This window comes from Triticum aestivum, chromosome 4D (genome assembly GCF_018294505.1).
Source record: "Triticum aestivum cultivar Chinese Spring chromosome 4D, IWGSC CS RefSeq v2.1, whole genome shotgun sequence".
Lineage (NCBI taxonomy): Eukaryota > Viridiplantae > Streptophyta > Magnoliopsida > Poales > Poaceae > Triticum > Triticum aestivum.
In genome coordinates this window covers 396,411,114-396,555,292 of record NC_057805.1, presented here as the reverse complement: position 1 = coordinate 396,555,292, position 144,179 = coordinate 396,411,114, and positions in this window count along the sequence as shown.

The following is a 144,179-nucleotide window of genomic DNA, read 5'->3' as shown; positions in this document are numbered from 1 at the left end:
CGATTAGAGTGTACAGCCGTTGGATTAGAGAGTTAACTAGCAGTTTTTGATGGGTGCTTACAACGTGGGCCTGATGATAGCTTGCTTCCACGTAATAAGGTCTCTGTATTGTGTTTGCTTCCTATCAAAACTGAAGCCTAAAATCACGTGATTGCTTCTTACCAAAACTGCAGCCTATAATAACGTGATTTGAGTTTGCTTCTACTTGTTCTCGAAAAGAAAAAAAGTGTGCTTCCTACCATAACTAGAACCTAAAATCATGTAACCATACAATTTTAGATGCATTTATTCATAACTTTTTTGTTCCATATTTTTCTCTTATTTATCTAAAAAATATAAAAATAAAAATTTCTTCTAATGTGCTTCCGATGCGGATTGGATTTGTTTTGTCATATGTCCCACATACACCATAATACTTGCTTAATTTGCTTCCATCGTATGAGCCATTCTTCCAATACTGCAAATCATCAAAATTTTCTACAAAGAACTATTGGATCCATCCATATAGATCAACTAAACATTCGCCCCCTAAAAAACATTTTGTCCCCTGCATATTAGATGCTTCCTGGTTGTACCAACATTGCTTCAAAAAGCACTATTGGATGCTTCAAATTTGGAATGGTAGTCAGTACATGAGTGTGTTTTCCAGAATCAAGATTAATATTATTTTTTCTTGCGCACCTATGAAACATACAACCTTAGGCATGATGCAAAAGAATAGAAGGAATGAAGCAACAACTCGTACTACATGTACAATACAATACTGATGAAGCAAGCTAGGAATCATGTAAGGAAGCATGTACTCCTCCTGCCTAGCTACTTTGTCGCACCATCGTTGCAGTCCCTTCCCTGTGTCTCTCTCGCTTTGGTCCATCTACTGCGTCCAACCTAGCCTTGGCGACCTCCAAATCAGCAGGTCCGGTGAGGAGCTATGAGCTCCCGACATGCACCCACGGAGTGTGCACCATGCTAGTTTGTTTCCTAGCTGATGAAAAGAATACAGGAAATCGAGATGCTCAATTTCATGCTTCACGCCATGCACCCATTGACCACCATGTCATGCTCCCCATCTAGAAAGCATCCTCTTCCGCTCCTCCCCCTGAATACAAACAGGACGACAACAAAACAGCACGAAGCATGGAATTAATGAAGCAAACCGAAGAGTGTAGAATCACATGTATGAAGTACATGAAGCAAACTTTACACACTGAAGGAGCACAACTCTGAAGCGTATGAAGCAAACTGTACACCGTGAAGAAGCACATGTATATGACACATCTGAAGCATGGAAATTTGGAAGCATCATATCCATGCAGCCGCAAATAATTTCAGCATAGTGGAAGCACGTATTGTTGAAGAATCGGAATAATCAACACTTGCTGCCAGTTTGTGGGAGCACAATTTTGTTATCTAGGACAACAATTTCACTGGAAAAAATTGGTATTTTCGGAATAAATGAAATTGTAGATGCGCCTGAAAAATTGAAATTGTAATGGCAACTAAGAGCAACTTCAATGGGGCGACCCATTTTGTCCGCGGCCGTCCGTTTGGGTCGGCGCAGACAAAAAAGCCGGCCCAACGCGCCGACCCAAACGGACGTGCGTCCGCTTTCGTCCGCCTGCCAACCCATACCCGGCCCATTTTTGAGCCTGATTTGCGTCGGCGGGGACACGCAACGGACGCGCGCGCGCTCGCCCTCTTTTCTCACCGGGCCCGCTGGTCGGTGGCACATTGAATTCACACCCTCGCCCGCCTGCTTCGTCGCCGACGCCGCCGGCCATTTTTTCAGATAAAAATGGATACTTAGATAGTTCTAGCGTACACAGATAAAAGAAAAGACCACTACTCGTCGCTTTCTGACTCGGACTCGGTAATGTCCTCCTCCGACGTCTAAATGTAGGCGTCAGCATGCTGCTCGTCTTCAAAGTCCCAACCCGACGTTTCTCGTAGCTTCAGTTTCAATTGAGCTGCCTGCTTCCGCGAACGCTTGTCCTCCCGATAGGCGGCTCGCTCCCTCCTTCTCGCGTCCCTCTCCAACCTCCTTTGCCACAGCACCAAGGTTTGCACGTCCATCTCGGCGATGGCGAGGCGACGCTGCCGCCTCCGATGGACACGACGATCCTCGTCGGTGAAAAGCCGCGGGAGAGGCGCCTGATCCTGCGCCCGCTGGCTCGCCACGTCGGGAAAATTCATATCCCGACGAGGCCTCAGGAGGGGCCACGCCGCCGCGTCGTGCGCGCGGGCCGCCTCCTCTGCGGTGTCAAAGGTGCCGAGGATGAGACGTTTCTCGTGAAACCAGATCTCGGAGGAGAAGGCGCCAGAGCGGCGCTCGCGGACTCCGCGAAAATCCGAAGCGCCCAGGCGGCGGATCGACATGGTGGCGCAGGGGCGGCGAGGCTAGTGAGGGGGGAGAGACGAGTGGGCGGCGGACAGAGTGTGGAGGGAGCGCCTTCTTATAACGAGCGCCGGCCGCGGCGCGCGCGAACCTTTCCCACGCGCTGGATCGCCAAAACCAGCGCGCGCTAGGCCGCTTTCCCCCGCGCGCGTGAACCTTTCCCGCGCGCTGGAGCGCCAAAACCAGGGCGACGGCATGGACGCTGGCATGATCTAAAACGCGCGCGGTCATAAAATGGGTCGGCCCGTTGGACGCACTGCCGACCCAAAACTAAAAGAGGACGGACGGCGGGCGGGCGGCCGACCCAAACGGACAAAAAGCGGATAAAAACACCGTCCGTTTGGGTCGGCCGTTGGAGTTGCTCTAATATTACCGTCAAGATTGGGATGTTGCTGCCTACAGAGGGAAGGCGCTGAATCCTGCAAATCTTTCTAGCGTGTTGGCTTCAAACCATAACCGGGACGACAATCCGCGCGCTAGACAGGAGGGCATGGGGCGAACTTGCTCCGGTATGGGGCGAACCTGGTGGAGATCACTAGGCAGAGGGTTGGGAGCTCGCTCGCAGTGGATAATGTCGAGCGCGGCCACCGAACAAGACGGCACACCGGCAAGGGGAAACTCACGGGCGCAGCGCCGACGGCAGGTTCTTGGCGAGGAGACCGGCAACGGCGGGGCAGTGGAGAGCTCGGCGATGGAGACGATTGGAGCGGGCGAGATGGGAATAGGTTTGCTGAGTTTGGGGCTGGAGAGATTAATGCGTGATAAATGGGCCCATGAGAAGTGGCTTAATAATCGGCCTGGTTTTGAAACAACCGGACGGATTTAGGAAGAAACCTCAACCGTGAGATGGAAAACACATCTACGGTTCTTGACTAGTCTGACGAATGCTTTCTGTATGACGGCTGACAGGAAGTGTTTCGTTTTAGCTATTCTACTGTGCCTTTTTTTAAATGTTCTTTGCCTTTTTGTTTTCTCATACCTTTTTGGTGTTTTCTTTTAAAGTCCAGCACACATAAGTTGGGGACGTGCCACGCGATTGGGTGCCTCGACATTAGGCCTGCCTAAGCCGGACATGGTCGTCCGTTTTGCCATCCCAAAACGGATCAAATCCAGACCAAACGGATGTCCGTGTGAGGTCGTGCGTGAGTTGGCCTAAATGTATCACTCACTACCATTGTTTTACGGCACCACCTCCTCTTATAAGTACTGTGTTCACGGCATTATATGTTGAATCTTAATGCGTCAACCAACCTGAACGTGACTGCTCGTCATGCTTTACGGAATCAACTGTAGCAGTATCCGAGGCAGCAGCCTCTGCATGTTTCAGGTAAAAAAAAGGACCGGTAAAACAGCCGGTTGCGCCTAGCAGGATGGCGCAAAGGTTACTCTCCGGATCCTTGACAGTCACGGGACAGAACTGTGTCATTGACAGTTGGCGTCGGTTCTTCAACGGCTCCAGTGCAATGTAGTACGTGTTCTTTGAAGTTCAATCTTGGACTGTTCACTGTAGTTAATCACCAACCTACTATACCGCCCTGTAGCACTGTGCTTCATCAGAACGATTGCCAACATCGCAACACAGTTGCACAGCCACAGGGAGCTGGAGTACGTCATCGTTCTCCTGCAACGGACGGGAAAACTTTGCATGATTGCATACTTCGAATTCTGTGATGTGCTCACCACTAATTGTTTGGATAAGATTCTACTAGATAGGAGTTCGGAACACAAATACTTCTGGGCGCAATAGTCAATTGTTTATCCAAGATTAATAAAAAAAGTCCTAGTACAGAAATGTTTTTTAAGTAAGGCAAAAGATTTGCCACTTTCATTGATTAAGAAGGTTTAGAAGTCTTGGCCATAGGCCTAGCTACGAGGCATTACTCTCGTGGCATTACATTACACAAATATTTAGCCACCGGGAGATACCACAGCGAAGTTTCCTCCTCGATCCTAGCAACTATGACTCCAACCGACAGCGCGGTGTTGCGGAAGACAGGAGCATTTCTCTCTTTCCAAACTTCCGAAGAGATTAGCTTCACAAGAGAAACCAGCAGCCGTCGGGACTGCGATATGCTGGATGCATTTAGGTTCCACCACTTGTTCACTGAATCCAGATCAACCCAATTAGAAGGGTGTCTATCAATCAGGCCAAGCCAGGATTTAATCATCCCTCAAACTCTGACGGTGTAGCGGCATTTCAAAAGAAGATGTGCCGCTGACTCTTGAGCTTGCTTGCAGAGGGGGCAAGGGTTGTAGTTAGGCCAACCCTGACATTGAAGCCTATCGGCCATCCAAATGATATTGTTGATAACAAGCTATGCAAAGAATTTGCATTCGGGGGAGCCCAATTCTTCCACACCATCTGGAGCATGTCCCTTGATATGTCTTCAATGTATTTATAATTTTTGATTGTTTCATGCTATTATATTACCAATTTTGTATGCTTTGTATGCCATTTTATATCATTTTTGTGGACTAACCTATTGACTTAGTGCTCAGTGTCAATTTCTGTTTTTTGTCTATTATGACAGAAGTGACCCTAGAAGTTTTGTGGATGCACCAGACGACGACCGAGGGAGCCACAAGCTCAGGGGCGCCCCCCAGGGCACGCCCTGTGAGCTTGTGGGTCCCACGTGGCTCCATTTGACCTAATTCCATCGCTATAAATTCCCAAAAAATCATAAACAACCAGAGCGGGACCCAAAACAATTATTTCGCCGATGTAAGACTCTGTTCTTCCGCGATCCCATCTGGTGGCCATCGCCAGTACTCTGTTGGAGGGGGAAACCATTAGGGAGGCGATTTTCGTCGACTTTGCTGCCTCCTCCATGAAGTGTGAGTAGTTCCCACAGGACCTACGAGTCCATAGCAGTAGATAGAAGTCTTCTCTCTCTCTGTCTCTCTGTCTCTCTCCCCCCCTCTCTCTCTCTCTCTGATCTTCAATACAACAATCTCTTTGGAGATCTATTCCATGTAATTCTCGCGGTGTGTTTGTTGGGATTCGATGAATTGTGGGTTTATAATTAGATCATTCATCGAAAGTATTTGAGTCTTTTCTGAGAGTTATATATATATATGTGTGTGTGTGTGTGATTTTATAGCCTTGTATTTCTCTCCGATCTATCCGTCTTCTTTGTCCAAGTAGATTGATTTATCTTCAGTGGGAGATGTGCTTGGTAGTAAATTCAATCTTGCGGTGTCCTTACTCTATGACAGGAGGGGTTGCAAGGCACATATTTGTATTATTGCTACTAAGGATAAAATGACGAGGCTATAACATATTAATTGGTATTACTTTGTCTACAACTCTACATTATGTCATCATGCTCCAAGCATTACTCTATTTATTATGAATTTAATACCTTAAGATGTGTGCTGGATAGCGGTCGAGGGGTGGAGTAATGGTAGTTGATGAAGATGGATTTTGGTCTACTTGTTTTGGACGTAATGCCTATATATTGATCATGCAATCAAGAATCATCATAACTATGCGCTATTCTGTTAATTGCCCAACAATAATTTTTCTACCTACCATACTATGCTCATGAGAGAGATGCCTCTAGTGAACCTATGGTCCCTGGGTCCATTCACTTTATATTTACTAAAACCCTAAAAATACTCGCCGCAACTTATTTACTTTTATTTTCCTTTTTATTTTATCTATTTACCATTAACATATTTAATCCTCACAATTGGTGAGAACAAGGGCATTAACAACCCCCTTGCTGTCATTGGATGCCAGTATTTGCTTTGTGTGTCTGCAGGTATCGTTTATCTTGTCCGTGTGGTGTCTCCGATTGGTTGAATAAACCTTGGTTCTTAACCGAGGGAAATATTTTTTGCTACTACACTACTTCGCTCTTCCTCTTCGGGGAACCCCAACGCTTATCACAACCGTGCAACCAAACCAAGGAATTGAGGTCTATAGGCCGCCGCTGCCGGGTAAGGGTCATCATTAGGAAGCTTCCAAGAGATAAAGTCAACCACTTCGTGATTGAGTTGAACATGCGAGAACTTCCCCCATAGTTTGAAGAACTTAGTGAGTTGGCTGACAGTGAAATTCCACCAGTATTCACCAATTCCTTTTGGACCAAGTAGTTCCTCCTTTTGGATAGGTCAAAATATTTGGGGCAGTGTCTTTTGGCCGGACCCCATCAAGCCAAGAAGATTCCCAGAAAGTGGCACAAAAGCCATCCCCGATCAATACCTTGGTGGTTGTAGCGATCCGACCTCAGACGGTCAAATCTCTGTGCATAAGTGTCATCCCTGGATCGGTAATGCTGACACACACATTACTTGAAGGATTTATAACAGAGTTCAATCAGACACTTATTACATTGAATGTCTCAAAAGAGAACTTACTACAATAATATGGCTGAAGGCCAACTAAATAAGATAATAGCGGAAGCTTCGAAGGTAAATGAGTCCAACTCCAATGGCATAACTGAGTGCACGACAATGACCTAGCGCACCTTACTCTTCGTCTGAAAAGTCTGCAACATAATATGTTGCAGCCCGAAACGGGCCAGCACATGGAATATGCTGGCAAAATAACACAATAGAGCAATGAACATGAGCAGCTATAACTATATGCATATATGGCTGGTGGCGGCTCTAAGTTTAACTTTGCATAAAGCTAGTTTTTCCCTACAACAAAGGAATATATTTTATTTAACTTCAAGGTTTGTTGAAAACATTGAGAATGGAAACCCCATCTCAATCCCAAATTAATAATCATTTACCCAACAAATTAATTAAGTAAAGTGTTGAGATCAACATAATAATTCAAGCACCAGATACTCAAGATGTCCATAACCGGGGACACGGCTAACCATGATTAGTTTGTACACTCTGCAGAGGTTTGCGCACTTTTCCCCACAAGACCCGGTCTCCTCTGTTGTATTTCTCGCACTGCATGATGTTTGAGAAACGGATGACCGAGACACAGTCTTTCCGAAGAGGTCCCCTTAACCGATAGATAGGCCAGTACACCTACAATCCCATACATCTGCTAGCCCATCATGGAAAGGATTCCCACAACTTACTCAACTATGCCAAAGCCCATAATGGCTTGTGGCTGCACACGGAAGTTTCTAGCATGAATAATCTTATGACCCCTTTGAGCCTGGGTGGCAAACCATAGGAAAAATAGCACGGATACCCCGGGATTCTCCTTTGGACATCACTGGATTACCCCAGGTGCCCACAAACCAATCCACCCAGATGTGTGTTAAAGTAGCCACCTTAAATAAACCCTTAGTTCATAATAATTCTCACAGCTGTCATGAATCACTCAAACCAAACCACGTCTACGAGCATAGCAGAGTATAATAAGCGTAACGTAGTAACTCCCGGGGTTTGAATGAAAAGAGCAATAGGTACTACCTCAACACTAATTCCCAAAACCCACATATTATCAAGTCCTAACCATGCAGTGTTTGAGGGTTTGAAACTAATACATAAAAAATGGGTACTAAGGAATATGATCAAAGTGTTACTTGCCTTGCTGACGATCTGAAAACCCTAGTGACTCGTAGTAGCACGCTTCGCACTCCGGAAACTCTATCGCAAACAAACAATACATACATAAGCACTCAAGCATAAGATGCAAGGGTAAAACTCAGATGAGAAAGTCCAAACTGAAATACAAGAGAAGAGCTTCGATTTGCAAAAAGAATCAATCAAATCGGAGCTATGAAACTCAAACTAAGGTCAAAAGAAGTTCAAATTCAAATCTTCTTGCAACCAAATTTTAAATTTTCAAAACCATGTTCAAGTTGGTTATCTGGAAAGAGGGGATCGAGACGAAGATTTTGGCGTTGGTTTCACTAGATTTGGACGAACGAGCAAAAAGTTGCGGGGATTTGAAGATCAGGGGCTAATCTGCTATAACAATAATCGCAGATAGGTCCCTGGCCGAAAAAAAACAAAAACTACCCAACGAACGAACGTCCGCTATCAGAGAAAAATGAACGAATACGTTCGCTAACAGAGACGTTCGAACGAACGTTCGCTAATTAGCGAACTTGAAAAAAACAACCGATCTAAACTGAAAACCGAAAAAAAACCGTAAATGAACCGGCGAACTGCGGTGGTTTTTACCGGTTCACGGCGACGGCAGGATCCGACAAGGCGGCGAGGCAAGGCGGCGGCGGCGCGCAAGCGGGTGGCGGCGCGGCAGCAGTGGTGGCAGCGGGCGGCGTTGGTTGGCGGCAGCGCGGGTGCTGCGGGCGGCGGTGGCGGACGAGGCGGAGAGGGGGGGCGGCGGCGGCTTTTAAAGAGGCCCCGAGGGGGTCCTCGGCTTGCGCGAGAGGGCGCGGAAGGGAGGCCGACCCGGACTCCGGCGAGAGTCCGGCTCCCGCACGCGAGCAAGGCGGCGGCGGCTCGGATGGGCCGGCCTGCTCGGCTAGGCTTCGGCCGAGTCGGGCGGGAAAAGTATTTAAAAAAAAATTCCGACCGAGGAAAAAAATCCTAATAAAATATAAATTTTTTCTAAAAATGCCAAAAATAATTTTCACCGTCTAAATCTAATATTTAGAACAAAGTGAACATTTTTCTGGTCTAAAAATGTAATTTTCTAAAATGCATATTTTTCTAATTCAAATAAAATAGCCAATAAAATCCAAATAAAAATATTTATTCGATTTTAAAATTTCTTCTCCAATATTTCCTCTATTTTGAAGAAGTCATATTATTTCTCTCTTTTATTTTTAAATATTGGAAATAATTGGAGTGAAATATATTAAAACCAAAATGATCCTCTTTTCAATTTCAGAAAATTCAAATATGAAAATAAATGAAATCCCCAACTCTCTCCTGGGTCCTTGAGTTGCTTAAGATTTCTAGGATCTCAACCAAAATGCAAATAAAATATGATATGCATATGATGACCTATGTATAACATCCAAATTGAAAATTGGGATGTTACAAACCTACCCCCCTTAAAATGAATCTCGCCCTCGAGATTCGAGTTGGCTAGAAAATAGGTGCGTGTGGTCTTTCCGTAGGTCTTCTTCTCGTTCCCAGGTGGCTTCATCCTCGGTATGGTCGCTCCACTAACTTTGCAAAACTTGACAACTTTGCTGCGTGTAACTCAGCTGGCAAACTCGAGAATCTTGACGGGTTTCTCCTTGTAGGTTAGGTCACTATCCAACTAAATTGCTTGCAGGGGCACTGTATCTCTTAGAGGAATATCGGCCATCTCAGCATGGCACTTCTTCAACTGGGAAACGTGAAATACATCGTGAACTCCTGACAATCCTTCGGGTAACTCCAACTTGTAGGCAACTTCTCCCATACGTTCCAGAACACGGTATGGCCCTACAAATCTCGGGGCTAACTTTCCCTTAACTCCAAATTGTTTAACTCCTCGCAGTGGTGACACACGAACTCGGTATCCAATCTCATAGACTACCTCCTTGCGTTTGGTGTCGGCATAACTCTTCCGTCTGGATTGAGCTACCTTAAGTCTGTCGGAATCAACTTAACCTTCTCTTCACACTCTTTGATCAAATCTGGTCCAAACAACTGACGGTCTCCAACTTCATCCCACATTAACGGTGTCCTGCACCTTCTTCCATACAGAGCTTCGAAAGGTGCCATCTTCAAACTAGCCTGATAACTGTTGTTGTATGAGAACTCTGTGTAAGGCAAATTATCATCCCAACTAGATCCATAATCTAGCGTACAAGCTCTTAACATGTCTTCCAGAATCTAATTAACTCTCTCGGTCTGTCCATCTGTCTGTGAATGAAAGGCTATACTGAAATCTAGCCTGGTACCCAAAGTCTGGTGCAGCTGATTCCAAAACTTCGAGGTAAACTATGTTCCTCTATCTGATACGATGGTCCTCGGAACTCCATGCAGACATACGATCCTGGTCATATATATCTTGGCCAACTTCGCGCTTGTATAGGTGGTTTTCACTGGGATAAAGTGAGCCACTTTGGTCAAGAGATCAACTACTACCCAGATAGAATCATATCCCGATCGGGTCCTGGGTAATCCGGTAATGAAATCCATGCCATTCGGGTATCGGCATAGGCTGAAGCAATCCTGCTGGCTTCTGATGTTCTGCCTTCACTCTCTGACATACATCACATACTGCTACATACTCGGCAATATCCTTCTTCATACCTGTCCACCAAAAACGCTCCTTCAAATCCAAATACATCTTGGTGTTTCCGGGGTGAATCGAGTATGGCGAGTCATGAGCTTCCTGAAGTATTAACTTCCTGATCTCCGCATTATTGGGCACATATACACGATCCTCAAACCATAAAGTCTCCTGCTCATCCTCATGAAAACCCTTGGCTTTTCCTTTGCTCATCCTCTCTTTTATCTCAGCAATTTCCTTGTCCTCCTTCTGAGCTTCTCGGATCTTTCCCAATAATGTAGACTGAACCTCCATTGCTGCAACAAAACCTCTTGGAACTATCTCCAAACGGAGTTCCTTGAGATCGTCGACTAACTCCTGGGGTAATCCTCTGCTTACGAGGGTATTGACATAACTCTTTCGGCTCAAAGCGTCGGCTACGACATTGGCCTTTCCTGGATGATAATGCAACTTCATATCATAATCCTTTATAAGCTCCAACCGTCTCCTTTGCCTGAGATTCAGCTCCTTCTGTGTGAAGATATACTTCAAACTCTTATGATCTGTGTACACATCACAACGGTTTCCAATAAGAAAATGTCTCCAGGTCTTGAGCGCATGCACTACGGCTGCTAACTCCAAATCATGCGTGGCATAATTCAACGCATGGGGTCGAAGCTGTCGTGAGGCATATGAAACAACTCTTCCGTCTTGCATGAGTACACCTCCAAGTCCTTGGAGAGAAGCGTCGCAATACACTTGGAAATCCTTGCGTATGTCCGGAAGAATAAGCACTGGGGATGTAACCAAATGTTTCTTCAACTCCTGTAAACTGGCCTCACATTCTTCGGTCCACTTAAACTTGGTATCTTTCTTCAACAACTCCGTCATGGGCTTCGCAATTTTGGAGAAGTTCTCAATGGATCTCCTATAATATCCTGCGAGTCCCAGAAAACTGCGGATCTCTCCAACTGAGGTGGGTGCCAGCCACTCAGTGACAGACTGAACCTTGGTAGGGTCTACTGCTATACCTTCTCCTGATATAACATGTTCAAGAAATCCAACTTTCTTCAACCAAAACTCACACTTGGTAAACTTGGCATACAACTGATGTTCCCTGAGCTTCTCGAGAACTAAGCGCAAGTGTTCCTTATGTTCCTCTTCATTCTTCGAGTACACCAAAATGTCATCAATGAACACCACAACAAACTTATCCAAGAACTCCATGAACACCTTGTTCATCATACTCATAAAATAGGTAGGGGCATTAGTCAATCCAAACGACATAACCGTGTACTCATATAGCCCGTACCTTGTGGTAAAAGCTGTCTTAGGTATATCCTGTTCCCGAATCTTCAACTGGTGGTATCCTGATCGAAGATCGATCTTGGAAAATACTTTAGCTCCTTGCAACTAGTCAAACAAATCGTTGATCATCGGTAGTGGCTACTTGTTCTTGATTGTCACTTCATTCAAAGCCCGATAATCAACAACCATCCTCAAAGATCCATCCTTCTTCTCAACTAAGAGCAATGGGGCTCCCCAAGGTGATGAACTTGGTCGGATATAACCTTTCTCTAGTAACTCCTTAATCTGCTTCTTAATTTCCTCCAGATCATTTACAGGCATCCGATACGGTCTCTTCGATATTGGCCCGGTGCCTGGCAATAACTCTATCAAAAACTCTATGTCTCGATCCGGTGGCATGCCTGGTAATTCCTCTGGAAATACATCCGGGTAATCCTTCAGAACAGGCACTTCTTCCTGAACAACTCCTGAGAGTGAATTTACTTGGGTCCTCCTTGGTGCATGTCGTGGTACATACTTGATCCTCTTTCCCTTCGGGGTGGTGAGTAGAATTGACCTACTAGCACAATTCATATTTCCTCCATACATGGATAGCCAATCAATGCCTAATATCACATCCAATCCTTGTGACTCCAAGATTATTAGGTCTGAGGGGAAAACGTGTCTACCTATGGCTAATGGCATCTGAAAACATCCACTGCTTGCCATATACTCCGCTCCTCGTGAGCTTACTAACATAAGTGACTTATAAGGGTTTTGGTTGGCAACCTATACTTATCCACAAATTCCCTTGATATGTATGAATGCGATGCACCAGTATCAAAAAGAACAGTAGCAGTAAATGACTTAATCAAAAACTTACCTATAACTGCATCTGGCTGTTCTTCAACCTCCTCCACATTAACGTGGTTCACTTGTCCTCTGGTGAAAGGGTTGGGCTTCTTCCCAGAGTTCCCATTTCCGTTGCCATTCTTCAACTCTGAACAATCATTGGCATAGTGTCCAGTCTTCCCGCACTTGTAGCAGGTAACATGGCTCAGGTCCTTCTTAGCGGGTGTTGCTGGGTTAGAATGGTTCTGGCTGTTGCTTGCTCCATTCCCATTTCCATTCTTGGGGCCACTGTGGTTGTGTGTGCTTCCTCCATTGTGAGTATGGCCTCCATGGTTATGGGTGTATCCTCCCGAGTTAGGGGTAAAGCGAGGCTTTTGCTGAGCTCCAGAATTATACTTCCCCAGTCCATACTTCCTTTTGCGGCTCTCTATCTGCTGCTGCTTGCCTTCGATCATAAGAGCCCTATCTACCAACTCCTGGTAGTTTGCAAATGTTGCCACCATCAACTGCATGCTCAGCTCATCATTCAGCCCTTCCATAAATTTCTCCTGCTTCGCGGCATCTGTGACCACATCATCTGGGGCATAGCGGGCTAATTTGCTGAACTCATCCATGTACTGTGCCACGGTACGATTTCCTTGGTGCAAGTTGCGAAACTCACGCTTCTTCATGCTCATAGCTCCAGTTGAGACATGTGCTGTGTGGAAAGCTTGCTGAAACTGATCCCAAGTGACATTGGCTATAGGAAAAGTGACTTTGTAATTCTCCCACCATGAGGCTGCGGGTCCATCCAGTTGGTGTGCGGCAAAGCGCACCTTCTCAGCATTTGTGCAACCTGCGGTGGTTAGCTCCCTTCCAATCCTGTGGAGCCAGTCATCAGCAACAATCGGCTCGGTGCTACTGGAAAACACCGGCGGATTCAACCTCAGAAAACGGGCTAGGTTGTCAACTGGAGGTGGTGGCGGTGGGTTGTTGTTATTATTATTATTATTGTTGTTGTTGTTGCCTTGGTTCTGAACTAGTAGCTGCATCAAGGCATTCTGCTGCTGGATCAACTGAGTGAGCTCCGGTGGGAAGACAAGTCCGGGGTCACGTCTCGGAGGCATCTGATGGGTTTAGAGGGGAGAGATTAGAATAGAGTGAGGTCTAAAGATAAAATCACTACCCATATGCACATGAGACAAACACATTCATATCACACCACTCAATTCAAACAAGAGCATACAAACGATCTAACTACTGTTACAAAATACTCGGACTATTACTATATACATGGGGGAATACTACTGATAATATGGAGGTCGACTAGAAATTTTGATCGATGGAAGACTCCATGATATCCGCTCTAGCATCGTCTTCGTAATCATCATCACTACTGTCGGGGTCGGAGTCGGTGTCGTCGATGATGATTTAGTCTTCAGAACGGATGTCCTCCTTAGGTGCGGGATCACCCATAAATACTTGATACATCTCCAACGTATCTATAATTTTTGATTTCTTCATGCTATATTATATTCTGTTTTGGATGATTAATGGGCTTTGTTATACACTTTTATATTATTTTTGGGACTAACCTATTAACCGGAGGCCCAGCCCAAATTGCTGTTTTTTGCCTATTTCAGAGTTTCGCAAAAAAAGAATATCAAACGGAGTCCAAACGGAATGAAACCTTCGGGAACGTGATTTTCGAAACAAACGTGATCCAGAGGGCTTGGATTTGTTGGGGAACGTAGGAGAAATTCAAAATTTTCTACGCATCACCAAGATCAATCTATGGAGTAATCTAGCAACGAGGGGAAGGGGAGTGCATCTACATACCATTGTAGATCGCGATGCGGAAGCGTTGCAAGAACGCGGATGAAGGAGTCGTACTCGTAGCGATTCAGATCGCGGTTGATTTCAATCTAAGCGCCGAACCACGGCGCCTCTGCGTTCAACACACGTGCAGCCCGATGACGTCTCCCACGCCTTGATCCAGCAAGGAGAGAGGGAGAGGTTGGGGAAGACTCCGTCCAACAGCAGCACAACGGCATGGTGATGATGGAGGAGCGTGGCACTCCAGCAGGGCTTCGCCAAGCACTGCGAGAGACGAGGAGGGAGAGGGGTAGGGCTGCGCCAAAGAGAGAGATGTTCTCATGTGTATGGCAGCCCCAAAACCCCCACTATATATAGGGGAGGGGGAGGGGCTGCGCCCCCATCTAGGGTTCCCCCCCAAGGGGTGCGGCCAGCCCTAGATGGGACTTGGGAGCGGCCAAGGGGGGAGAGAGGGGGGCGCACCACTAGGTGGGCCTTAGGCCCATCTAAGCCTAGGGTTTCCCCCTTCCCCCCCTTCCTGCGCCCTGGGCCCCTTGTGGGAGGCGCACCAGCCCACCTAGGGGCTGGTCCCTTCCCACACTTGGCCCACGCAGCCCTCTGGGGCCGGTGGCCCCACCTGGTGGACCCCCGGGACCCTCCCGGTGGTCCCGGTACGTTACGGATAGCACCCGAAACTTTTTCGGTGACCAAAACAGGACTTCCCATATATAAATCTTTACCTCTGGACCATTCCGGAACTCCTCGTGACATCCGGGATCTCATCCGGGACTCCGAACAACATTCGGTAACCACGTATATCTATTCCCTATAACCCTAGCGTCATCGAACCTTAAGTGTGTAGACCCTACGGGTTCGGGAACCATGCAGACATGACCGAGACGTTCTCCGGCCAATAACCAACAGCGGGATCTGGATACCCATGTTGGCTCCCACATGTTCCACGATGATCTCATCGGATGAACCACGATGTCGGGGATTCAATCAATCCCGTATACAATTCCCTTTGTCGATCGGTATGTTACTTGCCCGAGATTCGATCGTCGGTATCCCGATACCTTGTTCAATCTCGTTACCGGCAAGTCTCTTTACTCGTTCCGTAACACATCATCCCGTGATCAACTCCTTGGTCACATTGTGCACATTATGATGATGTCCTACCGAGTGGGCCCAGAGATACCTCTCCATTTACACGGAGTGACAAATCCCAGTCTTGATTCATGCCAACCCAACAGACACTTTCGGAGATACCTGTAGTGCACCTTTATAGCCACCCAGTTACGTTGTGACGTTTGGTACACCCAAAGCATTCCTACGGTATCCGGGAGTTGCACAATCTCATGGTCTAAGGAAATGATACTTGACATTAGAAAATCTCTTAGCAAACGAACTACACGATCTTGTGCTAGGCTTAGGATTGGGTCTTGTCCATCACATCATTCTCCTAATGATGTGATCCCGTTATCAACGACATCCAATGTCCATGGTCAGGAAACCGTAACCATCTATTGATCAACGAGCTAGTCAACTAGAGGCTTACTAGGGACATGGTGTTGTCTATGTATCCACACATGTATCCGAGTTTCCTATCAATACAATTCTAGCATGGATAATAAACGATTATCAAGAACAAGGAAATATAATAATAACCAATTTATTATTGCCTCTAGGGCATATTTCCAACAAGATTCTACGTAAAGAAATCAACCAGGAGAGCACGAGGCAAGGGGCGCGCCTACCCCCCTGGGCTCGCCCTCCACCCTCGTGGGGCCCACGTTGCTCCACCGACGTACTTCTTCCTCCTATATATACCTACGTACCCCCAAACCAACAGAAGCATCCACGAAAACCTAATTCCACCGCCGCAACCTTCTGTACCCGTGAGATCCCATCTTGGGGCCTTTTCCGGTGTCCTGCTGGAGGGGCATTGATCACGGAGGGCTTCTACATCAACACCATAGCCTCTCTGATGATGTGTGAGTAGTTTACCTCAGACCTTCGGGTCCATAGTTATTAGCTAGATGGCTTCTTCTCTCTCTTTGGATCTCAATACAAAGTTCTCCACGATTCTCGTGGAGATCTATTTGATGTAATCTTCTTTTGCAGTGTGTTTGTTGAGACCGATGAATTGTGGGTTTATGATCAAGTTTATCTATGAATAATATTTGAATTTTCTCTGAATTCTTTTATGTATGATTGGTTATCTTTGCAAGTCTCTTCGAATTATCAGTTTGGTTTGGCCTACTAGATTGATCTTTCTTGCAATGGGAGAAGTGCTTAGCTTTGGGTTCAATCTTGCGGTGTCCTTTCCCAGTGACAGTAGGGGCAGCAAGGCACGTATTGTATTGTTGCCATCGAGGATAACAAGATGGGGTTTATATCATATTGCATGAGTTTATCCCTCATCATGTCATCTTACTTAAAGCATTACTCTGTTCTTTTGAACTTAATACTCTAGATGCATGCTGGATATCGGTCGATGTGTGGAGTAATAGTAGTAGATGCAGGCAGGAGCCGGTCTACTTGTCACGGACTTGATGCCTATATACATGATCATACCTAGATATTCTCATAACTATGCTCAATTCTATCAATTGCTCAACAGTAATTTGTTCACCCACCGTAATACTTATGCTCTTGAGAGAAGCCACTAGTGAAACCTATGGCCCCGGGGTCTATTTTCCATCATATTAATCTACCAACACTTAGCTATTTTTATTGCCTTTTATTTTACTTTGCATCTTTATTATAAAAATACCAAAAAAATATTATCTTATCATATCTATCAGATCTCACTTTCGTAAGTGGCCGTGAAGGGATTGACAACCCATTTATTGCTTTGGTTGCGAGGTTTTTATTTGTTTGTGTAGGTGCGAGGGACTTGAGCGTGGCCTCCTACTGGATTGATACCTTGGTTCTCAAAAACTGAGGGAAATACTTACGCTACTTTACTGCATCACCCTTTCCTTTTCAAGGGAAAACCAATGCAGTGCTGAAGAGGTAGCAAGAAGGATTTCTGGCGCCGTTGCCGGGGAGTCTACGCAAAATTCAACATACCAAGTACCCATCACAAACTCTTATCTCCCGCATTACATTATTTTTCATTTGCCTCTCGTTTTCCTCTCCCCCACTTCACCCTTGCCGTTTTATTCACCCTCTCTTCTTCCGTTTGCCTCTTTCTGGCTCGCTTCTTGTCTGCTCGTGTGTTGGATCGCTTGCTTGTCACGATGGCTCAAGATAATACCAAATTGTGTGACTTTACAAATACAAACAACAATGATTTTCTTAGCACTCCGATTGCTCCTCTTACCGATACTGAATCTTGTGAAATTAATGCTGCTTTGTTGAATCTTGTTATGAAAGATCAATTCGCCGGCCTTCCTAGTGAAGATGCCGCTACCCATCTAAATAGCTTTGTTGATTTGTGTGATATGCAAAAGAATAAAGATGTGGACAATGATATTGTTAAATTGAAGCTATTTCCTTTTTCGCTTAGAGATCGTGCTAAAGCTTGGTTTTCATCTTTGCATAAAAATAGTATTGATTCTTGGAATAAGTGCAAAGATGCTTTTATCTCTAAGTATTTTCCTCTCGCTAAGATCATCTCTCTTAGAAACGATATTATGAATTTTAAGCAACTTGATCATGAACATGTTGCACAATCTTGGGAGAGGATGAAATTAATGATACGTAATTGCCCTACACATGGTTTAAATCTTTGGATGATTATACAAAAAATTTATGCCGGATTGAATTTTGCTTCTAGAAATCTTTTAGATTCGGCCGCGGGAGGCACTTTTATGGAAATCACTTTAGGAGAAGCTACTAAACTCCTAGATAATACTAAAAAGGTGCATGCGATAGAAGAAATTAATGTTTTGAGTGAAAAGATGGATGAACTTATGAAATTATTTGCTACTAAAAGTGTTTCTTCTGATCCTAATGATATGCCTTTGTCTACTTTGATTGAAAATAATAATGAATCTATGGATGTGAATTTTGTTGGTAGGAATAATTTTGGTAACAACGCGTATAGAGGAAACTTTAATCCTAGGCCGTATCCTAGTAATCCCTCTAATAATTATGGTAATTCCTACAACAATTCTTATGGAAATTTTAATAAGATACCCTCTGAATTTGAGACTAGTGTTAAAGAATTTATGAATTCGCAAAAGAATTTCAGTGCTTTGCTTGAAGAAAAGTTGCCTAAGATTAATGAATTGGCTAGGAACGCTGATAGAATTTCTCATGATGTTGATTCCTTGAAACTTAGATCTATCCCACCTAAGCATGATATCAATGAGTCTCAAATCCATGATACTTTCCATTGATGAGTGCAAAGAAAGAACCACTAGGATGCGTGCTAAGAAAGATTGCTTTGTGAAGGCGTGTTCTTCTAATTTTTATGAGAATAAATATGAAGATCTAAAAGTTATTGATGTGTCCCCTATTAAATCTTTGTTTTCCAATATGAACCTTGATAATGATGGGACTGATTATGAGCCACCTTTACCTAGAAGGCGTTCCAAAAATTCGAAATTTTTAGATCTTGATGCAAAAATTGGTAAAAGTGGGATTGAAGAGATCAAAACTCTAGATATTAATGAACCCACTATTTTGTATTTCAAGGAATTTAATTATGATAATTGCTCTTTGATAGATTGTATTTCCTTGTTGCAATCCGTGCTAAATTCTCCACATGCTTATAGTCAACATAAAGCTTTTACTAAACATATCGTGGATGCTTTGATGCAATCTTATGAAGAAAAACTTGAGTTGGAAGTTTCTATCCCTAGAAAAATTTATGATGAGTGGGAACCTACTATTAAAATTAAAATTAAATATCATGAATGCTATGCTTTGTGTGATTTGGGTGCTAGTGTTTCCACGATTCCAAAAACTTTGTGTGATTTGCTAGGATTCCGTGAATTTGATGATTGTTCTTTGAACTTGCACCTTATGGATTCCACCATTAAGAAACCTATGGGAAGAATTAATGATGTTCTTATTGTTGCAAATAGTAACTATGTGCCCGTAGATTTCATCATTCTCGATATAGATTGCAATCCTTCATGTCCTATTATTCTTGGTAGACCTTTCCTTAGAACGATTGGTGCAATTATTGATATGAAGGAAGGGAATATTAGATTTCAATTTCCATTAAAGAAAGGCATGGAACACTTCCCTAGAAAGAGGATTAAATTACCTTATGAATCTATTATGAGAGCCACTTATGGATTGCCTTCCAAAGATGGCAATACCTAGATCTATCCTTGCTTTTATGCCTAGCTAGGGGCGTTAAACGATAGCACTTGTTGGGAGGCAACCCAATTTTATTTTTAGTTTTTTTTGCTTTTTGCTTCTGTTTAGGAATAAATCTTTGATCTAGCCTCTGGTTAGATTTGGTTTTATGTTTTAATTAGTGTTTGTGCCAAGTTTAACCTATAGGATCTTCTTGGATGATAGTTATTTGATCTTGCTGAAAATTCCAGAAATTTTCTGTTCACGAAAACAATTATTAAAAATCACCAGAACGTGATAAAATATTGATTCCAATTGCAGCAGATCATTAAAAAAATTGTCTAGGCCTTCCTATTTTGGTAGATTTTTTGGAATTCCAGAAGTTTGCATTAGTTACAGATTACTACAGACTGTTCTGTTTTTGACAGATTCTGTTTTTCGTGTGTTGTTTGCTTATTTTGATCTATCTATGGCTAGTAAAAGAGTTTATAAACCATAGAGAAGTTGGAATACAGTAGGTTTAACACCAAAATAAATAAAGAATGAGTTCATTACAGTACCTTGAAGTGGTGTTTTGTTTTCTCTCGCTAACGGAGCTCACGAGATTTTCTGTTAAGTTTTGTGTTGTGAAGTTTTCAAGTTTTGGGTAAAAGATTTGATGGATTATGGAACAAGGAGTGGAAAGAGCCTAAGCTTGGGGATTCCCATGGCACCCCAAGATAATCTAAGGACACCAAAAATCCAAAGCTTGGGGATGCCCCGGAAGGCATCCCCTCTTTCGTCTACTTCCATCGGTAACTTTACTTGGAGCTATATTTTTATTCACCACATGATATGTGTTTTGCTTGGAGCGTCTTGTATGATTTAAGTCTTTGCTTTTTAGTTTACCACAATCATCTTTGATGTACACACCCTTTTGAGAGAGACACACATGATTCGGAATTTATTAGAATACTCTATGCGCTTCGCTTATATCTTTTGAGCCATATAGTTTTTGCTCTAGTGCTTCACTTATATCTTTTAGAGCACGGCGGTGGTTTTGTTTTATAGAAACTATTATTCTCTCATGCTTCACTTACATTATTTGGAGAGTCTTAAACAGCATGGTAATTTGCTTAAATTGAGAGTTGGTGCAAACTTCGCCGGTGCATCCAAACCCCGTGATATGATACGCTCTATCACACATAAACCTCCTTATATCTTCCTCAAAACAGCCACCATACCTACCTATTATGGCATTTCCTTTGCCATTCCGAGATATATTGCCATGCAACTTTCCACCGTTCCGTTTATCATGACACGTTCATCATTGTCATATTGCTTTGCATGATAATGTAGTTGACATCGTATTTGTGGCAAAGCCACCGTTCATAATTTTTCATACATGTCACTCTTGATTCATTGCCTATCCCGGTATACCGCCGGAGGCATTCATATAGAGTCATACTTTGTTCTAGTATCGAGTTGCAATCATTGAGTTGTAAATAAATAGAAGTGTGATGATCATCATTAATAGAGCATTATACCAATAAAAAAAGAGAGAAAGGCCAAAAAAAGGAAGGCCCAAAAAAAAGGGACAATGCTACTATCCTTTTTTTCACACTTGTGCTTCAAAGTAGCACCATGATCTTCATGATAGAGAGTCTCTTGTTTTGTCACTTTCATATACTAGTGGGAATTTTTCGTTATAGAACTTCGCTTGTATATTCCAACAATGGGCTTCCTCAAATGCCCTAGGTCTTCGTGAGCAAGCAAGTTGGATGCACACCCACTTAGTTTCTTTTGTTGAGCTTTCATGCATTTATAGCTCTAGTGCATCCGTTGCATGGCAATCCCTACTCCTTGCATTAACATCAATCGATGGGCATCTCCATAGCCCGTTGATTAGCCGCGTTGATGTGAGACTTTCTCCTTTTTTGTCTTCTCCACATAACCCCCATCATTATATTCTATTCCACCCACAGTGCTATATCCATGGCTCACACTCATGTATTGCGTGAAGGTTGAAAAAGTTTGAGATTACTAAAGTATGAAACAATTGCTTGGCTTGTCATCGGGGTTGTGCATGATGAGAGCATTCTTGTGTGACGAAAATGGAGCATGACTAAACTATATGATTTTGTAGGGATGAACTTTCTTTGGCCATGTTATTTTGAGAAGACATAATTGCTTAGTTAGTATGCTTGAAGTATTATTGCTTTTATGTCAATATTAAACTTTTATCTTGAATCTTTCGGATATGAATATTCATACCACAATGAAGAGGGTTACATTAAAAAATTATGCCAAGTAGCATTCCGCATCAAAAATTCTGTTTTTATCATTTACCTACTCGAGGACGAGCAAGAATTAAGCTTGGGGATGCTTGATACGTCTCCAACGTATCTATAATTTTTTATTGCTTCATGCTATATTATATTCTATTTTGGATGATTAATGGGCTTTGTTATACACTTTTATATTATTTTTGGGACTAACCTATTAACCGGTGGCCCAACCCAAATTGCTGTTTTTTGCCTATTTCAGAGTTTCACAGAAAAAGAATATCAAACGGAGTCCAAACGGAATGAAACCTTCGGGAACGTGATTTTCGAAACAAACGTGATCCAGAGGACTTGGAGTCTATGTCAAGAAATCAACCAGGAGAGCACGAGGCAGGGGGGCGCGCCTACCCCCCTGGGTGCGCCCTCCACCCTCATGGGGCCCACGTTGCTCCACCGACGTACTTCTTCCTCCTATATATACCTACGTACCCCCAAACCAACAGAAGCATCCACGAAAACCTAATTCCACCGCCGCAACCTTTTGTACCCGTGAGATCCCATCTTGGGGCCTTTTCCGGCGTCCTGCCGGAGGGGGCATTGATCACGGAGGGCTTCTACATCAACACCATAGCCTCTCCGATGATGTGTGAGTAGTTTACCTCAGACCTTCGGGTCCATAGTTATTAGCTAGATGGCTTCTTCTCTCTTTTTGGATCTCAATACAAAGTTCTCCACGATTCTCGTGGAGATCTATTCGATGTAATCTTCTTTTGCGGTGTGTTTGTTGAGACCGATGAATTGTGGGTTTATGATGAAGTTTATCTATGAACAATATTTGAATCTTATCTGAATTCTTTTATGTATGATTGGTTATCTTTGCAAGTCTCTTCGAATTATCAGTTTGGTTTGGCCTACTAGATTGATCTTTCTTGCAATGGGAGAAGTGCTTAGCTTTGGGTTCAATCTTGCGGTGTCCTTTCCCAGTGACAGCAGGGGCAGCAAGGCACGTATTGTATTGTTGCCATCGAGGATAACAAGATGGGGTTTATATCATATTGCATGAGTTTATCCCTCTACATCATGTCATCTTACTTAAAGCATTACTCTGTTCTTTTGAACTTAATACTCTAGATGCATGCTGGATAGCGGTCGATGTGTGGAGTAATAGTAGTAGATGCAGGCAGGAGTCGGTCTACTTGTCACGGCGTGATGCCTATATACATGATCATACCTAGATATTCTCATAACTATGCTCAATTCTATCAATTGCTCAACAGTAATTTGTTCACCCACCGTAATACTTATGCTCTTGAGAGAAGTCACTAGTGAAACCTATGCCCCCCAGGTCTATTTTCCATCATATTAATCTTCCAACACTTAGCTATTTTTATTGCCTTTTATTTTACTTTGCATCTTTATTATAAAAATACCAAAAAATATTATCTTATCATATCTATCAGATCTCACTTTCGTAAGTGACCGTGAAGGGATTGACAACCCCTTTATTGCGTTGGTTGCGAGGTTTTTATTTGTTTGTGTAGGTGCGAGGGACTTGAGCGTGGCCTCCTACTGGATTGATACCTTGTTTCTCAGAAACGGAGGGAAATACTTACACTACTTTACTGCATCACCCTTTCCTCTTCAAGGGAAAACCAACACAGTGCTCAAGAGGTAGCAATACTCCTAGCTTCTTATTCAGGTCTTCATTCTTCTCCAGTAACACTACAATTTCTTCGCGTGTAGAATTGAGTTCCTCTTTAAGCTCCATGTTCCTGGTCATCACTTTCTTCAGGTCTAGCATGCTAGCGCGCATTTGGTTCTCCTGACGGCGAATGTGCTGGTTTAACTCCTGGATGTAGGCTGCAATGGACTTGTCCCTCCTGGTGCTAATCATCTCCCATTGCTCATCTTGGCGTCCACATATCTGGTTGATGGTGTCCTTAAGATCCTTATTCTAAATTTCGCCGATGCGTCCCATGGCGATATGAGCGGCCATGCTCTTTCCTAGACTCCAGGTTGGTGCATCAAAGGAAAACTCTATGGGCTCAGTAACTGGCGCGAATGTCCTTCCTGGAACATGAACTCGAATCATCCAACGCTCCTCTTCTGGTAAAGTGGCGGTGTAGGTCCCGGTGAAGCTTGGTATTCCGATGTTCAGGTACCTAGTGGCTTCCTTCAAGTGTCGTCCAAAAGGTGTGTCTTCATCCGGTTGAGCAAACTTGTTCCTTGGGTCCGCCATCTATAGAGTGGAAAATGGAGAAGAGTCAGAAATGAGTAGAGAAGAGGTTCATATGGCTCATCTTAATGGTCGCGTCCTATAGTCAGTGTGTGCTCTGATACCATCTTGTAGCGATCCAACCTTAGACGGTCAAATCTCTGTGCATAAGTGTCATCCCTGGATCGGTAATGCTGACACACACAGTACTTGAAGGATTTATAACAGAGTTCAATCACACACTTATTACATCGAATGTATCAAAAGAGAACTTATTACAATAATATGGCCGAAGGCCAACTAAATAAGATAACAACGGAAGCTTTGAAGGTAAATGAGTCCATCAACTCCAACGGCATAGCTGAGTGCATGAAAATGACTTAGCGCACCTTACTCTTTGTCTGAAAAGTCTGCAACATAATATGTTGCAGCCCGAAACGGGTCAGCACATGGAATATGCTGGCAAAATAACACTATAGAGCAATGAACATGAGCAGCTATAACTATATGCATATATGGCTGGTGGAGGCTCTAAGTTTAACTTTGCATAAAGCTAGTTTTCCCTACAACAAAGGAATATATTTTATTTAACTACAAGGTTTGTTGAAAACATTGAGAATGGAAACCCCATCTCAATCCCAAATTAATAATCACCCAACAAATAATTAAGTAAAGTGTTGAGATCAACATAATAATTCAAGCACCAGATACTCAAGATGTCCATAACCGGGGACGCGACTAACCATGATTAGTTTGTACACTCTGCAGAGGTTTGCACACTTTTCCCCACAAGACTCGATCTCCTCCGTTGTATTTCTCACACTGCATGATGGTTGAGAAACGGATGACCGAGACACAGTCTTTCCGAAGAGGTCCCCTTAACCGATAGATAGACCGGTACACCTACAATCCCCTACATCTGCTAGCCCATCATGGAAAGGATTACCACAACTTACTCAACTATGCCAAAGCCCATAATGGCTTGTGGCTGCACACGGAAGTTTCTAGCATGAATAATCTTATGATCCCTTTGAGCCTGGGTGGCAAACCATAGGAAAAATCACACGGATACCCCGGGATTCTCCTTTGGACAACACTGGATTACCCCAGGTGCCCACAAACCAATCCACCTAGATGTGTGTTAAAGTAGCCACCTTAAATAAACCCTTAGTTAATAATAATTCTCATAGCTGTCATGAATCACTCAAACCAAACCACGTCTACGAGCATAGCATAGCAGAGTATAATAAGCGTAACGTAGTAACTCCCGGGGTTTGAATGAAAAGGGCAATAGGTACTACCTCAACACTAATTACCATAACCCACATATTATCAAGTCCTAACCATGCAGTGTTTGAGGGTTTGAAACTAATGCATAAAAACTAGGTACTAAGGAATATGATCAAAGCGTTACTTGCCTTGCTGATGATCTGAAAACCCTAGTGACTCGTAGTAGCACGCTTCGCACTCCGGAAACTCTATCGCAAAAAAACAATACATACATAAGCACTCAAGCATAAGATGCAAGGGTAAAACTAAGATGAGAAAGTCCAAACTGAAAATACAAGAGAAGAGCTTCGATCTGCAAAAAGAATCAATCAAATCGGAGCTACGAAACTCAAACTACGGTCAAAAGAAGTTCAAATTCAAATCTGCTTGCAACCAAATTTTAAATTGTCAAAACCATGTTCAAGTTGGTTATCTAGAAAGAGAGGATCGAGATGAAGAGTTTGGCGTTGGTTTCACTAGATTTGGATGAACGAGCAAAAAGTTGCGAGGGTTTGAAAATCAGGGGCTAATCTGCCATAAAAATAATCGCGGATAGGTCCCTGGCTGAAAATAAAAAGAAAAAACTAACGAACGAACGTTCGCTATCAGAGACAACGGACGAATATGTTCGCTAACAGAGACGTTTGAATGAACGTTCGCTAATTAGCGAACTCAAAAAAAACAACCGATCTAAACCGAAAACCGAAAAAAAACGTAAACGAACCGGCGAACCGGGGCGGTTTTTACCGGTTCACGACGACGGCGGGATTCGGCGAGGCGGCGAGGCAAGGCGGCGGCGGCGATGCAAGCGGTGACGGCGACGCCCAAGCGGGCGGCGGCGGGCTGCGGCGGCGTCGGTTGGCGGCGGCGCGGGTGGCTGCGGGCGGCGGTGGCGGACGAGGCAGAGAGGGGGGACGGCGACGGCTCTTAAAGAGGCCCCGAGGGGGTCCTCAGCTTGCGCGAGGGGGCGCGGAGGGGAGGCCGACCCGTACTCCGGCAAGAGTCCGGCTCCCGCACGCGAGCAAGGCGGCGGCGGCTCGGATGGGCTGGCCTGCTCGGCTGGGCTTCAGCCCACTCAGGCGGAAAAAGTTTTCTTTTTAAAAAAATTCCGCCCGAAGAAAAAAATCCTAATAAAATAAAAAAATTCTAAAAATGGCAAAAACAATTTTCACCGTCTAAATCTAATATTTAGAACAAAGTGAACATTTTTCTGGCCTAAAAATGCAATTTTCAAAAATGTATATTTTTCTAATTCAAATAAAGTTGCCAATAAAATCCAAATAAAAATATTTATTTGATTTTAAAATTTCTTCTCCAATATTTCCTCTATTTTGAAGAAGTCATATTATCTTCTCTGTTTTATTTTTAAATATTGGAAATAATTGGAGAGAAATATATTAAAACCAAAATGATCCTCTTTTCAATTTGAGAAAATTCAAATATGAAAATAAATGAAATCCCCAACTCTCTCCTTGGGTCCTTGAGTTGCTTAAGATTTATAGGATCTCAACCAAAATGCAAATAAAATATGATATGCATATGATGACCTATGTATAACATCCAAATTGAAAATTGGGATGTTACAGTGGCGGTCACAAAGATGTCTTCATCGTTCTCATCGCAAGAGTTCCTCAAACGGACTCAAGGCTTGACCGGCTCCAACCACTCATCCCAAAGCCAATGAATGCAAAGAGCTACAACAAATTTATCAATATTTAAAGTACTAAGGCCACCATGAACTTTGGATTTACACGCCTGCTCCCAATTGTACTTTCTACTAGTGACCTTGTCGCAACCAGCCCAAAGGAAGGCACGTCGTAGGGAGTCAATATTTTTCATGCCCTCAGCCGAAAGGTTTAGCGTTGTCATGTTATAAATGACAATGGCTGTGATGACAAACTTGACTAAAACCGCCCTACCCGGAGATGCCACAAGATTTCCCATCTAGGGAGTGAGCTGGGCGGCGAACTTGTCCTCAAGGGGTTGTAAGTGGATTATATTCAGTATTTTGATCGATAAATGCAATTCAAGGTATTTCATAGGGCAGGATTGGAGTGACCAAACTTTTAGAGCAATTCACGACTAGACCCAGTGACTTCTCCAAACTGCATAAGAGAGTTTGCGAAGAACCTGACTTCAGCTTTAATGAGCGCAACGAAACCGTGGTATCGTCCATGTATAAAGAGGCCTGAAACATCATCGCATTGCCACCAAGGGGATGTAGTTTTCCTTGCTTAGTGGCCTTCCGATTAATGTGGTGAAGAGGGTCAATGGAAAGTGATGAGTCCAATCTATGTGATGATTTTGATAGCTATTATGTGTGTACATGCTAGGCTTTATGGAATTTTACCGCGTTCGCGCACTACTTTTTGTCGGTTTTCCTCATGTAACGTCTTTTGGAGCAAATAAAGTTTTATGGAAGGAATCCTAGGAAATTGTGGTGGCATCACATTATTTAATGTGATGATCAACTACCATAAAAAAGAGCAAAAGGGGCCAAAGGAGGAGGTCCTACGGCGCCTCCAGAGCCAAAGATGACCTTTCATACGAGCGCTCTCACTCTTATGAGCGGTTGTATGAGGTGCCAGCGCTGCCGTATCGTCCGTTACTTCCACCCCATGAGATTGGATCGGGGAACAGAGACACAGGGGGGACGAAAACACATCCAGAAGGAAGAACCCTAGCCTCTGGATACCACCGGAGAGAGACCTGATCCAGGGCTCCACCACCGCTATTCTGCACGATGAAGGCTTCATCATCATCACCATTGTCATCATCATCATCATCATCACCATCTCATTCCCATCCATTTGTAACACATTAGTTGGAGTGGATTCAATCTTGTGTTACTTGTGTAGGATCATTATGTTCATCATGATTCGTCTCCTTTCGCTTGTGCCATGATGTGTAAGTAGTTGCAGAGTTCTTGGGGATATGGAGGAACCCTAGTGTGTAATAGATCGTTTGGTATTAAGATTTAATAGCATCTTTGCATGTTTGTGTTAATAGTCTTCATGATGTTGGGTGAAGTCGACCATCCAACATATGCCAACTTTGGATGGAAGGTTATTACTATTGGCGAACCGGCTAGCCGCGGAGGTGGGTATGTGAAGTCCAAATAAGAACTCGGTTCGCTATAATTTGTTTTTTCTTATCACCTCAACTATACAAAAAAAATCAGGGTCACATTGTGATACTTGGCTCTTGTCAATCTACACATATATCTTTTGTATTAGTTGAATTAGTAACACTTTCATGCCTACTCAAATTATTATCATCTTATATTTTTTATCATCGTATAATTACACTTGGCATGTAACAAGGTACCTCGATATGGCTACAAAATTAGAAATTGCATGGTTTTTGTTGCTGCTTGCTAGTCATCAACAAAGTTCCAAGTTCCTCTTTCCTAATCCCAAATCAGCACAAGAAATCTGAGTGCAAAGAAGAGATATATACGAGGATGAACTTCACCAAACGAATGAACGATCTGAAAAGACTACAAAAAGAGGGGACTTTTGTTGAAGATGAAGTTGATTGGAATCTGGAAAATCGCATTACCTATTTCCACTAATTATGCCTAAAACCCAAAGCCACAATTAGAAAACGCAGATGGAGCGCCATGAACCATGGCATGGCCGATTCGTTGCCCAAATTGGGCAAGCGGAGAAGTAGCCAAGAAAACTGTGGCGTGGGGCAAGCCGGTAATTAGTCGATCTGTTAGGTTTCCTTTTTCCTTTTCTAGAATCGAGTGATCTATTTTTTAGGGGTATCAAGCGATCTCTTATATGGCTAAAAATCACGCATGTACCCCTAAAAAATTCACGCACGTATAGGGAACCAACGTCCAGCCATCGGGGGGGCCCTTTGCAATCGGGGGCCGGGGCGGCCGCCCCTTGATACGTCTCCAATGTATCTATAATTTTTTATTGTTCCATGCTATTATATTATCCATCTTGGATGTTTTATATGCTATTTTATATTATTTTTGGGTCTAACCTATTAACCTAGAGCCCAGTTCCAGTTTCTGTTTTTTCCTTATTTTTTGAGTTTTACAGAAAAGGAATATCAAACGGAGTCCAAATGACCTGAAAATTTACGGTGATTTTTTATGGACCAGAAGAAGCCCCCGAAGCAAAAGAGTTGGCCAGAAGAGTCCTGAGTCAACGACAAGGGTGGAGGGCGCCCCCACCCCCTAGGGCGCCCCCCCTGCCTTGTCACTGACTCGTCGACCCCCCTGACGTGAAACCAACGCCAAAAATTCCTATAAATCCAGAAACCCCCAGAAAGAAACCTAGATCTGGAGTTCTGCCGCCGTAAGCCTCTGTAGCCACGAAAAACAAATCTAGGCCCTCTCTGGCACCCTGCCGGAGGGGGCCATCATCACGGGAGGCCATGGAGGAGGATCCCGGAGGGGGCCATCATCACCGTGGAGGCCAAGGACCAGAGGGAGAACCTCTCCCCATCTAGGGGGGAGGCCATGGAGGCGGAAGCACAAGGGGGAGACTCTCTCCCCTCTTTTTCGGTGGCGCTGAAGTGACACTAGGGGAACCATCGCTGTGGTGATCGTCTTCATCAACATCACCATCTTCATCACCATCCTCATATCTTTTACGCGGTCCACTCTCCCTCACCCTGCTGTAATCCCCCACTTGTGAAGGAAATATGCCCTATAGGCAATAATAAAGTTGTTATTTTATATTTTCTTATTCATGATAAAGGTTTATTATTCATGCTAGAGTTGTATTGATCGGAAACTTAAATACATGTGTGAATACATAAACAAATACCATGTCCCTAGTAAGCCTCTACTAGACTAGCTCGTTGATCAAAGACGGTTAAGGTTTCCAAACCATAGACATGTGTTTTCATTTGATAACGGGATTGCATCATTAGGAGAATGATGTGATGGAAAAGACCCACCCGTTAGCTTAGCATAATGATCGTTCAGTTTATTGCTATTGCTTTCTTCATGTCAAATACTATTCGTTCGACTATGAGATTATGCAACTCCCGGATACCGGAGGAATACCTTGTGTGCTATCAAACGTCACAACATAAGTGGGTGATTATAAAGATGCTCTATAGGTATCTACGAAGGTGTTTGTTGAGTTGGCATAGATCGAGATTAGGATTTGTCACTCCGAGTATCGGAGAGGTATCTCTGGGCCCTCTTGGTAATACACATCATAAGCTTGCAAGCAAAAGACTAAGGAGTTAGTCACAGGGTGATGTATTACGAACGAGTAAAGAGACTTACCGGTAACGACATTGAACTTGGTATGAAGATACCGACTATCGGATCTCGGGCAAGTAACATACTGATGGACAAAGGGAATTACATATGTTGTCATAACGGTTAGACCGATAAAGATCTTCCTAGAATAGGTAGGAGCCAATATGGGCATCCAGGTTACACTATTGGTTATTGACCATAGAGGTGTCTCGGTCATGTCTACATAGTTCTCGAACCCATAGGGTCCGCACGCTTAACGTCCGTTGACGATATAGTATTATATGAGTTATGTGATTTGGTGACCGAATGTTGTTCGGAGTCCCAGATGAGATCACAGACATGACGAGGAGTCTCGAAATGGTCGATAGGTAAATATTGATATATAGGACGATGGTATTCGGACATCGGAAGTGTTTCGGGGGGTACCTGGTACTTATCGGGTCACCGGAAGGGGTTCCGGGCACCCCCGGCAAAAGATATTGGCCTTATGAGCCAAGAGGGGAAACGCACCGGCCACAAGGGGCTGGTGCGCCCCCTATATGGGCTGGCCTAAGGAGGAGAAGGAAAGGGGACAAGGGAAAGGTAAGTGTGGATTAGGATTCCCACTTCATTCCCTCTCCCCCCTCTTTCCTTCCCCCTCCGACAAACATGGCAGGGGGGCACGGCCAAGCGCAGGAGCCCAAGTAGGATTCGGACCTACTTGGGGTGCCCCTTGGCCTCCCCCGTCTCCCTCCCACCTATATATATGAGGAGGGGGCACCTAGCACACCCAAGACAATTGTTTAGCCGTGTGCGGCGCCCCCCTCCACCGTTTACACCCCCGGTCATATTTTCGTAGTGCTTAGGCAAAGCCCTGCGAGGATCACTTCACCATCACCGTATCCACACCATCGTGCTGACGGAACTCATCTACTACCTCGACGTTTTTCTATATCAAGAAGGCGAGGGACATCACCGAGCTGAACGTGTGCAGAACGCGGAGGTGCCGTGCGTTCGGTACTTGATCGGTTGAAGCGCGAAGAAGTTCGACTACATCAACTGCGTTGTGAAACGCTTCCGCTTACGATCTACGAGGGTACGTCGACACACTCTCCCCCTCGTTGCAATGCATCTCCATGGACAGATCATTGCGTGTGCGTAGAAATTTTTTGTTTTCCATGCAACGATTCCCAACAGTGTCATCATGAGCCAGGTCTATGCGTAGATGATATGCACGAGTAGAACACAAAGAGTTGTGGGATGAAGCGGCCCGGACCAACCTTACATGTCCACGCACATGAGACCGGTTCCACCGACAGGCATGCAACTAGTTTTGCATTAAGGTGGCTGGTGGGTGTCTGTTTCTCCTACTTTAGTTGAATCAAATTTGACTACGGCCGGTCCTTGAAGAAGATTAAAACAACAAACTTGATGAGTCGCCGTTTTGGTTTTTGCCGTAGGTAAGAATGGTTCTTGCTAGAAGCCCGTAGCAGCCACGTAAAACTTGCAACAACAAAGTAGAGGACGTCTAACTTGTTTTTGTAGGGCATGTTGTGATGTGATATGGTCAAGACATGATGTGATATATGTTATTGTATGAGATGATCATGTTTTGTAAAAGTTATCGACAACCGGCAGGAGCCTTATGGTTGCCTCTTTATTGTATGAAATGCAAACACCATGTAATTGCTTTACTTTATCACTATGCGTTAGCGATAGTTGTAGAAGCAATAGTTGGCGAGAGGACCACGACACAACAATGGAGATCAAGGTGTCGAGCCAGTGACTATGGAGATCATGACGATGCTTTGGAGATGGAGATCAAAATCACAAGATGATGATGGCCATATCATGTCACATATTTTGATTGCATGTGATGTTTATCTTTTATGCATCTTATTTTGCTTAGTACGGCGGTAGCAGTATAAGATGATCCCTTCACTAAATTTCAAGGTAAAAGTGTTCTCCCTGAGTATGCACCGTTGCTACAGCATGTTGAGACACCACGTGATGATTGGGTGTGATAGACTCTACGTTCACATACAATGGGTGTAAGACAGTTTTGCACATGCAGAATAATTGGGTTAAGCTTGAAGAGCCTAGCATGTACAGACATGGCCTCGGAACACTGGAGACCGAAAGGTCGAACATGAGTCATATAGTAGATATGATCAACATAGAGATGTTCACCATTGATGACTACCCCATCTCACGTGATGATCGGACATGGGTTAATTGATACGGATCATGTATCACTTAGACAACTTGAGGGATGTTGATTTAAGTGGGAGTTCATTAGTAATTTGATTAAGTGAACTTAATTTATCATGAACTTAGTCCTGATAGTATTTGCAAATCTATGTTGTAGATCAATAGCTCGCGATATAGCTCCCTTATTTTTTGATATGTTCCTAGAGAAAAACTAAGTTGAAAGATGATAGTAGCAATGATGCGGACTAGGTCCGTGATCTGAGGATGATCCTCATTGTTGCATAGAAGAATTATGTCCTGGATGCACCACTAGGTGACAAACCTGTTGCAGGAGCAGATGCAGACGTTATGAACGTTTAGCAAGCTCGATATGATGACTACTTAATAGTTTAGTGCGCCATGCTTTACGGCTTAGAACCTGGAATCCAAAATGTTTTTGAAACGCCACGGAGCATATGAGATGTTCCAAGAGCTGAAATTGGTATTTCAAACTCATGCCCGTGTCGAGAGGTATGAGACCTCTGACGGGTACTTTGCTACAAGATGGAGGAGAATAGCTCAACCGGTGAGCATGTTCTCAGAATGTCTAGGTACTACAATCACTTGAATCAAGTAGGAGTTAATCTTCTAGATAAGATAGTTATTGACAAAATTCTCTAGTCACTATCACAAAGCTACTAGAACTTCATGATGAACTATAATATGCAAGGGATGATGAAAATGATTTCCGAGCTCTTCGCGATGCTGAAGTCGATGATGGTTGAAATCAAGAAAGAGCATCAAGTGTTGATTGTTAACAAGACCACTAGTTTCAAGAAAAAGGACAAAGGAAATAGAGGGAACTTCAAGAAGAATGGCAAGCAAGCTGCCACTCCCGTGAAGATGCCCAAAGATGGACCCAAGCCTGAGACTGAGTGCTTCTACTGCAAAGGGACTGGTCACTGGAAGCGGAACTGCCCCGAATACTTGACGGATAAGAAGGATGGCTAAGTGAACAAAAGTATATTTGATATACATGTTATTGATGTGTACTTTACTAGTGTTTATAGCAACCCCTGGGTATTTGATACTGGTTCAGTTGCTAAGATTAGTACTTAGCAGAGACTAGTTAAGGACGAGGTGACAATGTGTGCTAGAACTAATTCCAAGGTTGATACGATCACCATCGCACACTCCCTCTACCTTCGGGATTAGTGTTGAACCTAAATAAATTGGTGTTTGCGTTAAGCATGAATATGATTAGATCATGTTTATTGCAATACGGTTATTCATTTAAGTCAGAGAATAATTGTTGTTCTGTTCACATGAATAAAAACTTCTATGGTCATACACCCAATGTAAATGGTTTATTGAATCTCGACTGTAGTGATACAAATATTCATAATATTAATGCCAAAAGATGCAAAGTTGATAATGATAGTGCAACATATTTGTGGCACTGCCGTTTAGGTCATATTGGTGTAAAACACATGAAGAGACTCCATGCAAATGGACTTTTGGAATCACTTGATTATGAATCATTTCATACTTTCGAGCCATGCCTCATGGGCAAGATGACTAAAACTCCGTTCTCCGAAACAATGGAGCAAGCTAATGACTTATTGGAAATAATACATACCGATGTATGTGGTCCGATGAGTATTGAAGCACGCGGCGGGTATCGTTATTTTCTGAACTTCACAATGATTTGAGTAGGTATGGGTGTATCTACTTGATGAACACAAGTCTAAAACATTTGAAAAGTTCAAAGAATTTCAAAGTGAAGTAGAGAATCATCGTAACAAGAAAATAAAGTTTCTACGATCTGATCGCGGAGGCGGATATTTGAGTTACGAGTTTGGCCTTCATTTAAAACAACGTGGAATAGTTTCACAACTCACGCCACCTGGAACACCACAGCGTAATGGCGTGTCCGAATGTGGTAACCGTACTTTATTAGATATATGGTGCGATCTATGATGTCTCTTACCAATTTACCATGATCCTTTTGGGGTTATGCATTAGAGATAGCCGCATTCACGTTAAATAGGGCACTATCTAAATCCGTTGAGATGACACCGTATGAACTGTGGTTTGGCAAGAAACCTAAGCTATCGTTTCTTAAAGTTTCGGGTTGCGACACTTATGTCAAAAGGCTTCAGCCTGATAGGCTCAAACCCAAATCGGTGAAGTGCGTCTTCATAGGATACCCTAAGGAAACAATTGGGTACACCTTCTACCACAGATACGAAGGCAAGATCTTTGTTGCCAAGAATGGAACCTTTCTACAGAAGGAGTTTCTCTAGAAAGAAGTGAGTGGGAGGAAAGTAGAACTTGATGAGGTAATTGTACCTTCTCTTAAATTGGAAAGTAGTACATAAGAGAAAACCGTTCCCGTGATGCCTACACCAACTAGAGATGAAGCTAATGATGATGATCATGAAACTTCAGATCAAGTTACTACTGAACCTCGTAGGTCAACCAGAGCATGATCCACACCAGAGTGGTATGATAATCCTATTTTGGAGGTCATGTTACTAGACCAAGGCGAACCTATGAACTATGAAGAAGCTATGATGAGCCCAGATTCCGATAGATGGCTTGAGGCCATGAAATCTGAGATAGGATCCATGTATGAGAACAAAGTGTGGACTTTGGTGGACTTGCCCGATGATCGGCAAGCCATTGAGAATAAATGGATCTTCAAGAAGAAGACAAACATTGATGGTAATGTCACCATCTACAAAGCTCAACTTGTTGCAAAAAGGTTTTTGACAAGTTCAAGGGGTTGACTACGATGAGACTTTCTCACCCGTAGCGATGCTTAAGTCCGTCCGAATCATGTTAGCAATTGTTGCATTTTATGATTATGAAATATGGCAAATGGACATCAAAACTGCATTCCTTACTGGATTTCGTAAAGAAGTGTTGTATATGATGCAACTAGAAGGTTTTGTCAATCCTAAAGGTGCTAACAAAGTGTGCAAGCTCCAGCGATCCATCTATGGCTGGTGCAAGCATCTCGGAGTTGGAATATACGCTTTGATGAGGTGATCAAAGCATACGGTTTTATACAGACTTACGGTGAAGTCTGTATTTACAAGAAAGTGAGTGGAAGCTCTGTAGCATTTCTGATATTATATGTGGATGACATATTGCTGATTGGAAATGATATAGAATTTCTGGATAGCATAAAAGGATACTTGAATAAGAATTTTTCAATGAAAGACCTCAGTGAAGCTGCTTACATATTGGGCATCAAGATCTATAGAGATAGATCAAGACGCTTGATAAGATTTTTAATGAGTACATACCTTGACAAGATTTTTGAAGGAGTTCAAAATGGATCAAGTCAAAGAAGGAGTTCTTGCCTGTATTGTAAGGTGTGAAGTTGAGTAAGACTCAAAACATGACCACAGCAGAAGATAGAGAGAGAATGAAAGTCATTCCCTATGCCTCACCCATAGGTTCTATAAAGTATGCCATGCTGTGTACCAAACCTGTTGTGTGCCTTGCCATAAGTCTAGCAAGGGGGTACAATAGTTATTGATACGTCTCCAACGTATCTATAATTTTTTACTGTTCCATGCTATTATATTATCTATTTTGGATGTTTAATGGGCTCTAATATGCTCTTTTATATTATTTTTTGGACTAACTTATTAACCGGAGGCCCAGTGCCAGTTTCTATTTTTTTTGCCTATTTTAGAGTTTTGCTGAAAAGGAATACCAAATGGAGTCCAAACGGAATTGAACCTTCGCGGTGATCTTTCTTGGACCGAAAGCAAACCAGAAGACTTGGATATGAAGTCGGAGACGCAACGAGGCGGCCACGAGGCAGGAGGTGATGACCCACAAGTATAGGGGATCTATCGTAGTCCTTTCGATAAGTAAGAGTGTCGAACCCAATGAGGAGTAGAAGGAAATGACAAGCAGTTTTCAGTAAGGTATTCTCTGCAAGCACTGAAATTATCGGTAACAGATAGTTTTATGATATGGTAATTTGTAACGGGTAACAAGTAACAAAAGTAAACAAGGTGCAGCATGGTGTCCCAATCCATTTTGTAGCAAAGGACAAGCCTGGACAAACTCTTATATCAAGGAAAGCGCTCCCGAGGACACATGGGAATTATCGTCAAGCTAGTTTTCATCATGCTCATATGATTCGCGTTCGTTACTTTGATAATTTGACATGTGGGTGGACCAGTGCTTGGGTACTGCCCTTCCTTGGACAAGCATCCCACTTATGATTAACCTCCCTCGCAAGCATCCGCAACTACGAAATAAGAATTAAGGTAAACCTAACCATAGCATGAAACATATGGATCCAAATCAGCCCCTTACGAAGCAACACATAAACTAGGGTTTAAGCTTCTGTCACTCTAGCAACCCATCATCTACTTATTACTTCCCAATGCCTTCCCCTAGGCCCAAACAATGGTGAAGTGTCATGTAGTCAACGTTCACATAACACCACTAGAGGAAAGACAACATACATCTCATCAAAATATCGAACGAATACCAAATTCACATGACTACTTATAACAAGACTTCTCCCATGTCCTCAGGAACAAACGTAACTACTCACAAATCATATTCATGTTCATAATCAGAGGGGTATTAATGTGCATAAAGGACCCAACATATAATCTTCCACCAAATAAACCAACTAGCATCAACTACAAGGAGTAATCAACACTACAAGCAACCCACGGGTACCAATCTGAGGTTTTGAGACAAAGATCGGATACAAGAGATGAACTAGGGTTTGAGAGGAGATGGTGCTGGTGAAGATGTTGATGTAGATTGAACCCCTCCCGATGAGAGGATTGATGGTGATGACGATGGTGACGATTTCCCCCTCCCGGAGGGATGTTTCCCCGGCAGAACAGCTCCGTCGGAGCCCTAGATTGGTTCCGCCAAGTTCTGCCTCGAGATGGCGGCGCTTCGTCCCGAAAGCTTCCTTCCTATTTTTTCCAGGGCAAAAGACACCTTATACCAGAAGATGGGCATCGAGGGGCTTCCAGGTGGCCCACGAGGCAGGGGGCGCGCCCAGGGGGATAGGGCGCGCCCTCCACCCTCGTGGACGGTGGTGCCCCCCTCTGGTGCTTTCTTCGCCCAATATTTTTAATATATTCCAAAGCTGACTTTCGTGGAGTTTCAGGACTTTTGGAGTTGTGCAGAATAGGTCTCTAATATTTGCTCCTTTTCCAGCCCACAATTCCAGCTGCCGGCATTCTCCCTCTTCATGTAAACCTTGTAAAATAAGAGAGAAAAGGCATAAGTATAGTGACATAATGTGTAATAACAGCCCATAATGCAATAAATATCGATATAAAAGCATGATGTAAAATGGACGTATCAACTCCCCCAAGCTTAGACCTAGCTTGCCCTCAAGCGGAAGCCGATATCGAAAAATATGTCCACATGTTTAGAGATAGAGGTGTTGATAAAATAAAATACGGACATGAGGGCATCATGATCATTCTTAGAATAGCAACATGTATATATATTGTCATATGATTTCTTATGCTAAAGTAACAATCTATTCACAATGTAAAGTATGAATCAGAAACTTCATTGAAAAACTAGCAAACTATAATCTCAGTCACTGAAGCAATTGCAATTTATCATAACATCGGAAAGAGTCAATATAAGAGCTTTTCAGCAAGTCCACATACTCAACTATCATTTAGTCTTTCACAATTGCTAACACTCAAGCAATACTTATGGGTATGAAGTTTTAATCGGACACAGAGAAAGATAGGCTTATAGTTTTGCCTCCCAACCTTTTACCTCAAGGGTAACGTCAACAATAGTGCTTTATGAAAACCCACATCCAATTGGATATATATATATATATATATATATATATATATATATATATATCAGGATCTTTCCAACACATAGTGCTTGCCAAAGGATAAAGTGTAAAAAGGAAAGGTGAAGATCACCATTACTCTTGTATAAGGTATAAGACAAAAATAAAAGGTAGGCCCTTCGCAGAGGGAAGCAGAGGTTATCATGTGCTTTTATGGTTGGATGCACAAAATCTTAATGCAAAAGAACGTCACTTTATATGATAGGGACCTTTATTATGCAGTCCGTCGCTTTTATTTCTTCCATATCACAAGCTCGTATAAAGCTTATTTTCTCCACACTAATAGATCATACATATTTAGAGAGCAATTTTTATTGCTTGCAACAATGACAACTTACTTTGAAGGATCATACTCAATCCATAGGTAGATATGGTGGACTCTCATGGCAAAACTGGGTTTAAAGATATTTGGAAGCACAAGTAGTATCTCTACTTGGTGCAAAGAATTTGGCTAGCATGAGGGGGAAAGGCAAGCTCAACATGTTGGATGATCCATGACAATATAATTTATTTCGGATATAAGAAAACATAACCCATTACGTTGTCTTCGTTGTCCAACATCAACTCTTTAGCATATCATATTTTAATGAGTGCTCACAATCATAAAAGATGTCCAAGATAGTATATTTATATGTGAAAACCTCTCTTTCTTTATTAGTTCCTATTAATTGCAACGATGACCCAAACTATGTTTGTTAGCTCTCAACAACTTTTATTCATCATACTCTTTATATGTGAAGTCATTACTCTCCATAAGATCAATATGATCTCTTTATTTCTTTTTATTCTTTCTTTTTTTCTTTTTTTCGCTCAAGATCATAGCCAGATAACCAAGCCCTCGACTCAAGACTAATCTTTATTATATATAGCTCACGGACTCGATTACATAGATAAGGATCAACACAAAAACTCAAAGCTAGATCATACTAAACTTTATTCTACTAGATCAAGATAGAGCCAAAAGGATCGAACTAAGAAAAAAGGTAAAGATAGAAGTGTGATGGTGATACGATACCGGGGCACCTCCCCCAAGCTTGGCAGTTGCCAAGGGGAGTGCCCATACCCATGTATTTATGTCTCTTTCTTCGGAGGTGGTGATGATGAGTTGTTGATGATGTAGGCCTGTCGTCCATCTTCCAAGGCATAGGCTCACCATCATAGAAGGATGATCGAGTCTCCGGGATCCTCATATCTGCAGCCAAACTCATCCTCTTGAATCTATATTCATACTCACAGTATTGGTTTTGCAGGTCATAGATCTAGGCTTGGAGGTGCTCGATTTTCTCGTGAAGCTTGAAGATGGTCTCCCCAATGTTCTTGGCATCCAGCTTGTGGTTGTTGGTGAACTCCGCGGTCATCATGTGGTTGGCGTTGAGTCCGCGTTCCACCATCCCCTGGCACTTGAAAACTTGTTGCTCCATTGCTTCGAGTCTTGTCTCCACGCTTCCGGTCCTCCTTGGTCCCTCAACATCGCGGATGTGCAGCAACCCCTCATGCATCTCAATGGTTTGAGGGTGTTGCAGCACCTCCGCGAGGTAGGGGTTGATGACCTTCTCGAAAAATTTGTCCTTGGGAGCGCTTGAAGACGTCATGGTGATCTAGATCTGTCAGAAAAACAACTCGAAACAAAAGCAGAGGATATTTGCGTGGTACAGTGGTCAAAACCTTCGGGAGATTATATAATGAACTTTTACTGACTAAAAGAAGTATCATGCAAGAAAACGGAGTCCGGAGAGCACACGAGGTGCCCACGAGGCAGGGGGCGCGGACAGGGGGTAGGGCGCGCCCTCCACCCTCGTGGATGCCTCGTGTCCCTTTCGGACTACTTCTTATTTTCCTATTTTCTTAAATATTCCAAAACGGAGAAACATTGCTATTAGAACTGTTTTGGAGTTGGTTTACTTACCGTACCACATACCTATTCCTTTTCGGAGTCTCAAACGTTCTGGAAAGTGTCCCTTATGTACTCCTCTGGGGTTATGGTGTCAATAACATTGGTTTCAACATTTATGGGATTACCTGAGATATAATGTTTGATTCTTTGACCATTCACCACCCTTGGATTTGTGCCTTCAAAGTTGTTGATTTTTATGGCACCGGAACGATAGACCTCCTCAATAACGTAAGGACCTTCCCATTTAGAGAGGAGTTTTCCTGCAAAAAATCTTAAACGAGAGTTGTATAACAAAACATAATCACCTACATTAAACTCACGCTTTTGTATCCTTTTGTCATGCCATCTTTTGACTTTTTCTTTAAACAATTTGGCATTCTCATAGGCCTGGGTTCTCCACTCATCAAGTGAGCTAATGTCAAATAGTCTCTTCTCACCGGCAAATTTGAAATCATAGTTGAGCTCTTTAATGGCCCAATATGCCTTATGTTCTAGTTCGAGAGGTAAGTGACATGCTTTTCCATAAACCATTTTATACGGAGACATACCCATAGGATTTTTATATGCAGTTCTATAGGCCCATAATGCATCATCAAGTTTCTTGGACCAATTCTTTCTAGATCTATTAACAGTCTTTTGCAAAATTAATTTAATCTCCCTATTACTCAGTTCTACTTGATCACTAGACTGTGGGTGGTATGGAGATGCAATTCTATGATTAACATCATACTTAGCAAGCATTTTACGAAAAGCACCGTGAATAAAATGTGAACCACCATGAGTCATTAAGTATCTAGGGACTCCAAACCTCGGAAAAATAACTTCTTTAAGCATCTTAATAGAGGTGTTATGATCAGCACTACTAGTTGGAATAGCTTCTACCCACTACTAGTTGGATAGAGGTGTATACCCATTAGAGGAAGGAAACGGTCCCATATAATCAAAGCCCCAAACATCAAATGGTTCAATAACAAGTGAATAGTTCATAGGCATTTCTTGACGTCTACTAATATTACCAATTCTTTGACATTCATCACAAGACAAGACAAACTTACGGGCATCTTTGAAAAGAGTATGCCAATAAAAACCCGATTGCAGTACCTTATGTGCAGTTCTATCTCCAGCGTGGTGTCCTCCATAAGCCTCGGAGTGACACTTGCGTAGGATTTGTTCCTGTTCATGCTCAGGTACACAACGTCTAATAACACCATCTACTCCTTCTTTATAAAGGTGTGGGTCATCCCAGAAGTAATTTCTTAAATCATAGAAAAACTTTTTCTTTTGCTGGTATGTGAAACTAGGTGGAATATTTTTAGCAACAATATAATTAGCATAATCAGCATACCATGGAGCAGTACGAGAAGCATTTATGATAGCTAATTGTTCATCAGGAAAGCTATCATCAATAGTTAGTGGGTCATCAAGAACATTCTCTAACCTAGATAAGTTGTGTGCAACGGGGTTCTCAGCTCCCTTTCTATCAATAATATGCAAATCAAATTCTTGTAGCAAGAGAACCCATCTAATAAGTCTAGGTTTAGCATCTTTCTTTTCCATAAGATATTTAATAGCAGCATGATCAGTGTGAACAGTTACTTTAGAATCAACAATATAAGGTCTGAACTTATCACAAGCAAAGACAACTGCTAAAAATTCTTTTTCAGTAGTAGCATAATTTCTCTGGGCACTGTCTAGAGTTTTACTAGCATATTGGATAACATTTAATTTCTTATCAACTCTTTGTCCTAGAATAGCACCTACAGCATAGTCACTAGCATCACATATAATTTCTGTAAGTGCATCTAGTGCCCCTTAGTGATTTTGGTGTATTGAAGACTTATAGGTTAAGGGACTAATGTGTTTATGAGTGTACACAGGTCTATAAGTCTATGAGGAGTTTGATATTTACAGAGAAAGTCGAACCCTAAAAATGAATATCTTTGACTGAAGATTTTGGATTTCTGAAGACTTTCTGAAGACTTTGAAAGTGAAGAAATTGGTGTGACCTTGAAGACTTGGTATTCATACGAGGAACATGAAGCGTGAAGACTTTTGTTTTTGTAGTTTCATTTTATCTTTCTTGAGTCATAGGAAACACCGTACTGTTAAAGGGGTTCGAGGAAATACCAAGGAAAAATTTCCAAGTGATGCTCAACTCAAAATCCTACACCTACCAATCCCTTCGAGTGAAGCCATTGGAAATCTCATGCAGTTCAGTCAATTTCTTCAGTGGCAGAGACGAAGTTCTTCTGGTTGCTGAGGAATTTGTTCTGACTGAGGAGTTAGGAATTCGCCAGTGCGGATTGCCTACACAATGAGGAACATGATAGCCCTGAGGAATTTGAGCCTCAAGTATCCGACCGTTGCTGTGCTATGCGCCAGCTGTCCCAAAATATCTACCCACCTAACGGTCATATCATTGAAGGGCATTTATGTCTTATCATGTCGGGCTGCTCCCTAGGCTATAAATAGCCACCCCCTACAACCACTAGCTGGTTGGCTGCTCTGAGAGAAACTGACACTTGTCATTTGAGAGCATCCCATCCTCCGAGGACTTTGAGCGAAAATCATCAAGTGAGGAAACCCAAACCCAAACACCTACAAACCCAAAGTGATTGAGCATCACTGAAGAGATTGATCCCGCATGGATCCGACTCTTGTTACCTTTGAAGACTGTGCATCTTCCAAACGGTTAGCCGTCATGGTCTAGAGCATCCAATAGAAAATTGTGGATCGCCGAGTGACCGAGTTTGTGAAGGTTTGGAAGTCACCTGAAGACTTACCACGAGTGATTGGGCGAGGTCTGTGTGACCTTAGCTCAAGGAGAATACGGTGAGAACTGTGTTCCGGGATTGTGTGTCCTCATGTTTAAATACCTAGCCGCTCCAACCAGACGTACAACTGTCACAGCAGTTGGAACTGGTCTACCAAATCATTGTCTTCACCAAGCCTACTAGTTCTATTTCCTCAACTCTTTCATTTCCTCATTACAGTTGTTGTGTGCTTGTTCATATCTGTTTGAAGACTTTGACTGAAGACTTTCTCAATTTCCTCAGTTCAATTTCTTCAGTCTGTTTGTCTTCATCCTGTGTTATCCTGTGTTTACGCTTTCTGTACTTTGTGCTTGTCTTCATTTCTTCATGATGACCATTCTTGTGTTCTGTTATGTTTACATCTGAGTACTTTTCTGTTGCAAGTAGTTCTTCACTCAGGAATTTCATCACCCACAAATTCCTCGGTGAAGAATTCATATAAATCGCCTATTCACCCCCCTCTAGTCGATATAACGCACTTTCAATTGGTATCAGAGCAAGGTACTCCCTTGTTCTGTGTGATTTTGGTTTAACCGCCTGGAGTTTTAGTTATGTCGACCGCAGGTATGATCAAGGTCTCTGCTGGGTGTCCTACCTTTGATGGGACGGATTACCCCTACTTGAAGAATAAGATGCGAATGCATGTTGAGGCAATTGATAACGATCTCTGGTATGTTGTGGAAAATGGTGTTCCCTCAGTCACACCTTCTCTGAATGCTGCTGATGTGAAGAGATTCAAGCAACTCCATTCTCAAGCGAAGAACATCATATGTGGCCATCTGAGCAAAGGGCAGTATGGAAGAGTGAGTGTTTTGGAAACTGCTAAGCTGATCTGGGATAGGCTGTCCAAAGTCAATGAAGGAGTCTCAACACAGCGTGACTCTCGAGTTGACGTTCTTCGCAATCTCTTCAACCGCTTCAAAAGACTCGACAATGAAAATGTTCAAGAAACCTTCGATCGCCTCACTAACATCTCAAATGAGCTTCAAGCACTTGGTGCCACTGACATCACTGACCATGAGGTGTTGAAGAAATTGCTGAGATCGCTTGATTCCTCATTTGATACTCTGGCACTGATGATACAAGAACGTGGAGATTACAAGTCACTTGATCCTGCTGATATCCTCGAGAGGCTAAACACTCATAAGTTCCAGCTTGCTGAGAAGAGAGATCTCTATGGTTCGAGCTATGGCAGATCGCGTGCCCTGAAGGCCAAGGCTGTCTCTAAATCTGAAGGTGAAGATTCTGGTAGTAGCCTTGGTGATCCTGAAGAACTGATCTAGGAGCTAGCACTGCTCGTGAAGAAATTCCAGAAGTTCTCAAGACATGGTCGCTTTGGAAAATCCTCAAGGAGCAATGATTCCTCATCCAGTGACTACAAGAAGAGGCTATGCCACAAATGCAAGAAACCTGGTCACTACATTCAAGATTGTCCTCAGTGGGAAAAGGAATCAAAGAAGAAGAAATACAAGGATTACCGTTCTGATGACTCAAAGAAGAAGAAGAAATCTTCAAAGTCTTCATCATCAAAATCCTTGAAGTATTCATCTCACAAGAAGAGCAGCTCCAAGAAGGCTCGGGCATTCATTGGCAAAGAAATGGACTCCGAGGCTGAATCTGAGGAACATGAGGAAGAGGAGGCATCTGAGGAGTCCGAATCCGGTGTGGCGAGCCTAGCTCTCGCTACTGCATTCGTCAGCAAGTCCATCTTCAACTCTGAAGAAAATGGCTTCACAAACAAGGCTGATGAAGGCAATGATGACTACGCTCCCACCTATTTCTTCACGGCAAAGGGTGCCAAGGTACTCAAATACACCTCCTCTGAATCAAGTGAGGATGAATCTGATGAAAACCTCAAGCCCAGCTACTCTAAACTTGCTAAGATTGCTGTGAAACAACAAAAGGCTTTTGAAAAGGTTCAAAACATGCTAGACAAAAGTGATGATATGTTGGGTGAAGAAATGGATCACACTAAAAACTTGACTGAAAATCTTCAAAGACTTCAGTCTAGGTTTGACAACCTTCAAGGTCATCATAACACTCTCTTATCTGATCATGAGAAGCTTTCTTATGAATTTCTTCAAAGAAAGCAAGATTTTGAAAAGCTAAGGGTGAGTTATGAAGATCTTCAGAAGGAGCGCAATTCATTACTTGCTCAACAAATCAGCGCTAATCAGGAAGAATTTGTTCCTCCATGTTTGAAGTGTATTGAACGTGAATCTGCTAATTCTTCACCTAAATGTTCAAATGCTTCTAATGCTACAAATTCTTCACATGTCTCTGCTATCACTAATTCCTCACCTGAGGACATTTCTAGTATCACTGATGATGCAGGGCTGAAGGAATTGTACATGACAGGCATGTACAAAAGCCTCAAAGGGCATCAGACTCTTTGTGATGTGCTTAAAAAGCAGATCCTCAACAGGAACCCTAGGAAAGAGGGTATTGCCTTTGAGAGGAAAATCAATGATGATGGAACATATTGGAAGCCTGAGCAGTACCCCAAAACCTCATGGGTTGCTGCAAAGGGACCTCCAGTAGATCCATCTACTTTATCTGGCTTTACATGTGAATCTCCTCATTCTACTGATGAGTCATTTGACTCCAACTATAAACTATTCAAAATCAGAATGATGAAGTATTTGCTAGATATGTTGGCACTAACTACAGGAACGGTTCCCCTGTGAAGAAAATCTGGGTTCCCAAAAGGTGCCTTGAAAGTCTTCAGGTGAATGTCATCATGAAACCACCTGTGAAGAATAGGAACCCCAGATCAAATTCTTCATATGGACCAAATTCTTCATATGGATCCAAGTCCTCATACGGACCAAATTCCTCACGTGGATCAAATTCCTCAAATGGATCAAAATCCTCATATGAACATCATCGTGCTAGCACCTCTGTTTCGCAGGGAAGAGCTAAGGGCTATGAATATGAGCATTATTTTTCTAACCATTATGTTCATAAGTCCTCGAAGAATTTCTCTGCTTATTCATATGCTTATCCTAACTCCTCTTATGTGAAACGAAATGGACTGACTTCTATGCCACCTTTCTCGTATGGAGCTCGCAGAGTGATGAACTCTTTGCCACCCCTTTAGATGTGGGTGGTGAACAAAAGGAACTAATCTCTTATGAAGGGTCAGGTCTCCAGACATGCTTAAGTGTCTGAAGAAATTGTTGGAGACCTAAAATTGCCTGAAAGGACGCAGGCTAATCATGAAGAAATGAACTTTCATTTCTCACGTCCTCATACTGCTTTATCTATTCTATTGCTCGATGAAATTGATCTGATGAAATTGATGTCATATTCTTCACTGATGAAGTATATGAGATCGTAAGTTGCACTAATTCATCTGCAGGATGATCAACCCAAAGCCAATGAGTGGGTCCTCGATAGTGGATGTACAAATCACATGACTGGTGACAAGAATCTATTGATGGATGTTCCCTTATCTCCATCGCATCTGAAGCATATCATCTTCGCTGACAAAGGCAAAAGTCAGGTATTGGGTCTAGGTAAGGTTTCGATCTCAAAGGATCGACACATGGACAAAGCCATGCTTGCCAAGTCTGTAGGATACAACCTCATGTCTGTCTCAATGCTTTGTGATCTTGATATGGTTGTTGTCTTTGGCAAGTATCGTTGTGTTGTGATCATGGAAGCTGACAATTCCAAAGTCTTCGAAGGCTTTAGGAGAGGAGACTTGTATATTGTTGATTTCTCTACAGGACCACAACCAGCCGTATGTCTACTTGCAAAAGCTTCAGAAGGCTAGCTATGGCATCGACGACTTGGTCATGCTGGCATGAGGAATCTGCACATGCTCGCGAAGAAGAAGCATGTCATTGGCATTGAGAATGTCAAATTCCTCAAGGATCACTTGTGCGGAGCCTGTGAAGCTGGAAAGATGACCAAGGCAAGCATCCAGCAAAGACAATCATGACTACCACTCGACCATTTGAATTGCTTCACATGGATCTCTTTGGTCCTAATCATTATTCTGCAGTTGCTAATGATGCATCTCTATATGGCTTTGTTATTGTTGATGATTACTCTCATTACACATGGGTGCATATTGTCACTTACAAACATGAGGTGCAGGAAGTCTTCAAACGATTTTCCTCGAGGGCTTCAACCAACTTTGGTGTGAAGATCAAGCACATCAGAAGTGACAATGGAACCGAGTTCAAGAATTCTAGTCTTGATGACTATCTTGATGAACTTGGTATTACTCATGAGTTATCTGCTCCTTATACTCCTCAGCAGAATGGCGTCATGGAGCGCAAGAACAGGACTCCTGTTGAGATGGCTCGCACTATGCTTGATGAGTACAAGACGCCTCGTCGTTTCTGGATTGAGGCAATTGATATTGCGTGCTACATCATCAACAGGGTATATCTTCACAAATTCTTCAAGAAGACTGCTTATGAACTCCTCACTGACAAGAAACCCAATGTGAGTTATTTCAAAGTCTTCGGTGCTAAATGTTGGATTAGAGATCCCCATCACAACTCTAAATTTGCACCGAGAGCACATGAAGGTTTTATGCTTGGTTACGGAAAGGACTCGCACACCTACAGAGTCTTCAACAACGTTCTCCACAAAGTTGTTGAAACTGTAGATGTGCGGTTCGATGAAACTAATGGTTCGCAAAGAGAGCACCTACCTTCTGTGTTGGATGAACAGTCACCTTAGGAAACTATCAAGTTCAAGGCTACTGAGGATGTCATTCCTACCGAAGAATCTGTTGAAGAAATCATTCCAGAACATGAAGAACGTCATGCTGATGCACCTGAAGAAAATGGTGCTGAAGAAAATGCTGATCAAATTCCTCAACAACAACCCGCTCATCCTCGCGTTGCAAACTAAGTGCAAATTGAGAAAATCATCAGCGACATCAACATTCCAGGTCCTCTCACACGCTCAAGAGCTTCACATTTGTCTAACTTTTGTGGTCACTTTGCTTTCGTCTCTATCACAGAGCCCACTAAGGTAGATGGAGCATTTCTGGAGCCTGAGTGGATTCAAGCTATGCAAGAAGAATTACATCTGTTCGAGCTCAACAACGTTTGGGAACTGGTCAATCGTCCAGATCCTCGCAAGCACAATATCATTGGCTCAAAGTGGATCTACCGCAACAAGCAAGATGAAAATGGCCTTGTGGTGAGGAATAAGGCACGGCTTGTAGCTCAAGGCTACACACAGGTTGAAGGAATAGATTTCGATGAAACTTTTGCACCTATTGCTAGACTTGAGGCTATTCGCATATTACTTGCTTATGCTAACCATCATGATATCACTTTATATCAAATGGATGTGAAAAGTGCATTCCTCAATGGTAAGCTTGAGGAAGAAGTATATGTTGCTCAACCCCCAGGTTTTGAAGATCCAAAGCATCCTGACAAAGTCTTCAGACTCAATAAGGCCCTCTATGGCCTCAAGCAGGCCCCTCGGGCGTGGTATGATACTTTCAAGGAATTCCTCATGAAGAAAGGCTTCAAACCCGGTTCACTTGACCCAACTCTTTTCACTAAATCTTATGATGGTGAATTATTTGTGTGCCAAATATATGTTGATGATATCATTTTTTGCTGTACTGACTAATGTTACACTGACGAATTTGGTTATATGATGAGGGAGGAATATGAAATGTCTATGATGGGAGAATTGAAATTCTTCTTAGGTCTTCAAATTCGTCAACAGCCCAATGGCATATTCATGTCTCAGGAGAAATACCTCAAGGACGTATTGAGGAAATTCGGCATGCAAGATTGCAAAGGGGTCAAAATTCCAATGCCCACAAATGGCCGTCTATGCACTGATGAAAATGGTATTGAATTCGATCAAAAGGTATACTGCTACATGATTGGTTCATTATTGTACTTATGTGCATCTAGGCCAGATATTATGCTTAGTGTTTGCATGTGTGCCCGATTTCAAGCTACACCGAAGGAATCACACCATAAGGCTGTGAAGCATATTCTTCGATATCTAACTCACACACCAACACTTGGATTATGGTACCCCAAGGGCTCGGCTTTTGATCTCATGGGATATTCAGACTCTGAGTATGCTGGTGATCGTGTGGGCCGCAAGTCAACATCAGGCACATGCCATTTCCTCGGACGATTTTTGGTCTGTTGGTCCTCGAAGAAACAGAACTGCATATCACTGTCTACTACTGAAGCTGAGTACATTGCTGCTGGTTCTTGCTGTGCTCAATTGCTATGGATGAAGCAAACTCTCAAGGACTACGGCGTCAACATGAAGAATGTGCCTCTCTACTGTGACAATGAGAGTGCAATCAAGATTGCTCACAACCCAGTTCAGCACTCGAAGACAAAGCACATTCAAATTCGTCATCATTTTCTTCGTGATCATGTGTGGAAGGGCGACATCTCTATTGAGTATGTACGGACTGAAGAACAGCTAGCCGATATCTTCACAAAGCCCTTGGATGAGAAGAGATTTAGCAAGTTGCGGTGTGAGCTAAATATCGTAGAATCTTCGAATGTTCTTTGAAAAGGACACTCATCCTAACACTTATGCAAAATTGATGACTTAGATGTGCAACACGCGAAGAAACGTGTAAAGAAATTAGCGAAGAATTTGATTCTCAGAACCCGACGACAATTGTACATGGTGTCTGAAATCATCATTCTTATACGGTGGGTTACGCCACCACCAAAAGTTGAAAATCTTCAATTGAGTTTTTCCTTAGTTTTGAAATTCCTCAGTTTTTCATTTTCTTCAACTTTGCATTGTCTTCACCATTTCCGTCATTTTTCTTCATTGGCTATTTATATATAGAGAGTTTATGTCCTCTACAACATTCACTTATTGCTATTTCTTCAAGTTGCTATTTCTGCTAAGTGAATGTGATCGGGCCCTTCCCCCTCTATGCTAAACTCAACCCAGACTATTCACAAATTTCTTCATGTGCGTTCTATTTGAAACTCATTCAAAATCTTCACTGTGTCCTTGTCAGCTGAAGAATTTGCGAACTGTACTTTAAAACCTATCTTATCTAAATTTTCGGTTTTGCCGCTCAAACCGTTCCGCATTCTGTGTAATGTTTATCTATTCACCCACGATCTCACACGATCGCCACCTCTCAGTACGTGGGTGACACATGTCATGCGAATGAGAAGGGTTAGGGGCACGTTCGTCCAATTTCTTCGGGCGAACAGTTTTCACCTCGGCTATAAATACCCCTCCCCTTCCTCACTTCACTTTTACTCCACTCGATCTCTCCCTTGCTTGAGCTTCCCAAAACCTAGCGCCACTGCTACTTCCATCGTCGCCGGTGAGGAAGAGCTTCACTGCCTCGACCTCGTCGCCGTCGTACTCGCGCCGGCTGCGGATTTCTTCACTCCGCCGCTGCCGTAGCTGTCTTCCTCTGCCGAGTTAGGGCGTGAAAGATCTGAACTGACGAGCTTCACATCTACACTTCCCAGTTCATCGTGTTCTTCGTCCAGGGTAATTAGAAGTTACTTTTACTGCTCTCTTTGATTCAAATGTTTACTACAAAATCTTCAAAGGTGTTTTATTCTTCAAATCCTCACACACTGAACACCTCACATGTCATCTGTTCTTGATCCATTTCTCTAAGCAACATTTTTCTTCAAGATTCCTCAATTGTGTGGATTTTCGATCTGTACAACTCTGGAACCTAAGACAAAGAACGCTTAGTGAAATTCTTCAAGACTCATCTGGTCAAATTCCTCAAACTTGTTCTTTTTGAAAATCCTTCTGAGAACACATATGACCTCTCCAAATTCCTCGCAACTATACTCTGTTCACAGGTACTCATGTCCGCTGCTGAATCACTAGGTTCTCATCAACTTAACTCATTTGCAACGTTCCTCGAAGAAAAGTTGCACACCTCTTCAGAAAATTCAGTTGTTCATATTTCTCAGCTGAAGAAAATGGCTGACGGTAAGAAGCCACAAAAAGGAGGAAAAAGTCCTGAGGTCAACACAGCATTTGAGATCCCTGATGACATCTATGCTGGATACTGCACACCCCCTGAGGAGGATAAAAATCAGCGCAAGGTGCGCATTCAAAAGATTGAGAGGAGATGGGCACGGGAATGGAGGGAGTACAGATATGTTACTCCCAAGTATATGAAGAAATTGGCTCTAAATCCTCCATGCCCAAGACCTCCATTGGCACCTGGCCAAGAAGCTGATCCCATCAGCCTCAAGCGTGGTGAGGACTATCCTGATGAATGGGCCAAGCGCCAGGCCAAACTGGCCAAACAGGCAAAAGAAGCAGTGAGGAAATTTAATGAAGACTCTGCTGCTGCTGCTACCACTGCTGAGGCCTCTGCAAGCAAGCCAAAGAAGGCCATGGCTAAGAAGCCTGCTCATAAGCCAAGTGCTTCACTCCAAATGCCCTCACGGCTAAGTTCCTCAGCAATGCCCTCATGGCCAGATTCTTCAAAGCCCTCACGGCCAACTCCTCAAGCTGCTCCAGCTCCGCCAAAGTCCTCAGCCCCTCCGACAAAATCCTTAGCACATGTGCATCTCGCCACGTGCCAAAGGACAACAGGCATCTCCATTACCTCAGGAGCTTCTGCTAGTTCCTCAGCTGCACCAAATTCCTCAACAGGCCCCTCTCTGCTGAAGAAAAAGGCCACCGCTGGACGAGGCTCTTGACCTAGTCCTCACAAGAAGCAGGTCGCCTTTCAAGTGCCGTCTGATGAAGACGAAGCTGATGATGAGGAACTTGCCGAAATCATCAGAGACAGGCAGCTCAAGGCCGCTAGAGCCAAAGGCACAAATGTGCCTCTACTTTTGGATCCAAAGTTGATCCTTGATTACATTGATCTCTGGCACAAGGACCCCAACACTCCTATGCCTGATTTCAAGCTGACTCCTAGCCAAAGTGATATGTTGACTGCCTTCATTCAAGAAGAAAAATGGAAATTTGAAAAGGCCAGGCATATCAAGAAAGCGCAGTACAAGAAGGAGCGCTTCCTGAAGAAAAATGTTGTCTCTATGACATCTGAAGAACTTGTCACTATTCAATCTGAGATCAAGAAACTCAGTGATGAATTTGACGTATACCGCCCTGACTGGCTTGGAGCCAAAGTCAGGTTTGTGAATTTGACCAAAAAGTTCACTTCCAATGTTACAGCCCCAACGCAACAGGAAAATCCTCAGGCTGAGGCATCTGCTCAGCCGACTGAAGAAAATGCCAGCACCGCTGATGACATTCAGGCTGCTGAAGAAACTCAGAGTACCAGGGCTGATGACTGCATTCAGTCTATGAAGAAATTGCCAGGGCAACCACTAGTGTTGCGCCTGAAGAAACTGAAGAAGTCAGGGCAACTGCATCAGTTGTGCCTGAAGTGATTGAACCAAATTCCTCTGCCCCTACTGCACCTACACCAACTCTGATCCTTCCATCTGCATCAGATGTGAAGAAGACCAAGGCTGCAGAGCGTGCAGCAGTGAAGAAAAGGAAAGCATCAACTTCATCAGATTCTTCAGCTCTGAAGAAGATGAAGCCATTGACCAGCTCTTTTGCAAATCCAATCGATGCTATTCCGGTCTCATCCATGCCATCAAAGGACCTTGTTCCTTTTGATGAAGAATATGTGATTCCAAGTGAATCTGATGATGACATTCCTTCTGCTGGTTCTTCAGAGCAGTTGGATGAAGAAATTGAAGCGGATGCAATCCCTTCAACCCCAATAGTCTCATCGCCCATGCCTCAGTTCACTGCTAAAGAGGTCGGCGTTGAGGAAAAGAGTGAAGATGAAGATGTGGACATTGGATGTACAACTCCTGTGCTGAATGATGATTTTTGGGAAAGTCAGCACCCCAACTCTCCTCTGTTCACACCTCTGCAACAAATTCCTCAGTCCCCTGTCAATACTGAAGTACAAATGGGATCTGAAGAACCTCGTGCAACCCCATCTGTCCATGAAGAGATTCCAGCCACTAGTGCTGAAGAAAATGTTAATGAAGAATTGAAGACCCAGGCTATCACTGAAGTAGAACCTGAAATTCCTTAGCCTGTGGATCCTGAAATTGCGATTCCTGAGGTGGTGATGCAATTGACCGATACTCCTCAGCCCAAGCCAAAGGATCCTTTCTCGAAGAAGCAGAAATTCAAGGCTGATGACTTCTTCGGCGAGCATGTTTTCTTCATGGACTACAACCCGTATGACTCTGCTCGTCTTAGAAGGAAGCGTTTCTGGACTGCCAGCCAAGCAAATTTCTATTCTTCACTGCTCTTCAACAAGGACAAAGTCTTCGACCACGAGCATATTCCTCACGTGGACATGGAATCATTGCCTTGCTTTACCCCAGTCCTCAGTGTGCTTCATGATGCAGGACTGCTCAACTTTTGCACAGATATTTGCGATTGGTATGAAGAGCTCATTCTTCAATTCTATGCAACCCTACACATCACTAGTGTCGTGGAATTGTCACGGCAGATGTCCTCGAGCTAGGACTTAGTCGTGGAGCCATCGCAACTAGAAAGCTTGAAGGGGTTATGCGGGACAAGGGACACGAGGGTTTATACTGGTTCGGCCCCTTACAGTGAAGGTAAAAGCCTATGTCCAGTTTGAGGTGATATTGATTAGGGTTACGATTACCAGGGAGCTAAACAGCTATGCCCGGCTCTCGATCAGATTTCTCCTCTCCCAAACCGCTGCCGGGTCGTCCCTTTATATAGGGAGGCTGACGCCCAGCAGCCCTCAGAGTCCCGGCCGGCTTATAAGAGTGTCCGGCTCGGACTCTAAACTATACTTGCCTTATACTACAAGTTCTACTATAATAATGATTATAACTACGGGCTTTAAGCCATATCCGGGTCTCAGCCCATCTCTGGCCCATCGTCTTCAAACTTGGCTCCGGGCTTCTGGTAATGACCACGCGAGTAACCCGGCCCCTCCTGGCGGGTGACTCTAAGGTCTATATCCTCAACATTAGGCCCCAGATTGATTTGAGCCGGCTCACGTCAATCTTCCATTCTTCCGACAGAAAAAATCTCCGGCTTACTATTCACATGTAGGCCATAACCCGGAGTGACGTCATCCTCTGGACTCCGGATAATCCGCCGTGACGTCATCCTCCATTAAGTCCGTTTTTTACTCCGCCAGATCCGCAACGGATCTTTGCTTTTACTGTCATTCCAAAAATCGAGGCGTCGTGGGGGGGAGATAACCATGCCGTGGTCTCCTTAAATCTCGCGCCCACTTATGACCTTGCCTTATAAATAGGCCGGCCCGACGGGCTCTTTTCACGCCCTCTTCTTCCTCCTCGCGCCATCGTTCCTCTGCCCGAGCTCTGCTACTGCCGCCGCCGTCGCGCCCCTGGTCTTCGTCAACTTGGCCCCTGCATCACCCTGATTCGGACCAGATAAACGGCGATAGCCTCCGCTCTTCTCCAACTCCGGTGAGTCTCTCCTGCCCTGCTAGAACAGATCTGCGGTAGGGTTCAAAATAGCTCGTCCATGTTCTTCGCCATTGTCCGCAAGTTTCAATAGTTCTCGTAGTGCTGCCCTTGTTTGATCTTTTAACCTTTTATAGAACTGGTGCGGTACTTGTTTAGGCCTCATTTCAAGTGCCAGTAGATCTCTTTCCACTGTATATATGCTTCGTTCGAGCTCAAGAACGTCCGCTCGTCTGTTTCTAGGTCTAGAAAATTTTCAACTCACCCGACCATTTTGATCCAAAAAAGTTACTGCAATATGGGAAATCTGTTTTACCACACTTAGTAAAAACTGCAACCATTGAATCTCGACGGCTTACGATTCCGGGTTAAAGAAACCACACGCTGTAGAATCCTCCGGTTTAAAGAAAACCATACATCGTAGATTCCTCCGGCCTAACTGTGATGAGGCCGTAGACAATCAACTTATTCTGAACGCCCCTGCGGCTTAAGCAACCCACTGTACCCGAATATATACCATTAGTCCCCTTCATAAGCCACCATCGTAGCTTTGAACTGTAGATCTCCGGCTTATAATTAACCCGGATATTTTTCCTTTTTGTCATAGACTACCAACTTTCACCATGCCTCCCAAGGCTCCCATCACTTGCAATTGGATGAGGTCCAATGTCACCAACGAGACCCTGGCCAATTTTGTTAAGTCCGGATATTTGCCTAAGAAGGAAATCATGTCCTACCGTGCCCCTGACCCATCGGAAGAGAGACCACAGCCAAGGGACGGGGAGGTAGTGATCTTCGCAGATCATATGAGCCGGGGCTTCGCACCGCCCGGCTCAAAGTTTTTTAGGGATGTGCTCAACTTCTTCGACTTGCGTCCTCAAGATATAGGACCCAACTCCGTATCCAACATCTGCAATTTCCAAGTCTTTTGCGAAGTGTACCTTGGAGAAGAGCCGAGTCTGCTGCTCTTCCGAGAGCTGTTTTACTTAAACCGCCAAAATGAGTGCGCCAACGGGCCAAGTCTGGAGTTAGGTGGCATCTCCATCCAACGGCGTAGGGACTGTCTTTTCCCTTACGCAGAGCCACCGAGCCACCCCAAGGACTGGAATATGACTTGGTTCTACTGCCAAGATACATCCCCGGCTGACGAAAACCAGCTGCCCGGCTTTCGCCCCACACGTCTAGAACCGACTCACCCGCTGTCGGACAAGCTGACTGCAGCGGAGCGCCAGCCTCTGCTTCCGACTATCAATAAAATCAAGGCCCTCCAGGGCAATGGTCTGAACGGAATCGACCTGGTCCGGGTCTGGATCTCATGGCGGGTGATCCCATTGAGCCGCCGCCCGGCTTAATGTGTGAGTACACCGGGCGAAAGGATGACCCTCAGAGGCACAGTCGCAACGATCTTCCAGAAGACGTTGCTGAGGAAGAGACCAAGGCTCTGTTAAACGAGAGTCTGGCAGACTGTGGAAGGACCAGGTTAGCCCCCTTCTGCAAGACCAACCCAGCCCCAGCGGTAAGCTGCTGACTTTAACTTATTATCCCTTTCTGTATATAACCTCCATCTGAACCGTTGTAAGAATTCACCATTGTATTTTTCAGGCTGATGACAAGTTCTGGCGGGTCAAGTATGACCATGAGGCGGCCAAGAAGGCCAGGAAGGCGAAGAAAGCCGCCAAGAAAGCCGCCCCTCGCAAAAAAGGAAGCAGACCTACTGCTTCGGAGCTGATGCAACTAAGTGACAGCTCCGAGTCAGAGGTAACCCCTAAGCCTTTAAATTCTTGCTGTACTTGTAGTTTGTTGCTGTCCACCTTATCAACACTTGCTCATTGACAGGATGACACCGGCGCCAATAACCCGGTGGTTGAAGAGGTAATGTCACTTTCCTCCGACTCGGAGCCCTTGCCACAGCTGAAAGTCCGAAGGGTAACCCGGAAAGTAAGCTTTTCACATCCTTTAGCTCATCGAGACCCTCAATTTCTTTTGAAGCGATAGGTTCACGAAAGCCGGCGTCACACCCGGACCAACAAGGACACCGATCTCTCCGCCGGGTTACCCGACGCAACAAGGAAGCGTCGCACTGAGGTTTTTTCGCACTTGTACCCTTTTCATCCATTGGCGGGTGTTATCCGTCAGCCACTCAACTCTTCTGACTCCAATTATCAGGAGACCTCCCCCTCTTCGGGTGACTCCATGCAGTCAAATCTGCCAGCCTTCAAGACTGCACCCGGGTAACAACAATCATCTTATAGTATCTTTATCTGTACTTACTCTTTGTGTGCCTAACACTTCTATTTTTTCAGTGCCCAGGCAAAGCTCACCAAAAGAGCAAAGAAGACCAGGTCAGCCGGAGTGCCGGACGTACCTGAACCTGAGGTGACGGCTCAAGAGCCGCCTGCTGCCTCCGCCGCCGAAGCTACCACTCCAATGGACACGGCACCTGAGGCCTCTGCCCCGACTACCAAGGCAACGACCGAAACTTCGGTTAACCCGGAGGCCTCCGGCTCAGCTCCACCAGCAGACGACCCGGACGTGGTAATCACTCGGACGGAGTTCGTTGAGCCGGGGAGACCAACCGTGTTGGCCAAATGCCCCGCGAAGGGGGAGTTGCTGCAGCCCCACCGGGTGAACCTGGACCTCTCCGGCTACACCGACTTAAGCATTGGAGAGCTTGTCTCTGGCTACATCAGCCAAGTACACAAGAGCCGGGACGCCGAGGTCGCCATGGTCAACCAGATCCAACAAAAATCTGAGGTATTCCTCTGCTGTTTTCTTACTTACTGCATAGTTACCTTTGCCATGCTAGCTCCCAAGTCGACGACTTATGCTTGAATATGTTGTAGACTTAGGTTCCGGCTTACTCAACTAAGCCGGCAGTATGTAGATAGATACGTTCAATATGCATTAGCCCCCAAGTGCCAAGTGTCTTTGCGTGGAAAACGCTTGGGACTTATATAATGACTGTTAATAACCCGGAAATATATGCAGGCTGTTGGCAAGAAACTAGAGGCGGACCTTGCGGATCTCAAGAGCCGGCTGAAGATGCAGGAGATGGAGACCCGGAAGGCAAACACCAAGTTTGTATCCAGCATCGCCACTCAAGAAAAATTGAAGACCGAGTTTGATACTGAGAGAAAAGCCTGGGTCGAAGAGAAAGCCGTACTGGTGACCCGGGCTGAACAGGCGGAGAAGGCTCTCGCTGAGAAGACCGCCGAGCTCTCCGGCCTAAAGCGCCAGGTTTCCCAAATGGTGGCCGCTATCTTTGGTAAGTCGCCTCACCGGCTTTCATCAAATTTGTACATGTCATGAATCATCCTTGTCACCGGCTTATCTGATTCTGTTAAACAGGTCCCAGGAGTGCCAACCTCAACCAGAGCGTGGTCACCAAGTTAAAGGCCGTGTATACCCTGGTGGAACAGCTCTACACCGGGTCACAGCATGCCTTAGCTGTGGTGGCCCTATCCAACGAGGTGCCAACTCATCTGGCCGAAGTCCTGCGCCGGCTCGCCGTTCTGCCTCAGCGGATCCAAGAGCTGCGACGAGCCTCCGCGAGAGCCGGAGCAATCGCCGCGCTGAGCCGGGCCAAGGCATTCCTGCCGGAGCTAGACCCGGCAGACATCGCCCTGGGTTATCCAAGCCTGAAGGAAGACGGCTCAGCTTTCGATCAGAAGGACTTCGCGGCGTGTGTGAAGGCTGTACGCCCGGTGGCCACCCTCATCGGGAACGACACCGATCTGACCAGGTACCAGCCGGGTTATGATGCGGGGAATCAGAGGATTCCAACCCCTCTCTATGAAGCCCTCAACCTGATCCCGCCGGCTCGTCAGCACACCTTCGCCCCGGAGATTGACCCGGCCGGGTTAATTGACGAAGAAGCCCAATTCGAAGCTCTCAGCGGCATCAACTGGAAGTCATCAACCTTCGAGGTCTTGGGATCAGCCGGAGGAGAAGATAGGAATGAGCCGGGGACTTCAACTCAGCGAGCATCATAAGTTGGCCGGCGTTTTATCAAACAATGTTCCACCTTTTAGACTTGAAGAGTTATTGTAATAGAGTAGGTGCAACAGTTCATCTCTGCCGTGCCATCGTGCACGTGTTGAATGCCAAGGTCTTTTGAAGTTGTCTCCTTAATATTTCTCCGGGTCATAATCATCCCTTTGTTTTTCTCAACCTTAAAGAGGTACCTTTAAGTATCCTGCATAAAAAGGCAAATCACAAGTCTCAAGGCGGCTTACCGCCCGGAGAATCAGGTGTCTTGGATAGATAACCCGGAATATGAACCAAAAGAGACCGGTCCTCAATTATCTGCTTGACATAGCCGTAATAACACTTAGCAGCCGGTAAGCATACTTCCGGTTTAAATAACCCGGGCAACAGGGTTGGTATCTTAACTCCGCCTTACCGGTCATAATGACACCCATGGCATTCAATGAACACTGTAAACCAAAGTTAAGCCGGCAAAGTGAGACCCGGCCGTACACACCGTGACATGATCAGAGCAAACTTGTGATAAAGCAGAGGAACTTTAGGGGCTTCCGGTTCGAATACGACCAGAGACCCGGCCCAAAGGGGTTAAGCCAAGATTCGAATACGATCATATAGCCCCCAGTGGGTGTGGCGATGCCAATCAAGAGGGTACCGACAGCTATGTTCTCTTTGGTTCGAATACGACCCATGTTTGAACAGGAAGCCCCCAAGTGATTCTTAAAATTGTTTAACGACGCTGATTCGGATACGATCCACGTCGGTTCTCAGAGGGGTTAAGCTATGATTCAAATATGACCAAAGGTAACCTCCTAATGAGCTCGGCACTTTGCCAATCAAATGGGTATCGACAGCTATGTTCTCTTTGGTTCGAATACGACCCATGTTTGAACAGGAAGCCCCCAAGTGACTTTACTGCCGACGACTAGATTCGAATACGATCATAAGCCGGATCCTCCTTTAAACCATCATGTAATCTTTGCAATAAAAACAACACACGCATATTTGGAGGAGAAAAAAGGACAGAGGTCCTGCTTTATTGCTTATCATAATATATACATGGCTGAGACAAATATGTACACCACGAGAGCCGGTAGCTCAAGTGTAGTAAGGCCGAAGCTGAGCTATGTTCCACGGCCGACGGGTCTCTTCCTCAGACTTTCGTGAATCTTTATGCTCCCGAATATCAATGAGGTAATATGACCCGTTGTGCAAATTCTTGCTGACCACAAAGGGCCCTTCCCAAGGTGGGGATAACTTGTGTGCATCTGTTTGATCCTGGATAAGCCGGAGCACAAGGTCGCCTTCCTGGAAGACCCGGGTTTTGACCCGGCGGCTATGATATCGGCGCAAGTCTTGTTGGTAAATCGCTGACCGGGCTGCTGCCACATCACGCTGCTCATCCAACAAGTCAAGAGCATCCTGGCGCGCCTGTTCATTATCCGTCTCAACATAAGCCGCCACGCGAGGTGAGTCGTGATGAATGTCACTGGGGAGGACTGCTTCTGCTCCATAAACCATGAAGAAAGGCGTGAAGCCTGTAGATCTGTTAGGAGTAGTATTGATGCTCCATAAGACGGAGGGCAACTCCTCCACCCAACAACCCGGCGTCCGTTGCAAAGGGACCAAAAGCCGGGGCTTGATACCCTTCAGAATTTCCTGGTTAGCTCTCTCAGCTTGACCATTGGATTGAGGATGAGCCACTGAAGAAACATCGAGTCGGATATGCTCTCGTTGACAAAACTCTTCCATGGCACCTTTGGAAAGATTGGTGCCATTGTCAGTTATAATGCTGTGCGGAAAGCCAAACCGGAAAATCACCTTTTTCATAAATTGAACCGTCGTGGCTGCATCGCACTTGCTAACTGGCTCAGCTTCCACCCACTTGGTGAATTTGTCAACTGCCACCAAGAGGTGGGTCTTCTTATCCTTGGACCATTTAAAAGGCCCAACCATATCAAGCCCCCAGACCGCAAAGGGCCAAGTGATTGGGATCATCCTCAATTCCTGAGCCGGCACATGAGCCCGTCGTGAGAACCTTTGGCAACCATCACACTTACTGACCAAGTCCTCTGCATCAGCATGAGCCGTCAGCCAATAAAAACCATGACGGAAAGCCTTAGCCACAAGGGATTTTGAACCGGCATGATGGCCACAATCCCCTTCATGGATCTCACGCAAGATCTCTTGACCTTCCTCAGAGGAGATACAGCGTTGAAATGCCCCTGAAACACTACGATGATGTAACTCGCCATCGATGACGATCATTGACTTAGCCCGCCGGGTTATTTGCCTGGCCAAAGGTTCATCCGCAGGCAACTCTCCCCGGGTTATATAAGCCAGATATGGCCTTGTCCAGTCTGGTATGACATGAAGAGCCGCCACCAGTCGTGCCTCCGGGTCAGGGATAGCCAAGTCTTCCTCTGTAGGCAACTTAACCGAAGGGTTGTACAAGACGTCCAGGAAAGTGTTAGGCGGCACCGGCTTTCGCTGAGAGCCTAGCCGGCTTAGAGCATCAGCCGCCTCGTTCTTCCTGCGATCAATGTGCTCCACTTGGTAGCCCTGAAAGTGCCCGGCAATGGCATCAACCTCGCGGCGATAAGCCGCCATGAGAGGATCCTTAGAATCCCACGTGCCTGATACTTGTTGAGCCACCAAGTCTGAGTCACCAAAGCACCTTACCCGGCTTAAGCTCATCTCCTTAGCCACCCGAAGACCGTGGAGCAAAGCCTCGTATTCAGCCGCATTGTTAGTGCAAGGAAACATCAACTGTAGCACATAATGGAACTTGTCCCCCTTAGGGGAAGCCAATACAACGCCAGCCCCCGAACCCTCCAACTGCCTGGACCCGTCAAAGTGAATAGTCCAATATGTGTTATCCGGCTTCTGCTCGGGCACTTGTGATTCTGTCCAATCGTTGATGAAATCCACCAAGGCCTGAGATTTAACAGCAGTGCGTGGCACATATTTAAGGCCATGAGGTCCAAGTTCTATAGCCCACTTAGCAATCCTCCCTGTGGCCTCTCTGTTTTGAATAATATCACCAAGAGGGGCAGAACTGACCACAGTGATGGGATGACCCTGAAAATAATGCTTAAGCTTCCGGCTCGCCATGAACACACCATACACCAGCTTCTGCCAATGCGGGTACCGCTGCTTGGACTCAATGAGCACTTCACTGACATAATAAACCGGCCGCTGAACCGGATGCTCCTTACCCTCCTCCTTGCGTTCCACCACAATAGCCACACTGACGGCTCGTGCGTTTGCCGCCACATACAGTAGCAAGGGCTCCTTATCAACCGGAGCAGCAAGGACTGGGGGCTCTGCCAGCTGCTTCTTTAAATCCTCAAAGGCGGTATTAGCTGCATCATTCCAGACAAAGGTATCAGTTTTCTTCATTAACTGATATAGGGGCATGGCCTTCTCACCCAAACGGCTTATAAATCGGCTTAAAGCAGCGATGCGACCCGCCAAGCGCTGAACGTCATTTATACATGACGGCTTAGCCAGGGAGGTGATGGCCTTGATCTTCTCCGGGTTAGCCTCAATGCCTCTGTCAGAAACCAAGAAACCCAAGAGCTTGCCTGCAGGAACACCAAAGACACACTTGGCCGGGTTAAGCATCATCTTATAGACCCGGAGATTATCAAAGGTTTCCCTTAAATCATCTATCAGGGTTTCCTCTTTGATGGATTTAACCACAATGTCGTCCACATAAGTGTGAACATTGCGCCCAATCTGTTTATGAAGACAGTTCTATACACAACGCTGGTAAGTCGCCTGTGCACACTTGAGTCCAAAGGGCATAGACACATAGCAGAAGGCTCCAAAGGGAGTAATAAACGCCGTCTTCTCCTGGTCCTTAACTGCCATCTTGATCTGATGATAACCAGAATAAGCATCCAAGAAACTTAACCGTGCACAACCTGCCGTAGCACAATGATTTGATCAATACGGGGGAGGGCAAAAGGATCAGCCGGACACGCCTTGTTCAAGTCCGTGTAGTCCACACACATCCGCCAGGTGTCGTTCTTCTTGAGTACAAGCACCGGGTTAGCCAACCACTCTGGGTGAAAAACTTCAACGATAAACCCGGCCGCCAAGAGCCGGGCTATTTCTTCACCAATAGCTTTCCGCCTTTCCTCATTAAACCGCCGAAGGAACTGTCTGACCGGTTTAAATTTCGGATCAACATTGAGAGTATGCTCAGCGAGTTCTCTAGGTACACCTGGCATGTCAGAAGGTTTCCATGCGAAGATGTCCCTATTCTCACGGATGAACTCGATGAGCGCGCTTTCCTATTTTGGGTCCAGATTGGCACTGATGCTAAACTGCTGAGATGAATCTCCTGGAACAAAATCAACAAGCTTAGTTTCATCAGCCGACTTAAATTTCATCGCCGGCTCGTTCTCCGTCGTTGGCTTTTTCAGAGAGGTCATATCTGTTGGGTCAACATTGTCCTTGTAAAACTTCAACTCCTCTGTAGCACAAACAGATTCTGCACAAGCCGCATCACCTTCCTCACACTCCAGAGCCACTTTCCGGCTGCCGTGGACCGTAATGGTCCCATTGTGACCCGGCATCTTGAGCTGTAAGTACACATAACATGGCCGTGCCATGAACTTGGCATAAGCCGGCCGTCCAAATATAGCATGGTATGGACTTCTTATCTTGACCACTTCAAAGGTCAATTTCTCCACCCTGTAGTTATTCTCATCACCAAAAGCCACTTCCAATTCGATCTTGCCAACTGGATAAGCCGACTTACCAGGTACTACACCATGAAAGATAGTGTTGGACCGGCTGAGGTTCTTATCAACCAACCCCATACGACGAAAAGTCTCATAATAGAGGATGTTGATGCTGCTGCCTCCATCCATGAGCACCTTTGTGAACTTATATCCTCCCACTTGAGGAGCCACCACTAAGGCCAAGTGGCCCGGGTTATCCACCCGAGGAGGGTGATCCTCCCTACTCCACACTATGGGCTGCTCAGACCATCGTAAGTAACGTGGGACTGCCGGCTCAACAGCATTCACAGCCCTCTTGTGAAGCTTCTGATCTCGCTTGCACAGACTAGTGGTAAATACATGATACTTTCCACCGCTTAGCTGCTTTGGATTGGTCTGATAACCCCCTGCTGCTGTTGATGACCCTGGCCAGCCTGTTGATTAAAGCCCCCTTGACCATTCTGAGGACCGGAATTTGAGCCACCGCCCGGGCCATGAAAGCCGCCAGCACCTGAGCCGCCGCCCGGGCCATTGTAATTCTTAAAGGCCTTCATGATTGCGCAATCCTTCCACAGATGAGTCGCTGGCTTCTCTCTAGAACCGTGCCTTGGACAAGGTTCATTCAACAGCTGCTCCAGCGTTGGACCTGACCCGCCGCCTCGGGGAGGGGGCCTCCCCTTGCGTCGTTGGTTATTACCTTGGGAGTTGGCATTGGCTACAAACTCTAGGCTGCCATCGGCCTTGCGCTTGCCTCCTCCTTGGATCCCCGGTTTAAACTGAGGACCCTTGCCATTGCCGTTCTTCTTTCCCTTCCCTGTCCTTTCATCATCTGAAGGGGGATCCTTGGTACCATCAGAATCGGCGTACTTGACAAGAGCCGCCATTAGTGTACCCATATCGGTGCAGTCGCGTTTGAGCCGCCCGAGTTTCATCTTTAGGGGCACAAAGCGACAGTTTTGTTCCAACATTAAGACTGCAGAGCCGGCATCCATCTTATCTGATGAATGTATGATCTCCTTGACCCGGCGAACCCAATGGGTCGTGGATTCACCCTCCTGCTGCTTACAGTTAGTCAAATCCACGATTGACATAGACTGCCTACAGGTATCTTTGAAGTTTTGGATGAACCGGGCTTTCAGCTCGGCCCAAGACCCAATGGAATTCGGTGGTAGCCCTTTCAACCATGTGCGGGCGGTTCCATCTAACATCATGGTGAAATACTTGGCCATGGCCGCCTCACTGACCTCCAGCAATTCCATAGCCATCTCATAACTCTCAATCCAGGCTGCAGGCTGTAAGTCAGCTGTGTAGTTAGGCACCTTCCTGGGGCCTTTGAAGTCTTTAGGTAAACGTTCATTACGGATGGCTGGCACCAAACAAGGGACACCCCCGGTCCTGGTAGGGATACCCACATCAACGGAAGTCGTCGGATAAGCCGGGGGGGGGGGGTCTGGTAAGCCGTCAATGGAGGCACTTGCTCCGCCTCTTGCCGCGCTTGGTCCGCCGCGTAAAAGGCTCCACTATGAGTCGGGCCATGGCCAGGGGGCGGGTCATGGCGTCGGACGTTACTTGAGCCGGTTGCTGAGACCATGTGCCGGCTGTAACTCGGGCTCTGGCCTGGACGAGGGGTCGAGTGGATCCTGTCCCGGCTGTAAGAGTATGCCTCTTGCTGCGCCAGTGCTGTCTGAAGGAGTTCCCTGACCCGGCGGGTCTCAATAGCCGTCGGAGAGTCGCCGTCAACGGGGAGGGCCGCCAGCCGTGCTGCCGCAGCGACCATGTTCTCCAGTGGGTTATTATAATGACCCGGGGGTATTGGCACATACTGAGGCAGGGCAGGGGGCACCTGGGGAGGCCCCATCACCCGTGGCTGAATAAGGGGTCCAGACCCGGGTGCTATGACCCCTGGCGGGTTACTAGACCCTGCACCCGGCGTGTTGAAGAGGTTGCGTGGATCGTAAACCGGCGGGAGTCGGGACTGGGCCTTTTGATGCCTCCTTCTCATGACCTCATTGGCCGCGTTCTGATCCATCGTGAGTTGGAAGGACTGCGCCTGAATCAGCTGAGTCTGGGCATCGATAGCCGCCCGCTCCGCAGCCAGCCTGATTCCTTCCGCTGCAAGATCCTCTTTAGCTTTTATCAGATCCAATTTCAACTGTGCCACCTCCGCATCATGCTGGGCTTGATCCGCCGGGTCAACCGTGGCGGTTAACAGGGCCGTCATCTTGTCCGTGAGATCCATCAGCACCTGAGCCGGAGAAGGCACCGGGTTTCCCGATCCGGCAGCGGGGTTCTGAACAAGCTGTGCACCAGCCATAAAAACTCCAACCTGACTTGGCGGCTCAAAAAGGTCCGGAATACTGTCGCCCTCGGAACAACCCATGAGCCTGCCATCTTGAAGTTGGTACAACGAGCTTGACTCATCGGTGGCCGACTCGCCGTCAGAGCCGGCGGCCGCCTCATCACCAGACCCAGATGGCTCAGAGGACCCTCCATGGATGCATCCCACAAAAGCGCGCCTTAAGGCAGGCCGGGCCTGGGCGGGTCGTGCGCGCTGAGCCGTTTCGATGAGATCGGCACAGAGACCCGGCTCGGGGCCCGGCTCACCGATTTCGCCAATGAAAACATGAACGCCGCTGAAGGGGACCCGGTATCCGTACTCAATTGAGCCGGCGTCGGGGGCCCAGTTTCTATCGTCGATGTAGAGCTTGCCGCGACGACTCTTGGTCATCCGGCCCACAGCGTATCCCTTGAGCCCTTCGAAGCTGCCCTTCAAGAACTCAAATCCATCGTGCGCTGGCCCCACGGTGGGCGCCAACTGTCGTGGAATTGTCACGGCAGATGTCCTCGAGCTAGGACTTAGTCGTGGAGCCATCGCAACTAGAAAGCTTGAAGGGGTTATGCGGGACAAGGGACACGAGGGTTTATACTGGTTCGGCCCCTTACAGTGAAGGTAAAAGCCTACGTCCAGTTTGAGGTGATATTGATTAGGGTTACGATTACCAGGGAGCTAAAGAGCTATGCCCGGCTCTCGATCAGATTTCTCCTCTCCCAAACCGCTGCCGGGTCGTCCCTTTATATAGGGAGGCTGACGCCCAGCAGCCCTCAGAGTCCCGGCCGGCTTATAAGAGTGTCCGTCTCGGACTCTAAACTATACTTGCCTTATACTACAAGTTCTACTATAATAATGATTATAACTACGGGCTTTAAGCCATATCCGGGTCTCAGCCCATCTCTGGCCCATCGTCTTCAAACTTGGCTCTGGGCTTCTGGTAATGACCACGCGAGTAACCCGGTCCCTCCTGGCGGGTGACTCTAAGGTCTATATCCTCAACAACTGGTGATGCTGATGACTTCAACTCTTGGGTGTTGGACTGGATGACCGAAAACACTCATTATAAGGCACCAGCCTCTGAATTACTTCACGCCCTGCCCATCAGTCCACCCCTTGAAGGAGCTCGCTGCCTGTACCAGGAGCCTGAACTCACTGCTCATTACATGCAAGTGCTTATGAAGCCTCTGAAGCCCGGTCAAGCCCCAAGGGCCAAATGCCTCGTGAAGGAATTGCTGTATGTACCAAGAACTGTCTATCGCATTCTGACGAAGACTATGAGTCCAATCAAAGGCCATGACTCGTCTGATGAGGAAATTGTTGGCATCATGAAGAATCTGCTATTCAACATCATACATGGCATTCCTGTCAATTATCATGATTTCTTCATGAGGACTCTGGCCAATGCTGCACTCTCTCCGTTTGAGTTGAAGCCTTATGCTCCTTGGATTATGAGATTCCTCAGAACAAGGTCTTCACTCAACTACAAGGCTGATTTTCAGAATCACCTCAGCTACTTGCCCCCAATCGAAGTCCTCAAACGGACATTTTCCTCAACTGATGAAAAGGGCAAGGCCGCTGCTGTTATAGATGAAGGCATTCGTCCATTGGATGGTCAGTTTCGCAAAGCTGCATCTTATTGCACCAATGATGACTCTGCCACTCATGATTCTGCTGCCAACGCATCCAAGCAAAATCCTCAAGCCACAGCTCCAGGAGTGATGACTGACCATGAGCTGCTTCTTAGTCTTCACCAGAAGGTGGATCGAAACCACAAATGGGTTAAGCGTCAGTTTGGTTCTATTCTTCACAACATGACTTCTACACATTATGCAATGAAGAAATACCATTTCTACCTCCATGAAGTCTTCGGTCGCACCTGGGCCATTCTGTCACATCTGTATGGTGAAGAAGATCTGAAGCAAATGGGTCTCAAGGAAGATTTTAACTGGTCTGCTCCTCCACCAAAGAAATTCAAGAAGGTCAAGGTTCCTTCCTTGGTGGCCAGCTCATATTCTTCATCACGTGAAACCGATGGACATGAAGACTTGGACGACACTGCGGCAGGCCCTACAACAACAAACGACCCCAACAACGCTGGCGCTCCTCCATCAACATGATATTCTTCAGGGGCGTTAGTTCTCAATTTTTGATCCTTTTGGTCATTTGATAACAAAGGGGGAGAAATTTGAGTTAGTCTTCAAGCGGGTCTACATATTTGGGCGTTTTTTTGCTAAGTTACAACACTCGTTCTTCTGAGACTTTATTCGATCAAGTTGTAAACTTAAACTCTATGGTGGTCTGATACTTTTGCTGAGTTTTTCTGCATGCTTTTTCCTCATTAATGTTAATGCATGCTGATTACATCAGTCACCATATTTCATCATGCATTTCAAATTCTTCATATTATATGTCAAATGCGTGTATGAATTACAAGATATAGGGGAAGATCTCCATGATTCTACTCTTCAAGTGTGCATTGCTTCAAAAGCAAATTCCTCACTATGCACATCTTCAGGGGGAGTTCTTCTATATCTTACAATCAAATTCCTCAATATCAGTTTTTACACTTCATATGTTTATCCCCGTTGAAAACTTAACCTATATTGTCATCAATCACCAAAAAGGGGGAGATTGTAAGTGCATCTAGTGCCCCTTAGTGATTTTGGTGTATTGAAGACTTATAGGTTAAGGGACTAATATGTTTATGAGTGTACACAGGTCTATAAGTCTATGAGGAGTTTGATATTTACAGAGAAAGTCGACCCCTAAAAATGAATATCTTCGACTGAAGATTTTGGATTTCTGAAGACTTTGAAAGTGAAGAAATTGGTGTGACCTTGAAGACTTGGTATTCGTACGAGGAACATGAAGCATGAAGACTTCTGTTTTCGTAGTTTCATTTTCTCTTTCTTGAGTCATAGGAAACACCGTATTGTTAAAGGGGGTCGAGGAAATACTAAGGAAAAATTTCCAAGTGATGCTCAACTCTAAATCCTACACCTACCAATCCCTTCGAGTGAAGCCATTGGAAATCTCATGTAGTTCAGTCAATTTATTCAGTGACAGAGACGAAGTTCTTCTGGTTGCTGAGGAATTTGTTCTGACTGAGGAGTTAGGAATTCGCCAGTGCGGATTGCCTACACAGTGAGGAACATCGTAGCCCTGAGGAATTTGAGCCTCAAATATCCGACCGTTGCTGTGCTACGCGCCAGCTGTCCCAAAATATCTACCCAACTAACGGTCATATCATTGAAGGGCATTTATGTCTTATCATGTCGGGCTGCTCCCTAGGCTATAAATAGCCACCCCCTACAACCACTAGCTGGTTGGCTGCTCCGAGAGAAACTAACACTTGTCATTTGAGAGCATCCCATCCTCCGAGGACTTTGAGCGAAAATCATCAAGTGAGGAAACCCAAACCCAAACACCTACAAACCCAAAGTGATTGAGCATCACTGAAGAGATTGATCCTGCGTGGATCTGACGCTTGTTACCTTTGAAGACTGTGCATCTTCCAGATGGTTAGGTGTCATGGTCTAGAGCATCCAAGAGAAAATTGTGGATCGCCGAGTGACCGAGTTTGTGAAGGTTTGGAAGTCACCTGAAGACTTACCACGAGTGATTGGGCGAGGTCTGTGTGACCTTAGCTCAAGGAGAATACGGTGAGGACTGTGTGTCCGGGATTGTGTGTCCTTAGGTTTAAATACCTAGCCGCTCCAACCAGACGTACAACTGTCACAGCAGTTGGAACAGGTCTACCAAATCATTGTCTCACCAAGCCTACTGGTTCTATTTCCTCAACTCATTCATTTCCTCATTACAGTTGTTGTGTGCTTGTTCATATCTGTTTGAAGACTTTGACTGAAGACTTTCTCAATTTCCTCAGTTCAATTTCTTCAGTCTTTTTGTCTTCATCTTGTGTTATCATGTGTTTACGCTTTCTATACTCTGTGCTTGTCTTCATTTCTTCATGATGACCATGCTTGTGTTCTGTTATGTTTACATCTAAGTACTTTTCCGCTGCAAGTAGTTCTTCACTTAGGAATTTCCTCACCCGCAAATTCCTCAGTGAAGAATTCATAAAAATCACCTATTCACCCCCCTCTAGTCGATATAACGCACTTTCAATTTCCTCATTACAGTTGTTGTGTGCTTGTTCATATCTGTTTGAAGACTTTGACTGAAGACTTTCTCAATTTCCTTAGTTCAATTTCTTCAGTCTGTTTGTCTTCATCTTGTGTTATCCTGCGTTTACGCTTTCTGTACTCTGTGCTTGTCTTCATTTCTTCATGATGACCATGCTTGTGTTTTGTTATGTTTACATCTGAGTACTTTTCCGCCGCAAGTAGTTCTTCACTCAGGAATTTCCTCACCTTCAAATTCCTCAGTGAAGAATTCATAAAAATCGCCTATTCACCCCCCCTCTAGTCGATATAATGCACTTTCAATCTCAAAGTGTAAATTCCAATCAAGTGGCTGAACAATAGGTGCAGAAATCAAGGCTTTCTTAAGTATTTCAAATGCTTCTACACAATCATCATCAAAGACAAAAGGAACATCTTTTTGTAAGAGATTAGTCAGAGGCCTAGAAATTTTTGATAAGTCTTTAATGAACCTCCTATAAAAACTGGCATGACCAAGGAAACTTCTTATACCTTTAATGTCCTTAGGACACTGCATCTTTTCAATATCATCAACTTTAGCTTTATCAACTTCAATACCTCTTTCATAAATTTTATGCCCCAAGACAATACCTTCATTAACCATAAAGTGGCACTTCTCCCAGTTCAAGACAAGATTAGTTTCTTCACATCTCTGCAAAACTCGATCAAGGTTGCTTAAGCAATCATCAAAAGAAGTTCCATACACGGAGAAATCATCCATGAAAACCTCAACAATCTTTTCACATAAGTCAGAGAATATAGCAGTCATACATCTTTGAAAGGTAGCAGGTGCATTACATAAACCAAAAGGCATACGTCTATAAGCAAAGGTACCGAAAGGGCAAGTAAAGTGGTCTTTTCCTGATCCTCTTTTGACACAGGTATTTGGGAGAAACCAGAATAACCGTCTAGAAAGCAAAAATGTGTATGTTTGGATAATCTTTTTAGCATTTGGTCAATGAAAGGTAAAGGGTAATGATCCTTTTTAGTAGCTTTATTTAATTTGCGGAAATCAATTACCGTTCTATAACATGTAACAATTCTTTGTGGGATCAATTCATCTTTATCATTAGGAACAACAGTAATACCTCCCTTCTTAGGGACACAATGGACAGGACTTACCCACTGACTATCAGCAACAGGATAAATTATACCTGCCTCCAGAAGCTTTAGTATTTCCTTTCTTACCACTTCTTTCATCTTAGGATTTAACCGTCATTGGTGATCAACAACCGGTTTAGCGTCTTTCTCCAATTTTATTTTGTGCTGGCATAGAGTGGGACTAATGCCCTTAAGATCATCAAGAGTATATCCAATAGCAGCACGGTGCTTCTTTAGAGTTTTCAATAATTTCTCTTCTTCCTGCTCTGAAAGGTTAGCACTAATAATAACAGGGTATATCTTGTTTTCATCAAGATAAGCATATTTAAGAGTATCAGGTAATGGTTTAAGCTCGAACACGGGATCACCCTTGGGTGGAGAGGATCCCCTAAAATTTCAACAGGCAAGTTGTGTTTCAAAATAGGTCCCTGTTTAAAGAATACTTCATCTATTTCCCTTCTTTCATTCATAAACATATCATTTTCATGGTCTAGCAAATAGGGTTCTAAACGATCATTAGGAGGCACGGCAATAGAAGCAAGACCAATAATTTTATCTTTACTAGGCAATTCTTTATCATGGGGTTGTCTACGAAATTTAGCAAAATTAAAATCATGAGACATATCCCCTAAACCAACAGTAACGATATCCTTTTCGCAGTCTATCCTAGCATTAACAATATTCAAGAAGGGTCTACCAAATATAATGGGACAAAATTCATCTTGTGGGGAATCAAGGACAAGAAAATCAGTAGGATATTTAACTTTCCCACACAATACTTCAACATCTCTAACAATCCCAACTGGTGAAATAGTATCTCTATTGGCAAGCTTAATTGTAACATCAATATCTTCTATCTTAGCAGGTGCAATATCATGCATAATTTCTTCGTATAAGGAATGAGGTATTGCACTCACACGAGCACCCATATCGCATAAGCCATGATAGCAATGATCTCCTATTTTAACAGAAACAACAGGCATGCCTACAATAGGTCTATGTTTATTTTTAGTATTAGGTCTTGCAATTCTAGCAGCTTCATTACATAAGTAAATAACATGCCCATCAATATTATCGACCAAGAGATCTTTAACCATAGCAATACTAGGTTCAACATTAATTTGCTCAGGGGGTGTTGGTGTTCTAGCATTACTCTTACGAACCACAGTTGAAGCTTTAGGATGATCCTTTATTCTAGCAGGGAAAGGTGGTTTCTCAATATAGGCGGTAGGAACAATAGGATCAACATTATAAGTGATAGTCTTTTCTTCAACTTTAATAGGTTCAACTACTTTTACTTCAATGGGAGGATGATATTTAAACGACTTCTCCTTAGGGAGATCAACATGAGTAGTTTCAGGACCCCGATTCCAAGTCACATCGATCTAGCCGGTAACACCTCATATCACTTTGCGGCCTCACGCACGGTATTCCCACGGGTGTCGCCTTACCATGGCCCGGGACCGTTTGCGCCGTTTGACTCACGTATATGATAGTGTCGCTGGCATCCATATGACAGAGAACCCGGGCCGACATGACTAGTCGTGAACCCAAAGTGGCACTAACTTACAGGGACATGCATACATGAATCAACATCGAGCATGTCGGTCAGCAGCGTGCGAATCCGGGCTGTAGCACTGGGCTAACAGGACTCCGGTGAACCGGGCTGTAGCAGGCTAGGCATGACTCCGGATGTCACCGCGTGACATTTCCCCGAAGGGACAGACACAGGAACGAAGTGAATCACATGCCGGCCAGTCAAGTGTTCCGGAGCAGTAGTGCTGGGCTAGCAGGACTCCGGTGAACCGGGCTATAGCGGACTACTATGGCTCATGGAAGCACAAGACTACATTTCCCCATAAGAGAGGCTACCAAGGATAAACAACTAGGTTGTCGGACCCCACACATACCAAGCATTTCAAACATACAAACAATATGCTCGATATGTGTAAGTACAACATGGCATCACAGCAAAACTCTACGACTCAAAGTATTTATTCATTAGGCTCCGAGGAGCGAGATATTACAAACATGGGTCTCATGACCCAACATTCAGAGCATACAAGTCAAAGCACATGCGGAAGCTTAACATATCTGAGTACAGACATCTACAAATGAAAAAGGCTGAGAAACCTGACTATCTACCAGATCCTGCCGAGGGCACAAGATCGTAGCTGAGGTATCAAGCTAAACGTCGAAGTCCACACGGAACTACTAGCGAGACTGACGTCTCTCTGCAAAACATAAAATAGGCAAACATGAGTACAAATGTACCCAGCAAGACTTACATCGGAACTAGCTACATATGCATCAGTATCAACAAAGGGGGTGGTGGAGTTTAACTGCAGCAAGCCAGCTTGACTCGGTGGCTAACCTGAACTACAATTGCAAGTAACTCTTTTGAGGTGGCGCACACGAGTCCACATATTCACCAAATCAATACACCACTATGGATCAGCTCCCGTCTCCCTACGGGAACGCCATCCATAGCACTCACGCTTATCTTGCGCATTTTAGAGTATCCACTTTCACTTGTCTATGAACTGTAATAGGCAACCTAGAAGTCCTTTATCGCGGACACGGCTATTCGAATAGATGATGTTAAGCCTGCAGGGGTGTACTTCTTCACACACGCTCTCGCCACTTACCACCATGTACACGCCGTGTATCTCGGCAACCTTCAAGCAGAAGCCTGGCGAGGGAGTCGGCCACGACCTGACTAACCACACAAGTCTCTAGTCCAGGTTTATCACCTATTCGGGTTCCATCCGCGAGGAGATCCGGCCGGAGTTTCGCTCACAGCCCCAAACGATGTGTGCAGGGTTCCCGAGACACCAAACGGGCGCCTGGTGCACCGGCCCACGGTGTATCTACCGCATCATAGCCCACCCCTAGGGTCAGCGCTACGCACGGCCTCCAACACATATCCTACAAACACCAGAAACTAGTTGCAACTCCTGGACAAAGATCAAGGCGATTAATAAGTCGAGAGAGTCAATTAAGGATCCCAATGTGTGGTAGTAGCTGTTCATGGATCACAAACACAGAACTCAGTTCCTGAGGACGGTTTCAATGAGACAACCCACCATGTACTCCTACATGGCCTCTCACCGCTACCTTTACCAAATCGTGTTCACACACTTAGCTCACACACAGTAGGACATGTTCATCACCGTTCCAATTCATTCCCGATGAATCAGACCTGACTCAACTCTAAGCAGTAGCAGGCATGAAAAACAAGCATGAATGAGTAGGCACATCAGGGCTCAAACAACTCCTACTCATGCTAGTGGGTTTCATCTATTTACTATGGCAATGACAGGTCATGCAGAGGAAAAGGGGTTCAGCTACCGCAGCATGTAACAGTTGAATCGATGTTGTCCTAATGTAGTAAAAGAGTGCAGGAGCGAGAGAGTGGGATTGTATCGGAGTGAACAGGGGGGTTTTGCTTGCCTGATAGAGTGGTAGAGGGATACTGCCCTTCAGTTGGATACTCGTGAATATCCTCGGAGGCAGAACCTACCACGAAAATCACATCGGTAGCACAATCATTACATGGGAATATGCAACAATATGATGCATGCAATGACATGGCAATGTGGGTGTGTTTTGGCTAATGCAACTTAGAACAGGTTGGTTTGAGCTCATTTGAATCAAATATTCAAATGCAAACCCAAAACATGAAGTCATATTAGTGCATTAACTTGTTTCATCTAAACAGCAAGGTTAAAGTTTACTAGCATGCATGAAACCAGTACAGATGGAAAGATTGGATTTTTCTGATCAATTTTCATATATAAATCTTTGCATTTGGAGTTACAGATTAATTTCTATGAATTTTTGAAGTTTGCACTATTTTCTGGAATTTCCTGGGTTGTTTTTAATCCAGAAAATGTTAGCTGCGTCAGCATGACGGCAGCATGATGTCACCAGGTCAACAATGCCAGACCAGGTCAAACCTGACGGCTGGGACCCACGCGTCAGTGTCTCAGGGCTGGTTGGGTGGATGACAGGTGGGACCGGTCAATGCTGACTTGACCGAAGTCAAAGCTGACACGTGGGGTCCACACAGATTAGCACTAATCTTAACAGGAAAGTTATACTAACCTAATTAGGTTCTGGGTTACTGAGGAGGGCACTAACTAAACAGGATTAACACCTAAGCTAATGGTGCCACGTCAGCTGCCGGCGTTTAGCCGTCGGCGAGGCCAAACGGGGCGGTGAGGCGCGGGTTTCGTGCTCCAGCGGTCAAATGGATAGCAGAGAGCACCTACGTGTAGCGGGCGCTCGTCCGCGTCGAGTGGTGATGGTGGCCGGAGCTGCGGTGGTCGGGTTCGACGGCGGCGACCACTTCCGCGGCGGCCGGAGCTCGCGTGGATGTGGGGTTGGCGCTAGAGGGCATGCGGGGCGACGGGGATAGGGGCGAAACGAAGAGGGGCTCACCCCGCGTCATTTGGAGGCACCAGCGAGCTCGGGGGAGGCCGGACGGCGACGTGACGTTGCCGGCGATCTCGGGCGCTGGAGGTTGAAGACGACGGCGATGGCGGGTCCACAGGGCATCCAGAGACGCACGGCTTGACGGAGAAGACGAGGGCGACGGTGCGGAGCTCGTGGGCACGACGGAGGGGCGAGGACGTGGCGGTGGCCGCAACAGGAGCAACCGACGGCGACGGCGTGTTCAGTGGTGCCGCGGGGAGGGAGCTAGAGGAGAGGGAGAGAGCTCCAGAGTGAGGGGAGAGACAGAGGGGATCGAGGCTGTTCCTGTGGCGCGGAGACAGCGCGAGGTGGAAGTGGGAGGTGGAGCTCGGGCGCGCGCGCGTCGACACGCCTCTGCCTACTGGCAGAGGTTGAAGATGGTGGGGCTTCTGGTGGGCTGGGCTAGTTGGCTGGGCTGCCAAGTGGGCGGCACAGGTGGTAGGTCCAGGTAAGTTACAGGTAAGCTCTCTTTTCCTTTTGTTTCAGTTTTCTATTTCTTTTATTCTGCTTTGAATTAGTAAAAATACTAATCCATTTTGTAAAATCCTGAAAATAATTTTGGGCTGTGTTTGGATTATTTCCAACAACCCAAAACTAGTTTCAGAATTATTAGATCATTCAGAAATATATATATAGGATTTAAATGCTCCAATTCAAATACGATATGAGTTAATTCAAAGATCCAGAATGTCCTGGAAATATATTCATCATTTTTGGCAGAGATTTTCACCTTTATCAGAGATCATGAACATTTTCAAAGGGCATTTTGTGTTCTTTGAAAAAGATTTTGGATTGAACCTAGTTGAGTTCCATTTGGTGCTAGGGTTTGAACATCCCCATTTCAAGTTTAACTGAAATTTAAACATGACGCAAACACTCGAATGCATGCACCGACTAGGGTTGTGACTACTCACCCCCACTAAACAAGAATCTCGTCCCGAGATTCAAGACGTGAGGTAAGAGGGAAGGGGGTCACAAAACTATCACAATCTTCATGATCCATCTGCCCTTCCCGAAGATGTTGATTCATTGCTTCAAATTGATCTTGACGTCTTTGCTTTCGAGATCTTTATCCAAAATGACGACGACAGAAGGAAACTCTACAGAAAATGATCTCCTCGAAGATCGAGCACTTAAGATCAACTCATGCAGTGAGATGTTAGAACATCTCTCGAGCTGAGGCACAAAACACACATAGGGAGGGGGTTGAGAGGAACAGATGACGAAGGTTCAATTTGGTAAGCCACAATTCCATGCTTAAATAAGATGGTGCATGGTTTCAGAGTAGTGAGGAGATGAATTGCTATGATTCCATAACGGGGCACCTTGGGGAAGGCGACTCGTAGAGTTATTCCCTTAAGTGGCAAAAATAATTACTTTTGATACATAGATCATTAAAACTCTTTAAACCAGCCTGAGGAAATTCACAATTGATCATTTGAATGAATTCGAAAGAATGGCATACTCAGTTTGGAAAGGAAACTAGAGTTATAAGACAACTCGACAAACGGAAGGCACATTCCAATTGATGCCGAGGATATAACCTAGTGTCTGAGCGTGCTCTCAAGAACTTGAGCATTTCCGTATTCATCAAGGTCTTACCAACATCCGTGCCGAGGATCCTGGCAACACATCATACTACCATGATGAATAATGATGGAGGGTGCATATGCAAAAGGAGACAACACTTTCTCAGATTTCACCTTAGCGAGGCCAGGGGAACGAAATCTGGATAATCGACCGAGAGACATTTAGCACTCCGCTTCTAATGTTCTCCTTGATGTGCTAGCGTAACTCATTCATAGATATGGTTTGGTATCTAGAACATCAAGTAAGAGGTCGGACTTCGGGAGCACAAGAATCCATAAGGAACAACTGCTGGGGTAAAACCTATGAAATCCTTACGGGGAGATGGCTAAATTGCTAAGTCAAGATACTACAATAGTTGGCCTTCTGGCTAGGTGGGGTAGCCACAACATCCACTTTACCGGTTACAGAGAGACCAATATTATAGTTCTTGGAAAATGTTCCAACCATCATATCTGCCTGAGATTCAGATCTGGTTGGTGTCAGGATTTCCACACTCAGCATATCTGAAAGTGAAGGGTTGCAACACAAATCGACGGGATGACGTTGCGAGATTCTCGGGAAATGAACTACGATAGCAAGCTCCAAAACATGAGTTGGTTCTGCTACATACATGTGAGCATGTTGTCCAAGACAAGCATGACCACATGGTAGTCTTATAATAAAATACTACCAAGTTCAGGTGGGGAACCATCATCAAGGATACCGAAGTCTTGTGCATTACCATGGATTAGCATTTAACCCCTCTTCCTAGAACAATCAATCAGTGGCTTGGTGTGCTAGGGAATACATATGGAGTGGAGGTAATTAATCTACCAAACCATAGAATACATTCGCACATGCATAACTGACTTGGAATGATACCAGAGGAAACAAAAAACAATCTTTCTCGAACTCACGGCGGCAACTTGCACCAAATGCACATGAATTCGAGGAAGTCACTTCTTTCATCCAAACATATACTTCATGAATGGGACATGAAGAAAATGCTTACACAAGTTTCCAACACTAGCTGGATGTTCAGCACGAATCATGGAGGAGACAAAATGCTGTCGATGGGCTCAACAGCAACTCATCGGAATTTCCATATCACTGGACTTCCACCATTATGTGAACAATGTGTTAGTATTGGTCAGACCAAAAGATGTAATGGTGTATGCTCGAGGAATCAACCACGAGCAAGACAACGTTATGAATATCGTTGGTTCTAACTTGATTTGACAATGGCCCACACTCAAATCAAGGTTTGGGCAAGACGATAGGTTCAACAACTAATCTCGAGGACCAATCGATGAAGAAATCATCTTTCTACAACAAACACACAAACACAAGATATCCCTTTGGAAATGAAGTAAGTTAGACAAGCTCTTATCTTCCAACTCTCCAAGTTGTTGTTGTTTAGTTTGACCAACTAGCTCAGGGGTATCCAACACTGATTCTTGGAGAAGGGTTGGTTACAAGAAACCAACTTGATCACGAGCTCAACATAACAGTCAGGGGTCAACCTGGTGATACTTCCGAGAAGATAATGGAAAAATCACGAACCATCGATATGTTATTAAGCTCGAGAACAATCTTGCTTTCAAGGCAAGATGGCATGATCAAATAAGCAAGGATTGACAAAATCCTAACTCATTGATCGAGGAGTGCACCAGAAATAAGGACTAGGTCGCACGATAAATCTTAGGATGATGATTCAATATCCAACATGCTAAGAGTGAGAGTATTGACCATTCACTACCAAGCAACGGGGTTGCTAGGAGTATTGATTTCGCACATCACAGTACAGTTGTCGGCATTCCGGTTACAATAACACGGGGACCGAGGAATGAATAATGATGGCAAAAGTATCACTGCGTCAAGAATTCATAAGAGGTGGTGCAATTCTCATGGCATTCTTGACATAAAGATGGTAACACTCCAAGGTAGAACAGACCAAGGCTGGATTGCATTTTGATCTGCGGAATACAACTGATTTGACCCAATCCTGGAGATGGATAAGGTACTGGAGTTTGTTTCTCCTAGTCATTCCAGAACAGAATGGCTTGACGGACCACAAGAATAATGGCATCGATGAACACGAGTGCATGACTACTCCTGACTATCAATTGATAGACGATGGTCGGAATATAGGTGAAAAGGGACAACTCAAAGGAACATATAACTTTCTGAGTTGTGGATGCATAGGTTAGTAGGTCGAGCTAGCTCAAGTTATTTCTTCCGGATAACCCATGCAGAGAGGTAGGACTGGTAGAGTCTCGTCCATAAAAGAGAACTCATCAAGAGCACTTTTGTTATGATCTTTTGGTTCAATGAGGAACTTCTGCCATATTGGTTCATGGTATTGGAAGAAAGATTTACCACGGACCTCGAGGACTACCGCAAAGGTTACTAATATCCTAAAGGAACTAGCAACACTATCAACATGAAGCAAGTAGGGTGAATCCTGGGCTTAAGAACTCAGAAATAGAATACCTACTACTAAATGGCATCACGGGATGCTTTCGAGAATGGTAGTCAGAATCATCACACTGGGAACACAAAACATGGCTAGATTACTAGGTGACTCCCTAAAACACCCAGGGTCATAATAATAGCTCCAACATATATGTCGAGGCAATAGAGTACCTCAACCCACCGATTAGTGTGGTTGAATTGGCCCAAAGGGACATCGGAACAGAAAGATGGGATTTGCAAATGCATCAGACTATTTAGAAATCTGGGATGACTCGGACAACATAACGGCTATAAATGCTCAAAAAGATTTGGGACATTCTGCAAAAATGGTGGCATAACCACTCAACATCACAATATCAAGGTTCTGGTTCAACTGACAACATACTAAAAGTAGTAGAAACTGAATTGAGGCCTGGAACCAACAATCCTATAAGTCTCTGTCATACTAACTCGTCATCCTAATAGATAGATGAGAAGGCCTAGTTCTTAATCCATGTAGAAAAGAAGAGGTTGACTCAGATCAGAAGGGCATAAGGTAAAGGAGTAAAAAGAGCCTTACGTTCCTTCCCACAATCAATTCCCCTACATATAACTACAGCATTTCTAGACTCAACTTCGGCCAGTTTGGCTTGGTAATCCTACAGGCAGTCAGGCTCTGATACCAACGCTGTCAGGACCCCGATTCCAAGACACATCGATCTAGCCGGTAACACCTCATATCACTTTGCGGCCTCACGCACGGTATTCCCACGGGTGTCGCCTTACCATGGCCCGGGACCGTTTGCGCCTTTTGGCTCACGTATATGATAGTGTCGCTAGCATCCATATGACAGAGAACCCGGGCCGACATGACTAGTCGTGAATCCAAAGTGGCACTAACTTACGGGGACAGGCATACATGAATCAACATCGAGCATGTCGGTCAGCAGCGTGCGAATCCGGGCTGTAGCACTGGGCTAACAGGACTCCGGTGAACCGGGCTGTAGCAGGCTAGGCAGGACTCCGGATGTCACCGCGTGACATTTCCCCGAAGGGACAGACACAGGAACGAAGTGAATCACATGCCGGCCAGTCAAGTGTTCCGGAGCAGTAGTGCTGGGCTAGCAGGACTTCGGTGAACCGGGCTGTAGCGGACTAGTATGGCTCATGGAAGCACAAGACTACATTTCCCCATAAGAGAGGCTACCAAGGATAAACAACTAGGTTGTCGGACCCCACACATACCAAGCATTTCAATCATACACACAATATGCTCGATATGTGTAAATACAACATGGCATCACAGCGAAAACTCTACGACTCAAAGTATTTATTCATTAGGCTCCGAGGAGCGAGATATTACAAACATGGGTCTCATGACCCAACATTCAGAGCATACAAGTCAAAGCACATGCGGAAGCTTAACATGTCTGAGTACAGACATCTACAAATGAAAAAGGCTGAGAAGCCTGACTATCTACCAGATCCTGCCGAGGGCACAAGATCGTAGCTGAGGTATCAGGCTAAACATCGAAGTCCACACGGAACTACTAGCGAGACTGACGTCTCTCTGCAAAACATAAAATAGGCAAACGTGAGTACAAATGTACCCAGCAAGACTTACATCGAAACTAGCTACATATGCATCAGTATCAACAAAGGGGGTGGTGGAGCTTAACTGCAGCAAGCCAGCTTGACTCGGTGGCTAACCTGAACTACAATTGCAAGTAACTCTTTTGAGGTGGCGCACACAAGTCCACATATTCACCAAATCAATACATCACTATGGATCAGCACCCGTCTCCCTACGAGAACGCCATCCATAGCGCTCACGCTTATCTTGCGCATTTTAGAGTATCCACTTTCACTTGTCTATGAACTGTTATAGGCAACCCAGAAGTCCTTTACCGCGGACACGGCTATTCGAATAGATGATGTTAACCCTGAAGGGGTGTACTTCTTCACACACGCTCTCGCCACTTACCACCATGTACACGTCGTGTATCTCGGCAACCTTCAAGCGGAAGCCTGGCGAGGGAGTCGGCCACAACCTGACTAACCACACAAGTCTCTAGTCCAGGTTTATCGCCTATTCAGGTTCCATCCGCGAGGAGATCCGGCTGGAGTTTCGCTCACAGCCCCAAACGATGTGTGTAGGGTTCCCGAGACACCAAACAGGCGCCCGGTACACCGGGCCACGGTGTATCTACCGCATCATAGCCCACCCCTAGGGTCAGCGCTACGCACGGCCTCCAACACATATCCTATAAACACCAGAAACTAGTTGCAACTCCTGGACAGAGATCAAGGCGATTAATAAGTCGAGAGAGTCAATTAAGGATCCCAATGTGTGGTAGTAGCTGTTCATGGATCACAAACACAGAACTCAGTTCCTGAGGACGGTTTCAATGAGACAACCCACCATGTACTCCTACATGGCCTCTCACCGCTACCTTTACCAAATCGTGTTCACACACTTAGCTCACACACAGTAGGACATGTTCATCACCGTTCCAATTCATTCCCGATGAATCAGACCTGACTCAACTCTAAGCAGTAGCAGGCATGAAGAACAAGCATGAATGAGTAGGCACATCAGGGCTCAAACAACTCCTACTCATGCTAGTGGGTTTCATCTATTTACTGTGGCAATGACAGGTCATGCAGAGGAAAAGGGGTTCAGCTACCGCAACATGTAACAGTTGAATCGATGTTGTCCTAATGTAGTAAAAGAGTGCAGGAGCGAGAGAGTGGGATTGCATCAGAGTGAACAGGGGGGTTTTGCTTGCCTGATAGAGTGGTAGAGGGATACTGCCCTTCAGTTGGATACTCGTGAATATCCTCGGAGGCAGAACCTACCACGAAAATCACATCGGTAGCACAATCATTACATGGGAATATGCAACAATATGATGCATGCAATGACATGGCAATATGGGTGTGTTTTGGCTAATGCAACTTAGAACAGGTTGGTTTGAGCTCATTTGAATCAAATATTCAAATGCAAACCCAAAACATGAAGTCATATTAGTGCATTAACTTTTTTCATCTAAACAGCAAGGTTAAAGTTTACTAGCATGCATGAAACCAGTACAGATGGAAAGATTGGATTTTTCTGATCAATTTTCATATATAAATCTTTGCATTTGGAGTTACAGATTAATTTCTATGAATTTTTGAAGTTTGCACTATTTTCTGGAATTTCCTGGGTTGTTTTTAATCCAGAAAATGTTAGCTGCGTCAGCATGACGGCAGCATGATGTCACCAGGTCAACAACGCCAGACCAGGTCAAACCTGACTGCTGGGACCCACGCGTCAGTGTCTCAGGGCTGGTTGGGTGGATGACAGGTGGGACCGGTCAATGCTGACTTGACCGAAGTCAAAGCTGACACGTGGGGTCCACACAGATTAGCACTAATCTTAACAGGAAATTTAGACTAACCTAATTAGGTTCTGGGACCCACATGTCATCGACAGAGGGCACTAACTAAACAGGATTAACACCTAAGCTAATGGTGCCACGTCAGCTGCCGGCGTTTAGCCGCCGGCGAGGCCAAACGCGGCGGTGAGGCGCGGGTTTCGTGCTCCAGCGGTCAAATGGATAGCAGAGAGCATCTACGTGTTGCGGGCGCTCGTCCGCGTCGAGTGGTGATGGTGGCCGGAGCTGCGGTGGTCCGCGGCGGCCACTTCCGCGGCGGCCGGAGCTCGGGTGGGTGTGGGGTTGGCGCTAGAGGGCATGCGGGGCGACGGGGATAGGGGCGAAACGAAGAGGGGCTCACCCCGCGTCATTTGGAGGCACCAGCGAGCTCGCGGGAGGCCGGACGGCGACGTGACGTTGCCGGCGATCTCGGGCACTGGAGGTTGAAGACGACGGCGATGGTGGCTCCATAGGGCGTCCGGAGACGCACGGCTTGACGGAGAAGACGAGGACGACGACGCGGAGCTCGTGGGCACGACGGAGGGGCGAGGACATGGCGGTGGCCGCAGCAGCAGCAAGCGGCGGCGACGACATGTTCGGTGGTGCTGCAGGGAGGGAGCTAGAGGAGAGGGAGAGAGCTTCAGAGTGAGGGGAGAGGCAGAGGGGATCGAGGCCGTTCCTGTGGCGCGGAGACAGCGCGAGGGGGAAGCAGGAGGTGGAAGCAGGAGGTGGAGCTCGGGCGCGCGCGCGTCGACACGCCTCTGCCTACGGGCAGAGGTTGAAGACGGTGGGGCTTCTGGTGGGCTGGGCCAGTTGGCTGGGCTGCCAAGTGGGCGGCACACGCGGTAGGTCCAGGTAAGTTACAGGTAAGCTCTCTTTTCCTTTTGTTTCAGTTTTCTATTTCTTTTATTCTATTTTGAATTAGTAAAAATTCTAATCCATTTTGTAAAATCCTGAAAATAATTGTGGGTAGTGTTTGGATTATTTCCAACAACCCAAAACTAGTTTCAGAATTATTAGAGCATTTAAAAATATTTATAGGATTTAAATGCTCCAATTCAAATACGATATGAGTTAATTCAAAGATCCAGAATGTCCTGGAAATATATTCATCATTTTTGGCAGAGGTTTTCACCTTTATCAGAGATCATGAACATTTTCAAAGGGCATTTTGTGTTCTTTGAAAAAGATTTTGGATTGAACCTAGTTGAGTTCCATTCGGTGCTAGGGTTTGAACATCCCCATTTCAAGTTTAACTGAAATTTAAACATGATGCAAACACTCTCATGCATGCACTGACTAGGGTTGTGACAAGTAGCAAATGATTCACAGAAAGAAGCTACTATCTCAGAGTCAAGTCCATATTTAGTGCTAAATTCACGAAAAGCATCGGTATCCATAAAAGATTTAACACAATCAAACTTAGGTGTTATATCTAACTCCTTACCCTCGTCGAGTTCCCAATCTTCAGAGTTGCGGTTAATTCTTTCCAATAAATCCCACTTGAATTCAATAGTCTTCATCATAAAAGAACCAGTACAAGAAGTATCGAGCATGGAGCGATTATTGAGAGAAAGCCGAGCATAAAATTTTAGAATAATAGTTTCTCTTGAGAGCTCAAGATTGGGGCATGAATATAATATTGACTTAAGCCTCCCCCAAGCTTGAGTGATACTTTCTCCTTCGCGAGGCCAAAAATTATATATATAATTACGATCACGATGAACCAGATGCATAGGATAAAACTTCTGATGAAATTCCAATTTCAATCGGTTGTAGTTCCATGATCCAATATCATCACATAGCCTAAACCATGTCAATGCCTTTCCCTTCAAAGATAAAGGGAAGACCTTCTTCTTGATAACATCCTCGGGCATACCTACAAGCTTAAATAATCCACAAAGTTCATCCACATAGATTAGGTGCATATCGGGATTTAATGTTCCATCTCCTGTAAAAGGATTAGCTAGCAGTTTCTCTATCATACCCAAAGGAATTTCGAAGTAAACATTTTCAGTAGGTTCAGCAGGTTGAGGAGCAACTCTTTGCTCTACTGGTCGGGGTGAAGATACCCCGAACAAGCCCCTCAAAGGATTATTTTCCATAGTAACAAGTGACACTAAATTTCAGCACACTATATAAATTATTCCTTGCCAAATTCCACCTACCAAAGGCGCTTCACTCCCCGGCAACAGCGCCAGAAAAGAGTTTTCAAGACCCACAAGTATAGGGGATCTATAGTACTCCTTTCGATAACAAAGAGTGTCGAACCCAACGAGGAGCAGAAGGAAATGACAAGCAGTTTTCAGTAAGGTATTCTCTGCAAGCACTGAAATTATCGGTAACAGATAGTTTTATGATAAGGTAATTCGTAACGGGTAAGAAGTAAAAAAGTAAACAAGGTGCATCAAGGTGTCCCAATCCTTTTTGTAGCAAAGGACAAGCCTGGACAAACTCTTATATAAAGGAAAGCGCTCCCAAGGACACATGGGAATTATCGTCAAGCTAGTTTTCATCATGCTCATATGATTCGCGTTCGTTACTTTGATAATTTGATATGTGGGTGGACCGCTGCTTGGGTACTGCCCTTCCTTGGACAAGCATCCCACTTATGATTAACCTCCCTCGCAAGCATCCGCAACTACGAAAGAAGAATTAAGGTAAACCTAACCATAGCATGAAACATATGGATCCAAATCAGCCCCTTATGAAGCAACACATAAACTAGGGTTTAAGCTTCTGTCACTCTAGCAACCCATCATCTACTTATTACTTCCCAAAGCCTTCCCCTAGGCCCAAACAATGGTGAAATTTCATGTAGTCGACGTTCACATAACACCACTAGAGGAAAGACAACATACATCTCATCAAAATATCGAACGAATACCAAATTCACTGACTACTTATAACAAGACTTCTCCCATGTCCTCAGAAACAAACGTAACTACTCACAAATCATATTCATGTTCATAATCAGAGGGGTATTAATGTGCATAAAGGATCTGAACATATAATCTTCCACCGAATAAACCAACTAGCATCAACTACAAGGAGTAATCAACACTACTAGCAACCCACATGAACCAATTTGAGGTTTTGAGACAAAGATCGAATACAAGAGATGAACTAGGGTTTGAGAGGAGATGGTGTTGGTGAAGATGTTGATGTAGATTGACCCCCTCCCGATGAGAGGATTGATGGTGATGACGATGGTGACGATTTCCCCCTCCCGGAGGGATGTTTCCCCGGCAGAACAGCTCCGCCGGAGCCCTAGATTGGTTCCGCCAAGTTCTGCCTCGAGACGGCGGCGCTTTGTCCCGAAAGCTTCCTTCCTATTTTTTCCAGGCCAAAAGACACCTTATACTAGAAGATGGGCATCGGGGGGCTTCCAGGTGGCCCACGAGGCAAGGGGCGTGCCCTCCACCCTCATGGACGGTGGGTGGCCCCCCTCTGGTGCTTTCTTCGCCCAATATTTTTAATATATTCCAAAACTGACTTTCGTGGAGTTTCAAGACTTTTAAAGTTGTGCAGAATAGGTCTCTAATATTTGCTCCTTTTCCAACCCAGAATTCCAGCTGCCGGCATTCTCCCTCTTCATGTAAACCTTGTAAAATAAGAGAGAAAAGGCATAAGTATTGTGACATAATGTGTAATAACAGCCCATAATGCAATAAATATCGATATAAAAGCATGATGTAAAATGGACGTATCAGGAGGGCGCGCCCAGGGGGTAGGCGCGCCCCCACCCACGTGGGCCCCTCGTAGCTCCACGGACGTACTTCTTTCGCCTATATATACTCTTATACCCTAGAAACATCAGGGGGAGCCACGAAACCACTTTTCCACCGCCGCAACCTTCTGTACCCGTGAGATCCCATCTTGGGGCCTTTTCCGGTGATCTGCCGGAGGGGGAATCGATCACGGAGGGCTTCTACATCAACACCATAGCCTCTGCGATGAAGCGTGAGTAGTTTACCACAAACCTTCGGGCCCATAGTTATTAGCTAGATGGCTTCTTCTCTCTCTTTGATTCTCAATACAAAGTTCTCCTCGATGTTCTTGAAGATCTATTCGATGTAATACTCTTTTGCGGTGTGTTTGCCTAGATCCGATGAATTGTGGATTTATGAACTTGATTATCTATGAATATTTTTTGGTTCTTCTCTGAATTGTTATATGCATGATTTGATATCTTTGCAAGTCTCTTCGAATTATCGGTTTAGTTTGGCCTAATAGATTGATCTTTCTTGCAATGGGAGAAGTGCTTAGCTTTGGGTTCAATTTTGTGGTGTCCTTTCCCAGTGACAGTAGGCGCATCAAGGCACGTATTGTATTGTTGCCATCGAGGATAAAATTACGGGGTTTATATCATATTGCTTGAGTTTATCCCTCTACATCATGTCGTCTTGCTTAATGCGTTACTCTGTTCTTATGAACTTAATACTCTTGATGCATGCTGGATAGCAGTCGATCTGTGGAGTAATAGTGGTAGATGCAGAATCGTTTCGGTCTACTTGACACGGACGTGATGCCTATATTCATGATCATTGCCTTAGATATCTTCATAACTATGCGCTTTTCTATCAATTGCTCGGCAGTAATTTGTTCACCCACCGTAATACATGTTATCTTGAGAGAAGCCACTAGTGAAACCTATGGCCCCTGGGTCTCTTTCTTATTATATTGCATCTCCTTTATTTATATCGCATCTCGTTTGCTATTTTGCAATCTTTACTTTCCAATCTATACGACAAAAATACCAAAAATATTTACTTTACTATCTTTATTATATCTCACTTTTGCGAGTGACCGTGAAGGGATTGACAACCCCTTTATCGCGTTGGTTGCAAGGTTCTTGATTGTTTGTGCAGGTACTAGGTGACTTGTCTCCTACTGGATTGATACCTTGGTTCTCAAAAACTGAGGGAAATAGTTATGCTACTTTGCTACATCACCCTTTCCTCTTCAAGGGAAAACCAACGCATGCTCAAGAGGTAGTAGTGATCTAGGAGTAGATCACTAGACAGCGGTCAAAATTATCCTTAGTTACCTAAGAAGACTAAGGAGATATTTCTCGGTTATGGAGGTAATAAAAAGTTTGTCGTAAAGGGTTACGTCGATGAAAGCTTTGACACTGATTCAGATGACTCAGAGTCTCAATCTGGATACATATTGAAAGTGGGAGCAATTATCTAGAGTAGGTCAATGCATAGCATTGTAGACATAGAAATTTACAAAATACATACAGATCTGAATGTGGCAGACCAATTGACTAAACCTCTCTCACAAGCAAAACATGATCACACCTTAGTACTCTTTGGATCTGAATGTGAACTAGATTATTGTCTCTAGTAAACCCTTTTGGGTGTTGGTCACATGGCGATGTGAACAATGGGTGTTAATCACATGGCGATGTGAACTATTAGTGTTAATCACATGGCGATGTGAACTAGATTACTGACTCTAGTGCAAGTGGGAGACTGGAGGAAATATGCCCTAAAGGCAATAATAAAGTTGTTATTTTATATTTCCTTATTCATGATAAAGGTTTATTATTCATGCTAGAATTGTATTGATCGGAAACTTGAATACATGTATGAATACATAAACAAATACCGTGTCCCTAGTAAGCCTCTACTAGACTAGCTCGTTGATCAAAGATGGTTAAGTTTTCCTAACCATAGACATGTGTTGTCATTTGATAACGTGATCACATCATTAGGGGAATGATGTGATGGACAAGACCCACCCGTTAGCTTAGCATAATGATCATTCAGATTATTGCTATTGCTTTCTTCATGTCAAATACTATTCCTTCGACTATGAGATTATGCAACTCCCGGATACCAGAGGAATACCTTGTGTGCTATCAAACGTCACAACGTAACTGGGTGATTATAAAAATGCTCTACACGTATCTCCGAAGGTGTTTGTTGAGTTGGCATAGATCGAGATTTGGATTTGTCACTCAGAGTATCGCAGAGGTATCTATGGGCCCTCTCGGTAATACACATCATAAGCTTGCAAGCAAACGACTAAGGAGTTAGTCACAAGGTAATGTATTACGGAACGAGTAAAGAGACTTACAGGTAACGAGATTGAACTAGGTATGAAGATATCGACGATCGAATCTCGGGCAAGTAACATACCGATGGACAAAGGGAATAACATATGTTGTCATAACGGTTCGACCGATAAAGATATTTGTATGTAGGAGCCAATATGGGCATCCAGGTTCCGCTATTGGTTATTGACCAGAGAGGTGTCTCGGTCATGTCTACATAGTTCTCGAACTCTTAGGGTTCGCACGCTTAACTTTCGTTGACGATATATTATTATATGAGTTATTGATTTGGTGACCGAATGTTGTTCGGAGTACCAGATGAGATCACGGACATGACGAGGAGTCTCGAAATGGTGAGGGGTAAATATTGATATATAGGACGATGGTATTAGGACACCAGAAGTGTTTCGGGGGGTACCGGGTACTTATCGGGTCACTGGAAGGGGTTCCGAGCACCCCATGCAAAAGATATTGGCCTTAAGGGCCGAGAGGGGAAACGCACCAGCCACAAGGGGCTGGTGCACCCCCCATATGGGTCGGCCTAAGGAGGAGAAGGAAAGGGGATAAGGGAAAGGTAAGTGTGGATTAGGATTCCCACTTCCTTCCCTCTCCCCCCCCCCTCTTTCCTTCCCCCTCCGACAAACATGGCAGGGGGACACGGCCAAGTGAAGGAGCCCAAGTAGGATTCGGACCTACTTGGGGTGCCCCTTGGCCTCTCCCCTCTCCCTCCCACCTATATATATGAGGAGGGGCCACCTAGCACACCCAAGACAATTGTTTAGTGATACGTCTCCGTCGTATCTATGATCTTTGATTGTTTCATGCAAATATTATACAACTTTCACATATTTTTGGCAACTTTTTATATGATTTATTGGACTAACCTATTGATCCAGTGCCCATTGCCAGTTCCTGTTTGTTGCATGTTTTTTGTTTCGCATAAAATCCATATCAAACGAAGTCCAAACGCGATAAAAATTTACGGTGAATTATTTTGGAATATATGTGATTTTTGGGACTTGGAATCAAAGCTAACGGAGGCCCACGGCCTCCACAACCCACAAGGGTGCGCCTGGCAACCCCTGGCGCGCCCAGGTGTCATGTGCCCACCCCGTAAGGTGGTTGGGGCCCTTCTTCTGGCGCAAGAAAGATAATTTATGGAAAAAATCGTGTAAGAAACGGTTTTCGGCCAGATCTGGGAACGTGAAAAGGAAGAGAACAGAGAGGGAGATGCAATCTCGGAGGGGCTCCCGCCCCTCCGCCGCCATGGAGGCCATGGACCAGAGGGGGAACTCTCCTCCCATCTAGTGGGAGGCCAAGGAAGAAGAAGAAGGAGGGAGCTCTCTCCCCCTCTTTCCCGATGGCGCCCGAGTGCTGCCGGGGCTAGGATTGTGACGGCGATCTACATCAACAATCTTGCTACCGTTAACACCAACTTTCTCCCCCTCAATGCAGCGGTGTAACACCCCTTCTCCCCACTGAAATCTCTACTTAAACATGGTGCTCAACTCCATATATTATTTCCCAATGATATTTGGCTATCCTATGATGTTTGAGTAGATCTGATAATCCACAAATATAGGGGATCACAACGGTTTTCGAGGGTAGAGTATTCAATCCAAATTTATTGATTCGACACAAGGGGAGCCAAAGAATATTCTCGAGTATTAGCAGTTGAGTTGTCAATTCAACCACACCTGGTAAACTTAATATCTACAGCAAAGTATTTAGTAGCAAAGTAGTATGGAAGTAACGGTAAAAGTGGCAAAAGTAACAGTAGTAGTTTCGTAGTAATTGTAACAGTAGCAATAGAAAAGTAACTAAGCAAAGATCAATATGTGAAAAGCTCGTAGGCATTGGATCAGTGATGGATAATTATGTCGGATGCGATTCCTCATGCAAACGTTATAACCTAGGGTGACACAGAACTAGCTCCAGTTCATCAATGTAATGTAGGCATGTATTCCGAATATAGTCATACATGCTTATGGAAAAGAACTTGCATGACATCTTTTGTCCTACCCTCCCGTGGCAGCGGGGTCCTATTGGAAACTAAGGGATATTAAGGCCTCCTTTTAATAGAGTACCGGACCAAAGCATTAACACTTAGTGAATACATGAACTCAAACTACGGTCATCACCGGGAGTGGTCCCGATTATTGTCACTTCGGGGTTACCGGATCATAACACATAGTAGGTGACTATTGACTTGCAAGATAGGATCAAGAACTCACATATATTCATGAAAACATAATAGGTTCACCTATTGACTTGCAAGATAGGATCAAGAACTCACATATATTCATGAAAACATAATAGGTTCACATCTGAAATCATGGCACTCGGGCCCTAGTGACAAGCATTAAGCATAGCAAAGTCATAGCAACATCAATCTCAGAACATAATGGATACTAGGGATCAAACCCGAACAAGACTAACTCGATTACATGATAAATCTCATCCAACCCATCACCGTCCAGCAAGCCTACGATGGAATTACTCACGCACGGCGGTGAGCATCATGAAATTGGTGATGGAGGAAGGTTGATGATGATGACAGCGACGGATTCCCCTCTCCGGAGCCCCGGACGGAATCCAGATCAGCCCTCCCAAGAGAGATTAGGGCTTGGTGGCGGCTCTGTATCGTAAAACGCGATGAATCCTTCTCCCTGATTTTTTCTTCCCGGACGTGAATATATGGAGTTGGAGTTGAGGTCGGTGGAGTCTCAGGGGGCCCACGAGGCAGGGGGCGCGCCCTGCACCCTCGTGGATAGGGTGTGGGCCCCCTGATGCTGATTCTTTTGCCAGTATTTTTTATTTATTCCAAAAATATTCTCCGTGAAGTTTCAGGTCATTCCGAGAACTTTTATTTCTGCACAAAAATAACACCATGGTAATTCTGCTGAAAACAACGTCACTCCGGGTTATTTCCATTCAAATCACGCAAGTTAGAGTCCAAAACAAGGGAAAAAGTGTTTGGAAAAGTAGATACGTTGGAGACGTATCAACTCCCCCAAGCTTAAACCTTTGCTTGTCCTCAAGCAATTCAGTTGACAAACTGAAAGTGATAAATAAAAACTTTTATAAACTCTGTTTGCTCTTGTTGTTGTAAATATGTAAAGCCAGCATTCAAGTTTTCAGCAAAGATTATGAACTAACTATATTCACAATAACACTTAGGTCTCATGTTTACTCATATCAATGGCATAATCAACTAGCGAGCAATAATAATAAATCTCGGATGACAACACTTTCTCAAAACAATCATAATATGATATAACAAGATGGTATCTCGCTAGCCCTTTCTAAGACCGCAAAACATAAATGCAGAGCACCATCTGAAGATCAAGGACTGACTAGACATTGTAATTCTTGGTAAAATAGATCCAGTCACAGTCATACTCAATGTAAATTAATAGTAATGCATGCAAATGACAGCGGTGCTCTCCAGCTGGTGCTTTTTAATAAGAGGATGATGACTCAACATAAAAGTAAATAGATAGGCCCTTCGCAGAGGGAAGCAGGGATTTGTAGATGTGTCAAAGCTCGATTTTTGAAATAGAGATAAATAATATTTTGAGTGGTATACTTTCATTGTCAACATAACAACCAAGAGATCTCGATATCTTCCATGCTACACACATTATAGGCGGTTCACCAATAGAATGGTAAAGTTTATACTCCCCCACCACCAACAAGCATCAATCCATGGCTTGCCCGAAACAACAGGTAACTCCAACTAATAACAGTCCTGGGGGAGTTTTGTTTGCAATTATTTTGATTTGAGCATGGGACTGGGCATCCCGGTTACCGGCCATTTTCTCGTGAATGAGTAGCGGAGTCCACTCCTCGTGAGAATAACCCACCTAGCATGGAAGATATAGGTAACCCTAGTTGATACATGAGCTATTCGAGCATACAAAACAGAATTTCATTTGAAGCTTTAGAGTTTGGCACGTACAAATTTACTTGGAACGGCAGGTAGATACCGCATATAGGAAGGTATGGTGGACTCATATGGGATAACTTTGGGGTTTATGGAAGTGGATGCACAAGCAGTATTCAGGCTTAGTACAAGTGAAAGCTAGAAAAAGACTGGGAAGCGACCAACTAGAGAGCGACAACAGTCATGAACATGCATTAAAATTAATCAACACTGGGTGCAAGCATGAGTAGGATATAATTCACCATGAACATAAATATCGTGGAGGCTATGTTGATTTTGTTTCAACTACATGCGTGAACATGTGCCAAGTCAAGCCACTCGAATCGTTCAAAGGACGATACCACCCTATCATACCACACCACAACCATTTTAATAGCATGTTGGCACGCAAGGTAAACGATTATAAACTCCTAGCTAATTAAGCATGGAATGAGCAACTATAATCTCTAATTGTCATTGCAAATATGTTTCATTCATAATAGGTGAATCAGGAACGATGAACTAATCATATTTACAAAAACAAGATAGGTCGAGTTCATACCAGCTTCTCTCATCTCAACCGGTCCATCATATATCATCATTATTGCCTTTCACTTGCACGGCCAAATGGTGTGGATAATAATAATAGTGCACGTGCATTTGGACTAAGCTGGAACCTGCAAGCATTCAATACAAGGGAGAAGACAAGGTAACATGGGCTCTTGGTTAAATCAACAATAATGCATATAAGAGCCACTTCAACATTTTCATCATGGTCTTATCCTGTCGACCCCCAAAGAAAAGAAAGGAAATAAAACTATTTACACGGGAAAGTTCCCAACAAGCAAAAGAAGAACAAGAAATCTTTTTGGGTTTTCTTTTAATTATTACTACTACAGGCATGGAAAGTAAACTAGCTAAAAACTACAACAAATTTTTTTGGTTTTTCTTAAGGCTTTTCAATCACACAAGAAGAAGGCTTAGAAAAGAAAATAAACTAGCAAGGATAGTATAATGAAAAAGTATGAGCACCGACAACTGGCATGAGTGTGTGAACATGAATGTAACATTGGTGAGAAATATGTACTCCCCCAAGCTTAGGCTTTTGGCCTAAGTTGGTCTAGGGCCACGGCTGGCCTGGCGGATATCCAAAGTTGTAGCTGGGGTCGTACTGAGATGCAGCGGCTACTGCCTGATGAGCTGCAGCTTGGAGGCGAGCTGCCTCCATCCTCCTCTCATACTCGTTCGCCTCCTCCCTAGTTATAACATATCTCCTTTTTGCCTGAAAGTCAAAGAAAGTGGGAGAAGGGAGAGCAACATGGACAGTGTGACATCTGTCGAAGATTAGTCGGTACTGGAGGAACTGTTCATTCCTCTCAACAAACTGATGGCGGACCATAGCGTTATAATCTAGATAAGCAGGAGGTAACACCAAATCATTTCTATGTATGGGTACATCAAGATAATTAGCTACACGAGTTGCATAAATTCCACCAAACAAATCTCCACGTGTACCGTTATGATGCAACCTTCGTGCAACAACAGCCCCCAAGTTATATTGTTTATCACCTAATACCGCACTTTTGAGGACACAAAGATCTGGAACGCACATGTGACAAGCATCATCTTTACTGCTAATGCATCTACCTATAAAGAGAGCAAAATAATGTATGGAAGGAAAGTGAATGCTCCCTATTTTAGCTTGTGTGATTTCTCTAGATTCCCCTATAGTGATACTAGCAAGAAAGTCTTTATATTCAGATTTGCGAGGTTCACTAACAATGCCCCACTGCGGGAGTTTGCAAGCATTATTAAAATCTTCTAAATCCATCGTATATGATTTATCATAAAGATCAAATAAACCAGTGTGAGAATTGCTTGAGGATGTAAATTTAAACATTCTCACAAAGGAATCAGTCAGGTAGTGGTATTGCGGGCACTTATCTGACACGAAGCCCTCAAGATCAGCATTACGCACATACGCGTCAAATTCTTCCTTGATGCCTTCCCGGACCATAAACTCCTCTGACGGCCATTCACAAGGCCGCACTTGAGCTTCCCTCGGTGGTTCATCGTCCGGCTCACGTATCGCGAGCCTTGGGCCTTGCTTCCTTGAGGAACCACCTTGGTACATTTTCCTGAACATATTTCTTCCTCTGAAAAATTTCTGAAATTTTTAGTGACTCAATATAAAAATGAACCAAACTTAACAAGATTGATAGCAACTACTCCCACAAGTGCCTAGAGGCTATATCATGCATTGAAACTACCTGGGACCATATAAATTTGACATGCAAGCTCAAGAACAGTGTCACCTAAGCAGCAAAAATTTGCAATAAATAAATCACTGGAACAAAAACTAATTGGACCATTGAAGGAGTCACATACCGAAGAACAATCCCCCAAAACAGTTTTGTGAATGGAGCTTTGAGCAAGGAGATCGAAAATGGCAGCAAGATGAGCTAGAGCACGGGTTTGAGCTATGAGAGGATTTTTTCTGGAGGAAGACAAAGTGAGTGGGTGCAGGAATAAGTGGAGGGGGTCCACGACGCAGGGGCGCGCCCCAGGGTGGGGGCGCGCCCTGGACCCTTGTGGTCAGGTGGTGGCCCCCTCTGGTGTGTTCTCAGTGCCAGATATTCTTAAATATTCTACAAAAAAATCATATTTCAATTTCAGGACATTTGGAGAACTTTTATTTTTGGGGTATTTTTTATTGCAAGGCTAATTCAGAAAACAGACAGAAAATACTATTTTTGCTTTATTTAATCTAAATAACAGAAAGTAAAAGGATGGTACAGGGAGTTGTGCTTTCTAACTTCATCCATCTCATGCTCATCAAAAGGAATCCACTAACAAGGTTGATCAAGTCTTGTTAACAAACTCTTTCCGAATCGCATGAAATCGGTAAATTTTCGAATAACACTAAGTTACCTCAGTGGGGATATGAATGTCCCCAACAATAAGAATATCATATTTCTTCTTGACAGTAGGAAGAGGGAATTCAAAACCTCCAATAGTAATTGTTGGAGTTTTTCCAATAGAATTGATATTGTGGACTTGAGGTTGTTTCCTTGGAAAGTGTACCGTATGCTCATTACCATTAACATGAAAAGTGACATTGCCTTTATTGCAATCAATAACAGCCCCTGCAGTATTCGAAAAGGGTCTACCAAGGATAATCGACATACTATCGTCCTCGGGAATATCAAGAATAACAAAGTCCATTAAAATAGTAACGTTTGCAACCACAACAGGCACATCCTCACAAATCCCGACAGGTATAGCAGTTGATTTATCAGCCATTTGCAAAGATATTTCAGTAGGTGTCAACTTATTCAAATCAAGTCTATGATATAAAGAAAGAGGCATAACACTAACACCAGCTCCAAGATCACATAAAGCAGTTTTAACATAGTTTCTTTTAATGGAGCATGGTATAGTTGGTGCTCCTGGATCTCCTAGTTTCTTAGGTATTCCACCTTTAAAAGTATAATTGGCAAGCATGGTGGAAATTTCAGCTTCCGGTATCTTTCTTTTATTTGTAACAATATCTTTCATATACTTAGCATAAGGATTCATTTTAAGCATATCAGTCAAACGCATACGCAAAAAGATAGGTCTAATCATTTCAGCAAAGCTCTCAAAATCCTCATCATCCTTTTTCTTGGATGGTTTAGGAGGAAAAGGCATGGTTTCTGAACCCAAGGTTCTCTTTCTTTACCGTGCTTCCTAGCAACGAAGTCTCTCTTATCATAACGTTGATTCTTTGATTGTGGGTTATCAAGATCAACAGTAGGTTCAATCTATACATCATTGTTATTGCTAGGTTGAGCATCAACATGAACATCATCATAATATTATCACTAGGTTCATGTTCATTACGAGATTGTGTTTCAGCATCAGAAATAGAAATATCATTGGGATTCTTAGGTGTGTCAACAACAGGTTCACTAGAAGAACTAGGTGCATCAACATTAGTTCTCTGAGTATCTTGCTCAATTCTCTTCGGATGGCCCTCAGAATACAAAGGTTCCTGAGTCATTCTACCCCCTCTAGTCACAACTCTAACAGCATTATCATTTTTCTTATTATTTAATTCATTGAACAAATCATTCTAAGGTTTAAGCACTTGTTCTACTTGAGTGGTAACCATAGAAGCATGTTTACTAATAAGTTTAAGTTCACCTTTAACTCTAGACATATAATCACTCAAGTGTTCAAGCATATAAGCATTACGTTTCAATTGTCTACCAACATAAGCATTGAAGTTTTCTTGTTTAACAATAAAATTATCAAAGTCTTCTAAGCATTGGCTAGTAGACTTATAACGAGGTATATCACCTTCATCAAATCTATAGAGAGAATTTACCTCTACTACCTGTGTCGGGTTATCAAGACCATGTATTTCTTCAATAGGTGGTAAATTCTTAACATCTTCAGCTTTAATACCCTTTTCTTCCATAGATTTCTTTGCCTCTTGCATATCTTCAGGACTGAGAAATAGAATACCCCTTTTCTTCGGAGTTGGCTTAGGAGTTGGTTCAGGAAGTGTCCAATCATTATCATTACTCAATATATTATTCAATAGCAATTCAGCTTGCTCAACAGTTCTTTCCCTGAAAACACAACCAGCACAACTATCCAGGTGGTCTCTGGAAGCATCAGTTAGTCCATTATAAAAGATATCAAGTATTTCATTTTTCTTGAGAGGAAGATCAGGCAAAGAATTAAGTTATTAGAGAAGCCTCCCCCAAGCTTGTGGGAGACTCTCTTCTTCAATTTGCACAAAATTATATATTTCCCTTAAAGCAGCTTGTTTCTTATGAGCGGGGAAATATTTAGCAGAGAAGTAATAAATCATATCCTGGGGACTACGCACACAACCAGGAGTAAGAGAATTAAACCATGTTTTAGCATCACCCTTTAATGAGAACGGAAATAACTTAAGGATATAGTAGTAACGAATTTTTTCCTCATGAGTGAACAGGGTGGCTATATCATTCAATTTAGTAAGATGTGCCACAACAGTTTCAGATTCATGGCCATAAAAAGGATCAGATTCAATAAAAGTAATTAACTCATGATCGACAGAGAAATCATAATCCTTATCAGCAATACAAATAGGTGAAGTAGCAAAAGCAGGGTCATATTTCATTCTAGCATTCAAAGTCTTTTCTTCCAGCTTACTAACAGTTTCTTAAGATCATATCTATCTTTGCAAGCAAAAATGTCTCTAGCAGTTTCTTCATCCATAACATAACCCTCAGGCACATCAGGCAATTCATATCTAGGGGGAGAACCTTCATCATCACTTTCATCAATATTATTTGTTTCAATAATTTCATTCTCTCTAACCCTAGCAAGTTGTTCATCAAGAAATTCACCTAATGGCACAGTATTATCAAGCATAGAAGTAGTTTCATCATAAGTATCAAGCAAAGCAGAAGTGCCATCATCAATAACATGTGACATATCAGAATCAATAGCAGGAGTAGTTTCAGGTGTCGCAAGTTTACTCAAAACAGAAGGATAATCAAGTGCAGAGCTAGATGGCAGTTCCTTACCTCCCCTTGTAGTTGAGGGATAAATCTTAGTTTTTTCGTCTTTCAAGTTCCTCATAGTGATTAATAGATATAAATCCCAAGTGACTCAAAGAATAGAGCTATGCTCCCCGGCAACGGCGCCAGAAAATAGTCTTGATAACCCACAAGTATAGGGGATCGCAACAGTTTTCGAGGGTAGAGTATTCAACCCAAATTTATTGATTCGACACAAGGGGAGCCATAGAATCTCAAGTATTAGCAGTTGAGTTGTCAATTCAACCACACCTGGAAAACTTAATATCTGCAGCAAAGTATTTAGTAGCAAAGTAGTATGGAAGTAACGGTAACAGTGGCAAAAGTAACAGTAGCAGTTTTGTAGTAATTGTAACAGTAGCAACGGAAAAGTAACTAAGCAAAGATCAATATGTGAAAAGCTCGTAGGCATTGGATCAGTGATGGATAATTATGTCGGATGCGATTCCTCATGCAACAGTTATAACCTAGGGTGACACAGGACTAGCTCCAGTTCATCAATGTAATGTAGGCATGTATTCCGAATATATTCATACGTGCTTATGGAAAAGAACTTGCATGACATCTTTTGTCCTACCCTCCCATGGCAGCGGGGTCCTATTGGAAACTAAGGGATATTAAGGCCTCCTTTTAATAGAGTGCCGGACCAAAGCATTAGCACTTAGTGAATACATGAACTCCTCAAACTACGGTCATCACCGGGAGTGGTCCCGATTATTGTCACTTCGGGGTTACCGGATCATAACACATAGTAGGTGACTATTGACTTGCAAGATAGGATCAAGAACTCACATATATTCATGAAAACATAATAGGTTCACCTATTGACTTGCAAGATAGGATCAAGAACTCACATATATTCATGAAAACATAATAGGTTCACATCTGAAATCATGGCACTCGGGCCCTAGTGACAAGCATTAAGCATAGCAAAGTCATAGCAACATCAATCTCAGAACATAATGGATACTAGGGATCAAACCCTAACAAGACTAACTCGATTACATGATAAATTTCATCCAACCCATCACCATCCAGCAAGCCTACGGTGGAATTACTCACGCACGGCGGTGAGCATTATGAAATTGGTGATGGAGGAAGGTTGATGATGACGACGGCGATAGATTCCCCTCTCTGGAGCCCCGAACGGATTCTAGATCAGCCGTCTCGAGAGAGATTAGGGCTTGGCGGTGGCTCTGTATCATAAAACACGATGAATCCTTCTCCCTGATTTTTTCTTCCCGAACGTGAATATATGGAGTTGGAGTTGAGGTCGGTGGAGTCTCAGGGGGCCCACGAGACAGGGGCGCGCCCTGCACCCTCGTGGACAGGGTGTGGGCCCCCTGATGCTAATTCTTTCGCCAGTATTTTTATTTATTCCAAAAATATTCTCCGTGAAGTTTCAGGTCATTCCGAGAACTTTTATTTCTGCACAAAAATAACACCATGGCAATTCTGCTAAAAACAGCGTCAGTCCGGGTTAGTTCCATTCAAATCATGCAAGTTAGAGTCCAAAACAAGGGCAAAAGTGTTTGGAAAAGTTGATACGTTGGAGACATATCAAGATCCATTTTGTCCTATGAGTTAATCGTGATCTCGGTTGGTATGATTGTATATTTTATTTATGGTGCTGTCCTACGGTGCCCTCCGTCTCGCGCAAACGTGAGGGGCCCCGCTATATGGTGTTGCAATACGTTCATGATTCACTTATGGTGGGTTGCGAGAGTGACAGAAGCTTAAATCCGAGTAAGTGGGTTGTTGTGTATGGGATAAAGAGGACTTGATATTTAATGCTATGGTTGGGTTTCGCGACCTCAATGATCTTTAGTAGTTGCGGAGGCTTGCTAGGGGTCCAATCATAAGTGCATATGATCTAAGTAGAGAAAGTATGTTAGCTCATGCCTCTCCCTCATATAAAATTGCAAGAAAGATTACCGGTACTTGATATCAATTGCCTAGGGACAAATGACTTTCTTCTTGACAAAAGCTATCCACTTTTATTACCTTGCAATTTATCCGTAGTTTTATTCTCGCAAAGTACTCGTAGTTTTATCCTTGCAAAATAGTTGCATACTTGTTTCCGGTAATGCAAACGTCAAGTGTGTGTAGAGTTGTATCGGTGATCGATGGAAATTGAGGGAATATTTGTTATGCCTTTAGCTCCTCGTTGGGTTCAACACTCTTATTTATCGAAGAAGGCTACAAACGATCCCCTATACTTGTGGGTTATCAAGACCTTTTTCTGGCGCCGTTGCCGGGGAGCAATAGCGTGGGGTGGATATTCTCGTGTGTGCTTGTTTGCTTTACCAATAAGTAATTTTATTTTGTGCTCTTGTTTTTTCTATCTCTAGTTATGGGTAGGAAACGCAAAATACCAAAAAAATTAGTTGTACCTACTAAACCAATGTTTGAAGAACCACCCAAAATTTATCATACAACTGAAGCTTTCTATTTGGATCATCTTCAATCCATTTGTGCTCGTGCTGAAAACCCAACTAGCTTCGTTGAGGGAAAATCATTAAATGAGCATGCTTGTTTTGTGCGACACCGCTTATCTCAAAAAGGGAAACTTTTGTGGCATCATATTAATAGTTTGTATTGCTATGCTTGGAATTTATGTGAAATACATGATTTTACTTGTTGTCCCAAAGACCCTAAGAAACACCTTTTCTTCCAATGTAAGTTTAAGGATAATGGAATCTTATCTTCTTATGCCAAGGGTGTTTATAATTACTTTGATATTAAACAAATTGAAGAATTTGTTGCTTTTAAGGGTGCCTATGAAGGTGCTTCTTTGATTGAAAAGTATGATGCTACTCTTTACAAATCTGAAAATTTTGCCACACTTATATATTGCTATGAAAATTATTCTTCTAATGCTTATATTGAACAATATATTGAGGACTTCTCTGCTATCCAAGAAGAGACTAACATTTTGCAGGAGTCTATGGAAGAAGAATTTGATGAAATTGTGAGCTCATTGGATGAAAGAGATGATGAGGAGAGCGAAGAACAAAAGGAGGAAGAGCGGATTAGCTACCTGTGCCCACCTTCTAATGAGAGTAACTCTAACTCATACATTATTTAATGCCCCTTCATTCTTACCGAAGGATGAATGCTATGATCCCGTTGATTCTTTTGAAATATCCCTTTTTGATGAAATTGATGCTTGCTATGTTTGTGGCCAAGATGCCAATATGAATTATGCTTATGGAGATGAACTTGTTATAGTTCCTTATATTAAGAATGAAATTGTTGCTATTGCACCCACACATGATAGTCCCATTATCTTTTTGAATTCTCCCAACTACACTATATCGGAGAAGTTTGCTCTTATTAAGGATTACATTGATGGGTTGCATTTTGCTACTTCACATGATGATTTTGATGAATGTAATATGTATGTGCTTGCTGCTCCTACTTGCAATTATTATGAGAGAGGAACTACATATGTGCCTCTCTATGTTTCCAACACGAAAGAATTGCAAGAAACTTCTTATGCTATGTATTGGCCTTTACTTGATGTGCATGAATTGTTCTTGTATGACATGCCGATGCATAGGAAGAGAGTTAGACTTTGTCATTGCATGATATATGTTGCTTTGTGCTCATTACTAAATGCCAAATCATTGTTAATTAAAATTGGCTTCGATATACCATGGGATCCGGGTGGATTCATGTAGCGATCCGACCTCAGACGGTCAAATCTCTGTGCATAAGTGTCATCCCTGGATCGGTAATGCTAACACACACAGTACTCAAGGACTTATAACAGCGTGCAATCACACACTTATTACATCGAATAACTCAAAGAGAGTACTTATTACAATAATATTGTTGAAGGCCATCTAAATAAGATAACTGCGGAAGCTTCAAAGGTAAATGAGTCCATCAACTCCAACGGCATAGCTGAGTGCACGATAACGACCTAGCGCACCTTAATCTTCGTCTGAAAACCCTGCAACAAAATACGTTGCAGCCTGTGTAGGTCAGCACATGGAATATGCTGGCAAAATAACACTATAGAGCAATGAACAGATAACAACTATCACTACATGCATATATTGCCGGTGGAGGCTCTATGGTTATCATTTTGCATAAAGCTAATTTTTCCCTACAACAAAGGAATATATTTTATTTAACTACGAAGTTTGTTGAAAACATTGAGAATGGTAACCCCATCTCAATCCCAAATTAATAATCAATAACCCAACAAATTAATTAAGCTAAGTGATGAGATCAACATAATAATTCAAGCACCAGATACTCAAGATGTCCATAACCGGGGACACGGCTAATCATGATTAGTTTGTACACTCTGCAGAGATTTGCGCACTTTTCCCCACAAGACTCGATCTCCTTCGTTGTATTTCTCGCACTACATGATGTTTGAGAAACGGATGACCGAGACACACTCTTTCAGAAGCGTTAGCTCGTTACGATGGGTAGACAGTACCACCTACATCCCCTACGTCTGCTAGTCTACCACTATAAGAGGTCACACAAAATACTCAACTATGCGAGAGCCCATAATGGCTTGTGGCTGCACACGGAAGTTTCCAGCATGAATAACATAATGATCCCTTTGAGCCTGGGTGGCAAACCATAGGATGATCACACGGGTTCCCCGGGATCTCCTTGGACAACACTGGATTCCCCGGGTGCCCACAAACCAATCCACCCAGATGTGTATTAAAGTAGCCACCTTAAGTTAAACCTTAATTTATAATAATACTCACATCTGTCATGAATCACTCAAACCAAACCACGTCTAGCATAGCAGTATAAGCATAACGTAGTAACTCCCAAGGTTTGAATATAGGACAATAGGTTCTACCTCATCAACTACTTCCCAGTACCCACATGTTATCAATCCTACTCATGCAATGTTTGAGGGTTGAAACTAATGCATAAAAAACTAGGTAATAAAGGGATATGATCAAAGTGTTACTTGCCTTGGTGACGATCTGGAAACCCTAGTGACTCGTAGTAGCAAGCCTCGCACTCCGGAAACTCTATCATGAACAAACAATAGCATACATAAGCACTCAAGCATAAGATGCAAGGGTAAAACACAAGAGAAAATATCCAAACTGAAAGTTCAACTGAAGAGCTTCGATTTGCAAAATGAATCAATCGAATCGGAGCTACGAAACTCAAACTGCGATCAAAAGAAGTACGAATTCAAATCTGCTTGAAACCAAATTTTAATTTGTCAAAATCATGTTCAAGTTGATTAACTGGAAAGAGGGGAACAAGATGAAGATTTTGGCGTTGGTTTCACTGGATTTGGACAAACGAGTAAAAAGTAGCGAGAGTTTGTAGTTCAGGGACTAATCTATGATAAAAGTATTCACAGATAGGTCCCTGGCCGAAAATAAAACAGAAAAAGAAAAACCTAACGAACAAACGTTCGCTAACTGATCTAAACGAACGAATTCGTTTGTTAACAGAAACTAATCGATGAACGCTCGTCAATTAACGAACTAAATAAAAAACCGATCTAATCTAAATCGAAAAAAAGAAAGAAAACCGAGCGGGTTTTGCGGTTTTTTACCAGTTTTCGAAAAAAAGGCGACGAGATCCGGTCGACGACGACGTCGGGCGAGGCGGCGGCTCCAGCGGCGGCTTGGCACGGCGCGGGCGGCGGCTTGCGGCGCGGGGCGACACGAAGCGGCGGCGGCGGCTTCTGGCGGCGGCGGCTTGCGGTGGAGGGCGGCGGGGCGCGGGCTCATAAAGGCCGGGGGGATGCGGCTTGCACGAGGGGGTGGTGCAGTCCGACCCGGACTCCTCCTCGCGGGAGTCCGGCGTCCGCACGGGCGACGAAGGCGATGGCGCGGCTGGGCTTGGCCTGGGTCGGCTGGGCCTTGGGCTTAGTCGGGCGACGTTTTTAAAATAAAATTTTCCCCGAAAGAAAAATCGTAATAATATATAAAAAAGTTCTAAAAATACGAGAAATAATTTTCACCGTCCAAACCTAATATTTAGGACAAAGTGAACATTTTTCTGGCCTAAAATGCAATTTTCAAAAATACATTTTTTTCTAATTCAAATAAAATAGCAAATAAAATACAAACTTAATAATAATTTGATTTTAAAATTTCTTCTTCAATATTCCTCTCTTATTGAAGAAGTCATTTTATCTTCTCTCTTTTATTTTTATTATTGGAAATAATTGGAGAGAAAAATATTCAAATCAAATTGATCCTCTTTTCAAATTTGAGAAAAATTCAAATATGAAAATATGTGAAATCTCCAACCCTCTCCTTGGGTCCTTGAGTTGCTTAAGATTTCTAGGATTAGAACGAAAATGCAAAAAAAATATGATATATATATATATATATATATATATATATATATATATATATATATGATGACCTATATATAACATCCAAATTGAAAATTGAGATGTTACAAACCTATCCCCCTTAAGATGAACCTCGTCCTCGAGATTCGGGTTGGCTAGAAAATAGGTGTGGGTGGTCTTTCCGTAGGTCTTCCTCTCGCTCCTAGGTGGCTTCCTCCTCGGTATGGTGGCTCCACTGAACTTTGCAAAACTTGATAACCTTGTTGCGTGTAACTCGGCTGGCAAACTCGAGAATCTTGACGGGTTTCTCCTCGTAGGTTAGGTAACTTTCCAACTGAATTGCTTCCAGGGGCATTGTATCTCTCAGAGGAATATCGGCCATCTCAGCATGGCACTTCTTCAACTGGGAAACGTGAAACACATCATGAACTCCTAACAAATATTCTGGTAACTCCAGCTTGTAGGCCACTTCTCCCATACGTTCCAGAACTCAGTATGGTCCTACAAATCTCGGGGCTAACTTTCCCTTAACTCCAAATCGTTTAACTCCTCACAGTGGTGACACACGAAGGTATGCTCTGTCTCCGACTTCGTATACTACCTTCTTGTGTTTAGTATCGGCATAACTCTTCTGCCTAGACTGAGCTACCTTGAGTCTATCACGAATCAACTTAACCTTCTCTTCTGATTCCTTGATTAAATCTGGTCCAAACAACTGACGGTCTCCGACTTCATCCCACATTAACGGTGTCCTGCACCTCCTTCCATACAAAGCTTCGAAAGGGGCCATCTTCAAGCTAGCCTGGTAACTGTTGTTGTATGAGAACTTTGCGTAAGGCAAATTATCATCACAACTAGATCCATAATCTAGCGCACAAGCTCTCAACATGTCCTCTAGAATCTGATTGACTCTCTCGGTCTGTCCATCTGTCTGCGGATGAAAGGCTGTACTGAACTCAAGCCTGGTACCCAAAGTCTGGTGCAGCTGATTCCAAAACTTCGAGGTAAACTGTGTTCCTCTATCTGAGACGATGGTCCTCGGAACTCCATGCAGACATACGATCCTGGTCATATATATCTTGGCCAACTTCGCGCTCGTATAGGTGGTTTTCACTAGGATAAAGTGAGCCACTTTGGTCAAGCGATCAACTACTACCCAGATAGAGTCATATCCCGATCGTGTCCTGGGTAATCCGGTGATGAAATCCATGCCAAGTTTGTCCCACTTCCATTCGGGTATCGGCATAGGCTAAAGTAATCCTGCTGGCTTCTGATGTTCTGCCTTCACTCTCTGACATACATCACATACTGCTACATACTCGGCAATATCCTTCTTCATACCTGTCCACTAGAAACGTTCCTTCAAATCCAAATACATCTTGGTGTTTCCTGGGTGAATCGAGTATGGCGAGTCATGAGCTTCCTGAAGTATTAACTTCCTGATCTCCGCATTATTGGGCACATATGCACGATCCTCAAACCATAAAGTTTTGTGCTCATCCTCACGAAAACCCTTGGCTTTTCCTTTGCTCATCTTCTCCTTTATCTCAGCAATTTCCTTATCATCCTTCTGAGCTTCTCGAATCTTTCCCAATAATGTGGACTGAACCTCCATTGCTGCAACAAAACCTCTTGGAACTATCTCCAAATGAAGTTCCTTGAGATCGTGGACTAACTCATGCGGTAATCCTCCGCTTACGAGGGTATTGACATAACTCTAGCGGCTCAAAGCATCGGCTACAACATTGGCCTTTCCTGGATGATAATGCAACTTCATATCATAATCCTTTATGAGCTCCAACCATCTCCTCTACCTGAGATTCAACTCCTTCTATGTGAAAATGTACTTCAAACTCTTATGGTTCGTGTATACATCACAACGGTTTCCAATAAGAAAATGTCTCCAGGTCTTGAGCGCATGCAGTGCAGCTGCTAACTCCAAATCATGTGTGGCATAATTCAACTCATGAGGTCGAAGATGACGTGAGGCATATGAAACAACTCTTCCATCTTGCATAAGTACACCTCCAAGTCCCAAGCGAGAAGCGTCGCAATACACTTGGAAATCCTTGCGTATATCCGGAAGAATCAGCACGGGGCCTGTAACCAAACATTTCTTCAACTCCTGAAAACTAGCCTCACATTCCTCGGTCCATTTGAACTTGGTGTCCTTTTTCAACAACTCCGTCATGAGTTTCACAATCTTGGAAAAATTCTCAATGAATCTCCTATAATATCCTGCGAGTCCCAAAAAACTGCGGATCTCTCCAACTGAGGTGGGTGCCAACCACTCAGTGACAGACTGAAACTAGGGTCTACTGCTATACCTTCTCCTTATATAACATGTCCAAGAAATCCAACTTCCTTCAACCAAAATTCACATTTGCTGAACTTGGCATATAGCTGATGTTCCTTGATAATCCCCAAGTGCAGGGAATCATCGTAGCAATTTCCAAAGGTGGAAGTGATAAGTATGGAGTGTCGAACCCACAAGGAGCTAAAGGTAAGATCAATATTCTCTCAAGCCCTATCTGCCACTAATACGACTCTACGTGCACCGAACGTTTGCTTCCAACTAGCAACGAGAAATAAAACTACGTTGTGGGTATGAAGAGGATAACTTTGTATGATATCGGAGAGCTAAAATATAAAAGTAGGTGCTGTTATCATAAAGTTAGAATATATTACTAAATATTATAAATAGCGAGTGTGGAATAATGGTGGATCGGTGTGCGGAATTGTCCTAGGCAATCTTTAACAAGACCGGTAATCACTATTGCAGTTTCATATGAGGGAGAGGCATAAGCTAACATACTTTCTCTACTTGGATCATATGCACTTATGATTGGAACTCTAGCAAGCATCCGCAACTACTAAAGATCATTAAGATAAAACCCAACCATAGCATTAAAGCATCAAGTCCTCTTTATTCCCATACGCAACAACCCCCTTACTCGGGTTTGTGTTTCAGTCACTCACCAACCCACTATATGCGAATCATGAACATATTGCAACACCCTACAGCGGGAACCCCTCACGCTTGCGCGACACGGAGGGCACCATAGGACAGCATCAAAGTAAAACATACAACTCATACCAATCTAGATCATCAATCAACCCAAAGACAAAAGATATCTACTCAAAACATCATAGGATGGAAACACATCATTGGATCATAATATGTGGCATAAAGCACCATGTTCAAGTAGGGATTACAGCGGGGTGCGGGAGAATGGGCCGCGTAAAATAGATGAGGATGGTGATGATGATGGTGATGTTGATGAAGACGATCACTGCGGCGATGATTCCCCTCTCGATGGCACTCCGGCGCCACCGGAAGAGAGGAGGAGAGGTTCTCCCCCTTGTGCTTCCTCCTCCATGGCCTCCCCCTTGATGGGGAAGGTTCTCCCTCTGGTCATTGGCCTCCATGGCGATGATGGCCTCTCCGGGATACTCCTCCATGGCCACCGGTGATGATGGCCCCCTCCGGCAGGGTGCCGGAGAGGGCCTAGATTGATTTCTCGTGGCTACAGAGGCTTGCGGCGGCGGAACTTCCGATCTAGGTTTCTTTCTAGAAGTTGGGGTACATATAGAAGAGTTTGGCGTTGATTTCACGTCAGGAGGGTCACCAAGGCGTCCATGAGGCAGGGGATGCGCCCTACCCTCCTGGGCGCGCCCCCCACCCTCGTGGGTGCCTCGGGGCTCCCCTGGTCCACCTCCGGTGCTCTGTGGGCTTCATCTAGTCCAAAAATAGGCTCCGTCAAATTTCAGGTCAATCGGAGTCTGTTTGGTTTTCCTTTTCTGCAATACTCAAAAACAGGGAGAAACTGGCACTGGGCTCTGGGTTAATAGGTTAGTCCAAAAAATCATATAAAACAGCATATAAGATCCCATTAAACATCCAAGATAGATAATATAACGGCATGAATACTTCATAAATTATAGATATGTTGGAGACGTATCATTCTGTGAGCTTCTCGAGAACTAATCGCAAATGTTCCTTGTGTTCCTCTTCATTCTTCGAGTATACCAATATATCATCAATGAACACCACAAAAAACTTATCTAAAAACTCCATGAACACCTTGTTGATCATACTCATGAAATAGGCAGGGGCGTTAGTCAATCCAAAAGACATAACGGTGTACTCATATAGCCCATACCTTGTGGTAAAAGCTGTCTTGGGTATATCCTGTTCTCGGATCTTCAGCTGGTGGTATCCTGACCAAAGATCGATTTTGGAGAATACTTTAGCTCCCTGCAGCTGGTTAAACAAATCATTGATCATTGGTAGTGGGTACTTGTTCTTGATCGTCACTTCATTCAATGCCCGATAATCAACAACCATTCTCAAAGATCCATCCTTCTTCTCAACTAAGAGCACTGGGGCTCCCCACGGTGATGAACTTGGTCGAATATAACCTTTCTACAGTAACTCCTTAATCTGCTTCTTAATTTCCTCCAAATCATTTGCGGGCATCCGATACGGTCTCTTCGATATTGGTCCGGTGCCTGGCAACAGCTCTATCAAAAACTCTATATCTCGATCTGGCGGCATGCCTGGTAGCTCCTCTGGAAATACATCCGGATAATCCTTCACAACACGCACTTCCTCCTGAACAACTCCCAAGAGGGGATTTACTTGGGTCCTCCTTGGCACATGCCTAGATACATATTTGATCCTCTTTCCCTCCGGAGTGGTGAGTAAAATTGATTTACTAGCACAGTTGATGTTTCCTCCGTACTTCGATAGCCAATCCATGCCTAGTATTATATCCAATCCTTGTGACTCCAAAATTATTAGGTCTGAGGGGAAAACATGGCTACCAATGGTTAAGGGTAACCGATCACACCATCGGCTGGCCATATACTCTGCTCCTGGCGAGCTTACTAACATGGGTGACCTAAGGGCTAAGGTTGGCAACTTAAACTTGTCCACAAATCCCCTTGATATGTAAGTGTCAAAAAGAATGAGAGCGGTAAATGACTTAATCAAAAACTTACCAATCACTGCGTCAGGCTGATCTTCAACTTCCTCCACGTTGATGTGGTTCACCTGACCTCTGGTGAAGGGATTAGGCTTCTTCCCAGAGTTTCCATTTCCATTTCCATTCTTCAACTCAGAACAATCATTGGCGTAGTGTCCAATTTTCCCGCACTTGTAACAGGTGACATGACTCAGGTCCTACTTAGCGGGTGTTGCTGGGTTGGAACGGTTTTGGTTACTGCTTCCTCCATTCCCATTTCCATTCTTAGGACCACTATGGGTATGTGAGCTCCCTCCATTGTGAGTGTGGCCTCCATGGTTATGGTGGGTATGTCCTCCCGAATTCGGGGTAAAGCGAGGCTTCTGCTGAGCTCCAGAATTATACTTCCCATGTCCATACTTTCTTTTGCGGCTCTCTATCTGCAGCTGCTTGCCTTCTATCATAAGAGCCATGTCTACCAACTCCTGGTAGTTAGCAAATGTTGCCACCATCAACTGCATACTCAGCTCATCATTCAGCCCTTCCATAAACTTCTCCTGCTTTGCGGCATCTGTGGCCACACCATCTGGGGCATAACGAGCTAACTTACTGAACTCATCCACGTACTGTGCCACAGTATGATTTCCCTGGCGCAAGTTGCGAAACTCACGCTTCTTCATACTCATTGCTCCAGTTGAGACATGTGATGTGCGGAAAGCTTGCTGAAACTGATCCGAAGTGACATTTGCTATGGGGAAGTGACTGTGTAATTCTCCCACCATGAGGCTGCGGGTCCATCCAGTTGATGTGCGGCAAAGCGCGCCTTCTCAGCATCTGTGCAACCTACGGTGGTCAGCTCCCTTCCAATCCCATGGAGCCAGTCATCAGCAACAATCGGCTCGGTGCTACTGGAAAACACCGGCGGATTCAACCTCAGAAAACGGGCTAAGTTATCAACTGGAGATGGTGGCAGTGGGTTGTTGTTGTTGTTGTTGTTGCCTTGGTTCTGGACTAGTAGCTGCATCAAGGCATTCTATTGTTGGATCAACTGAGTGAGCTCCGGTGGGAAGACAAATCCGGGGTCACGTCTGGGAGGCATCTGATAGGTTTAGAGGGGTGAGAATAGAATAGAGTGGGGTCTAAGGAGAAATCACTACCCATATGCACATGAGACAAACAAATTCATTTCACACCACTCAATTCAAACAAGGGCATATGAACGATCTAATCTATCGTTACAAAAATACTCGGACTATATCTATATACATGGGGGAATACTACTGATAATCTGGTGGTCGACTAGAAATTTTGATCGGTGGAAGATTCCATGATATCTGCCCAGCTTCGTCTTCATAATCATCATCACTATCGGGGTCGGAGTCGGTGTCGTCGATTATGATGTAGTCTTTAGGATGGTTGTCCTCCTCAGGTACGGGATCCCCCATGAATATTCCTAGCTTCTTCTTCAGGTCTTCATTCTTCTCCAGTAGTACTACAATTTCCTCTTCGTATCCATCGTGTGTAGACTTGAGTTCCTCTTCAAGCTCCATGTTCCTGGTCATCACTTTCTTCATGTCTATCATGCTGGCGCACATCTGGTTCTCCTGACAACGAATGTGCTGGTTTAACTCCTGGATGTAGGCTGCAATGGATTTATCCCTCCTGGTGCAAATCATCTCTTATTGCTCATCCCGGCGTCCACATATCTGGTAGATGGTGTCCTTAAGATCCTTGTGGTATACCTCACTGATGCGTCCCATGGTGATGTGGGCTGCCATGCTCTTTCCTAGACTCCAGGTTGATGCATCAAAGGAAAACTCTATGGGCTCAGTAACTGACATGAATGTCCTTCTTGGAACATGAACTCGAATCATCCAACACTCTTCTTCTGGTAAAGTGGCAGTGTAGGTCCCGGTGAAGCTTGGTATTCCGATGTTCAGGTACCTACTGGCTTCCTTCAAGTGTTGTCCAAAAGGTGTGCCTTCATCCGGTTGAGCAAACTTGTTCCTTGGGTCCGCCACTATAGAGTAGAAAAGGGAGAAGAGTCAAAAATGAGTAGAGAAGAGTGTCCTATGGCTTATCTTAATGGTCGCGTCCTACAGTCAGCGTGTGCTCTGATACCATCTTGTGGCGATCCGACCTTAGACGGTCAAATCTCTGTGCATAAGTGTCATCTCTAGATCGGTAATGCTGACACACACAGTACTCGAGGACTTATAACAGAGAGAAATCACACACTTATTACATCGAATAACTCAAAGAGAGTACTTATTACAATAATATGGCTGAAGGCCATCTAAATAAGATAACTGCGGAAGCTTCGAAGGTAAATGAGTCCATCAACTCCAACGGCATAGCTGAGTGCACGACAATGACCTAGGGCACCTTACTCTTCGTCTGAAAACTCTGCAACATAATACGTTGCATCCTGTGTAGGTCAGCACATGGAATATGGTGGCAAAATAACACTATAGAGCAATGAACAGATAACAACTATCACTACATGCATATATGGCTGGTGGAGGCTCTATGGTTATCATTTTGCATAAAGCCAATTTTTGCCTAGAACAAAGGAATATATTTTATTTAACTACGAAGTTTGTTGAAAACATTGAGAATGGTAACCCCATCTCAATCCCAAATTAATAATCAATAACCCAACAAATTACTTAAGTGAAGTGATGAGATCAACATAACAATTCAAGCACCAGATACTCAAGATGTCCATAACCAGGGACACAGCTAATCATGATTAGTTTGTACACTCTGCAGAAGTTTGCGCACTTTTCCCCACAAGACTCGATCTCCTTCGTTGTATTTCTCGCACTACATGATGTTCGAGAAACGGATGACCCAGACACACTCTTACAGAAGTGTTAGCTCGTTACGACGGGTAGACAGTACCACCTACATCCCCTAAGTCTGCTAGTCTACCACTGTAAGAGGTCACACAAAATACTCAACTACGCGAGAGCCCATAATGGCTTGTGGCTGCACATGGAAGTTTCCAGCATGAATAACATAATGATCCCTTTCAGCCTAGGTGGCAAACCATATGATGATCACACGGGTTCCCCGGGATCTCCTTGGACAACACTGGATTCCCAAGGTGCCCACAAACCAATCCACCGAGATGTGTATTAAAGTAGCCACCTTAAGTTAAACCTTAATTTATAATAATACTCACATCTGTCATGAATCACTCAAACCAAACCACGTCTAGCATAGCAGTATAAGCATAACGTAGTAACTCCCAAGGTTTGAATATAGGACAATAGGTTCTACCTCATCAACTACTTCCCAGTACCCACATGTTATCAATCCTACTCATGCAATGTTTGAGGGTTGAAACTAATGCATAAAAAACTGGGTAATAAAGGGATATGATCAAAGTGTTACTTGCCTTGGTGACGATCTGGAAACCCTAGTGACTCGTAGTAGCAAGCCTCGCACTCCGGAAACTCTATCGTGAACAAACAATAGCATACATAAGCACTCAAGCATAAGATGCAAGGGTAAAACTAAAGAGAAAAGATCCAAACTGAAAGTTCAACTGAAGAGCTTCGATTTGCAAAAAGAACCAATCGAATCGGAGCTACGAAACTCAAACTGCGGTCAAAATAAGTACGAATTCAAATCTGCTTGAAACCAAATTTTAATTTGTCAAAATCATGTTCAAGTTGATTAACTGGAAAGAGGGGAACAAGATGAAGATTTTGGCGTTGGTTTCACTGGATTTGGACAAACGAGTAAAAAGTAGCGAGAGTTTGTAGTTCAGGGACTAATTTGTGATAAAAGTATTCATGGATAGGTCCCTGGCCGAAAATAAAACAGAAAAAGAAAAACCTAACGAACGAACGTTCGCTAACAGATCTAAACGAATGAATTCGTTCGTTAACAGAAACTAATGATGAACGCTCGTCAATTAACAAACTAAATAATAAAACCGATATAATCTAAACCCAAAAAAAACCGAGCGGGTTTTTGCGGTTTTTTTACCGGTTTTCGGGAAAAAAACGGCGACGAGATACGGTCGACGGCGGCGTCGGGCGAGGCGGCAGCGGCGGCTCCAACGGGGCACGGCGCGGGCGGCGGCTTGCGGCGCGGGGCGGCGCGAGGCGGCGGCGGCTTGCGGTGGAGGAGTCGGCGAGGCGCGGGCTTATAAAGGCCGGGGGGCCGCGGCTTGCGCGCTGGGGGCGATGCAGTCTGACCCGGACTCCTCCTTGCCAGAGTCCGACGTCCGCACGGGCGACGAAGGCGGCGGCGCGGCTGGGCTTGGCCTGGCTCGGCTGGGCCTTCGGCCTAGTCGGGCGACGAAGTTTTTTTTAATAAAATTTCGCCCGAAAGAAAAATCCTAATAAAATATAAAAAAATCTAAAAATACCAGAAATAATTTTCGCCCTCCAAACCTAATATTTAGGACAAAGTGAACATTTTTCTGGCCTAAAATGCAATTTTCAGAAATGCATATTTTTTTCTAATTCAAATAAAATACAAATGAAATAATAATTTGATTTTAAAATTTCTTCTCCAATATTCCTCTCTTATTAAAGAAGTCATTTTATCTTCTCTCTTTTATTTTTATTATTAGAAATAATTGGAGAGGAAAATATTAAAAATCAAATTGATCCGCTTTTCAAATTTGAGAAAAATTCAAATATGAAAATCTGTGAAATCTCCAACTCTCTCCTTGGGTCCTTGAGTTGCTTAAGATTTCTAGGATCACAACCAAAATGCAAATAAAATATGATATGCATGTGATGACCTATGTATAACATCCAAATTGAAAATTGGGATGTTACAATTCATTACTTGAGCACTTTATGCCTAGCTTAATGGCTTTAAAGAAAGCGCTACCAGAGAGACAACCCGGAAGTTTTAGAGAGTCATTTCTTTCTATTGAGTGCTTTTATAAAGTTTAAAAACAAAAAATATAAAGGGGAACTTAAAAACTTTTTCACAAAAGAGAAGCGATTGGAAGTTATGCATTGGAGAAGTGAGGGTCGACCTTGAACACTTGTGTTCATGCTCATGGAAACAATGTAGAATTTTTCATGAAGATTCTCACAAAAATAATTATCCCCTTGTACAATTCCATTGTATTATAAAAATAATGTGCCAAAATTTTCCTTCAGGATGAGTAGATTGCTTGTTGGTATGTGCGGTGCAAAAACAGAAACTTTGGCTATAGTGCGCGATTTTACATTTTTTACACAGTCTTTCTATACAAATTTTTTATTTTTTTTCCTATTTTTTCAGAATTTTTGGAGTAACAGAAGTATGGTGAATGTTCAGATTACTACATACTGTCCTGTTTAAGACAAATTCTGTTTTTGATGCATTGTTTTGCTTGCTTTGATGAAACTATCGATTTGTATCGGTGGTATAAGCCATGGAAAAGTTATATTACAGTAGCTACAATGCAAAAACAAAATATTTGGTTTGCAACAGTACTTAGAGTAGTGATTTTCTTTATTATACTAACGGATCTTATCGAGCTTTCTGTTGAGTTTTGTGCGGATGAAGTGATCAAAGATCGAGGAGGTCTCGATATGAGGAGAAGGAGGAGAGGCAAGAGCTCAATCTTGGGGATGCCCAAGGCACCCCAAGTAAATATTCAAGGAGACTCAAGCGTCTAAGCTTGGGGATGCCCCGGAAGGTATCCCATCTTTCTTCAACAAGTATCGGTAGTATTTCGTCTTCGTTCCGTTCACGTGATATGTGTAAATCTTGGAGCTTCTTTTGTGTTTATTTTTTACTTTTTTTATGCACCATGCTGGTATGAGATAATCCATGATTGATTTATAGAATGCTCATTGCACTTCACTTATATCTTTTGAGTGTGGCTTTATAGAATGCTTCATGTGCTTCACTTATATCATTTGAAGTTTGGATTGCCTGTTTCTCTTCACATAGAAAACCTTTATTTGAAGAATGCTCTTTTGCTTCACTTATATTTATTAGAGCATGGTCTTTTGAAGAAAGAATTAAACTCTCAAGCTTCACTTATATCTATTTGGAGAGTCAACGGGAATAGGTCATTTGTATGGTTAGTCATAAAATCCTACATAAAACTTGTGGATCACTGAATATGATATGTTTGGTTCTTTGCAATAGTTTTGCGATATAGAGATGGAATATGTGGGAGGTACTAGTAAACGGCTGTGGTTAGTAAGAATATTGGTGTTAAGGTTTGTGATTCCCGAAGCATGCACGTATAGTCTCTGGTTATGCTATGAAGTTGGAGCATGATTTATTATTGATTGTCTTCCTTATGAGTGGCGGTCGGGGATGAGCGATGGTCTTTTCCTACCAATCTATCCCCCTAGGGGCATGCGTAGTAGTACTTTGCTTTGAGGGCTAATAAACTTTTGCAATAAGTATATGAGTTCTTTATGACTAATGTGAGTCCATGGATTATACGCACTCTTACCTTTCCGCAATTTGCTAGCCTCTATGGTACCATGCATTGCACTTTCTCACCTCGAGAGACGGTGCAAACTTTGCCGGTGCATCCAAACCCTGTGATATGATATGCTCTATCACACATAAGCCTTATTATATCTTCTGCAAAACAGCCACCATACCTACCTATTATGGCCTGTCCATAGCCATTCCGAGATATATTGCCATGCAACTTCCACCGCTTCCATTTTGATGACTTGAGCATTCATTGTCATATTGCTTTGCATGATCATATAGTTGACATAGTGTTTGTGGCTCAGCCACCGTTCATCATTTTTCATACACGTTACGTAGATCATTGCACACCCTGGTATGCTACTAGAGGCATTCATATAGAGTCATATTTTATTATAAGTATTGAGTTGTAATATTGAGTTATAAGTAAATAGAAGTGTGATGATCATCATTATTCATTTTTAGACTATGATTCTCCCACAAGTCGGGATGAGACTCCGGACAATGAGAGAGAAAAAAAGAAAAAGAAAAGAAAAGAAAAAGAAATAAAGAAATAAAGAAAGAAGGGGCATGCTAGTTCCACACTTGTGCTTCAAAGTAGCACTATGTTTTTCATATGGAGAGTCTCCTATGTTGTCACTTTCATATACTAGTGGGAATTTTTCTTTATAGGATTAGATGCACACCCACTTAGTTTTCATATTGAGTTTGCGTACACTTATAGCTCTTAGTGCATTAGTTACATGGCAATCATTACTCCTCACGTTGATATCAATTGATGAGCATCTCCATAGCCCGTTGGTTAGCCGCTTCGATGTGAGACTTTCTACTTTTTTGTCTTCTTTATATTTACCACTATCATCATACTCTATTCCACCTGTAGTGCTATATCCATGGCTCGCGCTCATGTATTGCGTGAGGGTTGAAAAAGCTGAAGGACGTTAAAAAGTATGAACCTATTGCTCGGCTTGTCATCGGGGTTGTGCATGATAAATACTTTGTGTTAAGAAGACAGAGCATGACAAGACTATATGATTTTGTAGGGATAACTTTCTTTAGCGTTGATATTTTGAAAGACATGATTGTTTGTTGGGATGCCTGAGTATTGATATCTTTATGTCAAATTACAGATTATTGCTTTGAATCACTTATGTCTTAATATTCGTGCCATGATTAGATATATGATCAAGTTTATGCTAGGTAGCATTCCACATCAAAAATTATCTTTTTATAATTTACCTACTCGAGAACGAGCAGGAATTAAGCTTGGGGATGCTAATACGTCTCCGCCATATCTATAATTTTTTATCGTTTCATGCCAATATTATACAACTTTCACATATTTTTGACAACTTTTTATATGATTTATTGGACTAACCTATTGATCCAGTGCCAGTTCATGTTTGTTGCATGTTTTTTGTTTCGCAGAAAATCCATATCAAACAAAGTCCAAACGCGATAAAAATTTACGGTGAATTATTTTGGAATATATGTGTTTTCTTGGGACTTGGAATCAAAGCTAACGGAGGCCCACGGCCTCCACAACCCACCAGGGCGCGCCCAGGTGTCTTGTTCCCACCTTGTAAGGCGGTTGGGGCCCTTCTTCTGGCGCAAGAAAGATAATTTATGGAAAAAATCGTGTAAAAATTTCAGCGCAATCGGAGTTACGGATCTCCGGGAATATAAGAAACGGTTTTTCGGACATATCTGGGAACGCGAAACAGAAGAGAACAGAGAGGGAGATCCAATCTCGGAGGGGCTCCCGCCCCTCTGCCACCATGGAGGCCATGGACCAGAGGGAGAACTCTCCTCCCATCTAGGAGGGAGGCCAAGGAAGAAGAAGAAGGAGGGGGCTCTCTCCCTCTCTCTCCCGGTGGCGCCGGAGTGCCGCCGGGGCTAGGATCGTGACGACGATCTACATCAACAATCTTGCTACCGTCAACACCAACTTTCTCCCCCTCAATGCAGCAGTGTAACACCCCTTCTCCCCGCTGTAATCTCTACTTAAACATTGTGCTCAACTCCATATATTATTTCCCAATGATATTTGGCTATCCTATGATGTTTGAGTAGATCCGTTTTGTCCTATGGGTTAATCGTGATCTTGGTTGGTATGATTGTATATTTTATTTATGGTGCTGTCCTACGGTGCCCTCCGTATCGCGCAAACATGAGGGCCCCCCGCTGTAGGGTGTTGCAATACGTTCATGATTCACTTATGGTGGGTTGCGAGAGTGACAGAAGCTTAAACCCGAGAAAGTGGGTTGTTGCGTATGGGATAAAGAGGACTTGATACTTAATGCTATGGTTGGGTTTCATGACCTTAATGATCTTTAGTAGTTTTGGATGCTTGCTAGGGGTCCAATCATAAGTGCATATGATCCAAGTAGAGAAAATATGTTAGCTCATGCCTCTCCCTCATATAAAATTGCAAGAATGATTACCGGTACTCGTTATCGATTGCCTAGGGATAAATGAATTTCTTCTTGACAAAAGCTATCCACTTTTATTACCTTGCAATTTATCCGTAGTTTTATTCTCGCAAAGTACTCGTAGTTCTATCCTTGCAAAATAGTTTCATACTTGTTTCCGGTAAAGCAAACATCAAGTGTGCGTAGAGTTGTATCGGTGGTCGATAGAACTTGAGGGAATATTTGTTCTGCCTTTAGCTCCTCGTTGGGTTCGACACTCTTATTTATCGAAGAAGGCTACAAACGACCCCCTATAATTGTGGGTTATCATTTATCCATGTGCGGTGCCCCCCTCCACCGTTTACACCCCCGATCATATTTTCGTAGTGCTTAGGCGAAGCCCTGCGAGGATCACTTCACGATCACCGTCACCACGCCGTCGTGCTGATGGAACTCATCTACTACCTCGATGTCTTGCTGGATCAAGATGGCAGGTGTCGGTGTCAAAACCGGCGGATCTCAGGTAGGGGGTCCCGAACTGTGCGTCTAAGGTCGATGGTAACAGGAGATGGGGGACACGATGATTACCCAGGTTCGGGCCCTCTTCATGGAGGTAATACCCTACTTCCTGCTTGATTGATCTTGATGAATATGAGGATTACAAGAGTTGATCTACCACGAGATCGTAATGGCTAAACCCTAGATGTCTAGCATGTATGATTGTGATTGCCTCTACTGACTAAACCTTCCGGTTTATATAGACACTTGAGGGGCCTAGGGTTATACAGAGTCAGTTTACAGAGGAAGGAATCTTCATATCCGAACGCCAAGCTTGCCATCCACGCAAAGGAGAGTCCCATCCGGACACGGGAGGAAGTCTTCTATCTTGTATCTTCATGGCCCATCAGTCCGGCCCACGTCACACAGGCCGGACGTCTGAGGACCCCTTAATCCAGGACTCCCTCAGTAGCCCCTGAACCAGGCTTCAATGACGATGTGTCCGGCGCGCAGATCATCGTCGGCATTGCAAGGCGGGTTCCTCCTCCGAATACTCCAAAGTAGTCTTCGAACACAGAGAACATGTCCGGCTCTGCAAAACAAGCTCCGCAAAGAGTATAATTTTTAACAAGTCCCATCTACTGACATATTCTATAGTGAAATGCCACGTCTCCGCCCAGTCATTATTTCGAACCATTTTTTAGCCTCCCGCTTCGTGTTTCGAGATGCGGTTTCCATTGGCATGTCTTATCGAAGCAGAGATCGTGCCCCCTTATCACAGGATCCTCATCAATATGGGCGTGGGTAATCCAACCGTGTTGTTTGGAGATTCCTTGGGAATAGGCGAGCTTTAAGGCCCGTGAGGAGGCGTTCGATATTCTTCACCTTTATAAAGGGGTACAGACCCGTCTTTCTCCTCCCACGCCTACCTCTTCCTCAACCTTCCCAACCACAGGCTCGAGCGCCCAGGATTAGATTTCTTCCATTGTTACCAGGCCCTCTAGTTATGTGCGGATCCATCTCCCAAGGTAGGTGGGCGGCCTCCTCGGTCACCGAGGAGGATATCGCGAAGCTTCGGAAGGCGAGGTACCTGACTGTGGAAATCCCCCACAGGCTCCCTACTAAAGGGCAGGTCATCCCCACACCAAAATCCGGCGAGAGGGTTGTATTCATGTCCAACTTCCTCCGCGGGCTAGGGTTCGCTCTTCACCCCTTCGTTCGTGGCCTCATGTTCTATTATGGGCTAGATTTTCACAATCAAGCTCCGGACTCTTTCCTCCACATCTCGGCGTTCGTCGTCGTGTGCGAAGCCTTTCTCCGCACCCCCCCCCCCACACTTCGGCCTATGGCTCAAGACTTTCAATGTGAAGCCGAAGCCAGTTAACGGGGAGCAAGCGGAGTGCCGTGGTGCTATGGTGAGCAAGCTTGCCAACACTACCTGGCCAGAAGGCACCTTCATGGAAACCTCCAACTCGTGGCAACAGGAGTGGTTCTATATCACCGAACCCCGCGGCACCAAATGGGCAGCCGCACCTGTGTTCCGATCTGGCCCTCCATTGTGGCTCGCATCATGGATAAATAAGGGGCTAAACTGGGGATCATCTGATGAAGTTCATACGCTGCAAAGTCATATCCGGAGTATCCTCAAAAGGGACGTTGGCCTTATTAACGTGATCCAAGTGATGCTAGTCCGCCGAATCCTCCCGTGCCAGTGACGGCCTCTCCGTATGTGGGAATTGAATCCGGAAGGACCGCGGATACTTCAGCAATTCTTCGGCACAACGCACGAAGGGATGTGGAATTTATTCTTCAAGACTCGAAAGAAGTGGCCGGACACATCAGAGGACATCGGTCTCGACTGCAACCATCCGGATACCCCGGTAAGCACCCAATTTCTGACCGCAACTCGGTTGATTATCCCATAGCGATGTGCTGAGAGCTCCATCTTTGACCAGGGCTGGATAAAGAAGGCGGAATAAATTAGGTGTTCAGCTCCACTTCCCGAAGACTTGGTCGATCCTGTGTTGACGAGGATGTTGGTCCCGGCACCATATCAAGTGCCAGCGCAAGAGGACAAGAAGAAGAGCGAAGAGGCCGAAAGCAGCCTCCACTCTACAGGTATGCCGGACACTATGTCCGAGGAGATTGAAGCTCCCTCTTCTACAGACGAAGGGGAGGGAGAAGGTGATATCCCTTCCCCTCATGGGAGGAAAAGGACTGCATCCGAGGACTTGGAGGTGGAAGCACCCAAGAGAGGGAAGGTAGCCCTACCATATGGTTTGGGTTCCGAAGCCGATGTCGTCACAAGGCACCTCTCCAGGGAAAAGCCCCTTGCCGAATCGTAAGTGAACAAGGATGCTCTAGACATATCCCGTTCTTTTCGGGTTGCGGGGGTAACATTTAAACCATATACTTGCAGTTCGGCCCACAGTCCGCCCCGACAATCCTCCTCATCAGGGGACTTAACTCCGGGGATGATGGAAAGTGAGACGCTTCTCATGTTTCCTCGCCTCTTAGGGCGGACGACTTCGAGGTGTCATCTCAGAGAATCTCCCCTGACCATCAAGTGGCGTGGGGGACAATGAAAACAATGCTCGAGGGTGGTACTTCAATCGTCAAAGGTCCAGGGGGCGTATCCCCTACGGGGGCCAGCAATGAAGGCCCCGAACTATCCGGCTTACAGCCGAAGACGACTCTAGGGTCAAGCCGATGTACCCCTTTAAAGGGAATGCATACTTCCGCAGCAGCCTCCAGGAATCCGGAGGTGCTGGATACTCTGATGAGCACATTACAAAGTGTGTCCATCTCAGAGGAACATCGTACCTTAATGGGTACGGTAGTTGAAAGGGTTCTGTCTGCGAGAAGCGGATTGAATGAAGCTTTCATGGGCCTGTTGAGAGGCCTCGAGGTATGCAATGTAATAGCTTAACTATTTTTACATGCACAATGCGCCCGTGTACAGATAGTAGCCCCTGAGGCTCTGGTCGGCTTCCACAAGGAGGCGATCAGAGGATCAAAAAGATGTGCTCAGGAAGTAACCTGATTAATTAGAACACAGGCTGTTACGTCCATGGCGACCGCCCAAGCTACGAAGGTTGCAGATCTAAAGCAGAAACTTGAGTTAGCGGATGATGACATCACTCTTATTAACAGGCGGCTCGACGAGGCACAAGGTATGTGCATAACTCTAGATGGTGCTGCCGCGGTTGAGACCCTTCGGGCCGAACTTGCCCGGGCCAAGGAGCAAGCCAGAGTGAGCGATGCGGCTGCCAAGAAGGCGGCTGCGGATTTAAAGGCCGAACAGGCCGCTCAGCGCCAGTACCAAGAGAGAATATCTACCATGGAGCGGGAGCTGAAGGATGCCACTAGCAGGTACAAATCTCTCGAGGAGGATAACAAAGCCCAGGCAGCCAAACTCGACAAGGCCTTACCAGAGGCGAAAGAAGCGCGATCCAAATCTAGAGCGGCTCGGGAGGAAATCCACCAGGCTGGGGAGATAGCGGCTGGTAAGCCCTTTATTTTATAGACTAAGTTCGGCGACCCGAAGTATGCTCTGCTTAACCAAGTGTGGAGTTCTCCAGACGCGTTCTTGGATCTGCCGAAGAGTGTTTCCGATGCGGCGCAGTTCTTCCAAGCACAGGAAGGACATGCTGCGGAGAGGCTTTTCTGGTCGCAATTCAACGTGGCAAGGCATCTGGCGCTGCTGAACGAACAGATGGCCCAGTGGGCCGAGCTACACAAGATGTCCGGAGCCGCCATAAAGGACGTCGTGGTTCAGCTATGGCCAGCCGAACCCGTTCCGAGCAGCTATTTTGGTTTGGTGCAGCGGCTTGTTGATGTAGTGTCGCGTATTGACGCCGTCAAGCTGTCGGTGTGCATAGAAGGTGCCCGGAGGGCCTTCGCCCGCGTCAAGATGTACTGGGCAAAGATGTAGGCCATCGATGTTGCAACCAAGGGTCCGCCTAGAAGCAAGGACCATCGCACGCCCGAGCATTATTTGGAGGACGTCCTAGAGGGCGCCCGCTTGATAGAGGGTCAGTGCTTGAAGGATATTATATTTGAATGACTGTACCAGAATTGTGAAAACAATATTATGATACATTAAAGCTGTGTTATATACCTTTGTCATTTATTTCCTCCTGTGCGATCGTTTCAAATAACCTGAAAGTTTGCCAGTCGTCGGCTTCGGCCCCCTCGCATATAATATGGGGGTGTTCGTAATAGCACCTGATCACTCTTGACCCAACGTCTTGGTCCGGTACGGAGGTGTCAGTGCGGCGAACTAGGCAATTGGACTATAGGGATTTAACACCTTCACTTAGCCATAGGAGTTTTACGGAGGGTCTACGATGTAGCACCTGGTATGTACGCAGTTATCCGAATACGATTGCATTACATAGGTGACCGAAAAGACGGTCCTTCATGTAATACGGAAGAAATCGCAAAAGATTCTGATAAGTTGCCGAGTGGTTGACCAGCTCTCGCCGCATCATGATAGTCAGTTTTCGGCTTTCTCTACTGAGGTGTTTGACCAGGTGAACCGGAAACACAATCGCAGTAGTTCTCCCTTTACTACCCTAGCCGATAAGACGGAACGTAGGGTAGTAAGCACAGGAGCCGGGCAACCCAACTATTGACCAAAGACATGATTCGGATCTGATGCATATAATGCCAAACTCGTCACGCCGAAGTATGCTATAGAGCTGTTCGTACTTTTTTTTGCAACCCATATGTTGCCATAACAAGCCCTGGCGATTTGTGCCGAGGTGTCTGCGTGAAACAACCGAAGAAGCAAGGTACATTTGTATGCGGAAAAGCAAATACTGAAGACGGATTATGTTCACTAAAATCTGATTGATACGTCGAACGTAATCTTACAGATTATGACACCACCACCCAGGCCATTTTACGTGCCAGGGGTCGAGGACTGAGAAAAAAAGGCTCTGTACAGGTTTCAAATAGAATTTTTTGGTCTACAAAAAATCTTTTGGACCTCCTGTCGCACATCTGCGCTGCATGTGCTTCCGCTAAAAGGCTTCCTTAAAGGGAGCAATCCTCGGCTATTTGTAGGAAAGTCGGGCTCATAAAGAGTCCTTTCAAGTCCATAGGACGGACACGTATTGATTCACCTATGGCAAAAAGATAAGAAAGTAGTTAGGAAAAAGAGAAAAGGTTAAAGTCCGGATGAATCGCTTTGTAGGCCTGTCCGTATTTTGCCTCCGCCAATGACCAAGGTATTTTGAGTGCATAATTATGTATGCGCGATGCGAACTCCGCAGGTATAAGAGGCGAATGACGGAGGCGGAGCGGCTAATCCAGCTCTAAAATTGACCAGTCCTGTGCAGTAGAGGTCGGCGGTTTAATGACCGATGAGATATGCGGCTTGAGGATGCCGCTTTGTACTTCGGTTGTTATTGCCACAGTATGCCCCTCAGTGCGGAGGGAGTGTTCTGTGTTTCTGTTGACCGTTATGGTGCCGCGTGGACCAGGCATCTTAAGCTTTAGATAGGCGTAGTTTGGGACCGCATTGAAACGAGCAAAAGCGGTCCGCCCGAGCAGTGTGTGGTAGCCAATTCGGAATGGGACAATATCGAAGATCAAGTCTTCGCGTCGGAAGTTTTCCGGTGAACCGAAGACGACTTCCAGTGAGATTGAGCCTGTGCTGTGAGCTTCTATGTCGGGTATTACTCCCTTGAAGGTAGTTGTGGTGGGCTTGATCCTTGAAGGGTCAATGCCCATTTTGCGGACAGTGTCTTGATAGAGTAAATTAAGGCTACTGCCGCCGTCCATGAGGACTCGCGTGAGATGGAATCCGCCGATAATTGATCAAGGACCAGAGCTGCCGAACCTCCGTGACGGATACTGGTTGGGTGGTCCTTGTGATCAAAAGTGGTCGAGCAGGCTGCCCATGGGTTGAATTTTGGGGCGTCCGGCTTTATGGTGCGGTCGTCTCGTAGTTCTTGCTTGCGCTCCCTTTCAGAGGTATGCGTCACGTATATCATGTTTACTGTTTTTACTTCGGGGGAAATTGCTTCTGTCCCCCGGTGCTCGGTAGGCGAGCCTCCTCTTCTTCACTGTCACTGGGCGGCCCCTTCCCTTTATGTTCGGCACTGAGCTTGCCGGCTTGTTTGAAAACCCAACAATTTCTGTTTGTATGGTTGGCGGGTTTGTCGGGGCTGCCATGGATCTGACAGGGCCGATCCAGTATCTTGTCTAGACTGGATGGACCATCTCTGTTTGACTTAAATGGCTTCTTCCGTTGACTGGTTTTGGAGCCACTAAATCCGGCGTTGACCATTGTGTCTGGGGTTCCTGCATTATTGTTGCGACGCTTGTCTTTATTGCGTCGTGGCTTGCCGTTGCCGTCCCTGACTTCGGAGGTGCCAGGATTGCTCGCGTTATTTCTTCTACGAGCGAGCCAGCTATCTTCTCCCGTGCAAAAGCGGGCCATTAGTGCGCTAAGAGCTGCCATGGATTTTGGCTTTTCTTGGCCGAGGTGGCGGGCGAGCCATTCGTCGCGGACGCTATGTTTAAAGGCCGCAAGTGCTTAGGCATCTGGACAGTCGACAATTTGGTTCTTTTTAATTAGGAACCTAGTCCAGAGTTTCCTGGCTGATTCTTCGGGCTGCCGGATGATGTGACTGAGGTCATCGGCGTCCGGAGGCCGGACATATGTACCTTCGAAATTGTCGCGAAAGGCGTCTTCCAAGTCTTCCCAGGTGCCAATGGAGTTCTCTAGGAGGTTGTTTAGCCAGTGCCGGGCTGGTCTCTTTAATTTTAGTGGGAGGTATTTAATGGCGTGGAGATCATCATTGCGGGCCATGTGGATATGGGGAAGAAAATCCTCAATCCATACTGCGGGGTCAATTCTTCCATCATATGATTCAATATTCATGGGTTTAAACCCCTCTGGGAATTCGTGCTCCATTACTTCATCAGTGAAGCAGAGGGGGTGTGCGGCGCCTCTATATCGGGCCAAGTCGCGACGTAGCTCGGATGGAGTCCGTCTACGGTTTTCGGCCCGTACGTGGTTATACTTGTCACGTCCGGCTAGATAGTCGTCATCGCGCGCCGGGGCATGCCCCTGCGATCCGTAGATCGATCTGGTCTGACGTGCTTGCTACTCTTGAGCATGCGTTGGTTTTCCCTTGAAGAGGAAAGGGTGATGCAGCAAAGTAGCGTAAGTATTTCCCTCGGTTTTTGAGAACCAAGGTATCAATCCAGTAGGAGGCCACACGCAAGTCCCTCGTACCTACACAAACAAATAAGAACCTTGCACCAACGCGATAAAGGGGTTGTCAATCCCTTCACGACCACTTGCAAAAGTGAGATCTGATAGAGACGATAAGATAATATTTTTGGTATTTTTATGATAAAGATTGAAAGTAAAGATTGCAAAATAAACGCCGACAGAAATAGCTAGTTGACGGGAGATGATGGAAAATAGACCCGGGGGCCATAGGTTTCACTAGTGGCTTCTCTCAAGATAGCATAAGTATTACGGTGGGTGAACAAATTACTGTCGAGCAATTGATAGAATTGAGCATACTTATGAGAATATCTAGGCATGATCATGTATATAGGCATTACGTCCACAACAAGTAGACCGACTCCTGCCTGCATCTACTACTATTACTCCACACATCGACCGTTATCTAGCAGGCATCTAGAGTATTAAGTTCATAAGAACAGAGTAACGCATTAGGCAAGATGACATGATGTAGATGGATAAACTCAAGCAATATGATATAAACCCCATCTTTTTATCCTCGATGGCAACAATACAATACGTGTTGTTTCCCCTTCTGTCACTGGGATCGAGCAACGCAATATTGAACCGAAAGCTAAGCACTTCTCCCATTGCAAGAAAGATCAATCTAGTAGGCCAAACCAAACTGATAATTCGAAGAGACTTGCAAAGATAACCAATCATACATAAAAGAATTCAGAAGAGATTCAAATATTGTCCATAGATAATCTTGATCATAAACCCACAATTCATCGGATCTCGACAAACACACCGAAAAAAGAGTTACATCGAATAGATCTCCAAGAAGATCGAGGAGAACTTTGTATTGAGATCTAAAGAGAGAGAAGAAGCCATCTAGCTAATAACTATGGACCCGAAGGTCTGAGGTAAACTACTCACACATCATCGGAGAGGCTATGGTGTTGATGTAGAAGCCCTCCATGATCGATGCCCCCTCCGGCGGAGTGCCGGAAAAGGCCCCAAGATGGGATCTCACGGGTACAGAAGGTTGCGGCGGTGGAAATAGGGTTTCATGGTGCTCGTGGATGGTTTCGGGGTACGTAGGTATATATAGGAGGAAGAAGTAGGTCAGTGGAGCCACGAGGGGCCCATGAGGGTGGGGGCGCGCCCAGGGGGGCAGGCGCGCCTCTCTGCCTCATGGCCTCCTCGGTTGTTTCTTGACATCCACTCCAAGTCCTCTGGATCACGTTTGTTCCAAAAATCACGTTCCCGAAGGTTTCATTCCATTTGGATTCCGTTTGATATTCCTTTTCTGTGAAACACTAAAATAGGCAAAAAAAACAACAATTTGCACTGGGCCTTGGGTTAGTAGGTTAGTCCCGAATAATATAAAAGTGTATAATAAAGCCCATTAAACATCCAAAACAGAATATATAATAGCATGGAACAATCAAAAATTATAGATACGTTGGAGACGTATCAAGCATCCCCAAGCTTTATTCCTGCTCGTCCCCGAGTAGGTAAATGATAATAACAGAATTTTTGATGTGGAATGCTCTCTAGCATATTCTTCAATGTAATTTTCTTTATTGTGGCATGAATGTTCAGATCCGAAAGATTCAAGATAAAAGTTTAATGTTGACATAAAAATAATAATACTTCAAGCATGCTAACCAAGCAATTATGTCTTATGAAAATAACATAGCCAAAGAAAGCTTATCCCTACAAAATCATATAGTTTGGCCATGCTTCATTTTCGTCACACAAAATTCTCTCATCATGCACAACCTCCGATGACAAGCCAAGCAATTGTTTCATACTTATACTTTTCAAACTCTTTCAACTTTTACGCAATATGTCGGTGTACAAAAAGAGGGGCACAATTTTGTACCCTTTTACCTGTGCACGGGCAGTCGGAGCCGCGCCCACGACCACACCAAGCAGAATAGGGGAGGTGAGCCAAGGTAAGACCGAAGCCCAAGACAATCAAAGCAACGCCAAGGCCAAGACAACAAAGAGTAGAGGGGCGAAGCAGGTTCCCCTGGCAAGACCCTTAACGGGCGGCCTCAGCGGCCCCGGCAAGACCCTTGCCGGGACAGCTCGCCCCACACCAACAGAGCGAGCCACCCTTGAGCCCACGGCCCCCAATGCCGTCATCAACATGGGGCCAGGGCTCGGGAAGGCACCTCTGTGGTGGCATGCAGATCTTTGTGAAGACATATTCAAGATCATATGAGGATCAGAAGACGACGATTCTTAGCAAGATCCCTGCCGAGGAAGGCCACCAAACCCCCAGCAAGGTCCTTGCCGGGGGACGACAGCATGCCACGGCAAGACCCTTGTCGGGCCACCCGGCAAGACCCTCGCCAAGGACGCCAGCGGGGCCACCGCCAAACCCGCGCCGAACAAGCTTCCACCACCATTCACATGCAGCTGCCAGCCCAACCAGCTGGGCAGGCACCTGCATGGCAACATGCAGCTCCCAGGCCAACTCATCAAGCGCCTGCGTGGCGGCATGCAGATCTTCGTGAAGGCTCCGCCACCGCGCCACCTCAGCTGCCTGACTGCCTACATGGCACCACGCACCTCATTGGTCAGGGCGCGTGTCAAGGCGAGGAGGAGCGGCGACGGACGGGACGGGCCTCGCCCCATCCCCAATAAAGCAAGGGGACACCTAAGCTACGCATTAAATGCGTCCTGTCCTGTAATACGAGTGATAAGCTCAGGGCACTGTACGCCTTTCCACCTCCTGTGTGTCACGGTGGCTGCCCCTTTCAACTATAAAAGGAGGCCCATGGCATACTGGAGGAGGATTCGGCTCTTTGGAACCACGCACTGACCACAGCTAGTTCGAGAGCTCAAGAACTCTCAGAAATACACCCACCAAAGCAGGACTAGGGTTTTACGCATCCTCGCGGCCCAAACCTGGGTAAACGATTCTTGTGCTGTCTACTAGCCCTGCTCTCCTCGCAACCCTGCGCCCCAGCAACCGTAGTAGGGATTCTCGTGATCCCATAGGTGTCGTTCCACACCGACATATTTGGCGCGCCAGGTAGGGGGCGCAATTGTGAGAATCTGGTCTGGTAGTTAGCCTAGCAGTTCTTCGTCGCCATGGCCCCTAAGAAGAAGATGGCCATGGCGGTCGGCTCATTGGGAGCCGAACGCCCCGTGCCGGTGCGGACGAGCAGCGGATCGGTCGCAGACAGGACCCAGGCCGCGGCCTGCGAGCACCAGCTTCGCCCAGCCAGTCGGAGCCTGGCGAGCGGCGTCGTTCGCGCGCCAGACGACCGGCTACACATCGCCGGATCCAAAGACGGAGCTGGCCCCCCCGCAGGCGGCACAGGGCCCTCCAGGGGCGTCGTTTTGCCGACTCCGGGCGGCGCGGCGACCTCCAGGACGCCTACACCGGCAACCACCGCGCGTTCTTCCCATGGTGTGCGCGTCGAGCAGCGTCACCACGTTGGTGACCCTGGGCACCGCCGTGGGAAGAGCCATGTGCGTCATCGGCAAGATGAAGGGGTTCAGCACGCTCGCCGAAGTGCTGGTGAAAATGGCATGCAGCCGCTGGGTCGTGACGGAGCTCCTTCAAAATAGTTAGAAGTCGAAGCGCGTCGCGATCCACGCAGCTGTCGCCGCCGCCCACACCGGCGGAAGCTTTGGCGCGCACGCAGCTGCTCCTCGATTTCCCTCCTGCTACTGAGAAGCTCGACGAGTGGAGGGCCGGAGCCACGTCGCCGTCGCCAACAAAGACGATCCGCGACCAGCGGGGCCGTCGGGTCATCGCCCCACCGAGCCACCACATGTTGGCGCTGGGAGGACCGAGGAAGCTGTGGCCATGGTGCACTCTCCTCCTCCTCGCCAGCCGCCACGGGCCTCGGCCCGTCGTGACGACGCTTGTGATAACATCTCCATAGCGTCGTCCGACCCGCGGACCCTCCGCGACCAGCGCCGGGTCCTTCGGGAACGAGCTCACGAAGACGCTCGAACCACCGTCGAGCGTCGGTGCGAAACGCGCCGCTAGTCGGACAAGCGGGCAGGACCCGCTATGGACCACCCGGCACCGGGGGGCTCCGGCGGCCTACCTTACAAGGTGGGCTGCCCGGCCTTTACCCGTGAGCTGCGGCAGTTCCAGTGGCCGTCCCACCGCACGTTCAAGCCCGACGTCGGCGAGAAGTACACTGGCAAAACCCATCCGTCCGAGTTCCTCAGCATCTACACCATCGCGATGCAGGCTGCTGAGGCTCGCAACGACAAGGTGCTTGCCAACTATTTCCCGCTGGCGCTCAAGCCCGATGTGATGTCTTGGTTGATGCACTTGCCGGTGGATTCCATTTCTTTTTGGTCGGATCTGTGCCATGAGTTCGTTGGCGCCTTCACGGGAGGCCACCAAGCTCATGGCCAGGCCAGTGATCTGCACATCATTCCCCAGAAGGAAGGGGAGACCCTGTGCAAGTACATCCAGAGATTCAGCCGGGTGTAGTACAACATCCGCGACGTTCATCCCGCCGCTGTGGTTAGCGTGTTCCACCAGAACGTCTGCAATCGCAAGATGCGCGAAGAGCTGGCGATGACCAAAGTTAAGGACGTGGCCGAGCTCTATGCTCTGGCCGATAGGTGCGCCCGGGCTGAAGAGGGAAGGAAGTACCCCGGCGAAGACACCGGCGCGGAAACCGACTCTACCGATGAAGACGCCGCTACCCCGACGAGGAAGGGCCGGTGTCGCAACAGGAAACGCAAAGGCAAGACCGTGCTTGCCGTTGAGGGATCTGACGACACCGGTGCCGGAAAGAAGGTCAAAGTAGACGCCCCCGGCAAGGAGATTGCCGGGTGCACTGCCTGCCGAGCCTTGGCGGCTACCGACAAGCCAGGAAGCTCCGGCAAGCAATACTGCATGATCCACCGCACCAAGGGCCATGACCTCCAGAACTGCCGGCAAGTCGAGCTGCTTGCTGAGAAGCAAAAGGCTGAGTCCGAGAGGCGGGACAAGCAGAAGGACCAGGACAGTGCGGAGGGGTCCGGCAAGAAGCGTGGCGGCCAAGGAGGCCGCCCCGGCAAGGACAACCAGCAAGAGAGGCCCGCCCGGGGCCGCGACAAGAAACAAGAAGACGATGATCACGACGAGGACGACGAGTCTGGTGAGCAAGGGTTCCAGAAGGCTACGGAGGCCATGTGCGTCGATGGCGGCGCCTCGCTGCATACCTCTCATCGCCAGCTCAAGCAGTGGGCGCGTGAGATTACAGCAACAGAGCCGTCGTTCGACGCTCAGAAGCCGCTGAAGTGGTCCAACACGCCCCTCATCTTTGACGCCGAGGACCACCCTGACCGCACTACCGCGGTCGGGTGTTTGCCATTGTTGGTCTCACCAACGATACGCAACCTCAGAGTGAACAAGATGTTGGTTGACGGCGCGGCCGGCTTGAACCTGATCTCGCCTGTCGTGATCAAAAAGTTGCAAATCCCTGATGGAGACCTCGAGGAAACGGGCACGTTTTAGCTAAATTTTTTTAAATAATACATTTTTTATCAAATTACACAAATATTACGCCGAAAAAATATTTTTCACAAATAATACACCGTCGGCCCGCAGCGGGCCGACTGGACCTAATCGGCCCACGGCAGGCCGATCGGCTTGCTGCTGGCCGACTGTTGGCCCGCCTGGCACGCGTCGGCCTCGGATTGGGCTGGCCACGTCGCGGGGGGGAGGGAGGGAGCTGTCGGCGCGGGCGTGCCCCTGTCGGCCTACCGCGGGCCGATCGGCCAGCTGCTGGCCAACAGGGTGCGGCCCCACCTCGCGCGCGGCTGGCCGGCTCCCTGCGGCCTTATCCTCCCCTTCCTCCCTTCTTCTTCTGTTCTTCTTCTGTTCTTACCTTCTCCTCTCTCTACACAAAAATGCCACCAATTTATACACCTAAATGAGCAAGTTTTTCGCGATTTTGGCGCCGTGAATGGATTCAACTCAGTTAGGGCAGCCAAAAGAGGTCTCGATCTACTGCTGGGGTAGATCGTGGTGGTTGTGGTGAGCATTTTGGTGGAGGTGGTGGTGGTGAAGTTGGGGCAGTGTGGTGGTGGTGAAGTTGGGGCAGTGTGGTGGAGGTGAAGCTGTCGTTCGTCGTTCTTCGTTGGAGGTGGAGCACCAGCAGTTTGGTGGCCGCCGTTCGTCGTTCTTCGTTCGCACGCACGCTTCAAGGGTATATTTCAGCAAACATTTTATTTTTCATAGGTGCTCTGGTAGTATTTGTTAATATGTTTCGATGTGAAATAAATTAGGTGTGCGATTATTGTTATTTGCCCCGATAGTATACGTAAATATATTTAGATGTCAACTAATTAGTTGTGTAAAAATGTGTAGTTGCTCCGGTAATATTCCGTACTATATGTGGATGTCAAGTATTTAGGAGTGTCAGTATTTGTAGTAGTTCCGAAAAAAGGTCCGTAATATAGGCAGTCCAGTCAAATATATTAATCTGTCAATATTTGTAGTTGCTACGGCAAATATTCGTAATATACTTGTAGGTGTGTGAATTGTATTAGTTGCTCCGTTGATATTCTGTAATATATAGCTAGGTAATATATAGACATGTCTAATATTTGTTAGTGGGGATATTAAGTTGTTGCTTAATACTTGTATTTCGTTGTTGAAAAAAAATAGGTGAGTCGAGATGTCCGATGTAGTGAAGTTCAGATTTTACTACGGTCCTGGTACTGTCCAAACAACTGAGATGGGAGCAGATCTGAGTGAATTTACTCACATAGAGGTGCCAATGAGCGCACCACAAACATGGTCTGTCAGTCAGTTGAAAGAATGGGTTGCGGCAAGTTTAGGTCTTGATACTGAAACACACACCGTCGGTGTTCATGCATTGTGGACACGGTCAAGTTCAATAATTTACTTTTATTTGAGGCCAATAGAGGGAGACTCCAATTGGGTGCGGTGGTTACAAGGTTGTGAACGAAGGGGATGCAATCCTGTTGCTTTAGTGCTTCCCATCGTGAAGGAGGTCACTGCACATGAAGGCGAGGGTGGCTACGAAGGACAGAGCAGTCAGGTAGAAGGAGGAAATGCTTATGGTTACGAACAAGGACAGAGCAGTCAGGTAGAAGGAGGAAATGCTTATGGTTATGAACCAAGGCAGAGTAGTCAGGTAGAAGGAGGAAATGCCGATGGTGATTACAATGGCGAGGTGGACGCTGACGAGGTAGATGGGCACATGCAGAACTAGATGGAAGAAGAAGACACCGATGTTGAAAGGGGTCATGCCGATGATTCTGACGAGTCAGATGAGGAAGAAAATGCAGAGGAGGTCCCGAATCCTGCATCGTGGAATCATGACTTCTCATCTGCAATGACCGTGAATGATGGACATGATTCAGCCTGGCAATATCACCAGAACAATATTGCGACGGGTGTTATGTATCCGAACAAGCAAGCCCTGAAGGATGCAATAATTAATTGGGCAATGTCCACGCAAAGGGTTTTCACAGCTCAGGTGTCCAGTCAGAAATTCCTGACAATGGTATGCAAGAACGCAGATTGTCCCGCCAGGGTGCACGGCTTTCTCCCTAAGTATGGCACAAGTTGGGTGATAAGTGACTTAGTTAATCACACTTGTCTTATTCCCTGCATCCCTCAAGATCATGCCAACCTGGTACAGCGGTGAGGGCACTTGTTGAAGCAGTAGCTGCACAGTTGGCAACAGGAACAATGGCCGTGGAGGAGGAGCCTGTTGGGCTATGTGACCTGCCAGGCTTTGACCCACCTGGTACTAGGAGAAGTCTTGGGAGGTCAATTAAAACCTTCGAGCAGTGGATAGAGCATGAGCCTCTGGAGAGGTGGTCTTTGCTACATGACACACATGGAGCAAGGTACGGTGTCATGACAACGAACCTCGCGGAAACATACAACTTTGTCCTCAGAGGAAACCGGGCATTGCCACTTACAGCCATCGTTGAGGGTATTTTCTATGGCACCGTCAAGTATTTTAGAGATAGACGTCAAAAAGCAGAGCAGCATATCTTGAACAACCCAAATACACGGTACTGTGAAAGAGTCACGAAGTACATGGACAACAAGATGCAAAAAGCTAGGTCACACACTGTAGTCGCCATCGGTAATTAAGAAAGAAGGTTTGAGGTCCGCTTAGCTAACAACAAATTCGGATGTGCAAATGAGTTGAGGACGCATGAGGTGAAAATTGGCAATGAAGCCTGGCCAACGTGTGAGTGCACATGCAATAAACCGAAATTGCTTCACCTACCTTGCTCACATGTACTTGCTGCTTGCGGGCAGCTTGGAATGGACGCAATATCGTTTGTGTCTCCATTTTTTCTGAAAGAGTCTGTCCTCAATACCTGGACAGGTGAGCTGATGGGTTTTCGATCAATGGGTAATTTCAACAACGTCAACCCCGCCGAAAGGCGTTACATTCCAAACCCAGAGCATATGCGTACAAGTAGAGGCAGACGGCAGTGTCAGCGCATCCGGAATGATATGGATGAATCTGAAGCAGGAGGTCCGACTAGGCAATGCATTCTATGCAATGAATTTGGCCATAGGGACACTAATTGTCCCACTTTCGTCACTGGGCGTGGACGAGGCAACCGGGGAAGAAGAGGAGGTAGAGGCAGTAGAGGAGTAAGGGCGAGAGGAAGAAGCTAAGCTAGTAGTAGTATGTTCTGAATTTGTATTAAGTGTGGTGTGGCACTATGTTCTGAATTTGTATTAAGTGTGGCACTATGTTCTGAATTTGTATTAAGTGTGGCACTATGTTCTGAATTTTTATTAAGTGTGGCACTATGTTCTGAATTTGTAATAAGTGTGACACTATGTTCTAAATTTTTATTAAGTGTGACACTATGTTCTGAATTTGTATGCATGCAGCGCTTGAGAGGAGATTTGTATTAAGTGTGGCACTATGTTCTGAATTTTGTATGTGCAGGAATGTCGGGATTGTGGTTGCTGAATGGGGACATTGATAGGGGTCATCGTGCTGCGATATGGTATGAGCGCAAGCTTGAGCCTCTGGTCACTCGCACTCCTAAGGAAAACTGGATGATACACTCAGGATGGCTTCAGCGGTACGTGCTTTATTAATTTGCACACTGACATGCATATTAATGGGAGACACTAACTGAAATGTTCTCTGATGAAGGTTGAAATGGGCCAGCCTTTTACCTTTCGCGCGTCTGGTTGAGTCTATCCCGGGTGAGAAACGCCTCGCCATCGATGGGTCCTTGCTGAGCTGCTTAGTGGACCGTTGGAGGCCAGAGACCCACACGTTTCACTTCAGATGGGGAGAGATGGCTCTTACTCTGGAGGATGTGTCACTTTTGCTCGGACTACCGTTGGCAGGTCATGCCGTAGGACCGTTGGACGCACCGGCTGGTTGGGAGCGAGCTCTTACACAACGTTTTCATGGTGTTTTTCCGGATGCTCCGGATCCGGTATGGGAGCATCACGGACCTAAGTATGAGTGGTTGCTAAATTTCCGGGTAATTTCCCCTACCTATTACCTTCAAGTTATCGTGCATACAGTTTTACAGAAAATAATTGCGGCTTACTAAAACTTTCTCTTCGCTTAATGCAGATCCAGAACTTCCGGGCGCCGTTGACTGCGGAACAGATCACTCGGAGCCTGGAGGCCTACTTAATGTGTCTTTTCGGCAAGGTGATGTTCACGGAGAACCATGTCACCACTATTAGCGCGCTCTACATCCCTATGGCACTCGAGATAGCGAGCGCTCAGACGGCGGATCAGATCAGATAGAGGAGTTGGGGTTCGGCGGTCTTAGCGGCTACATACCGAGGTATGTGCAACGGTTGCCAGCTTACATCGAGAAAGCCAGCCCTTCTTGGATGCCCTCTATTCCTATAGCTGTGGTCGTGGGAGAGGTTCTCTATAGGGTGACCAGATGTACGTGTTCATGAGCCTATAGACGCCACGTTTGATGTTGACGGCATCGACATGCCTACTTTCGGTCTGTGTTGGACACGTCGCGAGGTATGCACCGTGTTGTAGTTTAATGCAACTTTTTTCTGCACAAGAGATAGTTCGATGCTAGCGGCTACTAACTTTTCTTCTCTGCAGAGACGCTTTGCTAGTGATCAGACCAGGAAGGCATACACAGCATTGAACGAGCAGTTCGATGCGTACACCGGGGTCATCTGGCAGCCCTACACGGAAGCAGCCATACAAGCGAGATACCCTGGTGGTATGTCTGTGCTACGCACAAGGGACCGAGATTACTGGATGACAAAATCTAAGATCATCTTCGATGTCTTCGTCGAGGAGATGGCACAACAGAGGGTTATGAGGCAATTTGGTCTTCTGCTGTTGGAGCTACCTCCCCCTATAGAGAACCCGGTGCCAGCACACATCCACAGGTATTAACCAGTTTTTCAATGTTGCATTATCTTTCATAGTACTCCATTCGAAGCTTTAGGTAATTGTTGAACACACACCACAATTTTAGGACGACAAGGAAGGGCATGACCAGGACAACTGCTGACTGGCTAGTTAGACTAGAGCCGTATGTTATAGAATGGGAGACAGCAAACACAAATCTATGGCACGAGAATCACAATTTCGATCTCGATGAATTCAATCTCTATTTGCGGCGCTACATGACCGGAACACGGTTACGCATCGTTGAGTACTCCCACCCAGAGGAGATACCGGATCCTACTCCGTCGGATATGTACCCGAGCTATGATACTTCGGGCTCTAGGCAGTACGCGGTAAGATATATTTTCTTTACGTAATGTTGTCACATACTTTGACGTGCAAGAGACAGACATTATTAATCGTCATGGAAATTTGTAGGCTACCTTGACACGCGAACTCTACGACGACGTGACCACCTTTGGACGATCACTATCGTCTGGACCTCTTCTTCAGCATCGTCCAGTGCTACAGCCCTTCTTGGAAAGAATTCAGAATAAGATACGGACTGTGTACGAGGCTATGACGTGCACCCGGAGAACCGATGTTGTTCAGCACCAGCAGCAGCAGCCGCGTCACTCCATGCACCGACATCAACCACGTCCACGTCTAGCACATCAGCCGACAACCAGGCCACCCCGTCCTGACCAACCTAGCAGTTCTACGTGGCACCCGCAGCACTATGGTCCCACGTCGAGCTTCGTGTTTTCTCCACAGCCACAGCAACACGGTCCCTCGTCGAGCTTTGTGTTATCTCCACAGCCACAGCAGCATGGTCCCTCGTCCAGTTTCGTGTTTGAGCCAGAGCAGCCATCACAGCCAGCAGGTATGTGTCTTCATATTTATTGTTTTCAATATTAATTGACGCGACCTCATTCTTCATGATGAAACGTTCCATCGCGTAGGAGCCTACGGATATCAGGCGTCTATGTCGGCATCACATGATACGTGGGGGAGTGATCAACATCCCGAGGAGAACATACAGGCTCAGATGTCGTCACTGACGCTTCTATCTATCAGTAGAGACATTACCATCTATTTCTGTGTGAGACTTATGTCTATTCTATGTATGAGACAAATGACTATGTACTTATGTATGAGACATATGCCTACTCTATTTTAGTACTCTGTTATCCGAACTACAAGATCATATTTAGATAGAACATAATACTCATACAACAAGACATTACAAACAACTAGATAGAACTACATCTAAATTAAATGGTACGTAACTGAACTCACAACATACAGCATAAAAACTACATGAAGTCATCATCGTCATCCTCGATCGATGCAGAACTCTTGCCCTTCGACGATGAAGAACTCTTGCCCTTCGACAATGCAGAAACCTTGCCCTTCGATGATGAAGAACTCTTGCCCTTCGATGATGCAGAACCCGGAAGCGGCGGCATGAAGATATCATCTTCGTCCTCGCTCTCCTCAGTCCATAAACATGGATTATTTGCTGCAGTCCTTCTGAAAGTTTCACTCTTCGGCACCACTACCTTCTTCCACCTGTCATGCAACCTAAGAAGTTCTTTACGTACCTCCTCATAGGTCCTTTCAGGCCACCCAGACCTACGTAATTGGTGAGCCAACTCATTCATTATGGTGTCACTACCGGTGAGTTCGTCCCATGGAACTATCCTATTATCCATCCTGAAATCGGTAGCTAGCCTCAGAAGAGTCCTGCTCATCCCAGGGTGAAAACTATGATCGAAAGGATAATGGGACATCTCAACTACACTACACTGGAATGCTTATCCACCTCCGTCTGAAGGGGGTTTCATAGGTAGAGAGGAGAAAATGGCGGGAAAGAACGACTGCGGTATGGCGGGAAAGGGTTGGCGGGAAATGGGTGGCGGGAAACGGGTGGCGGGAAATAGTTGGCGTGAACATATGGTGGGAAAGAATTGCGGGAACATATGGCGGGAAAGGGTTGTGCGGAATACGTCATAGTTTTAAAAAAAACGTGGATCGTTCGGGGAAAAAAATGGTGGCATGCACCAGTCGGCCCACAGCAGGCCAATTAGTCCTTGTCGGCCCACTGCAGGCCAATTAGTACCTATCGGCCAACTGCAGGCCGACTGGACCCTGTCGGCCAGCTGCAGGCCGACTGGACTTGATCTGGTGGCCGACAGCCCAATCGGCCAGCAGCAAGCAGATAGGCCACCAGTCGGCCTGCTGTGGGCTGACTAGGCTCAGTTGGCCTGCAGCGGGCCAACGGTGTATTATTTTTGAAAATTATTTTTTCAGCGTAATATTTGTGTAATTTAATAAAAAATGTATTATTTAAAAAAAATTAGCCACGTTTTAAGGGGTCAATCCGGGGAGGAGCCAGCCGAAGGGAAAGGTCACACTGCCCGTGACGTTTGGAGGAGAGTTGAACTACAGGACGGAGAGGATCGACTTCGACGTAGCCGAGATCCCCTTGCCCTACAACGGGATCCTCGGCCGCCCAGCACTAGCCAAGTTCATGGCGGCGTCACACTATGCCTACAACATGCTAAAGATGCCTGGGCCGTTGACCATCATCTCCGTCCCCTCCGACAAGAAGGACGCGCTGATCTGCGCCGACCAGCTCTACCGGGAAGCAGTTGCAGCGGCTGCCGCCAAGGCATCTGCTCCTGCCGCTGAAGCCCCGGGAGGGAAGAAGAAGCCCGGCAAGACCTCTCGCACCCACTCCGGCAAGCACACCTCCTCGGAGTGTTGTGCTACCGTCGAGGACGTGCCAGAGAGCTCTACCGACAAGAGCAAGAGACCCAGGGCCGAGCCACCGCAGACCAAGAAGGTGCCCGTCAGGGAGGATGGCACGGGAGGGGCCTTCACCATAAGCTCCACCCTCGACAGCAAATAGGAAGGCGCGCTCGTCACCTTCCTGCGGGCGAATGTTGACGTGTTTGCATGGCAAGCATCCGACATCTCCGGTGTTCCCAGGGAGGTGATTGAGCACCACCTAGCTGTCTGCCCCCACGTGCGGCCCGTCAAGCAGAAGGTCAGAAAGTAGGCTCTGGAGAGGCAGGAGTTCATCACAGAAGAGATCAGGAAGTTGGAAGCGGCAGGTTTGGTGAGAGGAGTGCTCCACCCGACGTGGTTGGCCAATCCGGTAGTGGTGCGCAAGGCGAATGGGAAGTGGAGACTGTGTATTGATTACACAGATATCAATAAGGCTTGCCCTAAGGACCCCTTCCCGTTGCTGCGCATCGACCAGATTGTTGACTCCACGGCCGGGTGCGATCTGCTATCATTCCTCGACGCCTACTCAGGCTACCACCAGATCTTCATGACGAAAGAAGATGAAGAGAAGACAGCATTCATCACCCCATGTGGTACGTATTGCTTTTTATGGATGCCTTTCGGGTTGAAGAGTGCTGGCTCAACGTTTGCAAGAGCAGTCCAAATTGGTTTTGAACCTCAGCTCCATAGAAATATGGAGGCCTACATGGATGACATAGTGGTCAAAACCAAGGACGGGCCAACTCTTGTGCAAGATCTGGAAGATACATTTGCTAACCTGCGCAAGATCAACCTCAAGATGAACCCTGAGAAGTGTGTCTTCGGCATTCCGTCCGGCAAGCTTCTCGGGTTCTTTGTGTCACAGCGCGGGATGGAGGCAAACCCAGACAAGGTCAAGGCTATTGAGCAGATCGAGGCGCCCAAGCGGATCAAGGATGTGCGTCGGCTCACCGGTTGCGTTGCCGCCATGAGCCGATTCATCTCTAAGTCCTCCGAGCGCGCCCTTCCCTTCTTCAAAATCTTGAAGAAGGCAAGCCCAATAGAGTGGACCCCAGAAGCCGAGGCAGCACTGCAGGATCTGAAGAAATACCTTTCCTCCACGCCAATACTGGTTGCGCCTAAACCACAAGAGCCGTTGCTGCTGTATCTGGCGGCGACGAATCAAGTGGTCAGCGCCGCACTGGTGGCACAGAGGGAGGTCGACAAGGAGGCAGAAATGGCGGCAAAACCAGCGGATGGCAAGCCAAAGATTCCCCCGGCAGGGCCTGGTGCCGACAAGGCGCGGCCCCCGGCAGAGTCTGGTGCCACCAAGGCAGTGCCCGCGCAGTCGAGTGAGGTGGTGCCGAGGAAGAAGATGATGCAGCACCCGGTTTACTTTGTCAGCTCCCTCTTGCAGGGGGCTAGGTCGAGGTATTCCGGCGTGCAAAAATTGCTCTTCGGCCTCCCTATGGCCTCGAGGAAGCTACGTCACTACTTCCAAGCCCACGAGATCACTGTCGTCATCCGCCTCCCGTTATAACGGATACTGCACAACCCAGACGCAACCGGAAGGATTGTGGAATGGGCCTTGGAGCTGTCAAGCTTCAGTTTAAAGTTTGAAAGTACCTCGACAATTCAGAGCAGAGTATTGGCGGAGTTCATCGCAGAATGGACCTCGACGCCTGACGAAGAAATCCAGGAGACCACTGTCCCCGGTGAGGAAGCAGACCGCGACTGGATCATGTACTTTGATGGGGCTTTCTCGCTGCAAGGCGCCGGTGTCGGTGTGCTGCTCGTCGCACCCACCGGAGAACACCTCAATTACGTGATCCAGATGCACTTCCCCAGGGAGATGTCCACCAACAACACTGCTGAGTATGAGGGATTGCTTGCCGGTCTCAGGATCGCGGCAGACCTCGGGGTTAAGAAGCTCATCGTCAGCGGTGACTCGCAGCTCGTTGTCAGGCAGGTCAACAAGGATTATCAGAGCCCATTGATGGAAGCTTACGTAGATGAGGTGAGGAAGCTGGAGGAACGCTTTGACGGTATCCAGGTGGGGCACGTCCCCCGAGCGGAGAACGACATCGCCGATTACCTGTCAAAGCATGCCGCATTCAAGCTACCTGTGGAACCAGGTACCTTTTTGCTCCGGTTAACTCAACCATCCGTCGAACCATCAGCGGGGCAGAACAAGCGGAGGAGATCAGGTCCCGGCAAGTACTTTCCTACCGAGGCCCCTGGGGCTGCCGGCAAGGGTGCTGCCGCGGACGCTGAGCCTGCCCAAGAGCAACTGGCTCCGGCAGGGCATCAAGCCCTGGCCGTAGAGACAGTCGCTCCCATGGCGGAATAGATGCCTTTGGTCCTTGCCGTCGAGTCCCAGGCTCCGACATGGGCGCAGCATACCGTCCAATTCCTCCAAACAGGGGAGCTTCTTGAGGAGCAGGAAGAAGGGGAGAAAGTAGCCCGTCGGTCCGCCCTGTACCAGTTCATCGATGACGTCCTGTACCGGAGAAGACCGAACGGTGTAAAACTCAAGTGCATCCCCCGGGAGGAAGGACTGGAGCTGTTGGCAGAGATACATGGAGGCATATGTGGCTCCCACATAGGGTCGAGGGCCCTTGCCGGGAAGGCGTTCCGGCAAGGTTTCTTCTGGCCCACCGCCCTCCAGGATGCGACGGCACTAGTAACCAAGTGTGAAGCATGCCAGTTCCATTCAAAGAAGCTTCATCAACCAGCTCAAGCCCTTCAAACAATCCCTCTCTCCTGGCCATTCTCGGTCTGGGGGCTCGATATACCGGGCCCTTTCCCCCGCGCTGTCGGGGGCTCTGAGTACTTGTACGTTGCAATCGACAAGTTCACAAAGTGGCCGGAGGTGGAAGCAGTGAGGAAGGTGACTGCTCAGTCAGCCGTCAAGTTCTTCAAAGGACTGGTCTACCGTTTTGGTGTGCCAAACAGAGTCATCACCGACAACGGCACGCAGTTCACAAGCCACACCTTCATGCAGTACATCCAAGACCTCGACAGCAAGGTCTGTTTTGCTTCAGTGGCACATCCACAGAGCAATGGCCAAGCGGAGAGGGCAAATGCTGAAGTGTTGCAAGGCCTGAGAACGAAGACCTTTGACAAGCTGCACAAGAGTGGAAGGCGCTGGATTGATGAGTTGCCGGCGGTTCTTTGGTCGATCAGGACGACGCCAAATCGAGCCACCGACCAGACACCTTTTGCCCTGGTATACGGGGCAGAAGCAGTTCTCCCCACGGAACTCATATACGGGTCACCTTGAGTGCTTGCTTATGATGAGCTTGAGCAAGAGCCGTTGCGCGAAGATGACGTGACGCTCCTTGAGGAAGATCGTCTTCGGGCGGCTGTGAGAGCGGCACGCTACCAGCAAGCCTTGCGCCGCTACCATAGCCGCAAGGTTCATGCCCGAAGCTTTGAGGAAGGCGACCTTGTTCTTCGGCGCGTTCAGTCGGCCAAGAATTCCAACAAGTTGACGCCAAAGTGGAAAGGCCCTTATCGGGTAATACGAGTCACCAGGCCTGGCGCAGTCCGCCTGGAGACCGAGGATGCCGTCCCAGTGAGCAACTCCTGGAACATTGAGCATCTTCGCAAGTTTTACCCGTAAGGCATGGCTTGCCGGGCCTCCTGGCAAGCCACCTTTTGTACAAGCTTTGCCGGCAAGGCATGTGACCCTTTGTACAAAGCCAGGCGCAGACCCTGAGCATAAATAAATGAAGCGCTGGCGCCCTAAGTCATAGCATGCATGGTAGGTCTAGTCTCTTCCTCGGTTAGGGTTGATAGTGCTCAGCAGCGACTAACCCCTAGCTTAGAGGTCGAGTGCGCGTCTATCTGTTCCTCTTATGTCCTTTTTTGGTTCGCAGGGCACATGAGCACTTCTGCTGAGCTACTTGGAAGAAAGGAAACGGACCGGTGTCCCGACCCCGGCAAACCAGAGTTGCCGGGGGCTACAAACTCGAGGATCCAACCGCGGCAAGATAAGACTGCCGGGGGCTGCAGATCCAGATAAGTCTTTTTATCCCCTGTCATGCATTTCGAAACAGGACTGGGGCATGTGAAGCCTCGTTTTTATCTCTAGGCTGTCATGCCCCCTTTTTTCCCATACCTAAGGATTATTTCCTGGGTCCGGATTTGGTTGTAGCCACGGTGGCAAGGAGGTAGAACGAGGAGCCTTAAGCCCACTTCATCCCTGCCTCCGCCAAGAGCGCGAGAACGGTCAAATGGAGTGGGGGGAACGGCAAGGCCTGTTGCCGGGCGAAAAACATTTATCTTAAACAATAACGAGGATTCGCTCCTTGTCGCGAGATTTACCCACGAATGAAAAGCCCGGCAAGCATCCCTTTTTCATTAAAAACATCCCATACAGGTACAGTTCGTACGAAATGAAAAACATGGACAAAGGGGATTACAAGCTTTAAATTTAACAAGGCCCGCAGGCTTACAGATTAAAAAGGGATAAGGTGCCCGTGATCCCTTTCTTGTCCCTCTCCTCAGGAGGCAGGTCAAGGAGGCGAGAGGGAAAAAGGGGCGCCAAGGCGAGCTACGAGCAGCAGAAAGCACC